The sequence below is a fragment of the Oenanthe melanoleuca genome, chromosome 1A (assembly GCF_029582105.1).
Source record: "Oenanthe melanoleuca isolate GR-GAL-2019-014 chromosome 1A, OMel1.0, whole genome shotgun sequence".
NCBI classification, from domain to species: domain Eukaryota; kingdom Metazoa; phylum Chordata; class Aves; order Passeriformes; family Muscicapidae; genus Oenanthe; species Oenanthe melanoleuca.
This window is the reverse complement of record NC_079334.1, coordinates 8,184,644-8,323,608: the sequence shown is the minus strand read 5'-3', so window position 1 is coordinate 8,323,608 and position 138,965 is coordinate 8,184,644. Positions and strand designations below refer to the sequence as shown.

The following is a 138,965-nucleotide window of genomic DNA, read 5'->3' as shown; positions in this document are numbered from 1 at the left end:
CTGTGATCTGATGCCCACTCCATTTCTTTTTAGAGACTGTGCTACTCATAAATCTACCCTATATCCACTCATAATTAGGCTGCAACTAAAACTCATAAATATATCATGCAACTAACTCACTTTCTTCAATTGGTTTGGTCCCTCAGGGCCCAAAGAAACAAGCAGCAGTAACAAAAATGAGTTTCCATTACTGACATGAGAAGACACAGCTCTGACAAGATATCCATTGATGAAGGGAATGTCATGTATCACCATGGAGCCTGTAGGACTTTTCAACACTGACTGAACTTAAAGAAGAAACAGAAATTAAATTCTACAAGTACTGAGTTATAACTCCTGACTGGCAGCCAGCTGCTGCTTACTTCAGATTAATAAGGAGTATGACACATCCACAGTAATGCTCACATCCAGCCTCAGGTGAAAAGCAAAGGAGAAAAGGTTTCTCCAGCAGCTGAGTAAAGGAAATGTCCATGTTGAGAGTTTTCATTCTTTGTTTTTTTGCAAGTAACTTCAAGATGTTCTTACTAAAGATGGTACATTCTTTGCTCTTGAATTCAGAGGTTACACAAATTTTCAGGCATCCCCTCACACCCTCTCCTACCATGCAAACAGTTGCAGTAAACCATTCTTTGGATAAAACATACACTGAGAAACAACAGGTAGTTCAGATCATCACAGCACATTGTAAATGAGATTTTAAACTGGCAACTATAACCAAACTACCCCCATGAGGGCATAAACAGTGGTGGAAGCAGATTTGTAAAACTTCTGGCAGCAGCACATCTTATGAATGGAAAATATTTTCTTCTTTAGCAGACCACTTAGCAAAATCCTAGTACAGAACTTACTATAGCCAGGGCAATAAAATATAATTTTTGCATTCCATAAAGTTAAAATTAAGTATTAAATCCAGGTCATTATTTAAAAAAAAAAAATATTGAGTTCATTATCACTTCTGATTCAGTGTTTCAGGTAGATACTCCTGGATTGTTCACAGCCTAAAACCATTTTCATTTAAAAATTGCCTTAAATACATCCCCTACTTCCCTGAGCTAGCATTTTCCTGCCTTAATGACAGTCTTACATCTAATGCATAAAAGAAGTTCCAGGAGATATTATTCTTCTCCTTTGTTGCCCCTAAGAAGTGTGACTTTTGGATAAGTCAGAGCCTTTTTAAAAACTGCACCACCCACAGACAGCTGGGTTGAAGGAGGCCTTTAAACTTGGTCAGAGCCTTTTAGAAGTCATCACCTCGAATTGCAGAAGACCTGGCACGTTTTACCTCAGCATCTTCATGCTTTGAGTCCTGCCAGAATTCCTGAGCTCTGATGTGATCTGTGTGCTGCAGCTCTGCATTTGAAACCCCACCAAAGCAGTGCAATGTCCCAGCCCAAGGGTGGGCTGAGGGGCAGAGCACCCATGTTGTTCCATGTCCCTTTGCTCCCTGGGGTGTTATTGGAAAATCCCAGCTCTACACAGATGGGACAACTGAGAGGTGTTTTTTTTTAAAAGATTTTGTTCCATTATTAACCTCACTGAAGGGTGAAACATAAGAGATGTAAAACTCAGCGCCATTCTATCAGAAGCCAACTTATTTCTTAGTTACAATACCTTATAAAAGTTTTTCAGCCTATTAGTTTTTGCCACACAATGGTGCTAATCCTTCTAACACCAATCACCTATTATTTTACCCCATGTGGTCTTGCTACAATGCATCTCTCACAGATCTAATTCTTAAAAATATCTTGTCTTTTTGCAAGGCCATCATTTGAAACCTGTTCAAATCCCTCTCTCAACAATTGTCTTCTCTATTCTATGGTCTTCCTAAGTCTACACACCTTATCTGTGTGAGTTTTTAGTCAGGCTTTGAGAATCCTTTACAAATCCATTTCTCACATTGTGTTATTTATTCTGGGGAGGTGCAGCCTCATCCTTGAGCCCAGCAGCTCCTGACACCAAGGCAGGGCAGGCAGGGACTAGGAGTGCAGGGACAAATCAGCCAGGGCCAAGCAGCTGCACACAGGTTTTGTGTGAGAGATGTTGGATCAGAAGGAGCAGAGGTGAAGCAAATCCAAAGATCCATCATGGAATCCTGTCAGCTCCAGAGGTGAGAGATGCTGTGCAGCAGGCATGCAGCATCCAGAGCAAGCTGGGGCTAAGAGGAGCTTACCCACTGCCAGCACCCAGGTAATTCTGGGTAGAAAAATGCTCAGGACAAAATATCAGACCTGAGAAAAACACACTAACATCTATTCTCTTTTCTCTTATGACATGCAGGATATGCATCAGTTAACTCTTTTTATTTGTTTTAAAACCTGATAGGATCAGGAAGCAGATGCTGCTAACCTCAGCTGGGTTGAGCTGTCCTTGTGCCTGTGTAGTCCCAGTGAAATTAATTATTATTTTCAAAGAGCAAGACACTTCTTTGCAAAGAGAAGTTAGAATCTAAAACTAAGGAACTTTCAAACTTTGTATATGTGGACTCACATGATCTGTTGTGAAATTAAAAGAAAAAGAATTGCTTAACAGTGAGATTAATGAGAAAATGTGCTTGCCACAGACAACATAACCAGAGAGTGAAGGAAGTGACTGCTGACACTTTGCAAATGCATTACAAGGTAAAAAGTGCCTGGTGGAGGAAATACTGCATTGTGACAGTCAAAGCAGTAAATCCTTTTAACAATCCCCCAGGAAAATAATCCCTTTGCCATAAGGAATGCAGCAAACAAAAAATGATGATATGATAATGATACAGCAAGAATTACCAAGTAGGCTGAGCAACCTGCAGACTGAGTTAATACTTTGTCTCTAATCAAAAAGCTAAAGAATAATAGAAGCCCTGCAATTTAAAGCAAGTTGCATATTGTGAATGTTTTCTGATACCAATAGTTGACAAAGGGGCAGCAGAGGTCCACAGATGCAAAAACTTTCTCTGTATTCAATGCCTTTCATCATGGAAAATTAGGTGAGTCAATATATAATTTGGCATTTAATATACCATTTGAACATCATAAATGTAAGGCAATGTTGGCATTGGGGGGTGATAGTGGATAATGAAAGCAAAAATTACTCATAATGGAATGAAGCTAATTTGCACACCATTAATCTTCCTGCCCCATAATTTAAATGCATAATAACACTAGTCTCTCCCCATGTCTCAGCAGCATCTGAATAACAGTGCTGTTCTGTAATCTCACATTATGTATTCAATTCTTTTGGAGGTAGGGCTGATAATACCAACAATTATTGAAATTGCTCAGTATTGCCTGCACAGAGCCCTGCTGGTGGCTGCTTTCAGAACCATGCCTCACTTTAGCCACCTAGATGGATGTTAGATGTCTTCCTTACAGAAGATTATGTTTTTTTCAGATTAAAACCTTCAGACAGGATAATTTACTTGCTTCAGAAAATGTGGGCTTGTGAACAGGAATGTGTTTTTCTCTGCTAATCTTTTTGAAAAGCTGCTGCTTTCCATGTGAGGGTGGCAGCTTGAAGAGGGCAGTAGGTGCTTTTCATGATCCCATATTGTTTTTGCCACCAGCAGAAGAGTTGCAACATGAGAACTGAAAAATCACCAAAACCTCAGCCTCATTTTGTCTCGCAGAGTTGCCAGGGCTGAAGTGCCAACAAACTCACCATCTGCTTGGTGCCACCAAGTGTGTTCCCACCTCGGGAAGGCTTCACGCCTGTTGGAGGAGGACAGACAGGCTGGTACATCCCAAATCTGAAGTTTGGGATCTGGGTTGGGCTAGATAAGAACGAGACAGTCAGTGGGAATAGGATTGTCCCGCTCTGCTCTGTGCTGGGGCACCCTCACCTCGAGTTCTGGGGCAGCTTTGGGCACCACAATGTAAAAAAGACATTGAACTGTTAGAGGGTATCCAAAGGAGGCCATGGGCAGGGTGAAGGGTCTGGAGGGGAGGCCGTGAGGAGCAGCTGAGGGCACTTGGTCTGTTCAGCTGGAGGAGGCCGAGGGCAGAGCTCACTGTGCTCTTCAACACCTCCTGAGGGGAAACTCTGCTCTGTGTGACAGGGACAGGAGCTGGGAATGGCTGGAGCTGGGTCAGGGAGGGTCAGGCTGGATATCAGGAAAGGTTGTTCCCCCAGAGGGTGCTGGGCACTGCACAGGGAATGGTCACAGCCCCAAGGCTGCCAGAGCTCCAGGAGAGTTTGGACAACGCTCTCAGGAACAGGGTGGGATTGTTGGATGTCTGTGTGGGCCAGGAGTACTCAATGATCCTTGTGAGTCCCTTCCAACTCAGCTGATTCTGTGATTCCACAGTTTGATTTTCTTTCCTTCACCTTAAGGTAACACACACGAACATACTGAAAGTCAGAGCATATCAAAGGCAGAGCAGCAGGCAGCCAACAGCCAGGATGTGTAAAATTGAAGGCATAGAGGGGGATCTGAATTCACTTCCCTCACACACACACATGAAGACACTTTTTAAACACCTGATCACAGGCAGGTTTTTCAGAGGGTGCCTCAGAAGGACTCTGCACCCAGGACACCCCTCATGGACAGCCCTCCTCCTCCTGTTTCCTCTGCCCCCATCCCTCTTTACTGCCTGCTGCTCACATTTCTTCTGAAATCAGAGCAATTAACTTTTCACATAGGGTCTCTATGGCATTATTGCCGATGGTACTGTATCTATTTTTAAATAAATGGCCTCTGCCCAGTGAACACATCAAAAATGAATACACACACAGCTTAGCTTGATTCCAGTTGTGCTCAGTGTATCTGCAAGTCCAGATACCCAAGCCTCAGGTGAGGATTTAATTAGTGATCACCACTGAAAAGCTGGTTTTACAGGACCAGGGATCAGATAGGAGCACACATGGGCAAGAAAAGCTATTTGTGCATTTTTGTTATTATTACTATTATTGCCACTTAGTGGCCAGAGCTAGGTTTTCTATACACAGAATTGCTTGGTTTAACAAAAAACAAACAAACAAACAAACAAAAACAAACCAAAAAACCCCACACTGTACAAAATTTTTCAACATTAAAAGGCAATTTCCCATCAACCTGCACTATTTCTTTCAGATAGGAAAAAAACCTGTTTAATTTTATAGCAGTATAACTGATTTGGAGACCTTTTAAATGCCTTTATGACTAACTAAATTTTTAAATAAAAGCATAATTCCCCACTAAGAAGTCAGCAAGTTTCATTTCAAAACTCTTGAACATCAAACTCTTTCAAGTTTTGCCAATGAAAAGGCCAGATTCCATACATTTTACAAAACAAGTGGGAAAATGCTGACATGATGATGACAGGCTTCTGTAGTTTGTAAGAAAAGCCAGCATGTTAACTGAGCAAGCTTTCTAAACAATAGCACTCCCTGGTCTTGAAGATTTAGGATTGTTTTTTTATTTAAATCAACTTTGTTGCATACATTGCTCTCTCCAATTAGTTAGAGCTTCCTGATGAACTCTGCTATTTCTAATAAAGAGTCTTGGCTAGTTTGATTTTGAAGCAATTGATGATTTTTTTATGGGGAAAAGTTAAATGAAAAACTCCCAGGATGTAAAAAAAAATATAAATTGTCAACAAAATTGCAGAAGAATAAGGCATTATATCTTGATGTCTCCATCAAAGGATCCTCTTCCTCCTGCAGCACAGGTTTCTGATACTAAGACTTTCTTCTGTGCCTCAGGCAACCACAGACTCAGTGTGAAGGCAGGCAGGGAAAGAACAACTTTAAAAGCTGAAGTTAAAAAATTCTTGCTTTCCTACCAAGTTGAATATCATTGCCTCTCTTTGAACCTGCATAGCTCAACACACTCCACCTGTTTCAAAATTTCACTGCTTTCACAATTATTATTCATGGGGAAAAAAACTTTCCTTGATTTTAGATAGAAAATATAAATCTGAAGTATTTGTATGCATATATGTATGTGTATGGTAAAACACAATCACAAATAAATAAATAAATAAATAAATTTTAAACATCCATGTTTGGTCACATGCAAATTGCATAAAGGGCATGCCATGGATTCAGGGTCCTGTTCACCCCAATTTCTAGATTAGGAATGGGATCATCTGGATGGCTGTCAGGACTCACAGAATGACTGCCATGCTGACCACAAGTGCCTGAGATTTCTACCAATCATTACAGCACTGAGGAGATCCTGAGAATTTAGTGGCTCCCAGACTGGAGCTCCTTAGATCATAATGATATTTGTCAGCACGCAAAAAAACATTTCATTCCTCCTTCACAGCCATTTCGAAGCAGAAGTGTGTCAGAAAAGAGAGCCAAATCGAGATATTATTTCCATGGCACGTTTATAAATATTCAGTTCCATAAGACAGCAGATTCAGAGGGCACTCCAAAGGATTGTCCTTGTTCAGGCATAAGGCATCATCGTGGAAATATGCCTTTGGCTGTCACAGTGATTTCCCTGGATTACAACTGAGCATAGGCCAACAAGCTGGAAGGGTTCCATAGCATGGGAGTGAAGTGTCTGAGGCATCCAAAGCTGTGCTTTAGCACATGTTCCTGTCTAAATCTACTCAGAAGGGAGTCATTTTGGAGATGAAGTAGTCCTGCAGTGAGAGGAAGCAATCATTTGTTGAACACCAACAATGCTTCTCACTGTTATTCAAGTTACGTGGAAATTAGAAAGCTACAAACCAACAAAAAGTAAACCAAATGTAAACAGTTTCTGATGTTACCCAGAAAATCTCAAAAAACTCAGAAGTAGCAACTCCAGCTGCTAGCATCTTTTGGAAGGCCTTTAGGTTCATCTGTTTACAAACTAAGGAAACAGAGGTATTTGGGATTCTTTTTCACTATTTTACTGAAAATTAGGAAAGGAACTGGAGAGAACTCAGTGCCTACACACTTGAGAGTGAATAAGTTTTGAAAAAGACCTTTTATTATACCTCTTTCTTTACAGAGGCTGAGCACCAGAGAAACCCAGATCAAACAGGCAGAATGGCTTTAGTTATGTCTGTATCCCTTTTACCTTTGCCTCTGCTAATGCTGTAGTCAATTAGTACAGAAGCCTGTTTCAAAGACATACTGGAGAAAATATATATTTGGTTGAGCAATTTGATAAAGTAGCATGATTTGCTCAGATATAGTAGGGGATTGTGATTCCAGACACACTTCAGCCTCACTGTCAGGGTGATTTCTCTTTACAGAAGAGATTTATTCATCTAGCGCACTAAGAAAACTAAAGAAATCCAGAATAGAAATTAGTAAAAGATTGATCCACTGTAAAGTGTTGTTTTACAGCAATTCTGTTCACAAGCCCAGACTCACAACTTGAGAGGTTGACCAACACCATTAGTCTGGCAGAGAGCAACAAAGTCTTGCACAACCCAGATTCTGGAATATTATTGTTTATTGAATCAAGAGCAAATCAGTTTCTGGTTTGCAACACATAAATGCACTAACTATAGAGAGTGTCCCCAACAGAGAGAGACATGACCTATAGTTTACTTAAACATTAAAAAAAATACTATATATGTAATATATGCATTATGTATGTATGTATGTATGTATGTATGTAAAAAATATATCTATTTTATGAAAATATTTCCACATATAAATGCACTGAGAGCATTAATATGTCACAACATATAATGACACTACGTGCTACACTGAATTGTTAAAATATAATTACATATACAAGATTTTATAAACAATCAAACAATCAGTATATAGTATTTATAAATTTTATATCTTTAAAAATATTTATATTAGTATATTGTTCTGTTCTATTTTACTATTAAATGTGGTCAGTGAAAAGCTTTAGAGAATACATAGGTATACTATATATATATATATATATATATATATATATACATGTATACATGGTATAAAAATCTAGATTCTAATTCTAGATTATAATTTCAGGTCAGATCCAACACAGTTAGTACAATGCTGACCTAAATATGTCATTTCCAGGGACAAGGAGAAACACGGTCCATTGACTGATCCTGGGCATTGCCCAGAGATTGTGGAATCTCCCTCACCATTGAGAGTCAATAACCATCTGAACACAATCTCTTGCAATGCACAGCAGGAAAATCCTGCTGGAGCAGCCCTGGACCACATGATCCCAGAGGTGATATTAAAAAACATTCTCTCCTCTGGGATTCTGAAATCGCCATCTTTGTACGGGTGAAACTCTGAGACAGAAATGAACTCTGAGAAAGAGGTGTGGGCAGTCACAGTCCTGGTGGTAACGGGACTCTCTCTCACAAGTGCCCTGGCCACAGCCTCTTCAGCTCCATCAGCTGTGACTCCCTGAGTGTGTTTAACTCCAAAGGAAAGGTGTGGCAGCAGTTGCCACTGCCAATAGAGCAGTGCCTACTCCATGTCCTGCATGCTCAGGTCTGGGACAGCTTCTTCCCAGGATGTAGATTCTTCACACAGAGCCCAGAGAGCAAAAAAACCGAATCAGAGCATTTCCTCTTGTGCGCTCCTCGATCTTTGCAGCCAACGTGGTCACCTCTGGATTCAGTGCTGAGGAGACTGTGGACAAGACCCTGCTGCTGCTGGCACAGTGCTGCTTCCCTCTCTGTATCCCACATTCTTTCCTCTTCTGCCATGGCCTGGAAGGTTGTTCTCTGCTGCCAGGTGCAAGCCCTATGCACTGTGCAGGACAGACTCTTTCACTGCTCAATATTAAGGATCCGTTTGAGCCACCGGTACAGATCCACGTACTGACTCATGGCCTGGGAGTGGGCAATGGGATCCATCTCCAGGTCATGGAAGAGATTGTAATACTCAGCCATTTCAACATCTGGGGGCAAACTGATCCCCTCAGGAAGCCTCCGGTTGCCCACAATGAAGTGATAAAGGCATCTCACTTCCACACATGTGCGAAGGCTCTCGCTGATGTCCAGCACTCGCCTCACAAAATGTCTCCTGCGCCACTCTGATACTGGTATGATGCTCAGGAGGTGCATGACAATAGTCTTGATGGTGTAGGTGGAAAAGCCCAAGCCCAGCTGCAGACGGGTGAAGAACTGCAGGCATTTGAGGTGCAAGCTGTCATAGGGGGCCCGCCTGGCGATGTACTTGAAGAACTTCATCTCTGCCACGGCGTAGCTCTCCGGCCACACTGTGCTTGAGGTATAGGCTTCTCGAGGCTCGCTGCTCACAAACACGTCCGAGTCGCCTTGTCTCACCCCAAAGAGCATCTCGATGCGGAAGCTTTCCCTGCCGTTGGTCACCTGGAATTGGCAGGAGCGTCTGCAGGGCAGCAGCACTAAATGCCAACTGTGGGACTGAAGCAAAGCCGGCCAGACTGCTCTCACCAGCTGGTAGAACCAGCGGGCAGTTTTGTGCACGTCCAGGTAGGAGTCGGTGCACAGCGTGTCAACGAGGCTGGGATCCTGCTTCGTCCTCAGCTCCTCCACGGGCTGGTGCAGGAAGCACAGCATGTCCTTACCCCGCTGCGCCCTGCCGCAGGTGCACTCCTGCTGCACACGCACGCGGAAGTTCCTGACGCGCCTCTGCCCTGCAGTGTCCAGCTCCAGGTGGAAGCTGTGCCCTCGGGGAGGAGTCATGGGTACCAGCACCTGGTACACAACATCCTCCTCACGGGGACTCCAACCTTCAAAGGCACTGCCCACCCCAATGGCTTCTTGCAGGACTGGGTAGAAGGTGTCGGACAAGACGCGCCGAAAGTAAAATGCAAAATTCTCCATGAGGAGACTTATCCACTGGCATCTTATAGGCAGGTCCTGCACTGGCCACTGGATGCGCTCCATTACCATTCTTCCAATTCTATCGTCATCATCCAGCTCCTCGTCTCCATTTGCAACATCACCTTCTTCATGTGCACCAGCGTTGTTGACTTCCTGTACATTGCCATCATGATTGTTGTTTTCCTCCCCATTCACATCATTGTCTTCATCTTCATCATCTTCTTCTCCTTCATTTCCCACATCGCCATCTTCATTTCCAGCACCTTCATCGATTACATCCAAAAATCTGGCTTCGTTTTCATTCTCGCGATCGTTTACATCTTGATGCATGTCTCTCCTCAGGCTCCTTTTCCTCCACATGTACCACAAGGCCAAGAGAAGCAGCAGGAGCCCAGCAACAGCCCAGTGCTGCCAGAGCCACAAGGCAGAGCAGAGCAGGTCTCCCCAGTCCCACACACCCTGCTTCAGGGCCAGCTGCTCCATCTCCCGCTCCAGATGAATCTTCTCCTCTTCCTGGAGCTTGGCCCACGCCTCCATTCGCAGACGGGTCACCTCGTCCAATCCATCACCCACAGGCTGTGGGTACTGGAGTACACTTTGCAAGAGCAAGAACCACAAGACCCAGGTATCCATGGTCTGCAGGAGGATGGACAGAAGGCCATGAGTGGCGCTGGGAGGGAGGCAGCTGCCACTGGGGACCAGCAGGGACGCCAGTCCCAGGGCTCTGGGGCAGGAAGGACAGGGCCCCAGGCAGCTGGCAAGCAGCGAGGCCTGTCCCACTGCCCCAGCAGCAGCAGCAGCAGCAGCAGCACGGTGCCCTGCCCAAGGCTTTCCCCCCATCAGGGGCTGTCCCTGCATGCAGGGGGAGAACCCAGCCCTGGGTGCAGCGTTTCTGTCCCAGCCCTTGTCCCCAGCCCGCCCTCCCCACCACGTGTGCACTCACCGCCTGCCCAAGCAATACAGGGCCAGCGTTACCTGCTGGGGCCTTTTATAGCTGCCCCCACTGTGACATGTCCCCCATGATGTCACACATGTGTCACAGAACCCCAGAGCCAGGCTAGCCCCGCCCTTTGTCCCCAGCCCAGCTCAGGCAGGAAGATTGGCCCGGGTGTACTGGTTTAGGCAGCATTTCAGTGAATCTTCTTCAAAGAACTCCTCTTGGTCTTTCTCTGGTCTTTCTTATCAGCTGCCCCACATTGGCAATCTCATCAATATCCATGATTGGGCACCTTTGAGGATCACTGAGTGTAAGCCTTGACTCCATGCTAAGCTACAGTTAAAGCTCTGAGTCAATGAGGTTGGAAAAGACCCTGAAGATCACACAGTCCAAGCACAAACTTAACACTGCCTACTCCACCAATCAGCCGGGTCCCACAATGCCACATCCACATGACTTTGAAATCTCTCTGAGGCTGCTGACTCAGCCATTTCACTGGGCATTGTGTTATCAGGTTTGATATGCTGTTTCCACGAAGAATATTTCCTAAAGAAACCTTCTATTGCTCCTGTGGTGCAACTTGAGGTAATTTCTTCTGCTCATATTTTTGGTTTCCTGGGAGAATATAATGACCCTGACCTGCCTGCAACCTCCCTCCAAAAAGCTCTAGAGTACTATAAGGTTGCCCCGGAGTTGCTTTTTCTCGGTGCTAAACACCTCCACCTCCCTCAGCCCTCCTTCATCAGACGTGTGCTCCACACCTTTCCCCAGCTCCATTTCCCTTCTGTGCACACACTCAACCACCTCTGTGCCTTTCTTGTTTTCAAGGGACCAAAAGTGAAAGCAGGATTTGAGGTACAGCCTCACTGCTGCCCTGTGGGGAAGGACAATCCCTGCTCAGCTGCTGCTGGCCTCACTGCTTCTGACAGAAGCTGGGATGCCTTTGGCTTCTTGCCAGTTTCCAGCCCCTCTTCCCCCAGCCTGTTCACTGCATGGGGTGGGAGAGACAAAAGCACAGGACCCAGCATTTTGCCTTCTTCTATCTCATACAGGTGGACTTGACCCATCCATGACACCTGGCCAGATCCCTGAGTAGAGCCTTCCTATCCTCAGGCAGATCAACACTCCTGCCCTACTCATATTCATTTAGATTTTGATCCATTTGCTGATTTTCTCTAAAAAGCCCTTCCCATGTGCCAGGATGTCAGTGAGGATTTTTTAACATGAAGGCCACACTGAAGATGGGATCTGTGCACCCAAGAAAGGCCCACTTGTTCTGGGGCCTTCCATGGCACTGGCAGCACAAGTGAGAGCCCTTCCTCGGCCTTGGTCTTCAACAAGGTCCCAGTTAGGGCAAACCCTGAATTCAGAATGAGGTCAAATACAGACTAAGACATATGGCAAGAGGGCTGCTAGGTCAATATGGGCTGGGCTGCTGCTGATCTGCTTGTTTTTTTAATAGATTTAACTGGCATTTTCCGAGAGGGAATCATTCATTCCACACTGCACTATCTCCTTCCGTGCTTTGTATACCCACAGTTGCCATGCAACTTCCATCAAGAAAAATTGTAACAGCAACAAGGTCTATTTCTAGGGCCATCCATGAAGTGCTGGGCACTCCCCTCCTCTGTGTGCATGGTCAGCATGGGGCAAAGAAAGTCACCTGAATATACAATTCCCTCTCAAAATGCCTGCTTTGTTGGAAGATGTCTTTGCCCATTTTAATCAAATACAGTTTGGCAGAAGGAAGGAAGGTCAGCTCTGCCATAGTTTTGATCTCCTGGCAAAGAGATCAGGAAATACAGACAGACATCCCTGTTGTAAGTGCACTGGAATTATTCCTGCAGGACAGGAATTGACACAGAAAAAGTAAAGACAACCTTACCCTGCTTGGGAAACACCCAGCTAACATGGTTGAATAATTTTATAACTACATCGTGGCTTCTCCCCTCCAGAAAGTCTCAACTAATGTACAAGGCTGCCTGTGAGGTATCCATGGAATCACAGCAACAAAGTTTTGGCGAAAGGGGCTGGTTGAGGAAGACAGTTTAGCTAAATGAACTGGGCATGGCCCCAGTAAAGATTAAAAGGTATGTAGAAGAAATTTTGAAGAAAAATGGTGAACTTTAAAGTAGGAATACCGCTGGAGGAAATTAAATGGAACCAAGCAGGGGAATATGTTGATAAAGAATCAAATAAAAACACAGCACTGCTGCACATTGACCCATGGAATGGCTCTGCCACCTGTGCTGCAAACCTCTAGCTCAGAGCAACTCAACAGGCTGTGTCAGGAAACAATTCTTTCATCGTACAGTATAAGATATATAAATAAATGTATGGACAATGTATGCAGTGTAATTTTATTCTGTGGTGAAATCTTCTAGGGCCTGTTCAGCTGTGGCAAGCCCAGGAAGAAGCTCAGTAATTTGAAGGCAAAGGGAAAGCTAAGGAAGTCTGTGTTACTTGAATCGATTGTATCCAATATCCCTTGGCCTCTCCCTTAATTCAAGTAACATTTCAGGACTCCACTCTGTCTGTGTCAGCCATACACCTCTGGTGTTGAGAAGGTTTCTCCACACAGGGAGATGCCCCAATGCCTCAGGGCACTCCCAGGCTGCTCCCTGGTCTCTAAGGCATCAAGGAGCCCGTGGCCTGGCTGCTGCACGGATCTCCCCGGCTCTCTCTCTGCCGGCCGCTCTGCAGAGCTCCCAGCTCCAGCTGGCAGGGCCTCAGCGCCCGCCCTGTGCCCTCCTGCCCCGGGGCCACAGCAGGCCCTGCTTGCTGCCCTCATGGTGGCCCTGCTGGCCCCGGGGCTCTGCAAGGGCTCCTGCGGGGGCACCTTCCTGCGGCCTTTCAGTCCCTGGCGGGCCCAGCACAGACCTGCCCAGGGCTGTGCACAAGGGCCTGCAGGGACAGCACCAGCCCAGGGGCTTCCCACGGACACAGGGCGGCCCCAGGCTGCAGATGGGGCAGAAATTCTTGGCTCTGAGGCCGCTCAGGCCCTGGCCCACGCTGCCCACAGCAGCTGAGGCTGCCCCAGCCCCGGCACTGATCCCAGGGGCCGCGTTGCACGGGGCTGGCAGCAACCCGGCCCAGAGCAAGCTGTCCCTGGCCTGGGCAGCAGGGCTGCAACAACATCATTTGTAAGGACCCTTCCAAGCCCGGCCCTTCTGGGATTCTGTGATCACAGGGGCCAGGGCCAGCTGGGCCTCATTGCTGATTAGAACCACTTCAGCACTGGAGCCTGTGGCTGAGTTCAAGGACACTGTGCACAAGCCCAGACTGCTCACAATGGGTGAGAGGAACCAATATCATAGATCTGGCTGAGATCAACACAGTCCTGCACAACGCACATTATTGAATAGTATTGTTTATTGAAACAAGAGAAAAGCAATTTTTTGAAATACATAAATTCACTCCCTATAGAGCATAATTATGTGTCTCAGGAAGACCGAGAAATAATCTATGGCTTTACTTCCACTTTAAAAAAATGCTATATATCTAACAGAATGTTTATATGTTATATAAGTCATAAGTATATCTATTTTATGAAAATCTTTCCTGATATAATTGCACCAAGAGCACTAATATGTGTCAAAGCAGATAGTTACACAATGTAGGTGTTATAAGAGTTTCAACAGAATTCCATATTATTTTCATATACATATACATATGCTCCATATTTGCTTTAGAGTAATTTTTAGCATTATTTATTAAATAGAAATTGTGTATCACTGAAAATATTAATATTAGGATATATTTTCACTTATGGAACTTTATTCATACATATGGTCAAGTAGAGCGCTCTAGTATATCATATGCATGCATGAGACATTGACATATTTATATATACATGAAAAAAAATCGAGATTCTTGTCTATACAAAATTTCATGTCAGCCCCAACACATTTGGTACAATGCTGACCTACATATTTGCCTTCCAGGGAAGAGGAGAAACATGGTTCCTGGACTGATCCTGGCCATTGCCCAGAGACCGTAGACTCTCCCACATCAGAAATAGTCAAGAACCAGCTGAACAAAATCTGTGAGGTTTTAGACCTCCGGTGCTCTAAGGCACCAACTCCGGAGCCCTTAGGCTCTTACTCCCAGCTTTTGGCTCCTACTTTGTCGGGTTATGTTAAATAAGTAATGCAGCTAATAGTTCAAAACTTTTTTATTACAAAGCACATCTTGTTACAAAGCACATCAGTCTCAAAAGGCAATAGCATAAAAGCAATGCCAGAAGCAGTAGCAAAGCAAAAGCAAATGGCTAAAAGCCCTGGCAAAAGAAGCCAGTTAAAAGCCAGTGGCTGAAGAGCACCAACTCTCCCCAATACATATTATTCTATAGGATTTTTCAAAAAGCTAAGATACAAACTCGGACCACCACTCCTTAACTTATTAGGATTGTAGATGTTTAGGACGCTAGGTAACGTATACAACTAATTATACAACCTATCTTGTTCTATCTGAAAAATGTAAGCAATATTCTTATTATACTTCTATACTGTCTAAACAGTGTCTACAATTATGATCCTCGAGCCCCCACTGAAAATATGAATATGAATTTTCACCATCACTAGAACTTCAACTGCTACTGTGGAATCTAAAACTTTAACTTACTAAAAACACTACAACTTACCCTAAAACTTACTAACTTACTTCTATTTAAACATCTACTTTATGTGTGAGTGGCTTAATATATTTCAATGCATCTAAAGGCTTTAATTCAATCCCTGCACTCTGATTTCTCTCTGAAGCATTCAGAGAAACCTCTGGCTCACTGACTCAAACAAAAATCCTTTGCAATGCTCAGCAGAAAGACAAAGAAGGAGCAGCTGTGGTCAAGATTATCCCACAAGTAGTGCTTCCAAACATTTCCTCCTCTGGGATTCTGAGATCTCCGTCTTCCCACCAGGTGAAGCTCCATGAGGAAAAATAAACTCTAAGAAAGAGGTGTGGGCAGTCACAGTCCTGGTGGTAACGGGACTCTCTCTCACAAGTGCCCTGGCCACAGCCTCTTCAGCTCCATCAGCTGTGACTCCCTGAGTGTGTTTTGCTCCAAAGGAAAGGTGTGGCAGCAGTTGCCACTGCCAATAGAGCAGTGCCTACTCCATGTCCTGCATGCTCAGGTCTGGGACAGCTTCTTCCCAGGATGTAGATTCTCCACACAGAGCCCAGAGAGCAAAAAAAACGAATCAGAGCATTTCAAATCTCTTGTGCGCTCCTCGATCTTTGCAGCCAACGTGGTCACATCTGGATGCAGTGCTGAGGAGACTGTGGACAAGACCCTGCTGCTGCTGGCACAGTGCTGCTTCCCTCTCTGTATCCCACATTCTGGCCTCTTCTGCCATAGCCTGGAAGGTTGTTCTCTGCTGCATGGGGCGGGCCCCAATAAGCATAACTCTGTGCAGGAGAGCCTCTTTCACTCTTCATTGTCAATGATCCGTTTGAGCCACCAGTGCAGATCCATGTACTGACTCATGGCCTGGGAGTGGGCAATGGGATCCATCTCCAGGTCATAGAAGAGATTCCGTGACTCGGCCATTAGAACATCTGGGGGCAAACTGATCCCCTCAGGAAGCCTCCGGTTGCCCACAATGAAGTGGTTGAGGCGTCTCATTTGCACATATGTGCGAAGGCTCTCGCTGATGTCCAGCACTCGCCTCACAAAATGTCTCCTGCGCCACTGTGACACGGGTACCACGCTCAGGAGGTGCATGACAATAGTCTTGATGGTGTAGGTGGAAAAGCCCAAGCCCAGCTGCAGACGGGTGAAGAACTGCAGGCATTTGAGGTGCAAGCTGTCATAGGGGGCCCGCCTGGCGATGTACTTGAAGAACTTCATCTCTGCCACGGCGTAGCTCTCCGGCCACACTGTGCTTGAGGTATAGGCTTCTCGAGGCTCGCTGCTCACAAACACGTCCGAGTCGCCCTGTCTCACCCCAAAGAGCATCTCGATGCGGAAGCTTTCCCTGCCGTTGGTCACCTGGAATTGGCAGGAGCGTCTGCAGGGCAGCAGCACTAAATGCCAACTGTGGGACTGAAGCAAAGCCGGCCAGACTGCTCTCACCAGCTGGTAGAACCAGCGGGCAGTTTTGTGCACGTCCAGGTAGGAGTCGGTGCACAGCGTGTCAACGAGGCTGGGATCCTGCTTCGTCCTCAGCTCCTCCTCGGGCTGGTGCAGGAAGCACAGCATGTCCTTACCCCGCTGCGCCCTGCCGCAGGTGCACTCCTGCTGCACACGCACGCGGAAGTTCCTGACGCGCCTCTGCCCTGCAGTGTCCAGCTCCAGGTGGAAGCTGTGCCCTCGGGGAGGAGTCATGGGTACCAGCACCTGGTACACAACATCCTCCTCACGGGGACTCCAACCTTCAAAGGCACTGCCCACCCCAATGGCTTCTTGCAGGACTGGGTAGAAGGAGTCGGACAAGACGCGCCGAAAGTAACTTGCAAAATTGTCCATGAGGTCAGTCGTCCACTGGCATCCTCTCAGCAGATACTGCACTGGCCACTGGATGCGCTCCATTACCATTCTTCCAATTCTATCGTCATCATCCAGCTCCTCGACCTCATTTGCAACATGGACTTGTGCATGTGCAGCAACTTCCATCGCGTTGCCATCATCATTTCTGTTTTCCTCCCCATTCACATCGTCTCCATCATCTTCTTCCCCTTCATATCCCACATCCACTTCTCCATTTCCAGCAGCTTCTTCGATTTCCTCCACATATCTGTCCTCCTCTTCATTTGCACCATCGATTTCTTCCTCATGCTCCTCTCTCCTCAGGCTCCTTTTCCTCCACATGTACCACAAGGCCAAGAGAAGCAGCAGGAGCCCAGCAACAGCCCAGTGCTGCCAGAGCCACAAGGCAGAGCAGAGCAGGTCTCCCCAGTCCCACACACCCTGCTTCAGGGCCAGCTGCTCCACCTCCCGCTCCAGACGAATCTTCTCCTCTTCCTGGAGCTTGGCCCACGCCTCCATTCGCAGACGGGTCACCTCGTCCAATCCATCACCCACAGGCTGTGGGTACTGGAGTACACTTTGCAAGAGCAAGAACCACAAGACCCAGGTATCCATGGTCTGCAGGAGGATGGACAGAAGGCCATGAGTGGCGCTGGGAGGGAGGCAGCTGCCACTGGGGACAGCAGGGATGCCAGTCCCAGGGCTCTGGGGCAGGAAGGACAGGGCCCCAGGCAGCTGGCAAGCAGCGAGGCCTGTCCCACTGCCCCAGCAGCAGCAGCAGCAGCAGCAGCAGCAGCAGCACGGTGCCCTGCCCAAGGCTCTCCCCCCATCAGGGGCTGTCCCTGCATGCAGGGGGAGAACCCAGCCCTGGGTGCAGCGTTTCTGTCCCAGCCCTTGTCCCCAGCCCGCCCTCCCCACCACGTGTGCACTCACCGCCTGCCCAAGCAATACAGGGCCAGCGTTACCTGCTGGGGCCTTTTATAGCTGCCCCCACTGTGACATGTCCCCCATGATGTCACACATGTGTCACAGAACACCAGAGCCAGGCCAGCCCCGCCCTTTGTCCCCAGCCCAGCTCAGGCAGGAAGATTGGCCCGGGTGTACTGGTTTCGGCACCATTTAAGTGAATCTTCTTCAAAGAATTTCTCTTGGTCTTTCTCTGGTCTTTCTTATCAGCTACCCCACATTGGCAATCTCATCAATATCCATGATTGGGGCACCTTTGAGGATCACTGAGTGTAAGCCTTAACTCCATGCTGAGCTACAGTTAAAGCTCTGAGTCGATGAGGTTGGAAAAGACCCTGAAGATCACAGAGTCCAAGCACAAACTTAACTCTGCCTACTCCACCAATCAGCCGGGTCCCACAATGCCACATCCACATGACTTTGAAATCTCTCTGAGGCTGCTGACTCAACCATTTCACTGGGCATTGTGTTATCAGGTTTGATATGCTGTTTCCACGAAGAATATTTCCTAGAGAACCTTTCTATTGCTCCTGTGGTGCAACTTGAGGTAATATCTTCTGCTCATATTTTTGGTTTCCTGGGAGAATATAATGACCCTCACCTGCCTGCAACCTCCCTCCAAAAAGCTCTAGAGTACTATAAGGTTGCCCCGGAGTTGCTTTTTCTCGGTGCTAAACACCTCCACTTCCCTCAGCCCTTCTTCATCAGACTTGTGCTCCACACCATTCCCCAGCTCCATTTCCCTTCTGCGCACACACTCAACCACCTCTGTGCCTTTCTTGTTTTCAAGGGACCAAAAGTGAAAGCAGGATTTGAGGTACAGCCTCACTGCTGCCCTGTGGGGAAGGACAATCCCTGCTCAGCTGCTGCTGGCCTCACTGCTTCTGACAGAAGCTGGGATGCCTTTGGCTTCTTGCCAGTTTCCAGCCCCTCTTCCCCCAGCCTGTTCACTGCATGGGGTGGGAGAGACAAAAGCACAGGACCCAGCATTTTGCCTTCTTCTATCTCATACAGGTGGACTTGACACATCCATGACACCTGGCCAGATCCCTGAGTAGAGCCTTCCTATCCTCAGGCAGATCAACACTCCTGCCCTACTCATATTCATTTAGATTTTGATCCATTTGCTGATTTTCTCTAAAAAGCCCTTCCCATGTGCCAGGATGTCAGTGAGGATTTTGTTAACATGAAGGCCACACTGAAGATGGGATCTGTGCACCCAAGAAAGACCCACTTGTTCTGGGGCCTTCCATGGCACTGGCAGCACAAGTGAGAGCCCTTCCTTGGCCTTGGTCTTCAACAAGGTCCCAGTTTGGGCAAGCCCTGAATTCAGAATGAGGTCAAATACAGACTAAGACATATGGCAAGAGGGCTGCTAGGTCAATATGGGCTGGGCTGCTGCTGATCTGCTTGGATTTTTAATAGATTTGACAGGCATTTTCCAAGAGGGAATCATTCATTCCACGCTGCACTATCTCCTTCCGTGCTTTGTATACCCACACTTGCCATGCAACTTCCATCAAGAAAAATTGTAACAGCAACAAGGTCTATTTCTAGGGCCATCCATGAAGTGCTGGGCACTCCCCTCCTCTGTGTGCATGGTCAGCATGGGGCAAAGAAAGTCACCTGAATATACAATTCCCTCTCAAAATGCCTGCTTTGTTGGAAGATGTCTTTGCCCATTTTAATCAAATACAGTTTGGCAGAAGGAAGGAAGGTCAGCTCTGCCATAGTTTTGATCTCCTGGCAAAGAGATCAGGAAATACAGACAGACATCCCTGTTGTAAGCGCACTGGAATTATTACTGCAGGACAGGAATTGACACCGAAAAAGTAAAGACAACCTTACCCTGCTTGGGAAACACCCAGCTAACATGTTTGTATAATTTTATAACTACATCGTGGCTTCTCCCCTCCAGAAAGTCTCAACTAATGTACAAGGCTGCCTGTGAGGTATCCATGGAATCACAGCAACAAAGCTTTGGGGAAAGGGGCTGGTTGAGGAAGACAATCTAGGCTTGCTAAATGAACTGGGCATGGCCCCAGTAAAGATTAAAATGTATGTAGAAGAAATTTTGAAGAAAAATGGTGAACTTTAAAGTAGGAATACCGCTGGAGGAAATTAAATGGAACCAAGCAGGGGAATATGTTGATAAAGAATCAAATAAAAACACAGCACTGCTGCACATTGACCCATGGAATGGCTCTGCCACCTGTGCTGCAAACCTCTAGCGCAGAGCAACTCAACAGGCTGTGTCAGGAAACAATTCTTTCATCGTACAGTATAAGATATATAAATAAATGTATGGACAATGTATGCAGTGTAATTTTATTCTGTGGTGAAATCTTCTAGGCAGGGCCTGTTCAGATGTGGCAAGCCCAGGAATAAACTCAGTAATTTGAAGGCAGATGTTCTCATGGGGCAGTTTAGAAACTCTCTGTTACTTGGATAAATTGTATCCGATGTCCCATGGCCTCTCCCTTAATTCAAGTAACATTTCAGGACTCCACTCTGTCTGTGTCAGCCATACACCTCTGGTGTCGAGAAGGTTTCTCCACACAGGGAGATGCCCCAATGCCTCAGGGCACTCCCAGGCTGCTCCCTGGTCTCTAAGGCATCAAGGAGCCCGTGGCCTGGCTGCTGCACGGATCTCCCCGGCTCTCTCTCTGCCGGCCGCTCTGCAGAGCTCCCAGCTCCAGCTGGCAGGGCCTCAGCGCCCGCCCTGTGCCCTCCTGCCCCGGGGCCACAGCAGGCCCTGCTTGCTGCCCTCATGGTGGCCCTGCTGGCCCCGGGGCTCTGCAAGGGCTCCTGCGGGGGCACCTTCCTGCGGCCTTTCAGTCCCTGGCGGGCCCAGCACAGACCTGCCCAGGGCTGTGCACAAGGGCCTGCAGGGACAGCACCAGCCCAGGGGCTTCCCACGGACACAGGGCGGCCCCAGGCTGCAGATGGGGCAGAAATTCTTGGCTCTGAGGCCGCTCAGGCCCTGGCCCACGCTGCCCACAGCAGCTGAGGCTGCCCCAGCCCCGGCACTGATCCCAGGGGCCGCGTTGCACGGGGCTGGCAGCAACCCGGCCCAGAGCAAGCTGTCCCTGGCCTGGGCAGCAGGGCTGCAACAACATCATTTGTAAGGACCCTTCCAAGCCCGGCCCTTCTGGGATTCTGTGATCACAGGGGCCAGGGCCAGCTGGGCCTCATTGCTGATTAGAACCACTTCAGCACTGGAGCCTGTGGCTGAGTTCAAGGACACTGTGCACAAGCCCAGACTGCTCACAATGGGTGAGAGGAACCAATATCATAGATCTGGCTGAGATCAATACAGTCCTGCACAATGCACATTATTGAATATTACTGTTTATTGGAACAATAGAAAAGCAGTTTCTGGCCTGCCATACATAATTTCACTCCATATAGAGCATAATTATGTGTCTCAAGCAGACAGAGACACAATCTATGATTTTACTTGCACATTAAAAAAATGCTATATATCTAACAGAATGTTTATATGTTATATAAGTCATAAATATATCTATTTTATGAAATTTTCTGATATAATTGCACCAAGAGCACTAATATGTGTCAAAGCAGATAGTGACAAATGTGTTGTAAGAGTTTCAACAGAATTCCATATTATTTTTATATACATATAGATATGCTCCATATTTGCTTTATAGTAATTTTTACATTATTTTTAAATAGAAATTTTGTATCATTGAAAATATTATATTAGGATATTTTATTATGAACTTTATTCATACATATGGTCATTGAGAGCTCTAGTATATCATATGCATGCATGGACATACATATATTATATATACATAAAAAAAAAAAATCGAGATTCTTGTCTATACAAAATTTCAGGTCAGCCCCAACATTTGGTACAATGCTGACCTACATATTTGCCTTCCAGGGAAGAGGAGAAACATGGTTCCTGGACTGATCCTGGCATTGCCCAGAGACCGTTAGACTCTCCCACATCAGAAATAGTCAAGAACCATTGAACAAAATCTGTGAGGTTTTAGACCTCCGGTGCTCTAAGGCACCAACTCCGGAGCCTTAGGCTCTTACTCCCAGCTTTTGGCTCCTACTTTGTCGGGTTATGTTAAATAAGTAATGCAGCTAATAGTTCAAAACTTTTTTATTACAAAGCACATCTTGTTACAAAGCACATCAGTCTCAAAAGGCAATAGCATAAAAGCAATGCCAGAAGCAGTAGCAAAGCAAAAGCAAATGGCTAAAAGCCCTGGCAAAAGAAGCCGGTAAAAGCCAGTGGCTGAAAAGCACCAACTCTCCCCAATACATATTATTCTATAGGATTTTTCAAAAGCTAAGATGCAAACTCGGACCACCACTCCTTAACTTATAGGATTTTAGATTTAGGACGCTAAGTTAGTATACAACTAATTATACAACCTATCTTGTTCTATCTGAAAAATGTAAGCAATATCTTATTATACTTCTATACTGTCTAAACAGTGTCTACAATTAGATCCTAGAGCCCCCACTGAAAATATGAATATGAATTTTAACCTTCACTAGAACTTCAACTGCTACTGTGGAATCTAAAACTTTAACTTACAAAAACACTACAACTTACCCTAAAACTTACTAACTTACTTCTATTTAAACATCTACTTTATGTGTGAGTGGCTTAATATATTTCAATGCATCTAAAGGCTTTAATTCAATCCCTGCACTCTGATTTCTCTCTGAAGCATTCAGAGAAACCCCTGGCCCACTGACTCAAACAAAAATCCTTTGCAATGCTCAGCAGAAAGACAATGCAGGAGCAGCCGTGGTCAAGATTATCCCACAAGTAGTGCTTCCAAACATTTCCTCCTCTGGGATTCTGAGATCTCCGTCTTTGCACCAGGTGAAGCTCCATGAGGAAAAATGAACTCTAAGAAAGAGGTGTGGGCAGTCACAGTCCTGGTGGTAACGGGACTCTCTCTCACAAGTGCCCTGGCCACAGCCTCTTCAGCTCCATCAGCTGTGACTCCCTGAGTGTGTTTTGCTCCAAAGGAAAGGTGTGGCAGCAGTTGCCACTGCCAATAGAGCAGTGCCTACTCCATGTCCTGCATGCTCAGGTCTGGGACAGCTTCTTCCCAGGATGTAGATTCTCCACACAGAGCCCAGAGAGCAAAAAAAACGAATCAGAGCATTTCAAATCTCTTGTGCGCTCCTCGATCTTTGCAGCCAACGTGGTCACATCTGGATGCAGTGCTGAGGAGACTGTGGACAAGACCCTGCTGCTGCTGGCACAGTGCTGCTTCCCTCTCTGTATCCCACATTCTGGCCTCTTCTGCCATAGCCTGGAAGGTTGTTCTCTGCTGCATGGGGCGGGCCCCAATAAGCATAACTCTGTGCAGGAGAGCCTCTTTCACTCTTCATTGTCAATGATCCGTTTGAGCCACCAGTGCAGATCCATGTACTGACTCATGGCCTGGGAGTGGGCAATGGGATCCATCTCCAGGTCATAGAAGAGATTCCATGACTCGGCCATTAGAACATCTGGGGGCAAACTGATCCCCTCAGGAAGCCTCCGGTTGCCCACAATGAAGTGGTTGAGGCGTCTCATTTGCACACATGTGCGAAGGCTCTCGCTGATGTCCAGCACTCGCCTCACAAAATGTCTCCTGCGCCACTGTGACACGGGTACCACGCTCAGGAGGTGCATGACAATAGTCTTGATGGTGTAGGTGGAAAAGCCCAAGCCCAGCTGCAGACGGGTGAAGAACTGCAGGCATTTGAGGTGCAAGCTGTCATAGGGGGCCCGCCTGGCGATGTACTTGAAGAACTTCATCTCTGCCACGGCGTAGCTCTCCGGCCACACTGTGCTTGAGGTATAGGCTTCTCGAGGCTCGCTGCTCACAAACACGTCCGAGTCGCCTTGTCTCACCCCAAAGAGCATCTCGATGCGGAAGCTTTCCCTGCCGTTGGTCACCTGGAATTGGCAGGAGCGTCTGCAGGGCAGCAGCACTAAATGCCAACTGTGGGACTGAAGCAAAGCCGGCCAGACTGCTCTCACCAGCTGGTAGAACCAGCGGGCAGTTTTGTGCACGTCCAGGTAGGAGTCGGTGCACAGCGTGTCAACGAGGCTGGGATCCTGCTTCGTCCTCAGCTCCTCCTCGGGCTGGTGCAGGAAGCACAGCATGTCCTTACCCCGCTGCGCCCTGCCGCAGGTGCACTCCTGCTGCACACGCACGCGGAAGTTCCTGACGCGCCTCTGCCCTGCAGTGTCCAGCTCCAGGTGGAAGCTGTGCCCTCGGGGAGGAGTCATGGGTACCAGCACCTGGTACACAACATCCTCCTCACGGGGACTCCAACCTTCAAAGGCACTGCCCACCCCAATGGCTTCTTGCAGGACTGGGTAGAAGGAGTCGGACAAGACGCGCCGAAAGTAACTTGCAAAATTGTCCATGAGGTCAGTCGTCCACTGGCATCCTCCCAGCAGGTACTGCACTGGCCACTGGATGCGCTCCATTAACAGCCTTTCAATTCTATCTGCAAGAACACGCTCGTCGACCTCATTTGCAACGTGGACTTGGGCTTGTGCAGCAACTTCCATCGCATTGCCATAATCATTGTTTTCCTCCCCATTCACATCATTGTCTCCATCTTCTTCTCCTCCTTCATTTCCCACTTCCACTTCTCCATTTCCAGCAGCTTCTTCGATTCCCTCCACATATCTGCCCTCCTCTTCATTTGCACCATCGATTTTCTTCCTCATGCTCCTCTCTCCTCAGGCTCCTTTTCCTCCACATGTACCACAAGGCCAAGAGAAGCAGCAGGAGCCCAGCAACAGCCCAGTGCTGCCAGAGCCACAAGGCAGAGCAGAGCAGGTCTCCCCAGTCCCACACACCCTGCTTCAGGGCCAGCTGCTCCACCTCCCGCTCCAGACGAATCTTCTCCTCTTCCTGGAGCTTGGCCCACGCCTCCATTCGCAGACGGGTCACCTCGTCCAATCCATCACCCACAGGCTGTGGGTACTGGAGTACACTTTGCAAGAGCAAGAACCACAAGACCCAGGTATCCATGGTCTGCAGGAGGATGGACAGAAGGCCATGAGTGGCGCTGGGAGGGAGGCAGCTGCCACTGGGGACAGCAGGGATGCCAGTCCCAGGGCTCTGGGGCAGGAAGGACAGGGCCCCAGGCAGCTGGCAAGCAGCGAGGCCTGTCCCACTGCCCCAGCAGCAGCAGCAGCAGCAGCAGCACGGTGCCCTGCCCAAGGCTCTCCCCCCATCAGGGGCTGTCCCTGCATGCAGGGGGAGAACCCAGCCCTGGGTGCAGCGTTTCTGTCCCAGCCCTTGTCCCCAGCCCGCCCTCCCCACCACGTGTGCACTCACCGCCTGCCCAAGCAATACAGGGCCAGCGTTACCTGCTGGGGCCTTTTATAGCTGCCCCCACTGTGACATGTCCCCCATGATGTCACACATGTGTCACAGAACACCAGAGCCAGGCCAGCCCCGCCCTTTGTCCCCAGCCCAGCTCAGGCAGGAAGATTGGCCCGGGTGTACTGGTTTAGGCACCATTTCAGTGAATCTTCTTCAGAGAATTCTCTTGCTATTTCTCTGGTCTTTCTTATCAGCTGCCCCACATTGGCAATCTCATCAATATCCATGTTTGGGACACCTTTGAGGATCACTGAGTGTAAGCCTTGACTCCATGCTAAGCTACAGTTAAACCTCTGAGTCGATGAGGTTGGAAAAGACCCTGAAGATCACACAGTCCAAGCACAAACTTAACACTGCCTACTCCACCAATCAGCCGGGTCCCACAATGCCACATCCGCATGACTTTGAAATCTCTCTGAGGCTGCTGACTCAACCATTTCACTGGGCATTGTGTTATCAGGTTTGATATGCTGTTTCCACGAAGAATATTTCCTAGAGAACCTTTCTATTGTTGCTGTGGTGCCACTTGAGGTAATTTCTTCTGCTCATAGTTTTGGTTTCCTGGGAGAATATAATGACCCTGACCTGCCTGCAACCTCCCTCCAAAAAGCTCTAGAGTACTATAAGGTTGCCCCGGAGTTGCTTTTTCTCGGTGCTAAACACCTCCACCTCCCTCAGCCCTTGTTCATCAGACTTGTGCACCAGACCATTCCCCAGCTCCATTTCCCTTCTGTGCACACACTCAACCACCTCTGTGCCTTTCTTGTTTTCAAGGGACCAAAAGTGAAAGCAGGATTTGAGGTACAGCCTCACTGCTGCCCTGTGGGGAAGGACAATCCCTGCTCAGCTGCTGCTGGCCTCACTGCTTCTGACAGAAGCTGGGATGCCTTTGGCTTCTTGCCAGTTTCCAGCCCCTCTTCCCCCAGCCTGTTCACTGCATGGGGTGGGAGAGACAAAAGCACAGGACCCAGCATTTTGCCTTCTTCTAACTCATACAGGTGGACTTGACCCATCCATGACACCTGGCCAGATCCCTGAGTAGAGCCTTCCTATCCTCAGGCAGATCAACACTCCTGCCCTACTCATATTCATTTACATTTTGATCCATTTGCTGATTTTCTCTAAAAAACCCTTCCCATGTGCCAGGATGTCAGTGAGGATTTTGTTAACATGAAGGCCACACTGAAGATGGGATCTGTGCACCCAAGAAAGACCCACTTGTTCTGGGGCCTTCCATGGCACTGGCAGCACAAGTGAGAGCCCTTCCTTGGCCTTGGTCTTCAACAAGGTCCCAGTTTGGGCAAGCCCTGAATTCAGAATGAGGTCAAATACAGACTAAGACATATGGCAAGAGGGCTGCTAGGTCAATATGGGCTGGGCTGCTGCTGATCTGCTTGGATTTTTAATAGATTTGACAGGCATTTTCCAAGAGGGAATCATTCATTCCACGCTGCACTATCTCCTTCCGTGCTTTGTGTATACCCACAGTTGCCATGCAACTTCCATCAAGAAAAATTGTAACAGCAACAAGGTCTATCTCTAGGGCCATCCATGAAGTGCTGGGCACTCCCCTCCTCTGTGTGCATGGTCAGCATGGGGCAAAGAAAGTCACCTGAATATACAATTCCCTCTCAAAATGCCTGCTTTGTTGGAAGATGTCTTTGCCCATTTTAATCAAATACAGTTTGGCAGAAGGAAGGAAGGTCAGCTCTGACATAGTTTTGATCTCCTGGCAAAGAGATCAGGAAATACAGACAGACATCCCTGTGTTAAGTGCACTGGAATTATTCCTGCAGGACAGGAATTGGCCCAGAAAAAGTAAAGACAACCTTACCCTGCTTGGGAAACACCCAGCTAACATGGCTGAATAATTTTATAACTACATCGTGGCTTCTCCCCTCCAGAAAGTCTCAACTAATGTACAAGGCTGCCTGTGAGGTATCCATGGAATCACAGCAACAAAGCTTTGGGGAAAGGGGCTGGTTGAGGAAGACAATCTAGGCTTGCTAAATGAACTGGGCATGGCCCCAGTAAAGATTAAAATGTATGTAAAAGAAATTTTGAAGAAAAATGGTGAACTTTAAAGTAGGAATACCGCTGGAGGAAATTAAATGGAACCAAGCAGGGGAATATGTTGATAAAGAATCAAATAAAAACACAGCACTGCTGCACATTGACCCATGGAATGGCTCTGCCACCTGTGCTGCAAACCTCTAGCGCAGAGCAACTCAACAGGCTGTGTCAGGAAACAATTCTTCATCGTATAGTATAAGATATATAAATAAATGTATGGAGAATGTATGCAGTGTAATTTTATTCTGTGGTGAAATCTTCTAGGCAGGGCCTGTTCAGATGTGGCAAGCCCAGGAATAAGCTCAGTAATTTGAGGGCAGATGTTCTCATTGGGGCAGTTTAGAAACTCTCTGTTACTTGGATAAATTGTATCCGATGTCCCATGGCCTCTCCCTTAATTCAAGTAACATTTCAGGACTCCACTCTGTCTGTGTCAGCCATACACCTCTGGTGTCGAGAAGGTTTCTCCACACAGGGAGATGCCCCAATGCCTCAGGGCCACTCCCAGGCTGCTCCCTGGTCTCTAAGGCATCAAGGAGCCCGTGGCCTGGCTGCTGCACGGATCTCCCCGGCTCTCTCTCTGCCGGCCGCTCTGCAGAGCTCCCAGCTCCAGCTGGCAGGGCCTCAGCGCCCGCCCTGTGCCCTCCTGCCCCGGGGCCACAGCAGGCCCTGCTTGCTGCCCTCATGGTGGCCCTGCTGGCCCCGGGGCTCTGCAAGGGCTCCTGCGGGGGCACCTTCCTGCGGCCTTTCAGTCCCTGGCGGGCCCAGCACAGACCTGCCCAGGGCTGTGCACAAGGGCCTGCAGGGACAGCACCAGCCCAGGGGCTTCCCACGGACACAGGGCGGCCCCAGGCTGCAGATGGGGCAGAAATTCTTGGCTCTGAGGCCGCTCAGGCCCTGGCCCACGCTGCCCACAGCAGCTGAGGCTGCCCCAGCCCCGGCACTGATCCCAGGGGCCGCGTTGCACGGGGCTGGCAGCAACCCGGCCCAGAGCAAGCTGTCCCTGGCCTGGGCAGCAGGGCTGCAACAACATCATTTGTAAGGACCCTTCCAAGCCCGGCCCTTCTGGGATTCTGTGATCACAGGGGCCAGGGCCAGCTGGGCCTCATTGCTGATTAGAACCACTTCAGCACTGGAGCCTGTGGCTGAGTTCAAGGACACTGTGCACAAGCCCAGACTGCTCACAATGGGTGAGAGGAACCAATATCATAGATCTGGCTGAGATCAACACAGTCCTGCACAACGCACATTATTGAATAGTATTGTTTATTGAAACAAGAGAAAAGCAATTTTTTGAAATACATAAATTCACTCCCTATAGAGCATAATTATGTGTCTCAGGAAGACCGAGAAATAATCTATGGCTTTACTTCCACTTTAAAAAAATGCTATATATCTAACAGAATGTTTATATGTTATATAAGTCATAAGTATATCTATTTTATGAAAATCTTTCCTGATATAATTGCACCAAGAGCACTAATATGTGTCAAAGCAGATAGTTACACAATGTAGGTGTTATAAGAGTTTCAACAGAATTCCATATTATTTTTATATACATATACATATGCTCCATATTTGCTTTAGAGTAATTTTTAGCATTATTTATTAAATAGAAATTGTGTATCACTGAAAATATTAATATTAGGATATATTTTCACTTATGGAACTTTATTCATACATATGGTCAAGTAGAGCGCTCTAGTATATCATATGCATGCATGAGACATTGACATATTTATATATACATGAAAAAAAAATCGAGATTCTTGTCTATACAAAATTTCAGGTCAGCCCCAACACATTTGGTACAATGCTGACCTACATATTTGCCTTCCAGGGAAGAGGAGAAACATGGTTCCTGGACTGATCCTGGCCATTGCCCAGAGACCGTAGACTCTCCCACATCAGAAATAGTCAAGAACCATCTGAACAAAATCTGTGAGGTTTTAGACCTCCGGTGCTCTAAGGCACCAACTCCGGAGCCCTTAGGCTCTTACTCCCAGCTTTTGGCTCCTACTTTGTCGGGTTATGTTAAATAAGTAATGCAGCTAATAGTTCGAAACTTTTTTATTACAAAGCACATCTTGTTACAAAGCACATCAGTCTCAAAAGGCAATAGCATAAAAGCAATGCCAGAAGCAGTAGCAAAGCAAAAGCAAATGGCTAAAAGCCCTGGCAAAAGAAGCCAGTTAAAAGCCAGTGGCTGAAGAGCACCAACTCTCCCCAATACATATTATTCTATAGGATTTTTCAAAAAGCTAAGATACAAACTCGGACCACCACTCCTTAACTTATTAGGATTGTAGATGTTTAGGATGCTAGGTAACGTATACAACTAATTATACAACCTATCTTGTTCTATCTGAAAAATGTAAGCAATATTCTTATTATACTTCTATACTGTCTAAACAGTGTCTACAATTATGATCCTCGAGCCCCCACTGAAAATATGAATATGAATTTTCACCATCACTAGAACTTCAACTGCTACTGTGGAATCTAAAACTTTAACTTACTAAAAACACTACAACTTACCCTAAAACTTACTAACTTACTTCTATTTAAACATCTACTTTATGTGTGAGTGGCTTAATATATTTCAATGCATCTAAAGGCTTTAATTCAATCCCTGCACTCTGATTTCTCTCTGAAGCATTCAGAGAAACCTCTGGCTCACTGACTCAAACAAAAATCCTTTGCAATGCTCAGCAGAAAGACAAAGAAGGAGCAGCTGTGGTCAAGATTATCCCACAAGTAGTGCTTCCAAACATTTCCTCCTCTGGGATTCTGAGATCTCCGTCTTCCCACCAGGTGAAGCTCCATGAGGAAAAATAAACTCTAAGAAAGAGGTGTGGGCAGTCACAGTCCTGGTGGTAACGGGACTCTCTCTCACAAGTGCCCTGGCCACAGCCTCTTCAGCTCCATCAGCTGTGACTCCCTGAGTGTGTTTTGCTCCAAAGGAAAGGTGTGGCAGCAGTTGCCACTGCCAATAGAGCAGTGCCTACTCCATGTCCTGCATGCTCAGGTCTGGGACAGCTTCTTCCCAGGATGTAGATTCTCCACACAGAGCCCAGAGAGCAAAAAAAACGAATCAGAGCATTTCAAATCTCTTGTGCGCTCCTCGATCTTTGCAGCCAACGTGGTCACATCTGGATGCAGTGCTGAGGAGACTGTGGACAAGACCCTGCTGCTGCTGGCACAGTGCTGCTTCCCTCTCTGTATCCCACATTCTGGCCTCTTCTGCCATAGCCTGGAAGGTTGTTCTCTGCTGCATGGGGCGGGCCCCAATAAGCATAACTCTGTGCAGGAGAGCCTCTTTCACTCTTCATTGTCAATGATCCGTTTGAGCCACCAGTGCAGATCCATGTACTGACTCATGGCCTGGGAGTGGGCAATGGGATCCATCTCCAGGTCATAGAAGAGATTCCATGACTCGGCCATTAGAACATCTGGGGGCAAACTGATCCCCTCAGGAAGCCTCCGGTTGCCCACAATGAAGTGGTTGAGGCGTCTCATTTGCACACATGTGCGAAGGCTCTCGCTGATGTCCAGCACTCGCCTCACAAAATGTCTCCTGCGCCACTGTGACACGGGTACCACGCTCAGGAGGTGCATGACAATAGTCTTGATGGTGTAGGTGGAAAAGCCCAAGCCCAGCTGCAGACGGGTGAAGAACTGCAGGCATTTGAGGTGCAAGCTGTCATAGGGGGCCCGCCTGGCGATGTACTTGAAGAACTTCATCTCTGCCACGGCGTAGCTCTCCGGCCACACTGTGCTTGAGGTATAGGCTTCTCGAGGCTCGCTGCTCACAAACACATCCGAGTCGCCCTGTCTCACCCCAAAGAGCATCTCGATGCGGAAGCTTTCCCTGCCGTTGGTCACCTGGAATTGGCAGGAGCGTCTGCAGGGCAGCAGCACTAAATGCCAACTGTGGGACTGAAGCAAAGCCGGCCAGACTGCTCTCACCAGCTGGTAGAACCAGCGGGCAGTTTTGTGCACGTCCAGGTAGGAGTCGGTGCACAGCGTGTCAACGAGGCTGGGATCCTGCTTCGTCCTCAGCTCCTCCTCGGGCTGGTGCAGGAAGCACAGCATGTCCTTACCCCGCTGCGCCCTGCCGCAGGTGCACTCCTGCTGCACACGCACGCGGAAGTTCCTGACGCGCCTCTGCCCTGCAGTGTCCAGCTCCAGGTGGAAGCTGTGCCCTCGGGGAGGAGTCATGGGTACCAGCACCTGGTACACAACATCCTCCTCACGGGGACTCCAACCTTCAAAGGCACTGCCCACCCCAATGGCTTCTTGCAGGACTGGGTAGAAGGTGTCGGACAAGACGCGCCGAAAGTAACTTGCAAAATTGTCCATGAGGTCAGTCGTCCACTGGCATCCTCCCAGCAGGTCCTGCACTGGCCACTGGATGCGCTCCATTAACAGCCTTTCAATTCTATCTGCAAGAACACGCTCGTCGACCTCATTTGCAACGTGGACTTGGGCTTGTGCAGCAACTTCCATCGCATTGCCATAATCATTGTTTTCCTCCCCATTCACATCATTGTCTCCATCTTCTTCTCCTCCTTCATTTCCCACTTCCACTTCTCCATTTCCAGCAGCTTCTTCGATTCCCTCCACATATCTGCCCTCCTCTTCATTTGCACCATCGATTTCTTCCTCATGCTCCTCTCTCCTCAGGCTCCTTTTCCTCCACATGTACCACAAGGCCAAGAGAAGCAGCAGGAGCCCAGCAACAGCCCAGTGCTGCCAGAGCCACAAGGCAGAGCAGAGCAGGTCTCCCCAGTCCCACACACCCTGCTTCAGGGCCAGCTGCTCCACCTCCCGCTCCAGACGAATCTTCTCCTCTTCCTGGAGCTTGGCCCACGCCTCCATTCGCAGACGGGTCACCTCGTCCAATCCATCACCCACAGGCTGTGGGTACTGGAGTACACTTTGCAAGAGCAAGAACCACAAGACCCAGGTATCCATGGTCTGCAGGAGGATGGACAGAAGGCCATGAGTGGCGCTGGGAGGGAGGCAGCTGCCACTGGGGACAGCAGGGATGCCAGTCCCAGGGCTCTGGGGCAGGAAGGACAGGGCCCCAGGCAGCTGGCAAGCAGCGAGGCCTGTCCCACTGCCCCAGCAGCAGCAGCAGCAGCACGGTGCCCTGCGCAAGGCTCTCCCCCCATCAGGGGCTGTCCCTGCATGCAGGGGGAGAACCCAGCCCTGGGTGCAGCGTTTCTGTCCCAGCCCTTGTCCCCAGCCCGCCCTCCCCACCACGTGTGCACTCACCGCCTGCCCAAGCAATACAGGGCCAGCGTTACCTGCTGGGGCCTTTTATAGCTGCCCCCACTGTGACATGTCCCCCATGATGTCACACATGTGTCACAGAACCCCGGAGCCAGGCCAGCCCCGCCCTTTGTCCCCAGCCCAGCTCAGGCAGGAAGATTGGCCCGGGTGTACTGGTTTAGGCACCATTTCAGTGAATCTTCTTCAGAGAATTTCTCTTGCTATTTCTCTGGTCTTTCTTATCAGCTGCCCCACATTGGCAATCTCATCAATATCCATGTTTGGGACACCTTTGAGGATCACTGAGTGTAAGCCTTGACTCCATGCTAAGCTACAGTTAAACCTCTGAGTTGATGAGGTTGGAAAAGACCCTGAAGATCACACAGTCCAAGCACAAACTTAACACTGCCTACTCCACCAATCAGCCGGGTCCCACAATGCCACATCCACATGACTTTGAAATCTCTCTGAGGCTGCTGACTCAGCCATTTCACTGGGCATTGTGTTATCAGGTTTGATATGCTGTTTCCACGAAGAATATTTCCTAGAGATCCCTTCTATTGCTCCTGTGGTGCAAATTGAGGTAATATCTTCTGCTCATATTTTTGGTTTCCTGGGAGAATATAATGACCCTGACCTGCCTGCAACCTCCCTCCAAAAAGCTCTAGAGTACTATAAGGTTGCTCCGGAGTTGCTTTTTCTCGGTGCTAAACACCTCCACCTCTCTCAGCCCTTGTTCATCAGACTTGTGCTCCACACCATTCCCCAGCTCCATTTCCCTTCTGTGCACACACTCAACAACCTCTGTGCCTTTCTTGTTTTCAAGGGACCAAAAGTGAAAGCAGGATTTGAGGTACAGCCTCACTGCTGCCCTGTGGGGAAGGACAATCCCTGCTCAGCTGCTGCTGGCCTCACTGCTTCTGACAGAAGCTGGGATGCCTTTGGCTTCTTGCCAGTTTCCAGCCCCTCTTCCCCCAGCCTGTTCACTGCATGGGGTGGGAGAGACAAAAGCACAGGACCCAGCATTTTGCCTTCTTCTATCTCATACAGGTGGACTCGACCCATCCATGACACCTGGCCAGATCCCTGAGTAGAGCCTTCCTATCCTCAGGCAGATCAACACTCCTGCCCTACTCATATTCATTTACATTTTGATCCATTTGCTGATTTTCTCTAAAAAACCCTTCCCATGTGCCAGGATGTCAGTGAGGATTTTGTTAACATGAAGGCCACACTGAAGATGGGATCTGTGCACCCAAGAAAGGCCCGCTTGTTCTGGGGCCTTCCATGGCACTGGCAGCACAAGTGAGAGCCCTTCCTCGGCCTTGGTCTTCAACAAGGTCCCAGTTTGGGCAAACTCCGAATTCAGTATGAGGTCAAATACAGACTAAGACATATGGCAAGAGGGCTGCTAGGTCAATATGGGCTGGGCTGCTGCTGATCTGCTTGGTTTTTTAATAGATTTAACTGGCATTTTCCGAGAGGGAATCTTTCATTCCACGCTGCACTATCTCCTTCAGTGCTTTGTATACCCACACTTGCCATGCAACTTCCATCACGAAAAAATTGTAACACAACAAGGTCTATCTCTAGGGCCATCCATGAAGTGCTGGGCACTCCCCTCCTCTGTGTGCATGGTCAGCATGGGGCAAAGAAAGTCACCTGAATATACAATTCCCTCTCAAAATGCCTGCTTTGTTGGAAGATGTCTTTGCCCATTTTAATCAAATACAGTTTGGCAGAAGGAAGGAAGGTCAGCTCTGCCATAGTTTTGATCTCCTGGCAAAGAGATCAGGAAATACAGACAGACATCCCTGTTGTAAGTGCACTGGAATTATTCCTGCAGGACAGGAATTGACACAGAAAAAGTAAAGACAACCTCACCCTGCTTGGGAAACACCCAGCTAACATGGTTGAATAATTTTATAACTACATCGTGGCTTCTCCCCTCCAGAAAGTCTCAACTAATGTACAAGGCTGCCTGTGAGGTATCCATGGAATCACAGCAACAAAGCTTTGGGAAAAGGGGCTGGTTGAGGAAGACAATCTAGGCTTGCTAAATGAACTGGGCATGGCCCCAGTAAAGATTAAAATGTATGTAAAAGAAATTTTGAAGAAAAATGGTGAACTTTAAAGCAGGAATACTGCTGGAGGAAATGAAAAGGAACCAAGCAGGGGAATATGTTGATAAAGAATCAAATAAAAACACAGCACTGCTGCACATTGACCCATGGAATGGCTCTGCCACCTGTGCTGCAAACCTCTAGCTCAGAGCAACTCAACAGGCTGTGTCAGGAAACAATTCTTTCATCGTACAGTATAAGATATATAAATAAATGTATGGAGAATGTATGCAGTGTAATTTTATTCTGTGGTGAAATCTTCTAGGCAGGGCCTGTTCAGATGTGGCAAGTCCAGGAATAAGCTCAGTAATTTGAAGGCAGATGTTCTCATTGGGGCAGTTTAGAAACTCTCTGTTACTTGGATAAATTGTATCCGATAACCCTTGGCCTCTCCCTTAATTCAAGTAACATTTCAGACTCCACTCTGTCTGTTGCAGCCGTACACCTCTGGTGTCGAGAAGGTTTCTCCACACAGGGAGATGCCCCAATGCCTCAGGGCACTCCCAGGCTGCTCCCTGGTCTCTAAGGCATCAAGGAGCCCGTGGCCTGGCTGCTGCACGGATCTCCCCGGCTCTCTCTCTGCCGGCCGCTCTGCAGAGCTCCCAGCTCCAGCTGGCAGGGCCTCAGCGCCCGCCCTGTGCCCTCCTGCCCCGGGGCCACAGCAGGCCCTGCTTGCTGCCCTCATGGTGGCCCTGCTGGCCCCGGGGCTCTGCAAGGGCTCCTGCGGGGGCACCTTCCTGCGGCCTTTCAGTCCCTGGCGGGCCCAGCACAGACCTGCCCAGGGCTGTGCACAAGGGCCTGCAGGGACAGCACCAGCCCAGGGGCTTCCCACGGACACAGGGCGGCCCCAGGCTGCAGATGGGGCAGAAATTCTTGGCTCTGAGGCCGCTCAGGCCCTGGCCCACGCTGCCCACAGCAGCTGAGGCTGCCCCAGCCCCGGCACTGATCCCAGGGGCCGCGTTGCACGGGGCTGGCAGCAACCCGGCCCAGAGCAAGCTGTCCCTGGCCTGGGCAGCAGGGCTGCAACAACATCATTTGTAAGGACCCTTCCAAGCCCGGCCCTTCTGGGATTCTGTGATCACAGGGGCCAGGGCCAGCTGGGCCTCATTGCTGATTAGAACCACTTCAGCACTGGAGCCTGTGGCTGAGTTCAAGGACACTGTGCACAAGCCCAGACTGCTCACAATGGGTGAGAGGAACCAATATCATAGATCTGGCTGAGATCAATACAGTCCTGCACAACGCACATTATTGAATACTATTGTTTATTGGAACAATAGAAAAGCAGTTTCTGGCCTGCCATACATAATTTCACTCCATATAGAGCATAATTATGTGTCTCAAGCAGACAGAGACACAATCTATGGTTTTACTTGCACATTAAAAAAATGCTATATATCTAACAGAATGTTTATATGTTATATAAGTCATAAATATATCTATTTTATGAAAATCTTTTCTGATATAATTGCACCAAGAGCACTAATATGTGTCAAAGCAGATAGTGACAAAATATAACTGTTGTAAGTGTTTCAACAGAATTCCATATTATTTTTATATACATATAGATATGCTCCATATTTGCTTCATAGTAATTTTTAACATTATTTTTTAAATAGAAATTTTGTATCATTGAAAATATTTATTTTAGGATATATTTACTTTTATGCAACTTTACTCATACATATGGTCATTGAGAGCTCTATAGTATATCATATGCATGCATGCGACATAGATATATCTATATATACATAAAAAAAAAAAAATCGAGATTCGTGTCTATACAAAATTTCCGGTCAGCCCCAATGCATTTGGTACAATGCTGACCTACATATTGGCCTTCCAGGGAAGAGGAGAAACATGGTTCATGGACTGATCCTGGGCATTGCCCAGAGACCGTAGACTCTCCCACATCAGAAATAGTCAAGAACCATCTGAACAAAATCTGTGAGGTTTTAGACCTCCGGTGCTCTAAGGCACCAACTCCGGAGCTCTTAGGCTCTTACTCCCAGCTTTTGGCTCCTACTTTGTCGGGTTATGTTAAATAAGTAATACAGCTAATAATTCAAAACTTTTTTATTACAAAGCACATCTTGTTACAAAGCACATCAGTCTCAAAAGGCAATAGCATAAAAGCAATGCCAGAAGCAGTAGCAAAGCAAAAGCAAATGGCTAAAAGCCCTGGCAAAAGCAGCCGGATAAAAGCCAGTGGCTGAAAAGCAGCAACTCTCCCCAATACATATTATTCTATAGGATTTTTTCAACAAGCTAAGATGCAAACTCGGACCACCACTCCTTAACTTATCAGGATTTTAGATGTTTAGGACGCTAAGTTATGTATACAACTAATTATACAACCTATCTTGTTCTATCTGAAAAATGTAAGCAATATTCTTATTATACTTCTATACTGTCTAAACAGTGTCTACAATTACGATCCTAGAGCCCCCACTGAAAATATGAATATGAATTTTAACCTTCACTAGAACTTCAACTGCTACTGTGGAATCTAAAACTTTAACTTACCAAAAACACTACAACTTACCCTAAAACTTACTAACTTACTTCTATTTAAACATCTACTTTATGTGTGAGTGGCTTAATATACTTCAATGCATCTAAAGGCTTTAATTCAATCCCTGCACTCTGATTTCTCTCTGAAGCATTCAGGGAAACCCCTGGCCCACTGACTCAAACAAAAATCCTTTGCAATGCTCAGCAGAAAGACAATGCAGGAGCAGCCGTGGTCAAGATTATCCCACAAGTAGTGCTTCCAAACATTTCCTCCTCTGGGATTCTGAGATCTCCGCTTTGCACCAGGTGAAGCTCCATGAGGAAAAATGAACTCTAAGAAAGAGGTGTGGGCAGTCACAGTCCTGGTGGCAACGGGACTCTCTCTCACAAGTGCCCTGGCCACAGCCTCTTCAGCTCCATCAGCTGTGACTCCCTGAGTGTGTTTTGCTCCAAAGGAAAGGTGTGGCAGCAGTTGCCACTGCCAATAGAGCAGTGCCTACTCCATGTCCTGCATGCTCAGGTCTGGGACAGCTTCTTCCCAGGATGTAGATTCTCCACACAGAGCCCAGAGAGCAAAAAAGCCGAATCAGAGCATTTCCTCTTGTGCGCTCCTTGATCTTTGCAGCCAACGTGGTCACCTCTGGATGCAGTGCTGAGGAGACTGTGGACAAGACCCTGCTGCTGCTGGCACAGTGCTGCTTCCCTCTCTGTATCCCACATTCTGGCCTCTTCTGCCATGGCCTGGAAGGTTGTTCTCTGCTGCCAGGTGCAAGCCCTATGCACTGTGCAGGACAGACTCTTTCACTGCTCAATATTAAGGATCCGTTTGAGCCACCGGTACAGATCCACGTACTGACTCATGGCCTGGGAGTGGGCAATGGGATCCAGCTCCAGGTCATGGAAGAGATTGTAATACTCAGCCATTTCAACATCTGGGGGCAAACTGATCCCCTCAGGAAGCCTCCGGTTGCCCACAATGAAGTGATAAAGGCATCTCACTTCCACACATGTGCGAAGGCTCTCGCTGATGTCCAGCACTCGCCTCACAAAATGTCTCCTGCGCCACTCTGATACTGGTATGATGCTCAGGAGGTGCATGACAATAGTCTTGATGGTGTAGGTGGAAAAGCCCAAGCCCAGCTGCAGACGGGTGAAGAACTGCAGGCATTTGAGGTGCAAGCTGTCATAGGGGGCCCGCCTGGCGATGTACTTGAAGAACTTCATCTCTGCCACGGCGTAGCTCTCCGGCCACACTGTGCTTGAGGTATAGGCTTCTCGAGGCTCGCTGCTCACAAACACGTCCGAGTCGCCTTGTCTCACCCCAAAGAGCATCTCGATGCGGAAGCTTTCCCTGCCGTTGGTCACCTGGAATTGGCAGGAGCGTCTGCAGGGCAGCAGCACTAAATGCCAACTGTGGGACTGAAGCAAAGCCGGCCAGACTGCTCTCACCAGCTGGTAGAACCAGCGGGCAGTTTTGTGCACGTCCAGGTAGGAGTCGGTGCACAGCGTGTCAACGAGGCTGGGATCCTGCTTCGTCCTCAGCTCCTCCTCGGGCTGGTGCAGGAAGCACAGCATGTCCTTACCCCGCTGCGCCCTGCCGCAGGTGCACTCCTGCTGCACACGCACGCGGAAGTTCCTGACGCGCCTCTGCCCTGCAGTGTCCAGCTCCAGGTGGAAGCTGTGCCCTCGGGGAGGAGTCATGGGTACCAGCACCTGGTACACAACATCCTCCTCACGGGGACTCCAACCTTCAAAGGCACTGCCCACCCCAATGGCTTCTTGCAGGACTGGGTAGAAGGTGTCGGACAAGACGTGCCGAAAGTAAAATGCAAAATTCTCCATGAGGAGACTTATCCACTGGCATCTTATAGGCAGGTCCTGCACTGGCCACTGGATGCGCTCCATTACCATTCTTCCAATTCTATCGTCATCATCCAGCTCCTCGTCTCCATTTGCAACATCACCTTCTTCATGTGCACCAGCGTTGTTGACTTCCTGTACATTGCCATCATGATTGTTGTTTTCCTCCCCATTTACTCCATTGTCTTCATCTTCATCATCTTCTTCTCCTTCATTTCCCACATCGCCATCTTCATTTCCAGCACCTTCATCGATTACATCCAAAAATCTGGCTTCGTTTTCATTCTCGCGATCGTTTACATCTTGATGCATGTCTCTCCTCAGGCTCCTTTTCCTCCACATGTACCAAAAGGCCAAGAGAAGCAGCAGGAGCCCAGCAACAGCCCAGTGCTGCCAGAGCCACAAGGCAGAGCGGAGCAGGTCTCCCCAGTCCCACACACCCTGCTTCAGGGCCAGCTGCTCCATCTCCCGCTCCAGACGAATCTTCTCCTCTTCCTGGAGCTTGGCCCACGCCTCCATTCGCAGACGGGTCACCTCGTCCAATCCATCACCCACAGGCTGTGGGTACTGGAGTACACTTTGCAAGAGCAAGAACCACAAGACCCAGGTATCCATGGTCTGCAGGAGGATGGACAGAAGGCCATGAGTGGCGCTGGGAGGGAGGCAGCTGCCACTGGGGACAGCAGGGATGCCAGTCCCAGGGCTCTGGGGCAGGAAGGACAGGGCCCCAGGCAGCTGGCAAGCAGCGAGGCCTGTCCCACTGCCCCAGCAGCAGCAGCAGCAGCAGCAGCAGCAGCAGCAGCAGCAGCAGCACGGTGCCCTGCCCAAGGCTCTCCCCCCATCAGGGGCTGTCCCTGCATGCAGGGGGAGAACCCAGCCCTGGGTGCAGCGTTTCTGTCCCAGCCCTTGTCCCCAGCCCGCCCTCCCCACCACGTGTGCACTCACCGCCTGCCCAAGCAATACAGGGCCAGCGTTACCTGCTGGGGCCTTTTATAGCTGCCCCCACTGTGACATGTCCCCCATGATGTCACACATGTGTCACAGAACCCCGGAGCCAGGCCAGCCCCGCCCTTTGTCCCCAGCCCAGCTCAGGCAGGAAGATTGCCAGGGTGTACTGGTTTAGGCACCATTTCAGTGAATCTTCTTCAAAGAATTTCTCTTGGTCTTTCTCTGGTCTTTCTTATCAGCTACCCCACATTGGCAATCTCATCAATATCCATGTTTGGGGCATCTTTGAGGATCACTGAGTGTAAGCCTTGACTCCATGCTAAGCTACAGTTAAACCTCTGAGTCGATGAGGTTGGAAAAGACCCTGAAGATCACACAGTCCAAGCACAAACTTAACACTGCCTACTCCACCAATCAGCCGGGTCCCACAATGCCACATCCACATGACTTTGAAATCTCTCTGAGGCTGCTGACTCAGCCATTTCACTGGGCATTGTGTTATCAGGTTTGATATGCTGTTTCCACGAAGAATATTTCCTAGAGAACCTTTCAATTGTTGCTGTGGTGCAACTTGAGGTAATATCTTCTGCTCATATTTTTGTTTCCTGGGAGAATATAATGACCCTGACCTGCCTGCAACCTCCCTCCAAAAAGCTCTAGAGTACTATAAGGTTGCCTCGGAGTTGCTTTTTCTCGGTGCTAAACACCTCCACCTCCCTCAGCCCTTGTTCATCAGACTTGTGCTCCACACCATTCCCCAGCTCCATTTCCCTTCTGTGCACACACTCAAGCACATCTGTGCCTTTCTTGTTTTCAAGGGACCAAAAGTGAAAGCAGGATTTGAGGTACAGCCTCACTGCTGCCCTGTGGGGAAGGACAATCCCTGCTCAGCTGCTGCTGGCCTCACTGCTTCTGACAGAAGCTGGGATGCCTTTGGCTTCTTGCCAGTTTCCAGCCCCTCTTCCCCCAGCCTGTTCACTGCATGGGGTGGGAGAGACAAAAGCACAGGACCCAGCATTTTGCCTTCTTCTATCTCATACAGGTGGACTTGACACATCCATGACACCTGGCCAGATCCCTGAGTAGATCCTTCCTATCCTCAGGCAGATCAACACTCCTGCCCTACTCATATTCATTTACATTTTGATCCATTTGCTGATTTTCTCTAAAAAACCCTTCCCATGTGCCAGGATGTCAGTGAGGATTTTGTTAACATGAAGGCCACACTGAAGATGGGATCTGTGCACCCAAGAAAGGCCCACTTGTTCTGGGGCCTTCCATGGCACTGGCAGCACAAGTGAGAGCCCTTCCTCGGCCTTGGTCTTCAACAAGGTCCCAGTTTGGGCAGACCCTGAATTCAGTATGAGGTCAAATACAGACTAAGACATATGGCAAGAGGGCTGCTAGGTCAATATGGGCTGGGCTGCTTCTGATCTGCTTGGATTTTTAATAGATTTAACTGGCATTTTCCGAGAGGGAATCTTTCATTCCACGCTGCACTATCTCCTTCCGTGCTTTGTGTACCCACACTTGTCATGCAACTTTCCTCAAGAAAAATTGTAACAGCAACAAGGTCTATCTCTAGGGCCATCCATGAAGTGCTGGGCGCTCCCCTCCTCTGTGTGCATGGTCAGCATGGGGCAAAGAAAGTCACCTGAATATACAATTCCCTCTCAAAATGCCTGCTTTGTTGGAAGTGTCTTTGCCCATTTTAATCAAATACAGTTTGGCAGAAGGAAGGAAGGTCAGCTCTGACATAGTTTTGATCTCCTGGCAAAGAGATCAGGAAATACAGACAGACATCCCTGTTGTAAGTGCACTGGAATTATTTCTGCAGGACAGGAATTGACACAGAAAAAGTAAAGACAACCTCACCCTGCTTGGGAAACACCCAGCTAACATGGTTGAATAATTTTATAACTACATCGTGGCTTCTCCCCTCCAGAAAGTCTCAACTAATGTACAAGGCTGCCTGTGAGGTATCCATGGAATCACAGCAACAAAGCTTTGGGAAAAGGGGCTGGTTGAGGAAGACAATCTAGGCTTGCTAAATGAACTGGGCATGGCCCCAGTAAAGATTAAAATGTATGTAGAAGAAATTTTGAAGAAAAATGGTGAACTTTAAAGTAGGAATACCGCTGGAGGAAATTAAATGGAACCAAGCAGGGGAATATGTTGATAAAGAATCAAATAAAAACACAGCACTGCTGCACATTGACCCATGGAATGGCTCTGCCACCTGTGCTGCAAACCTCTAGCGCAGAGCAACTCAACAGGCTGTGTCAGGAAACAATTCTTCATCGTATAGTATAAGATATATAAATAAATGTATGGAGAATGTATGCAGTGTAATTTTATTCTGTGGTGAAATCTTCTAGGCAGGGCCTGTTCAGATGTGGCAAGCCCAGGAATAAGCTCAGTAATTTGAGGGCAGATGTTCTCATTGGGGCAGTTTAGAAACTCTCTGTTACTTGGATAAATTGTATCCGATGTCCCATGGCCTCTCCCTTAATTCAAGTAACATTTCAGGACTCCACTCTGTCTGTGTCAGCCATACACCTCTGGTGTCGAGAAGGTTTCTCCACACAGGGAGATGCCCCAATGCCTCAGGGTCACTCCCAGGCTGCTCCCTGGTCTCTAAGGCATCAAGGAGCCCGTGGCCTGGCTGCTGCACGGATCTCCCCGGCTCTCTCTCTGCCGGCCGCTCTGCAGAGCTCCCAGCTCCAGCTGGCAGGGCCTCAGCGCCCGCCCTGTGCCCTCCTGCCCCGGGGCCACAGCAGGCCCTGCTTGCTGCCCTCATGGTGGCCCTGCTGGCCCCGGGGCTCTGCAAGGGCTCCTGCGGGGGCACCTTCCTGCGGCCTTTCAGTCCCTGGCGGGCCCAGCACAGACCTGCCCAGGGCTGTGCACAAGGGCCTGCAGGGACAGCACCAGCCCAGGGGCTTCCCACGGACACAGGGCGGCCCCAGGCTGCAGATGGGGCAGAAATTCTTGGCTCTGAGGCCGCTCAGGCCCTGGCCCACGCTGCCCACAGCAGCTGAGGCTGCCCCAGCCCCGGCACTGATCCCAGGGGCCGCGTTGCACGGGGCTGGCAGCAACCCGGCCCAGAGCAAGCTGTCCCTGGCCTGGGCAGCAGGGCTGCAACAACATCATTTGTAAGGACCCTTCCAAGCCCGGCCCTTCTGGGATTCTGTGATCACAGGGGCCAGGGCCAGCTGGGCCTCATTGCTGATTAGAACCACTTCAGCACTGGAGCCTGTGGCTGAGTTCAAGGACACTGTGCACAAGCCCAGACTGCTCACAATGGGTGAGAGGAACCAATATCATAGATCTGGCTGAGATCAATACAGTTCTGCACAACGCACATTATTGAATAGTATTGTTTATTAAAAGAACAGAAAAGCAGTTTCTGGCCTGCCATACATACGTTCAGTAAGAATTGGGCATAATTATGTGTCTCAAGCAGACAGAGACACAATCTATGATTTTACTTGCACAAATAAAAATAATGTCTTAGGTGCAATATATGGTATCTTTACATTTTATATGTTATAAATATATCTATTTTTATGGCAATCTTTCCTGATATAATTGCACCAAGATCACTAATATATGTCACAGCAGATAATGACAATATATATATACAATATATTATTACTTAAAGAAAACTGCATAGAGAAACCTCAACACTAATTTTTTCATGTTATAATAGTTTCAGATTTCATATCTTTGATATTACTTATATTGGCACATTGCTTACTATTTTCTATTTTGCTTATTAAAAAGTAATTTATAAGGTTTTCAGCATATCATATATGTACATAATATATATATCTGAAATTAAAATCTAGAATTTTATCTATACACATTTTTACGTTAGCCCCAACACAGATGATACAATGCTGACTTAGATATTTCCTTTCAGAGGACGAGGTGAAACACCATCCATTGACTGATCCTGGGCATAGCCCAGAGACTGTGGCCTCTCCCTCACCATTGAGAGTCAAGAACCATCTGAACACAATCTCTTGCAATGCACAGCAGGAAGACGCTGCTGGAGCAGCCCTGGACCACATGATCCAACCGCGTTTCCTTTCAAACATTCTCTCCTCTGAGATTCTGAAATTGACTTCTTTGACCAGAGGAAGCTCTGGGATGGCAAATGGACTCAAAGAAATAGGCGTGGGCAGTCACAGTCATGGTGGTAGTGGGACACTCTCTAACAAGTCCCCTGGAAATGATTACATCAGTTCTGACTCCCTGCGTTCCCTTTTGATCTGCAGGGAAGTTGTAGCACCAATTGCCACTGTCGACTCAGCAGCACCTTCTCCGTGTATTGCACACTGAGGTGTGTGTCAACTGTTTCCCGTGCTGTAGATTCTCCACACAGAGCACACAGAGCAGGAAAAGGAATAAAAGCATTTCCTCTGGCGAGCACCTCGATCTTTGTAGTCAGCAGGGTCAGCTCTGGGTGCAGTGCTGGAGAGAATGCTGGCACGACCCTGCTGCTGCTGCTGCAAGGAGAACAGTGCAGCTTCCCTCTCTGTATCCCACATTCTGCCCTCTTCTGCCATGGCCTGGAAGGTTGTGCCAGGTGTGGGCCCCCACAAGCACAACTCCATGCAAGAGAGACACCTTCAGTCTTCATTGTCAAGGATCCGTTTGAGCCACCAATGCAGATCCACGTACTGACTCATGGCCTGGGAGTGGGCAATGGGATCCATCTCCAGGTCATGGAAGAGATTGTAATACACGGCCATTTGGACATCTGGGGGCAAACTGATCCCCTCAGGAAGCCTCCGGTTGCCCACAATGAAGTGGTTGAGGCGTCTCATTTGCACACATGTGCGAAGGCCCTCGCTGATGTCCAGCACTCGCCTCACAAAATGTCTCCTGCGCCACTGTGACACGGGTACCACGCTCAGGAGGTGCATGACAATAGTCTTGATGGTGTAGGTGGAAAAGCCCAAGCCCAGCTGCAGACGGGTGAAGAACTGCAGGCATTTGAGGTGCAAGCTGTCATAGGGGGCCCGCCTGGCGATGTACTTGAAGAACTTAATCTCTGCCACGGCGTAGCTCTCCGGCCACACTGTGCTTGAGGTATAGGCTTCTCGAGGCTCGCTGCTCACAAACACGTCCGAGTCGCCTTGTCTCACCCCAAAGAGCATCTCGATGCGGAAGCTTTCCCTGCCGTTGGTCACCTGGAATTGGCAGGAGCGTCTGCAGGGCAGCAGCACTAAATGCCAACTGTGGGACTGAAGCAAAGCCGGCCAGACTGCTCTCACCAGCTGGTAGAACCAGCGGGCAGTTTTGTGCACGTCCAGGTAGGAGTCGGTGCACAGCGTGTCAACGAGGCTGGGATCCTGCTTCGTCCTCAGCTCCTCCTCGGGCTGGTGCAGGAAGCACAGCATGTCCTTACCCCGCTGCGCCCTGCCGCAGGTGCACTCCTGCTGCACACGCACGCGGAAGTTCCTGACGCGCCTCTGCCCTGCAGTGTCCAGCTCCAGGTGGAAGCTGTGCCCTCGGGGAGGAGTCATGGGTACCAGCACCTGGTACACAACATCCTCCTCATGGGGACTCCAACCTTCAAAGGCACTGCCCACCCCAATGGCTTCTTGCAGGACTGGGTAGAAGGTGTCGGACAAGACGTGCCGAAAATAAAATGCAAAATTCTCCATGAGGAGACTTATCCACTGGCATCTTATAGGCAGGTCCTGCACTGGCCACTGGATGCGCTCCATTACCATTCTTCCAATTCTATCGTCATCATCCAGCTCCTCGTCTCCATTTGCAACATCACCTTCTTCATGTGCACCAGCGTTGTTGACTTCCTGTACATTGCCATCATGATTGTTGTTTTCCTCCCCATTCACATCATTGTCTTCATCTTCATCATCTTCTTCTCCTTCATTTCCCACATCGCCATCTTCATTTCCAGCACCTTCATCGATTACATCCAAAAATCTGGCTTCGTTTTCATTCTCGCGATCGTTTACATCTTGATGCATGTCTCTCCTCAGGCTCCTTTTCCTCCACATGTACCACAAGGCCAAGAGAAGCAGCAGGAGCCCAGCAACAGCCCAGTGCTGCCAGAGCCACAAGGCGAGCAGAGCAGGTCTCCCCAGTCCCACACACCCTGCTTCAGGGCCAGCTGCTCCACCTCCCGCTCCAGACGAATCTTCTCCTCTTCCTGGAGCTTGGCCCACGCCTCCATTCGCAGACGGGTCACCTCGTCCAATCCATCACCCACAGGCTGTGGGTACTGGAGTACACTTTGCAAGAGCAAGAACCACAAGACCCAGGTATCCATGGTCTGCAGGAGGATGGACAGAAGGCCATGAGTGGCGCTGGGAGGGAGGCAGCTGCCACTGGGGACAGCAGGGATGCCAGTCCCAGGGCTCTGGGGCAGGAAGGACAGGGCCCCAGGCAGCTGGCAAGCAGCGAGGCCTGTCCCACTGCCCCAGCAGCAGCAGCAGCAGCAGCAGCAGCAGCAGCAGCAGCAGCAGCAGCAGCAGCACCACGGTGCCCTGCCCAAGGCTCTCCCCCCATCAGGGGCTGTCCCTGCATGCAGGGGGAGAACCCAGCCCTGGGTGCAGCGTTTCTGTCCCAGCCCTTGTCCCCAGCCCGCCCTCCCCACCACGTGTGCACTCACCGCCTGCCCAAGCAATACAGGGCCAGCGCTACCTGCTGGGGCCTTTTATAGCTGCCCCCACTGTGACATGTCCCCCATGATGTCACACATGTGTCACAGAAAACCAGAGCCAGGCCAGCCCCGCCCTTTGTCCCCAGCCCAGCTCAGGCAGGAAGATTGCCAGGGTGTACTGGTTTAGGCAGCATTTCAGTGAATCTTCTTCAAAGAATTTCTCTTGGTCTTTCTCTGGTCTTTCTTATCAGCTACCCCACATTGGCAATCTCATCAATATCCATGTTTGGGGCATCTTTGAGGATCACTGAGTGTAAGCCTTGACTCCATGCTAAGCTACAGTTAAACCTCTGAGTTGATGAGGTTGGAAAAGCCCCTGAAGATCACACAGTCCAAGCACAAACTTAACACTGCCTACTCCACCAATCAGCCGGGTCCCACAATGCCACATCCACATGACTTTGAAATCTCTCTGAGGCTGCTGACTCAGCCATTTCACTGGGCATTGTGTTATCAGGTTTGATATGCTGTTTCCACGAAGAATATTTCCTAGAGAACCCTTCTATTGCTCCTGTGGTGCAACTTGAGGTAATATCTTCTGCTCATATTTTTGTTTCCTGGGAGAATATAATGACCCTAACCTGCCTGCAACCTCCCTCCAAATAGCTCTAGAGTACTATAAGGTTGCTCCGGAGTTGCTTTTTCTCGGTGCTAAACACCTCCACCTCTCTCAGCCCTTGTTCATCAGACTTGTGCTCCACACCATTCCCCAGCTCCATTTCCCTTCTGTGCACACACTCAAGCACATCTGTGCCTTTCTTGTTTTCAAGGGACCAAAAGTGAAAGCAGGATTTGAGGTACAGCCTCACCGCTGCCCTGTGGGGAAGGACAATCCCTGCTCAGCTGCTGCTGGCCTCACTGCTTCTGACAGAAGCTGGGATGCCTTTGGCTTCTTGCCAGTTTCCAGCCCCTCTTCCCCCAGCCTGTTCACTGCATGGGGTGGGAGAGACAAAAGCACAGGACCCAGCATTTTGCCTTCTTCTATCTCATACAGGTGGACTTGACACATCCATGACACCTGGCCAGATCCCTGAGTAGAGCCTTCCTATCCTCAGGCAGATCAACACTCCTGCCCTACTCATATTCATTTAGATTTTGATCCATTTGCTGATTTTCTCTAAAAAACCCTTCCCATGTGGCAGGATGTCAGTGAGGATTTTGTTAACATGAAGGCCACACTGAAGATGGGATCTGTGCACCCAAGAAAGACCCACTTGTTCTGGGGCCTTCCATGGCACTGGCAGCACAAGTGAGAGCCCTTCCTCGGCCTTGGTCTTCAACAAGGTCCCAGTTTGGGCAGACCCTGAATTCAGAATGAGGTCAAATACAGACTAAGACATATGGCAAGAGGGCTGCTAGGTCAATATGGGCTGGGCTGCTTCTGATCTGCTTGGATTTTTAATAGATTTGACTGGCATTTTCCGAGAGGGAATCTTTCATTCCACGCTGCACTATCTCCTTCCGTGCTTTGTGTACCCACACTTGTCATGCAACTTTCATCAAGAAAAATTGTAACAGCAACAAGGTCTATCTCTAGGGCCATCCATGAAGTGCTGGGCGCTCCCCTCCTCTGTATGCATGGTCAGCATGGGGCAAAGAAAGTCACCTGAATATACAATTCCCTCTCAAAATGCCTGCTTTGTTGGAAGATGTCTTTGCCCATTTTAATCAAATACAGTTTGGCAGAAGGAAGGAAGGTCAGCTCTGACATAGTTTTGATCTCCTGGCAAAGAGATCAGGAAATACAGACAGACATCCCTGTTGTAAGTGCACTGGAATTATTTCTGCAGGACAGGAATCGACACAGAAAAAGTAAAGACAACCTCACCCTGCTTGGGAAACACCCAGCTAACATGGTTGAATAATTTTATAACTACATCGTGGCTTCTCCCCTCCAGAAAGTCTCAACTAATGTACAAGGCTGCCTGTGAGGTATCCATGGAATCACAGCAACAAAGCTTTGGGAAAAGGGGCTGGTTGAGGAAGACAATCTAGGCTTGCTAAATGAACTGGGCATGGCCCCAGTAAAGATTAAAATGTATGTAGAAGAAATTTTGAAGAAAAATGGTGAACTTTAAAGTAGGAATACTGCTGGAGGAAATGAAATGGAACCAAGCAGGGGAATATGTTGATAAAGAATCAAATAAAAACACAGCATTGCTGCACATTGACCCATGGAATGGCTCTGCCACCTGTGCTGCAAACCTCTAGCACAGAGCAACTCAACAGGCTGTGTCAGGAAACAATTCTTTCATCGTACAGTATAATATATATAAATAAATGTATGGAGAATGTATGCAGTGTAATTTTATTCTGTGATGAAATCTTCTAGGCAGGGCCTGTTCAGATGTGGCAAACCCAGGAATAAGCTCAGTAATTTGAAGGCAGATGTTCTCATTGGGGCAGTTTAGAAACTCTCTGTTACTTGGATAAATTGTATCCGATGTCCCATAACCTCTCCCTTAATTCAAGTAACATTTCAGGACTCCACTCTGTCTGTTGCAGCCGTACACCTCTGGTGTCGAGAAGGTTTCTCCACACAGGGAGATGCCCCAATGCCTCAGGGCACTCCCAGGCTGCTCCCTGGTCTCTAAGGCATCAAGGAGCCCGTGGCCTGGCTGCTGCACGGATCTCCCCGGCTCTCTCTCTGCCGGCCGCTCTGCAGAGCTCCCAGCTCCAGCTGGCAGGGCCTCAGCGCCCGCCCTGTGCCCTCCTGCCCCGGGGCCACAGCAGGCCCTGCTTGCTGCCCTCATGGTGGCCCTGCTGGCCCCGGGGCTCTGCAAGGGCTCCTGCGGGGGCACCTTCCTGCGGCCTTTCAGTCCCTGGCGGGCCCAGCACAGACCTGCCCAGGGCTGTGCACAAGGGCCTGCAGGGACAGCACCAGCCCAGGGGCTTCCCACGGACACAGGGCGGCCCCAGGCTGCAGATGGGGCAGAAATTCTTGGCTCTGAGGCCGCTCAGGCCCTGGCCCACGCTGCCCACAGCAGCTGAGGCTGCCCCAGCCCCGGCACTGATCCCAGGGGCCGCGTTGCACGGGGCTGGCAGCAACCCGGCCCAGAGCAAGCTGTCCCTGGCCTGGGCAGCAGGGCTGCAACAACATCATTTGTAAGGACCCTTCCAAGCCCGGCCCTTCTGGGATTCTGTGATCACAGGGGCCAGGGCCAGCTGGGCCTCATTGCTGATTAGAACCACTTCAGCACTGGAGCCTGTGGCTGAGTTCAAGGACACTGTGCACAAGCCCAGACTGCTCACAATGGGTGAGAGGAACCAATATCATAGATCTGGCTGAGATCAATACAGTTCTGCACAACGCACATTATTGAATAGTATTGTTTATTAAAAGAACAGAAAAGCAGTTTCTGGCCTGCCATACATACGTTCAGTAAGAATTGGGCATAATTATGTGTCTCAAGCAGACAGAGACACAATCTATGATTTTACTTGCACAAATAAAAATAATGTCTTAGGTGCAATATATGGTATCTTTACATTTTATATGTTATAAATATATCTATTTTTATGGCAATCTTTCCTGATATAATTGCACCAAGATCACTAATATATGTCACAGCAGATAATGACAATATATATATACAATATATTATTACTTAAAGAAAACTGCATAGAGAAACCTCAACACTAATTTTTTCATGTTATAATAGTTTCAGATTTCATATCTTTGATATTACTTATATTGGCACATTGCTTACTATTTTCTATTTTGCTTATTAAAAAGTAATTTATAAGGTATTCAGCATATCATATATGTACATAATATATATATCTGAAATTAAAATCTAGAATTTTATCTATACACATTTTTACGTTAGCCCCAACACAGATGATACAATGCTGACTTAGATATTTCCTTTCAGAGGACGAGGTGAAACACCATCCATTGACTGATCCTGGGCATAGCCCAGAGACTGTGGCCTCTCCCTCACCATTGAGAGTCAAGAACCATCTGAACACAATCTCTTGCAATGCACAGCAGGAAGACGCTGCTGGAGCAGCCCTGGACCACATGATCCAACCGCGTTTCCTTTCAAACATTCTCTCCTCTGAGATTCTGAAATTGACTTCTTTGACCAGAGGAAGCTCTGGGATGGCAAATGGACTCAAAGAAATAGGCGTGGGCAGTCACAGTCATGGTGGTAGTGGGACACTCTCTAACAAGTCCCCTGGAAATGATTACATCAGTTCTGACTCCCTGCGTTCCCTTTTGATCTGCAGGGAAGTTGTAGCACCAATTGCCACTGTCGACTCAGCAGCACCTTCTCCGTGTATTGCACACTGAGGTGTGTGTCAACTGTTTCCCGTGCTGTAGATTCTCCACACAGAGCACACAGAGCAGGAAAAGGAATAAAAGCATTTCCTCTGGCGAGCACCTCGATCTTTGTAGTCAGCAGGGTCAGCTCTGGGTGCAGTGCTGGAGAGAATGCTGGCACGACCCTGCTGCTGCTGCTGCAAGGAGAACAGTGCAGCTTCCCTCTCTGTATCCCACATTCTGCCCTCTTCTGCCATGGCCTGGAAGGTTGTGCCAGGTGTGGGCCCCCACAAACACAACTCCGTGCAAGAGAGACACCTTCAGTCTTCATTGTCAAGGATCCGTTTGAGCCACCGGTACAGATCCACGTACTGACTCATGGCCTGGGAGTGGGCAATGGGATCCAGCTCCAGGTCATGGAAGAGATTGTAATACACGGCCATTTGGACATCTGGGGGCAAACTGATCCCCTCAGGAAGCCTCCGGTTGCCCACAATGAAGTGGTTGAGGCGTCTCATTTGCACACATGTGCGAAGGCCCTCGCTGATGTCCAGCACTCGCCTCACAAAATGTCTCCTGCGCCACTGTGACACGGGTACCACGCTCAGGAGGTGCATGACAATAGTCTTGATGGTGTAGGTGGAAAAGCCCAAGCCCAGCTGCAGACGGGTGAAGAACTGCAGGCATTTGAGGTGCAAGCTGTCATAGGGGGCCCGCCTGGCGATGTACTTGAAGAACTTCATCTCTGCCACGGCGTAGCTCTCCGGCCACACTGTGCTTGAGGTATAGGCTTCTCGAGGCTCGCTGCTCACAAACACGTCCGAGTCGCCTTGTCTCACCCCAAAGAGCATCTCGATGCGGAAGCTTTCCCTGCCGTTGGTCACCTGGAATTGGCAGGAGCGTCTGCAGGGCAGCAGCACTAAATGCCAACTGTGGGACTGAAGCAAAGCCGGCCAGACTGCTCTCACCAGCTGGTAGAACCAGCGGGCAGTTTTGTGCACGTCCAGGTAGGAGTCGGTGCACAGCGTGTCAACGAGGCTGGGATCCTGCTTCGTCCTCAGCTCCTCCTCGGGCTGGTGCAGGAAGCACAGCATGTCCTTACCCCGCTGCGCCCTGCCGCAGGTGCACTCCTGCTGCACACGCACGCGGAAGTTCCTGACGCGCCTCTGCCCTGCAGTGTCCAGCTCCAGGTGGAAGCTGTGCCCTCGGGGAGGAGTCATGGGTACCAGCACCTGGTACACAACATCCTCCTCACGGGGACTCCAACCTTCAAAGGCACTGCCCACCCCAATGGCTTCTTGCAGGACTGGGTAGAAGGTGTCGGACAAGACGTGCCGAAAGTAAAATGCAAAATTCTCCATGAGGAGACTTATCCACTGGCATCTTATAGGCAGGTCCTGCACTGGCCACTGGATGCGCTCCATTACCATTCTTCCAATTCTATCGTCATCATCCAGCTCCTCGTCTCCATTTGCAACATCACCTTCTTCATGTGCACCAGCGTTGTTGACTTCCTGTACATTGCCATCATGATTGTTGTTTTCCTCCCCATTCACATCATTGTCTTCATCTTCATCATCTTCTTCTCCTTCATTTCCCACATCGCCATCTTCATTTCCAGCACCTTCATCGATTACATCCAAAAATCTGGCTTCGTTTTCATTCTCGCGATCGTTTACATCTTGATGCATGTCTCTCCTCAGGCTCCTTTTACTCCACATGTACCAAAAGGCCAAGAGAAGCAGCAGGAGCCCAGCAACAGCCCAGTGCTGCCAGAGCCACAAGGCAGAGCAGAGCAGGTCTCCCCAGTCCCACACACCCTGCTTCAGGGCCAGCTGCTCCATCTCCCGCTCCAGACGAATCTTCTCCTCTTCCTGGAGCTTGGCCCACGCCTCCATTCGCAGACGGGTCACCTCGTCCAATCCATCACCCACAGGCTGTGGGTACTGGAGTACACTTTGCAAGAGCAAGAACCACAAGACCCAGGTATCCATGGTCTGCAGGAGGATGGACAGAAGGCCATGAGTGGCGCTGGGAGGGAGGCAGCTGCCACTGGGGACAGCAGGGATGCCAGTCCCAGGGCTCTGGGGCAGGAAGGACAGGGCCCCAGGCAGCTGGCAAGCAGCGAGGCCTGTCCCACTGCCCCAGCAGCAGCAGCAGCAGCAGCACGGTGCCCTGCCCAAGGCTCTCCCCCCATCAGGGGCTGTCCCTGCATGCAGGGGGAGAACCCAGCCCTGGGTGCAGCGTTTCTGTCCCAGCCCTTGTCCCCAGCCCGCCCTCCCCACCACGTGTGCACTCACCGCCTGCCCAAGCAATACAGGGCCAGCGTTACCTGCTGGGGCCTTTTATAGCTGCCCCCACTGTGACATGTCCCCCATGATGTCACACATGTGTCACAGAACCCCGGAGCCAGGCCAGCCCCGCCCTTTGTCCCCAGCCCAGCTCAGGCAGGAAGATTGCCAGGGTGTACTGGTTTAGGCAGCATTTCAGTGAATCTTCTTCAAAGAATTTCTCTTGGTCTTTCTCTGGTCTTTCTTATCAGCTACCCCACATTGGCAATCTCATCAATATCCATGTTTGGGGCATCTTTGAGGATCACTGAGTGTAAGCCTTGACTCCATGCTAAGCTACAGTTAAACCTCTGAGTTGATGAGGTTGGAAAAGACCCTGAAGATCACACAGTCCAAGCACAAACTTAACACTGCCTACTCCACCAATCAGCCGGGTCCCACAATGCCACATCCACATGACTTTGAAATCTCTCTGAGGCTGCTGACTCAGCCATTTCACTGGGCATTGTGTTATCAGGTTTGATATGCTGTTTCCACGAAGAATATTTCCTAGAGAACCCTTCTATTGCTCCTGTGGTGCAACTTGAGGTAATATCTTCTGCTCATATTTTTGTTTCCTGGGAGAATATAATGACCCTGACCTGCCTGCAACCTCCCTCCAAATAGCTCTAGAGTACTATAAGGTTGCTCCGGAGTTGCTTTTTCTCGGTGCTAAACACCTCCACCTCTCTCAGCCCTTGTTCATCAGACTTGTGCTCCACACCATTCCCCAGCTCCATTTCCCTTCTGTGCACACACTCAAGCACATCTGTGCCTTTCTTGTTTTCAAGGGACCAAAAGTGAAAGCAGGATTTGAGGTACAGCCTCACCGCTGCCCTGTGGGGAAGGACAATCCCTGCTCAGCTGCTGCTGGCCTCACTGCTTCTGACAGAAGCTGGGATGCCTTTGGCTTCTTGCCAGTTTCCAGCCCCTCTTCCCCCAGCCTGTTCACTGCATGGGGTGGGAGAGACAAAAGCACAGGACCCAGCATTTTGCCTTCTTCTATCTCATACAGGTGGACTTGACACATCCATGACACCTGGCCAGATCCCTGAGTAGAGCCTTCCTATCCTCAGGCAGATCAACACTCCTGCCCTACTCATATTCATTTAGATTTTGATCCATTTGCTGATTTTCTCTAAAAAACCCTTCCCATGTGCCAGGATGTCAGTGAGGATTTTGTTAACATGAAGGCCACACTGAAGATGGGATCTGTGCACCCAAGAAAGGCCCACTTGTTCTGGGGCCTTCCATGGCACTGGCAGCACAAGTGAGAGCCCTTCCTCGGCCTTGGTCTTCAACAAGGTCCCAGTTTGGGCAGACCCTGAATTCAGTATGAGGTCAAATACTAAGACATATGGCAAGAGGGCTGCTAGGTCAATATGGGCTGGGCTGCTTCTGATCTGCTTGGATTTTTAATAGATTTAACTGGCATTTTCCGAGAGGGAATCTTTCATTCCACGCTGCACTATCTCCTTCCGTGCTTTGTGTACCCACACTTGTCATGCAACTTCCATCAAGAAAAATTGTAACAGCAACAAGGTCTATCTCTAGGGCCATCCATGAAGTGCTGGGCGCTCCCCTCCTCTGTATGCATGGTCAGCATGGGGCAAAGAAAGTCACCTGAATATACAATTCCCTCTCAAAATGCCTGCTTTGTTGGAAGATGTCTTTGCCCATTTTAATCAAATACAGTTTGGCAGAAGGAAGGAAGGTCAGCTCTGCCATAGTTTTGATCTCCTGGCAAAGAGATCAGGAAATACAGACAGACATCCCTGTTGTAAGTGCACTGGAATTATTCCTGCAGGACAGGAATTGACACAGAAAAAGTAAAGACAACCTCACCCTGCTTGGGAAACACCCAGCTAACATGGTTGAATAATTTTATAACTACATCGTGGCTTCTCCCCTCCAGAAAGTCTCAACTAATGTACAAGGCTGCCTGTGAGGTATCCATGGAATCACAGCAACAAAGCTTTGGGGAAAGGGGCTGGTTGAGGAAGACAATCTAGGCTTGCTAAATGAACTGGGCATGGCCCCAGTAAAGATTAAAATGTATGTAGAAGAAATTTTGAAGAAAAATGGTGAACTTTAAAGTAGGAATACCGCTGGAGGAAATGAAATGGAACCAAGCAGGGGAATATGTTGATAAAGAATCAAATAAAAACACAGCATTGCTGCACATTGACCCATGGAATGGCTCTGCCACCTGTGCTGCAAACCTCTAGCACAGAGCAACTCAACAGGCTGCGTCAGGAAACAATTCTTTCATCGTACAGTATAATATATATAAATAAATGTATGGAGAATGTATGCAGTGTAATTTTATTCTGTGATGAAATCTTCTAGGCAGGGCCTGTTCAGATGTGGCAAACCCAGGAATAAGCTCAGTAATTTGAAGGCAGATGTTCTCATTGGGGCAGTTTAGAAACTCTCTGTTACTTGGATAAATTGTATCCGATGTCCCATGGCCTCTCCCTTAATTCAAGTAACATTTCAGGGCTCCACTCTGTCTGTTGCAGCCGTACACCTCTGGTGTCGAGAAGGTTTCTCCACACAGGGAGATGCCCCAATGCCTCAGGGCACTCCCAGGCTGCTCCCTGGTCTCTAAGGCATCAAGGAGCCCGTGGCCTGGCTGCTGCACGGATCTCCCCGGCTCTCTCTCTGCCGGCCGCTCTGCAGAGCTCCCAGCTCCAGCTGGCAGGGCCTCAGCGCCCGCCCTGTGCCCTCCTGCCCCGGGGCCACAGCAGGCCCTGCTTGCTGCCCTCATGGTGGCCCTGCTGGCCCCGGGGCTCTGCAAGGGCTCCTGCGGGGGCACCTTCCTGCGGCCTTTCAGTCCCTGGCGGGCCCAGCACAGACCTGCCCAGGGCTGTGCACAAGGGCCTGCAGGGACAGCACCAGCCCAGGGGCTTCCCACGGACACAGGGCGGCCCCAGGCTGCAGATGGGGCAGAAATTCTTGGCTCTGAGGCCGCTCAGGCCCTGGCCCACGCTGCCCACAGCAGCTGAGGCTGCCCCAGCCCCGGCACTGATCCCAGGGGCCGCGTTGCACGGGGCTGGCAGCAACCCGGCCCAGAGCAAGCTGTCCCTGGCCTGGGCAGCAGGGCTGCAACAACATCATTTGTAAGGACCCTTCCAAGCCCGGCCCTTCTGGGATTCTGTGATCACAGGGGCCAGGGCCAGCTGGGCCTCATTGCTGATTAGAACCACTTCAGCACTGGAGCCTGTGGCTGAGTTCAAGGACACTGTGCACAAGCCCAGACTGCTCACAATGGGTGAGAGGAACCAATATCATAGATCTGGCTGAGATCAATACAGTTCTGCACAACGCACATTATTGAATAGTATTGTTTATTAAAAGAACAGAAAAGCAGTTTCTGGCCTGCCATACATACGTTCAGTAAGAATTGGGCATAATTATGTGTCTCAAGCAGACAGAGACACAATCTATGATTTTACTTGCACAAATAAAAATAATGTCTTAGGTGCAATATATGGTATCTTTACATTTTATATGTTATAAATATATCTATTTTTATGGCAATCTTTCCTGATATAATTGCACCAAGATCACTAATATATGTCACAGCAGATAATGACAATATATATATACAATATATTATTACTTAAAGAAAACTGCATAGAGAAACCTCAACACTAATTTTTTCATGTTATAATAGTTTCAGATTTCATATCTTTGATATTACTTATATTGGCACATTGCTTACTATTTTCTATTTTGCTTATTAAAAGTAATTTATAAGGTTTTCAGCATATCATATATGTACATAATATATATATCTGAAATTAAAATCTAGAATTTTATCTATACACATTTTTACGTTAGCCCCAACACAGATGATACAATGCTGACTTAGATATTTCCTTTCAGAGGACGAGGTGAAACACCATCCATTGACTGATCCTGGGCATAGCCCAGAGACTGTGGCCTCTCCCTCACCATTGAGAGTCAAGAACCATCTGAACACAATCTCTTGCAATGCACAGCAGGAAGACGCTGCTGGAGCAGCCCTGGACCACATGATCCAACCGCGTTTCCTTTCAAACATTCTCTCCTCTGAGATTCTGAAATTGACTTCTTTGACCAGAGGAAGCTCTGGGATGGCAAATGGACTCAAAGAAATAGGCGTGGGCAGTCACAGTCATGGTGGTAGTGGGACACTCTCTAACAAGTCCCCTGGAAATGATTACATCAGTTCTGACTCCCTGCGTTCCCTTTTGATCTGCAGGGAAGTTGTAGCACCAATTGCCACTGTCGACTCAGCAGCACCTTCTCCGTGTATTGCACACTGAGGTGTGTGTCAACTGTTTCCCGTGCTGTAGATTCTCCACACAGAGCACACAGAGCAGGAAAAGGAATAAAAGCATTTCCTCTGGCGAGCACCTCGATCTTTGTAGTCAGCAGGGTCAGCTCTGGGTGCAGTGCTGGAGAGAATGCTGGCACGACCCTGCTGCTGCTGCTGCAAGGAGAACAGTGCAGCTTCCCTCTCTGTATCCCACATTCTGCCCTCTTCTGCCATGGCCTGGAAGGTTGTGCCAGGTGTGGGCCCCCACAAGCACAACTCCATGCAAGAGAGACACCTTCAGTCTTCATTGTCAAGGATCCGTTTGAGCCACCAATGCAGATCCACGTACTGACTCATGGCCTGGGAGTGGGCAATGGGATCCATCTCCAGGTCATGGAAGAGATTGTAATACACGGCCATTTGGACATCTGGGGGCAAACTGATCCCCTCAGGAAGCCTCCGGTTGCCCACAATGAAGTGGTTGAGGCGTCTCATTTGCACACATGTGCGAAGGCCCTCGCTGATGTCCAGCACTCGCCTCACAAAATGTCTCCTGCGCCACTGTGACACGGGTACCACGCTCAGGAGGTGCATGACAATAGTCTTGATGGTGTAGGTGGAAAAGCCCAAGCCCAGCTGCAGACGGGTGAAGAACTGCAGGCATTTGAGGTGCAAGCTGTCATAGGGGGCCCGCCTGGCGATGTACTTGAAGAACTTAATCTCTGCCACGGCGTAGCTCTCCGGCCACACTGTGCTTGAGGTATAGGCTTCTCGAGGCTCGCTGCTCACAAACACGTCCGAGTCGCCTTGTCTCACCCCAAAGAGCATCTCGATGCGGAAGCTTTCCCTGCCGTTGGTCACCTGGAATTGGCAGGAGCGTCTGCAGGGCAGCAGCACTAAATGCCAACTGTGGGACTGAAGCAAAGCCGGCCAGACTGCTCTCACCAGCTGGTAGAACCAGCGGGCAGTTTTGTGCACGTCCAGGTAGGAGTCGGTGCACAGCGTGTCAACGAGGCTGGGATCCTGCTTCGTCCTCAGCTCCTCCTCGGGCTGGTGCAGGAAGCACAGCATGTCCTTACCCCGCTGCGCCCTGCCGCAGGTGCACTCCTGCTGCACACGCACGCGGAAGTTCCTGACGCGCCTCTGCCCTGCAGTGTCCAGCTCCAGGTGGAAGCTGTGCCCTCGGGGAGGAGTCATGGGTACCAGCACCTGGTACACAACATCCTCCTCATGGGGACTCCAACCTTCAAAGGCACTGCCCACCCCAATGGCTTCTTGCAGGACTGGGTAGAAGGTGTCGGACAAGACGTGCCGAAAATAAAATGCAAAATTCTCCATGAGGAGACTTATCCACTGGCATCTTATAGGCAGGTCCTGCACTGGCCACTGGATGCGCTCCATTACCATTCTTCCAATTCTATCGTCATCATCCAGCTCCTCGTCTCCATTTGCAACATCACCTTCTTCATGTGCACCAGCGTTGTTGACTTCCTGTACATTGCCATCATGATTGTTGTTTTCCTCCCCATTCACATCATTGTCTTCATCTTCATCATCTTCTTCTCCTTCATTTCCCACATCGCCATCTTCATTTCCAGCACCTTCATCGATTACATCCAAAAAATCTGGCTTCGTTTTCATTCTCGCGATCGTTTACATCTTGATGCATGTCTCTCCTCAGGCTCCTTTTCCTCCACATGTACCACAAGGCCAAGAGAAGCAGCAGGAGCCCAGCAACAGCCCAGTGCTGCCAGAGCCACAAGGCAGAGCAGAGCAGGTCTCCCCAGTCCCACACACCCTGCTTCAGGGCCAGCTGCTCCACCTCCCGCTCCAGACGAATCTTCTCCTCTTCCTGGAGCTTGGCCCACGCCTCCATTCGCAGACGGGTCACCTCGTCCAATCCATCACCCACAGGCTGTGGGTACTGGAGTACACTTTGCAAGAGCAAGAACCACAAGACCCAGGTATCCATGGTCTGCAGGAGGATGGACAGAAGGCCATGAGTGGCGCTGGGAGGGAGGCAGCTGCCACTGGGGACAGCAGGGATGCCAGTCCCAGGGCTCTGGGGCAGGAAGGACAGGGCCCCAGGCAGCTGGCAAGCAGCGAGGCCTGTCCCACTGCCCCAGCAGCAGCAGCAGCAGCAGCAGCAGCAGCAGCAGCAGCAGCAGCAGCAGCAGCACCACGGTGCCCTGCCCAAGGCTCTCCCCCCATCAGGGGCTGTCCCTGCATGCAGGGGGAGAACCCAGCCCTGGGTGCAGCGTTTCTGTCCCAGCCCTTGTCCCCAGCCCGCCCTCCCCACCACGTGTGCACTCACCGCCTGCCCAAGCAATACAGGGCCAGCGCTACCTGCTGGGGCCTTTTATAGCTGCCCCCACTGTGACATGTCCCCCATGATGTCACACATGTGTCACAGAAAACCAGAGCCAGGCCAGCCCCGCCCTTTGTCCCCAGCCCAGCTCAGGCAGGAAGATTGCCAGGGTGTACTGGTTTAGGCAGCATTTCAGTGAATCTTCTTCAAAGAATTTCTCTTGGTCTTTCTCTGGTCTTTCTTATCAGCTACCCCACATTGGCAATCTCATCAATATCCATGTTTGGGGCATCTTTGAGGATCACTGAGTGTAAGCCTTGACTCCATGCTAAGCTACAGTTAAACCTCTGAGTTGATGAGGTTGGAAAAGCCCCTGAAGATCACACAGTCCAAGCACAAACTTAACACTGCCTACTCCACCAATCAGCCGGGTCCCACAATGCCACATCCACATGACTTTGAAATCTCTCTGAGGCTGCTGACTCAGCCATTTCACTGGGCATTGTGTTATCAGGTTTGATATGCTGTTTCCACGAAGAATATTTCCTAGAGAACCCTTCTATTGCTCCTGTGGTGCAACTTGAGGTAATATCTTCTGCTCATATTTTTGTTTCCTGGGAGAATATAATGACCCTAACCTGCCTGCAACCTCCCTCCAAATAGCTCTAGAGTACTATAAGGTTGCTCCGGAGTTGCTTTTTCTCGGTGCTAAACACCTCCACCTCTCTCAGCCCTTGTTCATCAGACTTGTGCTCCACACCATTCCCCAGCTCCATTTCCCTTCTGTGCACACACTCAAGCACATCTGTGCCTTTCTTGTTTTCAAGGGACCAAAAGTGAAAGCAGGATTTGAGGTACAGCCTCACCGCTGCCCTGTGGGGAAGGACAATCCCTGCTCAGCTGCTGCTGGCCTCACTGCTTCTGACAGAAGCTGGGATGCCTTTGGCTTCTTGCCAGTTTCCAGCCCCTCTTCCCCCAGCCTGTTCACTGCATGGGGTGGGAGAGACAAAAGCACAGGACCCAGCATTTTGCCTTCTTCTATCTCATACAGGTGGACTTGACACATCCATGACACCTGGCCAGATCCCTGAGTAGAGCCTTCCTATCCTCAGGCAGATCAACACTCCTGCCCTACTCATATTCATTTAGATTTTGATCCATTTGCTGATTTTCTCTAAAAAACCCTTCCCATGTGGCAGGATGTCAGTGAGGATTTTGTTAACATGAAGGCCACACTGAAGATGGGATCTGTGCACCCAAGAAAGACCCACTTGTTCTGGGGCCTTCCATGGCACTGGCAGCACAAGTGAGAGCCCTTCCTCGGCCTTGGTCTTCAACAAGGTCCCAGTTTGGGCAGACCCTGAATTCAGAATGAGGTCAAATACAGACTAAGACATATGGCAAGAGGGCTGCTAGGTCAATATGGGCTGGGCTGCTTCTGATCTGCTTGGATTTTTAATAGATTTGACTGGCATTTTCCGAGAGGGAATCTTTCATTCCACGCTGCACTATCTCCTTCCGTGCTTTGTGTACCCACACTTGTCATGCAACTTTCATCAAGAAAAATTGTAACAGCAACAAGGTCTATCTCTAGGGCCATCCATGAAGTGCTGGGCGCTCCCCTCCTCTGTATGCATGGTCAGCATGGGGCAAAGAAAGTCACCTGAATATACAATTCCCTCTCAAAATGCCTGCTTTGTTGGAAGATGTCTTTGCCCATTTAATCAAATACAGTTTGGCAGAAGGAAGGAAGGTCAGCTCTGACATAGTTTTGATCTCCTGGCAAAGAGATCAGGAAATACAGACAGACATCCCTGTTGTAAGTGCACTGGAATTATTTCTGCAGGACAGGAATCGACACAGAAAAAGTAAAGACAACCTCACCCTGCTTGGGAAACACCCAGCTAACATGGTTGAATAATTTTATAACTACATCGTGGCTTCTCCCCTCCAGAAAGTCTCAACTAATGTACAAGGCTGCCTGTGAGGTATCCATGGAATCACAGCAACAAAGCTTTGGGAAAAGGGGCTGGTTGAGGAAGACAATCTAGGCTTGCTAAATGAACTGGGCATGGCCCCAGTAAAGATTAAAATGTATGTAGAAGAAATTTTGAAGAAAAATGGTGAACTTTAAAGTAGGAATACTGCTGGAGGAAATGAAATGGAACCAAGCAGGGGAATATGTTGATAAAGAATCAAATAAAAACACAGCATTGCTGCACATTGACCCATGGAATGGCTCTGCCACCTGTGCTGCAAACCTCTAGCACAGAGCAACTCAACAGGCTGTGTCAGGAAACAATTCTTTCATCGTACAGTATAATATATATAAATAAATGTATGGAGAATGTATGCAGTGTAATTTTATTCTGTGATGAAATCTTCTAGGCAGGGCCTGTTCAGATGTGGCAAACCCAGGAATAAGCTCAGTAATTTGAAGGCAGATGTTCTCATTGGGGCAGTTTAGAAACTCTCTGTTACTTGGATAAATTGTATCCGATGTCCCATAACCTCTCCCTTAATTCAAGTAACATTTCAGGACTCCACTCTGTCTGTTGCAGCCGTACACCTCTGGTGTCGAGAAGGTTTCTCCACACAGGGAGATGCCCCAATGCCTCAGGGCACTCCCAGGCTGCTCCCTGGTCTCTAAGGCATCAAGGAGCCCGTGGCCTGGCTGCTGCACGGATCTCCCCGGCTCTCTCTCTGCCGGCCGCTCTGCAGAGCTCCCAGCTCCAGCTGGCAGGGCCTCAGCGCCCGCCCTGTGCCCTCCTGCCCCGGGGCCACAGCAGGCCCTGCTTGCTGCCCTCATGGTGGCCCTGCTGGCCCCGGGGCTCTGCAAGGGCTCCTGCGGGGGCACCTTCCTGCGGCCTTTCAGTCCCTGGCGGGCCCAGCACAGACCTGCCCAGGGCTGTGCACAAGGGCCTGCAGGGACAGCACCAGCCCAGGGGCTTCCCACGGACACAGGGCGGCCCCAGGCTGCAGATGGGGCAGAAATTCTTGGCTCTGAGGCCGCTCAGGCCCTGGCCCACGCTGCCCACAGCAGCTGAGGCTGCCCCAGCCCCGGCACTGATCCCAGGGGCCGCGTTGCACGGGGCTGGCAGCAACCCGGCCCAGAGCAAGCTGTCCCTGGCCTGGGCAGCAGGGCTGCAACAACATCATTTGTAAGGACCCTTCCAAGCCCGGCCCTTCTGGGATTCTGTGATCACAGGGGCCAGGGCCAGCTGGGCCTCATTGCTGATTAGAACCACTTCAGCACTGGAGCCTGTGGCTGAGTTCAAGGACACTGTGCACAAGCCCAGACTGCTCACAATGGGTGAGAGGAACCAATATCATAGATCTGGCTGAGATCAATACAGTTCTGCACAACGCACATTATTGAATAGTATTGTTTATTAAAAGAACAGAAAAGCAGTTTCTGGCCTGCCATACATACGTTCAGTAAGAATTGGGCATAATTATGTGTCTCAAGCAGACAGAGACACAATCTATGATTTTACTTGCACAAATAAAAATAATGTCTTAGGTGCAATATATGGTATCTTTACATTTTATATGTTATAAATATATCTATTTTTATGGCAATCTTTCCTGATATAATTGCACCAAGATCACTAATATATGTCACAGCAGATAATGACAATATATATATACAATATATTATTACTTAAAGAAAACTGCATAGAGAAACCTCAACACTAATTTTTTCATGTTATAATAGTTTCAGATTTCATATCTTTGATATTACTTATATTGGCACATTGCTTACTATTTTCTATTTTGCTTATTAAAAAGTAATTTATAAGGTATTCAGCATATCATATATGTACATAATATATATATCTGAAATTAAAATCTAGAATTTTATCTATACACATTTTTACGTTAGCCCCAACACAGATGATACAATGCTGACTTAGATATTTCCTTTCAGAGGACGAGGTGAAACACCATCCATTGACTGATCCTGGGCATAGCCCAGAGACTGTGGCCTCTCCCTCACCATTGAGAGTCAAGAACCATCTGAACACAATCTCTTGCAATGCACAGCAGGAAGACGCTGCTGGAGCAGCCCTGGACCACATGATCCAACCGCGTTTCCTTTCAAACATTCTCTCCTCTGAGATTCTGAAATTGACTTCTTTGACCAGAGGAAGCTCTGGGATGGCAAATGGACTCAAAGAAATAGGCGTGGGCAGTCACAGTCATGGTGGTAGTGGGACACTCTCTAACAAGTCCCCTGGAAATGATTACATCAGTTCTGACTCCCTGCGTTCCCTTTTGATCTGCAGGGAAGTTGTAGCACCAATTGCCACTGTCGACTCAGCAGCACCTTCTCCGTGTATTGCACACTGAGGTGTGTGTCAACTGTTTCCCGTGCTGTAGATTCTCCACACAGAGCACACAGAGCAGGAAAAGGAATAAAAGCATTTCCTCTGGCGAGCACCTCGATCTTTGTAGTCAGCAGGGTCAGCTCTGGGTGCAGTGCTGGAGAGAATGCTGGCACGACCCTGCTGCTGCTGCTGCAAGGAGAACAGTGCAGCTTCCCTCTCTGTATCCCACATTCTGCCCTCTTCTGCCATGGCCTGGAAGGTTGTGCCAGGTGTGGGCCCCCACAAACACAACTCCGTGCAAGAGAGACACCTTCAGTCTTCATTGTCAAGGATCCGTTTGAGCCACCGGTACAGATCCACGTACTGACTCATGGCCTGGGAGTGGGCAATGGGATCCAGCTCCAGGTCATGGAAGAGATTGTAATACACGGCCATTTGGACATCTGGGGGCAAACTGATCCCCTCAGGAAGCCTCCGGTTGCCCACAATGAAGTGGTTGAGGCGTCTCATTTGCACACATGTGCGAAGGCCCTCGCTGATGTCCAGCACTCGCCTCACAAAATGTCTCCTGCGCCACTGTGACACGGGTACCACGCTCAGGAGGTGCATGACAATAGTCTTGATGGTGTAGGTGGAAAAGCCCAAGCCCAGCTGCAGACGGGTGAAGAACTGCAGGCATTTGAGGTGCAAGCTGTCATAGGGGGCCCGCCTGGCGATGTACTTGAAGAACTTCATCTCTGCCACGGCGTAGCTCTCCGGCCACACTGTGCTTGAGGTATAGGCTTCTCGAGGCTCGCTGCTCACAAACACGTCCGAGTCGCCTTGTCTCACCCCAAAGAGCATCTCGATGCGGAAGCTTTCCCTGCCGTTGGTCACCTGGAATTGGCAGGAGCGTCTGCAGGGCAGCAGCACTAAATGCCAACTGTGGGACTGAAGCAAAGCCGGCCAGACTGCTCTCACCAGCTGGTAGAACCAGCGGGCAGTTTTGTGCACGTCCAGGTAGGAGTCGGTGCACAGCGTGTCAACGAGGCTGGGATCCTGCTTCGTCCTCAGCTCCTCCTCGGGCTGGTGCAGGAAGCACAGCATGTCCTTACCCCGCTGCGCCCTGCCGCAGGTGCACTCCTGCTGCACACGCACGCGGAAGTTCCTGACGCGCCTCTGCCCTGCAGTGTCCAGCTCCAGGTGGAAGCTGTGCCCTCGGGGAGGAGTCATGGGTACCAGCACCTGGTACACAACATCCTCCTCACGGGGACTCCAACCTTCAAAGGCACTGCCCACCCCAATGGCTTCTTGCAGGACTGGGTAGAAGGTGTCGGACAAGACGTGCCGAAAGTAAAATGCAAAATTCTCCATGAGGAGACTTATCCACTGGCATCTTATAGGCAGGTCCTGCACTGGCCACTGGATGCGCTCCATTACCATTCTTCCAATTCTATCGTCATCATCCAGCTCCTCGTCTCCATTTGCAACATCACCTTCTTCATGTGCACCAGCGTTGTTGACTTCCTGTACATTGCCATCATGATTGTTGTTTTCCTCCCCATTCACATCATTGTCTTCATCTTCATCATCTTCTTCTCCTTCATTTCCCACATCGCCATCTTCATTTCCAGCACCTTCATCGATTACATCCAAAAATCTGGCTTCGTTTTCATTCTCGCGATCGTTTACATCTTGATGCATGTCTCTCCTCAGGCTCCTTTTACTCCACATGTACCAAAAGGCCAAGAGAAGCAGCAGGAGCCCAGCAACAGCCCAGTGCTGCCAGAGCCACAAGGCAGAGCAGAGCAGGTCTCCCCAGTCCCACACACCCTGCTTCAGGGCCAGCTGCTCCATCTCCCGCTCCAGACGAATCTTCTCCTCTTCCTGGAGCTTGGCCCACGCCTCCATTCGCAGACGGGTCACCTCGTCCAATCCATCACCCACAGGCTGTGGGTACTGGAGTACACTTTGCAAGAGCAAGAACCACAAGACCCAGGTATCCATGGTCTGCAGGAGGATGGACAGAAGGCCATGAGTGGCGCTGGGAGGGAGGCAGCTGCCACTGGGGACAGCAGGGATGCCAGTCCCAGGGCTCTGGGGCAGGAAGGACAGGGCCCCAGGCAGCTGGCAAGCAGCGAGGCCTGTCCCACTGCCCCAGCAGCAGCAGCAGCAGCAGCAGCACGGTGCCCTGCCCAAGGCTCTCCCCCCATCAGGGGCTGTCCCTGCATGCAGGGGGAGAACCCAGCCCTGGGTGCAGCGTTTCTGTCCCAGCCCTTGTCCCCAGCCCGCCCTCCCCACCACGTGTGCACTCACCGCCTGCCCAAGCAATACAGGGCCAGCGTTACCTGCTGGGGCCTTTTATAGCTGCCCCCACTGTGACATGTCCCCCATGATGTCACACATGTGTCACAGAACCCCGGAGCCAGGCCAGCCCCGCCCTTTGTCCCCAGCCCAGCTCAGGCAGGAAGATTGCCAGGGTGTACTGGTTTAGGCAGCATTTCAGTGAATCTTCTTCAAAGAATTTCTCTTGGTCTTTCTCTGGTCTTTCTTATCAGCTACCCCACATTGGCAATCTCATCAATATCCATGTTTGGGGCATCTTTGAGGATCACTGAGTGTAAGCCTTGACTCCATGCTAAGCTACAGTTAAACCTCTGAGTTGATGAGGTTGGAAAAGACCCTGAAGATCACACAGTCCAAGCACAAACTTAACACTGCCTACTCCACCAATCAGCCGGGTCCCACAATGCCACATCCACATGACTTTGAAATCTCTCTGAGGCTGCTGACTCAGCCATTTCACTGGGCATTGTGTTATCAGGTTTGATATGCTGTTTCCACGAAGAATATTTCCTAGAGAACCCTTCTATTGCTCCTGTGGTGCAACTTGAGGTAATATCTTCTGCTCATATTTTTGTTTCCTGGGAGAATATAATGACCCTGACCTGCCTGCAACCTCCCTCCAAATAGCTCTAGAGTACTATAAGGTTGCTCCGGAGTTGCTTTTTCTCGGTGCTAAACACCTCCACCTCTCTCAGCCCTTGTTCATCAGACTTGTGCTCCACACCATTCCCCAGCTCCATTTCCCTTCTGTGCACACACTCAAGCACATCTGTGCCTTTCTTGTTTTCAAGGGACCAAAAGTGAAAGCAGGATTTGAGGTACAGCCTCACCGCTGCCCTGTGGGGAAGGACAATCCCTGCTCAGCTGCTGCTGGCCTCACTGCTTCTGACAGAAGCTGGGATGCCTTTGGCTTCTTGCCAGTTTCCAGCCCCTCTTCCCCCAGCCTGTTCACTGCATGGGGTGGGAGAGACAAAAGCACAGGACCCAGCATTTTGCCTTCTTCTATCTCATACAGGTGGACTTGACACATCCATGACACCTGGCCAGATCCCTGAGTAGAGCCTTCCTATCCTCAGGCAGATCAACACTCCTGCCCTACTCATATTCATTTAGATTTTGATCCATTTGCTGATTTTCTCTAAAAAACCCTTCCCATGTGCCAGGATGTCAGTGAGGATTTTGTTAACATGAAGGCCACACTGAAGATGGGATCTGTGCACCCAAGAAAGGCCCACTTGTTCTGGGGCCTTCCATGGCACTGGCAGCACAAGTGAGAGCCCTTCCTCGGCCTTGGTCTTCAACAAGGTCCCAGTTTGGGCAGACCCTGAATTCAGTATGAGGTCAAATACAGACTAAGACATATGGCAAGAGGGCTGCTAGGTCAATATGGGCTGGGCTGCTTCTGATCTGCTTGGATTTTTAATAGATTTAACTGGCATTTTCCGAGAGGGAATCTTTCATTCCACGCTGCACTATCTCCTTCCGTGCTTTGTGTACCCACACTTGTCATGCAACTTCCATCAAGAAAAATTGTAACAGCAACAAGGTCTATCTCTAGGGCCATCCATGAAGTGCTGGGCGCTCCCCTCCTCTGTATGCATGGTCAGCATGGGGCAAAGAAAGTCACCTGAATATACAATTCCCTCTCAAAATGCCTGCTTTGTTGGAAGATGTCTTTGCCCATTTTAATCAAATACAGTTTGGCAGAAGGAAGGAAGGTCAGCTCTGCCATAGTTTTGATCTCCTGGCAAAGAGATCAGGAAATACAGACAGACATCCCTGTTGTAAGTGCACTGGAATTATTCCTGCAGGACAGGAATTGACACAGAAAAAGTAAAGACAACCTCACCCTGCTTGGGAAACACCCAGCTAACATGGTTGAATAATTTTATAACTACATCGTGGCTTCTCCCCTCCAGAAAGTCTCAACTAATGTACAAGGCTGCCTGTGAGGTATCCATGGAATCACAGCAACAAAGCTTTGGGGAAAGGGGCTGGTTGAGGAAGACAATCTAGGCTTGCTAAATGAACTGGGCATGGCCCCAGTAAAGATTAAAATGTATGTAGAAGAAATTTTGAAGAAAAATGGTGAACTTTAAAGTAGGAATACCGCTGGAGGAAATGAAATGGAACCAAGCAGGGGAATATGTTGATAAAGAATCAAATAAAAACACAGCATTGCTGCACATTGACCCATGGAATGGCTCTGCCACCTGTGCTGCAAACCTCTAGCACAGAGCAACTCAACAGGCTGCGTCAGGAAACAATTCTTTCATCGTACAGTATAATATATATAAATAAATGTATGGAGAATGTATGCAGTGTAATTTTATTCTGTGATGAAATCTTCTAGGCAGGGCCTGTTCAGATGTGGCAAACCCAGGAATAAGCTCAGTAATTTGAAGGCAGATGTTCTCATTGGGGCAGTTTAGAAACTCTCTGTTACTTGGATAAATTGTATCCGATGTCCCATGGCCTCTCCCTTAATTCAAGTAACATTTCAGGGCTCCACTCTGTCTGTTGCAGCCGTACACCTCTGGTGTCGAGAAGGTTTCTCCACACAGGGAGATGCCCCAATGCCTCAGGGCACTCCCAGGCTGCTCCCTGGTCTCTAAGGCATCAAGGAGCCCGTGGCCTGGCTGCTGCACGGATCTCCCCGGCTCTCTCTCTGCCGGCCGCTCTGCAGAGCTCCCAGCTCCAGCTGGCAGGGCCTCAGCGCCCGCCCTGTGCCCTCCTGCCCCGGGGCCACAGCAGGCCCTGCTTGCTGCCCTCATGGTGGCCCTGCTGGCCCCGGGGCTCTGCAAGGGCTCCTGCGGGGGCACCTTCCTGCGGCCTTTCAGTCCCTGGCGGGCCCAGCACAGACCTGCCCAGGGCTGTGCACAAGGGCCTGCAGGGACAGCACCAGCCCAGGGGCTTCCCACGGACACAGGGCGGCCCCAGGCTGCAGATGGGGCAGAAATTCTTGGCTCTGAGGCCGCTCAGGCCCTGGCCCACGCTGCCCACAGCAGCTGAGGCTGCCCCAGCCCCGGCACTGATCCCAGGGGCCGCGTTGCACGGGGCTGGCAGCAACCCGGCCCAGAGCAAGCTGTCCCTGGCCTGGGCAGCAGGGCTGCAACAACATCATTTGTAAGGACCCTTCCAAGCCCGGCCCTTCTGGGATTCTGTGATCACAGGGGCCAGGGCCAGCTGGGCCTCATTGCTGATTAGAACCACTTCAGCACTGGAGCCTGTGGCTGAGTTCAAGGACACTGTGCACAAGCCCAGACTGCTCACAATGGGTGAGAGGAACCAATATCATAGATCTGGCTGAGATCAATACAGTTCTGCACAACGCACATTATTGAATAGTATTGTTTATTAAAAGAACAGAAAAGCAGTTTCTGGCCTGCCATACATACGTTCAGTAAGAATTGGGCATAATTATGTGTCTCAAGCAGACAGAGACACAATCTATGATTTTACTTGCACAAATAAAAATAATGTCTTAGGTGCAATATATGGTATCTTTACATTTTATATGTTATAAATATATCTATTTTTATGGCAATCTTTCCTGATATAATTGCACCAAGATCACTAATATATGTCACAGCAGATAATGACAATATATATATACAATATATTATTACTTAAAGAAAACTGCATAGAGAAACCTCAACACTAATTTTTTCATGTTATAATAGTTTCATATTTCATATCTTTGATATTACTTATATTGGCACATTGCTTACTATTTTCTATTTTGCTTATTAAAAAGTAATTTATAAGGTATTCAGCATATCATATATGTACATAATATATATATCTGAAATTAAAATCTAGAATTTTATCTATACACATTTTTACGTTAGCCCCAACACAGATGATACAATGCTGACTTAGATATTTCCTTTCAGAGGACAAGTTGAAACACCATCCATTGACTGATCCTGTGCATTGCCCAGAGACTGTGGCCTCTCCCTCACCATTGAGAGTCAAGAACCATCTGAACACAATCTCTTGCAATGCACAGCAGGAAGACGCTGCTGGAGCAGCCCTGGACCACATGATCCAACCGCGTTTCCTTTCAAACATTCTCTCCTCTGAGATTCTGAAATTGACTTCTTTGACCAGAGGAAGCTCTGGGATGGCAAATGGACTCAAAGAAATAGGCGTGGGCAGTCACAGTCATGGTGGTAGTGGGACACTCTCTAACAAGTCCCCTGGAAATGATTACATCAGTTCTGACTCCCTGCGTTCCCTTTGATCTGCAGGGAAGTTGTAGCACCAATTGCCACTGTCGACTCAGCAGCACCTTCTCCGTGTATTGCACACTGAGGTGTGTGTCAACTGTTTCCCGTGCTGTAGATTCTCCACACAGAGCCCAGAGAGCAGGAAAAGGAATAAAAGCATTTCCTCTGGCGAGCACCTCGATCTTTGTAGTCAGCAGGGTCAGCTCTGGGTGCAGTGCTGGAGAGAATGCTGGCACGACCCTGCTGCTGCTGCTGCAAGGAGAACAGTGCAGCTTCCCTCTCTGTATCCCACATTCTGCCCTCTTCTGCCATGGCCTGGAAGGTTGTGCCAGGTGTGGGCCCCCACAAGCACAACTCCATGCAAGAGAGACACCTTCAGTCTTCATTGTCAAGGATCCGTTTGAGCCACCGGTACAGATCCACGTACTGACTCATGGCCTGGGAGTGGGCAATGGGATCCATCTCCAGGTCATGGAAGAGATTGTAATACACGGCCATTTGGACATCTGGGGGCAAACTGATCCCCTCAGGAAGCCTCCGGTTGCCCACAATGAAGTGGTTGAGGCGTCTCATTTGCACACATGTGCGAAGGCCCTCGCTGATGTCCAGCACTCGCCTCACAAAATGTCTCCTGCGCCACTGTGACACGGGTACCACGCTCAGGAGGTGCATGACAATAGTCTTGATGGTGTAGGTGGAAAAGCCCAAGCCCAGCTGCAGACGGGTGAAGAACTGCAGGCATTTGAGGTGCAAGCTGTCATAGGGGGCCCGCCTGGCGATGTACTTGAAGAACTTCATCTCTGCCACGGCGTAGCTCTCCGGCCACACTGTGCTTGAGGTATAGGCTTCTCGAGGCTCGCTGCTCACAAACACGTCCGAGTCGCCTTGTCTCACCCCAAAGAGCATCTCGATGCGGAAGCTTTCCCTGCCGTTGGTCACCTGGAATTGGCAGGAGCGTCTGCAGGGCAGCAGCACTAAATGCCAACTGTGGGACTGAAGCAAAGCCGGCCAGACTGCTCTCACCAGCTGGTAGAACCAGCGGGCAGTTTTGTGCACGTCCAGGTAGGAGTCGGTGCACAGCGTGTCAACGAGGCTGGGATCCTGCTTCGTCCTCAGCTCCTCCTCGGGCTGGTGCAGGAAGCACAGCATGTCCTTACCCCGCTGCGCCCTGCCGCAGGTGCACTCCTGCTGCACACGCACGCGGAAGTTCCTGACGCGCCTCTGCCCTGCAGTGTCCAGCTCCAGGTGGAAGCTGTGCCCTCGGGGAGGAGTCATGGGTACCAGCACCTGGTACACAACATCCTCCTCACGGGGACTCCAACCTTCAAAGGCACTGCCCACCCCAATGGCTCCCTGCAGGACTGGGTAGAAGGTGTCGGACAAGACGTGCCGAAAGTAAAATGCAAAATTCTCCATGAGGAGACTTATCCACTGGCATCTTATAGGCAGGTCCTGCACTGGCCACTGGATGCGCTCCATTACCATTCTTCCAATTCTATCGTCATCATCCAGCTCCTCGTCTCCATTTGCAACATCACCTTCTTCATGTGCACCAGCGTTGTTGACTTCCTGTACATTGCCATCATGATTGTTGTTTTCCTCCCCATTTACTCCATTGTCTTCATCTTCATCATCTTCTTCTCCTTCATTTCCCACATCGCCATCTTCATTTCCAGCACCTTCATCGATTACATCCAAAAATCTGGCTTCGTTTTCATTCTCGCGATCGTTTACATCTTGATGCATGTCTCTCCTCAGCCTCCTTTTCCTCCACATGTACCACAAGGCCAAGAGAAGCAGCAGGAGCCCAGCAACAGCCCAGTGCTGCCAGAGCCACAAGGCAGAGCAGAGCAGATCTCCCCAGTCCCACACACCCTGCTTCAGGGCCAGCTGCTCCACCTCCCGCTCCAGACGAATCTTCTCCTCTTCCTGGAGCTTGGCCCACGCCTCCATTCGCAGACGGGTCACCTCGTCCAATCCATCACCCACAGGCTGTGGGTACTGGAGTACACTTTGCAAGAGCAAGAACCACAAGACCCAGGTATCCATGGTCTGCAGGAGGATGGACAGAAGGCCATGAGTGGCGCTGGGAGGGAGGCAGCTGCCACTGGGGACAGCAGGGACGCCAGTCCCAGGGCTCTGGGGCAGGAAGGACAGGGCCCCAGGCAGCTGGCAAGCAGCGAGGCCTGTCTCACTGCCCCAGCAGCAGCAGCAGCAGCACGGTGCCCTGCCCAAGGCTCTCCCCCCATCAGGGGCTGTCCCTGCATGCAGGGGGAGAACCCAGCCCTGGGTGCAGCGTTTCTGTCCCAGCCCTTGTCCCCAGCCCGCCCTCCCCACCACGTGTGCACTCACCGCCTGCCCAAGCAATACAGGGCCAGCGTTACCTGCTGGGGCCTTTTATAGCTGCCCCCACTGTGACATGTCCCCCATGATGTCACACATGTGTCACAGAACCCCAGAGCCACGCCAGCCCCACCCTTTGTCCCCAGCCCAGCTCAGGCAGGAAGATTGGCCAGGGTGTACTGGTTTAGGCACCATTTCAGTGAATCTTCTTCAAAGAACTTCTCTTGTTATTTCTCTGGTCTTTCTTATCAGCTGCCCTGGATTGGCAATCTCATCAATATTCATGTTGGACAGCACCTTTGAGGATCACTGAGTGTAAACCTTGACTCCAAGCTGAGTTTAAAATTTTGAGTTATTGGTCTGAGTCAATGGGGTTGGAAAAGCCCCTGAAGATCACACAGTCCAAGCACAAACTTAACACTGCCTATTCCACCAATCAGCTGGGTTCCACAATGCCACATCCACATGACTTTGAAATCTCTCTGAGGCTGCTGACTCAGCCATTTCACTGGGCAGCCTGTTCCCAAGCTTGATATCCTTTTTCTTCTAAAAAAATTTCCTTGATATCGTATCCAAAGCTCCTGTGATGGAAGTTAAGCTAATTTCTTCTGCTCAATTTCATTGTTCCCTGAGAGACTATAATGATTGTAACCTGCCTGCAACCATCCTCCAATAAGCTTTAGAGTCCTATAAGGTCGCCCTGGAGTTGCTTTTCCTCTGTGCTAAACATCTCCACCTCCCTCAGTCCTTCTTCATCAGACTTGTGCACCAGACCATTCCCCAGCTCAATTTCCATTCTGTGCACCCACTGAAGCAATTATACATGTATTTCTTGTTGTGTAGGGACCAAAAGTGAAAGCAGGATTTGAGGTACAGCCTCTCCACTGCCCTGTGGAGGAGGAACATCACCATATTTTTCTTGCTGGCTTCACTGCTTCTGACAGAAGCTGTGATGCCATTGCCTTCTTGCCAGGTTCCAGCCCCTCTTCCCCCAGCCTGTTCACTGCATGGGGTGGGAGAGCCAGTGGGCAGGGCATTGCATTTTGCTTTCTTCTATCTCATTCAGGTGGACTTGACCCATCCATTACACCTGGCTAAATCCCTTAGAAGCACCTTCCTATCCTCTGGCAGACCAAAACTCCTGCCCTACTCATTTTTGCTTAGATTTAACTCCATTTGCTGACCTTCTCTAAAAGTGCACTGGGATGTCAGTGAGGATTTTGCTAACGTGAAGGCCACACTGTGAAGATGGGATCAGTGCACCCAAGAAATGCCCTCTTGCTCTGGGGCCTTCCATGGCACTGGCAGCACAATTGAGAGCCCTTTTTTGGGCTTGCCTTCAGCAAGGTCCCAGTTTGGGCAAACCCTGAATTCCCTATTAGGTCAAAAACAAATGAAGACACATGGCAAGAGGTCTCCTAGGTCAATATGTGCTGGGCTGCTTCTGTTCTGCTTGAATTTTTGATAGGTTTTACTGGCACTTTCTGAGACTGAATCATTGTTTCCATGCTGCACACTCTTCTTTCAAGGTTTTTTCCAGTCACAGTTGCCATTCAACTTCCATCAAGAAAAATTGTAACAGCAACAAGGTCTATTTCTGGGGCCATCCATGAAGAGTTGCACACAATCCTTTTCTCTATGCATGGTCAGCAGGGGGGCAATAAAAGTCACCTGAATAAAACTTTCCCTCTAGAAATGATTGCTTCTTTGGAAGATGTCTTTGCCTATGTTAATCAACTACGATTTGGCTGAAGGAAGGAAGGAAGGTCGGCTCTGAAATCATTTTGCCCTCCTTGTGAAAAGGTCAGATAATAGAGTCAAACATGCCTGTGTTAAGTGCAGTGGAAATATTCCTATAGGACAGGAACTGATGCAGAACATGTAAAAGGCAACCCCATCATATTTGGGCAACAACCTGCTAAAACGGTTGAAAAATTTCATGACTTTTAGTTGCTTTTCCTGTCCAGGATGTCTCAATTGGAGTACAAGGCTGCCCGTGAAGTATCCATGAAATCACAGCATCAGGGTTTTGGGAAAGGGGCGGGTAGATGAAGAAAAGTCAGGCACACTAAATGTGCTGGGCATGCCCTACAGAAAAACTAAAAGATGCGAAGAAAAATTTTTTAGGATAAACTGGAGAACTCTAAAATAGGAATACTACTAGAGGAAATGGAATGGAACCAAGCAGGGAATATGTTGATAAAGAACCAAATAAAAACACAGCACTGCTGCACATTGACCCATGGAATGGCTCTGCCACCTGTGCTGCAAACCTCTAGCTCAGAGCAACTCAACAGGCTGTGTCAGGAAACAATTCTTTCATCGTACGGTATAAGATATATAAATAAATGTATGGAGAATGTATGCAGTGTAACTTTATTCTGTGGTGAAATCTTCTAGGCAGGGCCTGTTCAGATGTGGTAAACCCAGGAATAACCTCAGTAATTTGAAGGCAAAGGGAAAGCTTAGGAAGTCTGTGTTAATTGAATCAATTGTATCCGATAGCCCTTGGCCTCTCCCTTAATTCAAGTAACATTTCAGGACTCCACTCTGTCTGTGTCAGCCATACACCTCTGGTGTCGAGAAGGTTTCTCCACACAGGGAGATGCCCCAATGCCTCAGGGCACTCCCAGGCTGCTCCCTGGTCTCTAAGGCATCAAGGAGCCCGTGGCCTGGCTGCTGCACGGATCTCCCCGGCTCTCTCTCTGCCGGCCGCTCTGCAGAGCTCCCAGCTCCAGCTGGCAGGGCCTCAGCGCCCGCCCTGTGCCCTCCTGCCCCGGGGCCACAGCAGGCCCTGCTTGCTGCCCTCATGGTGGCCCTGCTGGCCCCGGGGCTCTGCAAGGGCTCCTGCGGGGGCACCTTCCTGCGGCCTTTCAGTCCCTGGCGGGCCCAGCACAGACCTGCCCAGGGCTGTGCACAAGGGCCTGCAGGGACAGCACCAGCCCAGGGGCTTCCCACGGACACAGGGCGGCCCCAGGCTGCAGATGGGGCAGAAATTCTTGGCTCTGAGGCCGCTCAGGCCCTGGCCCACGCTGCCCACAGCAGCTGAGGCTGCCCCAGCCCCGGCACTGATCCCAGGGGCCGCGTTGCACGGGGCTGGCAGCAACCCGGCCCAGAGCAAGCTGTCCCTGGCCTGGGCAGCAGGGCTGCAACAACATCATTTGTAAGGACCCTTCCAAGCCCGGCCCTTCTGGGATTCTGTGATCACAGGGGCCAGGGCCAGCTGGGCCTCATTGCTGATTAGAACCACTTCAGCACTGGAGCCTGTGGCTGAGTTCAAGGACACTGTGCACAAGCCCAGACTGCTCACAATGGGTGAGAGGAACCAATATCATAGATCTGGCTGAGATCAATACAGTCCTGCACAACGCACATTATTGAATAGTATTGTTTATTGAAACAAGAGAAAAGCAATTTTTTGAAATACATAAATTCACTCCCTATAGAGCATAATTATGTGTCTCAGGAAGACAGAGACATAATCTATGGCTTTACTTCCACATTAAAAAAATGCTATATATCTAACAGAATGTTTATATGTTATATAAGTCATAAATATATCTATTTTATGGCAATCTTTCCTGTTATAATTGCAGCAAGAGCACTAATATGTGTCAAAGCAGATAGTGACACAATGCAGGTATTATAATGGTTTCAACAGAATTCCGTATTATTTTTATATATACATGTACAAATGCTCCATTTTTGCTTTATAATAATTTTGTGGCATAATTTATTAAATAGAAATTTTGTATCATTCAAAATATTTATATTAGGGTATATTTACTTTTATGAAACTTTAGTCATACATATGGTCATTGAGAGCTCTATAGTATATCATATGCATGCATGCGACATAGATATATGTATATATACATTAAAAAAAAAGATCGAGATCCTTGTCTATGCAAAATTTCATGTCAGCCCCAACACATTTGGTACAATGCTGACCTACATATTGGCCTTCCAGGGAAGAGGAGAAACATGGTTCCTGGACTGATCCTGGCCATTGCCCAGAGACCGTAGACTCTCCCACATCAGAAATAGTCAAGAACCATCTGAACAAAATCTGTGAGGTTTTAGACCTCCGGTGCTCTAAGGCACCAACTCCGGAGCTCTTAGGCTCTTACTCCCAGCTTTTGGCTCCTACTTTGTCGGGTTATGTTAAATAAGTAATACAGCTAATAGTTCGAAACTTTTTTATTACAAGGCACATCTTGTTACAAAGCACATCAGTCTCAAAAGGCAATAGCATAAAAGCAATGCCAGAAGCAGTAGCAAAGCAAAAGCAAATGGCTAAAAGCCCTGGCAAAAGAAGCCAGGTAAAAGCCAGTGGCTGAAAAGCAGCAACTCTCCCCAGTACATATTATTCTATAGGATTTTTCAACAAGCTAAGATACAAACTTGGACCACCACTCCTTAACTTATTAGGATTGTAGATGTTTAGGACGCTAGGTAACGTATACAACTAATTATACAACCTATCTTGTTCTATCTGAAAAATGTAAGCAATATTCTTATTATACTTCTATACTGTCTAAACAGTGTCTACAATTACAATCCTAGAGCCCCCACTGAAAATATGAATATGAATTTTAACCTTCACTAGAACTTCAACTGCTACTGTGGAATCTAAAACTTTAACTTACTAAAAACACTACAACTTACCCTAAAACTTACTAACTTACTTCTATCTAAATGTCTACTTTATGTATGATAGTCTTAATATAGTTCAATGCATCTAAAGGCTTTAATTCAATCCCTGCACTCTGATTTCTCTCTGAAGCATTCAGAGAAACCCCTGGCCCACTGACTCAAACAAAAATCCTTTGCAATGCTCAGCAGAAAGACAAAGAAGGAGCAGCTGTGGTCAAGATTATCCCACAAGCAGTGCTTCCAAACATTTCCTCCTCTGGGATTCTGAGATCTCTGTCTTCCCACCAGGTGAAGCTCCATGAGGAAAAATAAACTCTAAGAAAGAGGTGTGGGCAGTCACAGTCCTGGTGGTAACGGGACTCTCTCTCACAAGTGCCCTGGCCACGGCCTCTTCAGCTCCATCAGCTGTGACTCCCTGAGTGTGTTTTGCTCCAAAGGAAAGGTGTGGCAGCAGTTGCCACTGCCAATAGAGCAGTGCCTACTCCATGTCCTGCATGCTCAGGTCTGGGACAGCTTCTTCCCAGGATGTAGATTCTGCACACAGAGCCCAGAGAGCAAAAAAACCGAATCAGAGCATTTCCTCTTGTGCGCTCCTCGATCTTTGCAGCCAACGTGGTCACATCTGGATGCAGTGCTGAGGAGACTGTGGACAAGACCCTGCTGCTGCTGGCACAGTGCTGCTTCCCTCTCTGTATCCCACATTCTGGCCTCTTCTGCCATAGCCTGGAAGGTTCTTCTCTGCTGCATGGGGCGGGCCCCAATAAGCATAACTCTGTGCAGGAGAGCCTCTTTCACTCTTCATTGTCAATGATCCGTTTGAGCCACCAGTGCAGATCCATGTACTGACTCATGGCCTGGGAGTGGGCAATGGGATCCATCTCCAGGTCATAGAAGAGATTCCATGACTCGGCCATTAGAACATCTGGGGGCAAACTGATCCCCTCAGGAAGCCTCCGGTTGCCCACAATGAAGTGGTTGAGGCGTCTCATTTGCACACATGTGCGAAGGCTCTCGCTGATGTCCAGCACTCGCCTCACAAAATGTCTCCTGCGCCACTGTGACACGGGTACCACGCTCAGGAGGTGCATGACAATAGTCTTGATGGTGTAGGTGGAAAAGCCCAAGCCCAGCTGCAGACGGGTGAAGAACTGCAGGCATTTGAGGTGCAAGCTGTCATAGGGGGCCCGCCTGGCGATGTACTTGAAGAACTTCATCTCTGCCACGGCGTAGCTCTCCGGCCACACTGTGCTTGAGGTATAGGCTTCTCGAGGCTCGCTGCTCACAAACACGTCCGAGTCGCCTTGTCTCACCCCAAAGAGCATCTCGATGCGGAAGCTTTCCCTGCCGTTGGTCACCTGGAATTGGCAGGAGCGTCTGCAGGGCAGCAGCACTAAATGCCAACTGTGGGACTGAAGCAAAGCCGGCCAGACTGCTCTCACCAGCTGGTAGAACCAGCGGGCAGTTTTGTGCACGTCCAGGTAGGAGTCGGTGCACAGCGTGTCAACGAGGCTGGGATCCTGCTTCGTCCTCAGCTCCTCCTCGGGCTGGTGCAGGAAGCACAGCATGTCCTTACCCCGCTGCGCCCTGCCGCAGGTGCACTCCTGCTGCACACGCACGCGGAAGTTCCTGACGCGCCTCTGCCCTGCAGTGTCCAGCTCCAGGTGGAAGCTGTGCCCTCGGGGAGGAGTCATGGGTACCAGCACCTGGTACACAACATCCTCCTCACGGGGACTCCAACCTTCAAAGGCACTGCCCACCCCAATGGCTTCTTGCAGGACTGGGTAGAAGGAGTCGGACAAGACGCGCCGAAAGTAACTTGCAAAATTGTCCATGAGGTCAGTCGTCCACTGGCATCCTCCCAGCAGGTCCTGCACTGGCCACTGGATGCGCTCCATTAACAGCCTTTCAATTCTATCTGCAAGAACACGCTCGTCGACCTCATTTGCAACATGGACTTGTGCTTGTGCAGCAACTTCCATCGCATTGCGATCATCATTTCTGTTTTCCTCCCCATTCACATCATTGACTCCATCTTCTTCTCCGTCTTCATTTCCCACTTCCACTTCTCCATTTCCAGCAGCTTCTTCGATTCCCTCCACATATCTGCCCTCCTCTTCATTTGCACCATCGATTTCTTCCTCATCCTCCTCTCTCCTCAGGCTCCTTTTCCTCCACATGTACCAAAAGGCCAAGAGAAGCAGCAGGAGCCCAGCAACAGCCCAGTGCTGCCAGAGCCACAAGGCAGAGCAGAGCAGGTCTCCCCAGTCCCACACACCCTGCTTCAGGGCCAGCTGCTCCATCTCCCGCTCCAGACGAATCTTCTCCTCTTCCTGGAGCTTGGCCCACGCCTCCATTCGCAGACGGGTCACCTCGTCCAATCCATCACCCACAGGCTGTGGGTACTGGAGTACACTTTGCAAGAGCAAGAACCACAAGACCCAGGTATCCATGGTCTGCAGGAGGATGGACAGAAGGCCATGAGTGGCGCTGGGAGGGAGGCAGCTGCCACTGGGGACAGCAGGGACGCCAGTCCCAGGGCTCTGGGGCAGGAAGGACAGGGCCCCAGGCAGCTGGCAAGCAGCGAGGCCTGTCCCACTGCCCCAGCAGCAGCAGCAGCAGCAGCAGCAGCACGGTGCCCTGCCCAAGGCTCTCTCCACATCAGGGGCTGTCCCTGCATGCAGGGGGAGAACCCAGCCCTGGGTGCAGCGTTTCTGTCCCAGCCCTTGTCCCCAGCCCGCCCTCCCCACCACGTGTGCACTCACCGCCTGCCCAAGCAATACAGGGCCAGCGTTACCTGCTGGGGCCTTTTATAGCTGCCCCCACTGTGACATGTCCCCCATGATGTCACACATGTGTCACAGAACCCCAGAGCCAGGCCAGCCCCGCCCTTTGTCCCCAGCCCAGCTCAGGCAGGATGATTGGCCCGGGTGTACTGGTTTAGGCACCATTTCAGTGAATCTTCTTCAAAGAAGTTCTCTTGCTATTTCTCTGGTCTTTCTTATCAGCTGCCCCACATTGACAATGTCATCAATATCAATGTTTGGGAAACCTTTGAGGATCACTGAGTGTAAGTCTTGACTCCATGCTGAGCTACTATTAAAGCTCTGAGTCGATGAGGTTGGAAAAGACCCTGAAGATCACACAGTCCAAGCACAAACTTGACACTGCCTACTCCACCAATCAGCCGGGTCCCACAATGCCACATCCACATGACTTTGAAATCTCTCTGAGGCTGCTGACTCAGCCATTTCACTGGGCATTGTGTTATCAGGTTTGATATGCTGTTTCCACGAAGAATATTTCCTAGTGAATCTTTCAATTGTTGCTGTGGTGCCACTTGAGGTAATTTCTTCTGCTCATAGTTTTAGTTTCCTGGGAGAATATAATGACCCTCACCTGCCTGCAACCTCCCTCCAAAAAGCTCTAGAGTACTATAAGGTTGCCCCAGAGTTGCTTTTTCTCGGTGCTAAACACCTCCACCTCCCTCAGCCCTTCTTCATCAGACTTGTGCTCCACACCATTCCCCAGCTCCATTTCCCTTCTGTGCACACACTCAACCACCTCTGTGCCTTTCTTGTTTTTAAGGAACCAAAAGTGAAAGCAGGATTTGAGGTACAGCCTCACCGCTGCCCTGTGGGGAAGGACAATCCCTGCTCAGCTGCTGCTGGCCTCACTGCTTCTGACAGAAGCTGGGATGCCTTTGGCTTCTTGCCAGTTTCCAGCCCCTCTTCCCCCAGCCTGTTCACTGCATGGGGTGGGAGAGACAAAAGCACAGGACCCAGCATTTTGCCTTCTTCTATCTCATACAGGTGGACTCGACCCATCCATGACACCTGGCCAGATCCCTGAGTAGAGCCTTCCTATCCTCAGGCAGATTAACACTCCTGCCCTACTCATATTCATGTAGATTTTGATCCATTTGCTGATTTTCTCTAAAAAACCCTTCCCATGTGCTAGGATGTCAGTGAGGATTTTGTTAACATGAAGGCCACACTGAAGATGGGATCTGTGCACCCAAGAAAGGCCCACTTGTTCTGGGGCCTTCCATGGCACTGGCAGCACAAGTGAGAGCCCTTCCTTGGCCTTGGTCTTCAACAATGTCCCAGTTTGGGCAGACCATGAATTCAGAATGAGGTCAAATACAGACTAAGACATATGGCAAGAGGGCTGCTAGGTCAATATGGGCTGGGCTGCTGCTGATCTGCTTGGTTTTTTAATAGATTTAACTGGCATTTTCCGAGAGGGAATCTTTCATTCCACGCTGCACTATCTCCTTCCGTGCTTTGTGTACCCACACTTGCCATGCAACTTCCATCACGAAAAATTGTAACACAAAAAGGTCTATCTCTAGGGCCATCCATGAGGTGCTGGGCACTCCCCTCCTCTGTGTGCATGGTCAGCATGGGGCAAAGAAAGTCACCTGAATATACAATTCCCTCTCAAAATGCCTGCTTTGTTGGAAGATGTCTTTGCCCATTTTAATCAAATACAGTTTGGCAGAAGGAAGGAAGGTCAGCTCTGACATAGTTTTGATGTCCTGGCAAAGAGTTCGGGAAATACAGACAGACATCCCTGTTGTAACTGCACTGGAATTATTACTGCAGGACAGGAATTGACACAGAAAAAGTAAAGACAACCTCACTCTGCTTGGGAAACACCCAGCTAACATGGTTGAATAATTTTATAACTACATCGTGGCTTCTCCCCTCCAGAAAGTCTCAACTAATGTACAAGGCTGCCTGTGAGGTATCCATGGAATCACAGCAACAAAGTTTTGGCGAAAGGGGCTGGTTGAGGAAGACAATCTAGGCTTGCTAAATGAACTGGGCATGGCCCCAGTAAAGATTAAAATGTATGTAGAAGAAATTTTGAAGAAAAATGGTGAACTTTAAAGCAGGGATACTACTGGAGGAAATGAAAAGGAACCAAGCAGGGGAATATGTTGATAAAGAATCAAATAAAAACACAGCACTGCTGCACATTAACCCATGGAATGGCTCTGCCACCTGTGCTGCAAACCTCTAGCTCAGAGCAACTCAACAGGCTGTGTCAGGAAACAATTCTTTCATCGTACAGTATAAGATATATAAATAAATGTATGGAGAATGTATGCAGTGTAATTTTATTCTGTGGTGAAATCTTCTAGGCAGGGCCTGTTCAGATGTGGCAAGTCCAGGAATAAGCTCAGTAATTTGAAGGCAGATGTTCTCATTGGGGCAGTTTAGAAACTCTCTGTTACTTGGATAAATTGTATCCGGTGTCCCATGGCCTCTCCCTTAATTCAAGTAACATTTCAGACTCCACTCTGTCTGTATCAGCCGTACACCTCTGGTGTCGAGAAGGTTTCTCCACACAGGGAGATGCCCCAATGCCTCAGGGCACTCCCAGGCTGCTCCCTGGTCTCTAAGGCATCAAGGAGCCCGTGGCCTGGCTGCTGCACGGATCTCCCCGGCTCTCTCTCTGCCGGCCGCTCTGCAGAGCTCCCAGCTCCAGCTGGCAGGGCCTCAGCGCCCGCCCTGTGCCCTCCTGCCCCGGGGCCACAGCAGGCCCTGCTTGCTGCCCTCATGGTGGCCCTGCTGGCCCCGGGGCTCTGCAAGGGCTCCTGCGGGGGCACCTTCCTGCGGCCTTTCAGTCCCTGGCGGGCCCAGCACAGACCTGCCCAGGGCTGTGCACAAGGGCCTGCAGGGACAGCACCAGCCCAGGGGCTTCCCACGGACACAGGGCGGCCCCAGGCTGCAGATGGGGCAGAAATTCTTGGCTCTGAGGCCGCTCAGGCCCTGGCCCACGCTGCCCACAGCAGCTGAGGCTGCCCCAGCCCCGGCACTGATCCCAGGGGCCGCGTTGCACGGGGCTGGCAGCAACCCGGCCCAGAGCAAGCTGTCCCTGGCCTGGGCAGCAGGGCTGCAACAACATCATTTGTAAGGACCCTTCCAAGCCCGGCCCTTCTGGGATTCTGTGATCACAGGGGCCAGGGCCAGCTGGGCCTCATTGCTGATTAGAACCACTTCAGCACTGGAGCCTGTGGCTGCGTTCAAGGACACTGTGCACAAGCCCAGACTGCTCACAATGGGTGAGAGGAACCAATATCATAGATCTGGCTGAGATCAATACAGTCCTGCACAACGCACAGTTTTGAATATTATTGTTTATTGAAACAAGAGAAAAGCAATTTTTTGAAATACATAAATTCACTCCCTATTGAGCATAATTATGTGTCTCAAGCAGACAGAGACACAATCTATGGTTTTACTTGCACATTAAAAAAATGCTATATATCTAACAGAATGTTTATATGTTATATAAGTCATAAATATATCTATTTTATGAAAATCTTTTCTGATATAATTGCAGCAAGAGTACTAATATGTGTCAAAGCAGATAGTGACAAAATGTAACTGTTGTAAGTGTTTCAACAGAATTCCATTTTATTTTTATATACATATAGATATGCTCCATATTTGCTTTATAGTAATTTTTAACATTATTTTTTAAATAGAAATTTTGTATCATTGAAAATATTTATTTTAGGATATATTTACTTTTATGAAACTTTAGTCATACATATGGTCATTGAGAGCTCTATAGTATATCATATGCATGCATGCGACATAGATATATGTATATATACATAAAAAAAAAAAAATCGAGATTCGTGTCTATACAAAATTTCAGGTCAGCCCCAACATATTTGGTACAATGCTGACCTACATATTTGCCTTCCAGGGAAGAGGAGAAACATGGTTCCTGGACTGATCCTGGGCATTGCCCAGAGACCGTAGACTCTCCCACATCAGAAATAGTCAAGAACCATCTGAACAAAATCTGTGAGGTTTTAGACCTCCGGTGCTCTAAGGCACCAACTCCGGAGCTCTTAGGCTCTTACTCCCAGGCTTTGGCTCCTACTTTGTTAGGTTATGTTAAATAAGTAATGCAGCTAATAGTTCAAAACTTTTTTATTACAAAGCACATCTTGTTACAAAGCACATCAGTCTCAAAAGGCAATAGCATAAAAGCAATGCCAGAAGCAGTAGCAAAGCAAAAGCAAATGGCTAAAAGCCCTGGCAAAAGCAGCCAGGATAAAAGCCAGTGGCTGAAAAGCACCAAATCTCCCCAACACATATTATTCTATAGGATTTTTTCAACAAGCTAAGATGCAAACTCGGACCACCACTCCTTAACTTATCAGGATTTTACATTTTTAGGACACTAAGTTATGTATACAACTAATTATACAACCTATCTTGTTCTATCTGAAAAATGTAAGCAATATTCTTATTATACTTCTATACTGTCTAAACAGTGTCTACAATTACAATCCTAGAGCCCCCACTGAAAATATGAATATGATTTTTAACCTTCACTAGAACTTCAACTGCTACTGTGGAATCTAAAACTTTAACTTACCAAAAACACTACAACTTACCCTAAAACTTACTAACTTACTTCTATTTAAATGTCTACTTTATGTATGATAGTCTTAATATAGTTCAATGCATCTAAAGGCTTTAATTCAATCCCTGCACTCTGATTTCTCTCTGAAGCATTCAGAGAAACCCCTGGCCCACTGACTCAAACAAAAATCCTTTGCAATGCTCAGCAGAAAGACAATGCAGGAGCAGCCGTGGTCAAGATTATCCCACAAGTAGTGCTTCCAAACATTTCCTCCTCTGGGATTCTGAGATCTCCGTCTTTGCACCAGGTGAAGCTCCATGAGGAAAAATGAACTCTAAGAAAGAGGTGTGGGCAGTCACAGTCCTGGTGGTAACGGGACTCTCTCTCACAAGTGCCCTGGCCACGGCCTCTTCAGCTCCATCAGCTGTGACTCCCTGAGTGTGTTTTGCTCCAAAGGAAAGGTGTGGCAGCAGTTGCCACTGCCAATAGAGCAGTGCCTACTCCATGTCCTGCATGCTCAGGTCTGGGACAGCTTCTTCCCAGGATGTAGATTCTGCACACAGAGCCCAGAGAGCAAAAAAACCGAATCAGAGCATTTCCTCTTGTGCGCTCCTTGATCTTTGCAGCCAATGTGGTCACCTCTGGATGCAGTGCTGAGGAGACTGTGGACAAGACCCTGCTGCTGCTGGCACAGTGCTGCTTCCCTCTCTGTATCCCACATTCTGCCCTCTTCTGCCATGGCCTGGAAGGTTGTTCTCTGCTGCATGGGGCGGGCCCCAATAAGCATAACTCTGTGCAGGAGAGCCTCTTTCACTCTTCATTGTCAATGATCCGTTTGAGCCACCAGTGCAGATCCATGTACTGACTCATGGCCTGGGAGTGGGCAATGGGATCCATCTCCAGGTCATAGAAGAGATTCCATGACTCGGCCATTAGAACATCTGGGGGCAAACTGATCCCCTCAGGAAGCCTCCGGTTGCCCACAATGAAGTGGTTGAGGCGTCTCATTTGCACACATGTGCGAAGGCTCTCGCTGATGTCCAGCACTCGCCTCACAAAATGTCTCCTGCGCCACTGTGACACGGGTACCACGCTCAGGAGGTGCATGACAATAGTCTTGATGGTGTAGGTGGAAAAGCCCAAGCCCAGCTGCAGACGGGTGAAGAACTGCAGGCATTTGAGGTGCAAGCTGTCATAGGGGGCCCGCCTGGCGATGTACTTGAAGAACTTCATCTCTGCCACGGCGTAGCTCTCCGGCCACACTGTGCTTGAGGTATAGGCTTCTCGAGGCTCGCTGCTCACAAACACGTCCGAGTCGCCTTGTCTCACCCCAAAGAGCATCTCGATGCGGAAGCTTTCCCTGCCGTTGGTCACCTGGAATTGGCAGGAGCGTCTGCAGGGCAGCAGCACTAAATGCCAACTGTGGGACTGAAGCAAAGCCGGCCAGACTGCTCTCACCAGCTGGTAGAACCAGCGGGCAGTTTTGTGCACGTCCAGGTAGGAGTCGGTGCACAGCGTGTCAACGAGGCTGGGATCCTGCTTCATCCTCAGCTCCTCCTCGGGCTGGTGCAGGAAGCACAGCATGTCCTTACCCCGCTGCGCCCTGCCGCAGGTGCACTCCTGCTGCACACGCACGCGGAAGTTCCTGACGCGCCTCTGCCCTGCAGTGTCCAGCTCCAGGTGGAAGCTGTGCCCTCGGGGAGGAGTCATGGGTACCAGCACCTGGTACACAACATCCTCCTCACGGGGACTCCAACCTTCAAAGGCACTGCCCACCCCAATGGCTTCTTGCAGGACTGGGTAGAAGGAGTCGGACAAGACGCGCCGAAAGTAACTTGCAAAATTGTCCATGAGGTCAGTCGTCCACTGGCATCCTCCCAGCAGGTCCTGCACTGGCCACTGGATGCGCTCCATTAACAGCCTTTCAATTCTATCTGCAAGAACACGCTCGTCGACCTCATTTGCAACATGGACTTGTGCTTGTGCAGCAACTTCCATCGCATTGCGATCATCATTTCTGTTTTCCTCCCCATTCACATCATTGACTCCATCTTCTTCTCCGTCTTCATTTCCCACTTCCACTTCTCCATTTCCAGCAGCTTCTTCGATTCCCTCCACATATCTGCCCTCCTCTTCATTTGCACCATCGATTTCTTCCTCATCCTCCTCTCTCCTCAGGCTCCTTTTCCTCCACATGTACCAAAAGGCCAAGAGAAGCAGCAGGAGCCCAGCAACAGCCCAGTGCTGCCAGAGCCACAAGGCAGAGCAGAGCAGGTCTCCCCAGTCCCACACACCCTGCTTCAGGGCCAGCTGCTCCATCTCCCGCTCCAGACGAATCTTCTCCTCTTCCTGGAGCTTGGCCCACGCCTCCATTCGCAGACGGGTCACCTCGTCCAATCCATCACCCACAGGCTGTGGGTACTGGAGTACACTTTGCAAGAGCAAGAACCACAAGACCCAGGTATCCATGGTCTGCAGGAGGATGGACAGAAGGCCATGAGTGGCGCTGGGAGGGAGGCAGCTGCCACTGGGGACAGCAGGGACGCCAGTCCCAGGGCTCTGGGGCAGGAAGGACAGGGCCCCAGGCAGCTGGCAAGCAGCGAGGCCTGTCCCACTGCCCCAGCAGCAGCAGCAGCAGCAGCAGCAGCAGCACGGTGCCCTGCCCAAGGCTCTCTCCCCATCAGGGGCTGTCCCTGCATGCAGGGGGAGAACCCAGCCCTGGGTGCAGCGTTTCTGTCCCAGCCCTTGTCCCCAGCCCGCCCTCCCCACCACGTGTGCACTCACCGCCTGCCCAAGCAATACAGGGCCAGCGTTACCTGCTGGGGCCTTTTATAGCTGCCCCCACTGTGACATGTCCCCCATGATGTCACACATGTGTCACAGAATCCCCAGAGCCAGGCCAGCCCCGCCCTTTGTCCCCAGCCCAGCTCAGGCAGGCATGAGTGGCCTGGGTGTACTGGTTTAGGCAGCCATTTCAGTGAATCTTCTTCAAAGAAGTTCTCTTGCTATTTCTCTGGTCTTTCTTATCAGCTGCCCCACATTGACAATCTCATCAATATCCATGTTTGGGAACTCTTTGAGGATCACTGAGTGTAAGTCTTGACTCCATGCTGAGCTACTAGTTAAAGCTCTGAGTCGATGAGGTTGGAAAAGACCCTGAAGATCACACAGTCCAAGCACAAACTTAACACTGCCTACTCCACCAATCAGCCGGGTCCCACAATGCCACATCCACATGACTTTGAAATCTCTCTGAGGCTGCTGACTCAGCCATTTCACTGGGCATTGTGTTATCAGGTTTGATATGCTGTTTCCACGAAGAATATTTCCTAGAGAACCTTTCAATTGTTGCTGTGGTGCCAGCTTGAGGTAATATTCTTCTGCTCATAGTTTTAGTTTCCTGGGAGAATATAATGACCCTCACCTGCCTGCAACCTCCCTCCAAAAAGCTCTAGAGTACTATAAGGTTGCCCCAGAGTTGCTTTTTCTCGGTGCTAAACACCTCCACCTCCCTCAGCCCTTCTTCATCAGACTTGTGCTCCACACCATTCCCCAGCTCCATTTCCCTTCTGTGCACACACTCAACCACCTCTGTGCCTTTCTTGTTTTTAAGGAACCAAAAGTGAAAGCAGGATTTGAGGTACAGCCTCACCGCTGCCCTGTGGGGAAGGACAATCCCTGCTCAGCTGCTGCTGGCCTCACTGCTTCTGACAGAAGCTGGGATGCCTTTGGCTTCTTGCCAGTTTCCAGCCCCTCTTCCCCCAGCCTGTTCACTGCATGGGGTGGGAGAGACAAAAGCACAGGACCCAGCATTTTGCCTTCTTCTATCTCATACAGGTGGACTCGACCCATCCATGACACCTGGCCAGATCCCTGAGTAGAGCCTTCCTATCCTCAGGCAGATTAACACTCCTGCCCTACTCATATTCATGTAGATTTTGATCCATTTGCTGATTTTCTCTAAAAAACCCTTCCCATGTGCTAGGATGTCAGTGAGGATTTTGTTAACATGAAGGCCACACTGAAGATGGGATCTGTGCACCCAAGAAAGGCCCACTTGTTCTGGGGCCTTCCATGGCACTGGCAGCACAAGTGAGAGCCCTTCCTTGGCCTTGGTCTTCAACAATGTCCCAGTTTGGGCAGACCATGAATTCAGAATGAGGTCAAATACAGACTAAGACATATGGCAAGAGGGCTGCTAGGTCAATATGGGCTGGGCTGCTGCTGATCTGCTTGGTTTTTTAATAGATTTAACTGGCATTTTCCGAGAGGGAATCTTTCATTCCACGCTGCACTATCTCCTTCCGTGCTTTGTGTACCCACACTTGCCATGCAACTTCCATCACGAAAAATTGTAACACAAAAAGGTCTATCTCTAGGGCCATCCATGAGGTGCTGGGCACTCCCCTCCTCTGTGTGCATGGTCAGCATGGGGCAAAGAAAGTCACCTGAATATACAATTCCCTCTCAAAATGCCTGCTTTGTTGGAAGATGTCTTTGCCCATTTTAATCAAATACGATTTGGCTGAAGGAAGGAAGGAAGGTCGGCTCTGAAATCATTTTTGCCCTCCTTGTGAAAAGGTCAGATAATAGAGTCAAACATGCCTGTGTTAAGTGCAGTGGAAATATTCCTATAGGACAGGAACTGATGCAGAACATGTAAAAGGCAACCCTATCATATTTGGGCAACAACCTGCTCAAATGGTTGAATAATTTGATGACATTTAGTTGCTTTTCCTGTCCATGATGTCTCAATTGGAATACAAGACTGCCCGTGAAGTATCCATGAAATCACAGCATCAGGGTTTTGGGAAAGGGGCGGGTAGATGAAGAAAAGTCAGGCACGCTAAATATGCTGGGCATGGTCCAAGAAAAAGCAAAAGGAGCGTGAAAAACTCTTTTAAGATTAACTGGAGAACTCCAAAGTAGGAATACTACTAGAGGAAATGGATCGGAAACAAGCAGGGGAATATGTTGATAAAGAACCAAATAAAAACACAGCACTGCTGCACATTGACCCATGGAATGGCTCTGCCACCTGTGCTGCAAACCTCTAGCTCAGAGCAACTCAACAGGCTGTGTCAGGAAACAATTCTTTCATCGTACAGTATAAGATATATAAATAAATGTATGGAGAATGTATGCAGTGTAATTTTATTCTGTGGTGAAATCTTCTAGGCAGGGCCTGTTCAGATGTGGCAAGTCCAGGAATAAGCTCAGTAATTTGAAGGCAGATGTTCTCATTGGGGCAGTTTAGAAACTCTCTGTTACTTGGATAAATTGTATCCGGTGTCCCATGGCCTCTCCCTTAATTCAAGTAACATTTCAGGACTCCACTCTGTCTGTATCAGCCGTACACCTCTGGTGTCGAGAAGGTTTCTCCACACAGGGAGATGCCCCAATGCCTCAGGGCACTCCCAGGCTGCTCCCTGGTCTCTAAGGCATCAAGGAGCCCGTGGCCTGGCTGCTGCACGGATCTCCCCGGCTCTCTCTCTGCCGGCCGCTCTGCAGAGCTCCCAGCTCCAGCTGGCAGGGCCTCAGCGCCCGCCCTGTGCCCTCCTGCCCCGGGGCCACAGCAGGCCCTGCTTGCTGCCCTCATGGTGGCCCTGCTGGCCCCGGGGCTCTGCAAGGGCTCCTGCGGGGGCACCTTCCTGCGGCCTTTCAGTCCCTGGCGGGCCCAGCACAGACCTGCCCAGGGCTGTGCACAAGGGCCTGCAGGGACAGCACCAGCCCAGGGGCTTCCCACGGACACAGGGCGGCCCCAGGCTGCAGATGGGGCAGAAATTCTTGGCTCTGAGGCCGCTCAGGCCCTGGCCCACGCTGCCCACAGCAGCTGAGGCTGCCCCAGCCCCGGCACTGATCCCAGGGGCCGCGTTGCACGGGGCTGGCAGCAACCCGGCCCAGAGCAAGCTGTCCCTGGCCTGGGCAGCAGGGCTGCAACAACATCATTTGTAAGGACCCTTCCAAGCCCGGCCCTTCTGGGATTCTGTGATCACAGGGGCCAGGGCCAGCTGGGCCTCATTGCTGATTAGAACCACTTCAGCACTGGAGCCTGTGGCTGCGTTCAAGGACACTGTGCACAAGCCCAGACTGCTCACAATGGGTGAGAGGAACCAATATCATAGATCTGGCTGAGATCAATACAGTCCTGCACAACGCACAGTTTTGAATATTATTGTTTATTGAAACAAGAGAAAAGCAATTTTTTGAAATACATAAATTCACTCCCTATTGAGCATAATTATGTGTCTCAAGCAGACAGAGACACAATCTATGGTTTTACTTGCACATTAAAAAAATGCTATATATCTAACAGAATGTTTATATGTTATATAAGTCATAAATATATCTATTTTATGAAAATCTTTTCTGATATAATTGCAGCAAGAGTACTAATATGTGTCAAAGCAGATAGTGACAAAATGTAACTGTTGTAAGTGTTTCAACAGAATTCCATTTTATTTTTATATACATATAGATATGCTCCATATTTGCTTTATAGTAATTTTTAACATTATTTTTTAAATAGAAATTTTGTATCATTGAAAATATTTATTTTAGGATATATTTACTTTTATGAAACTTTAGTCATACATATGGTCATTGAGAGCTCTATAGTATATCATATGCATGCATGCGACATAGATATATGTATATATACATAAAAAAAAAAAAAATCGAGATTCGTGTCTATACAAAATTTCAGGTCAGCCCCAACATATTTGGTACAATGCTGACCTACATATTTGCCTTCCAGGGAAGAGGAGAAACATGGTTCCTGGACTGATCCTGGGCATTGCCCAGAGACCGTAGACTCTCCCACATCAGAAATAGTCAAGAACCATCTGAACAAAATCTGTGAGGTTTTAGACCTCCGGTGCTCTAAGGCACCAACTCCGGAGCTCTTAGGCTCTTACTCCCAGGCTTTGGCTCCTACTTTGTTAGGTTATGTTAAATAAGTAATGCAGCTAATAGTTCAAAACTTTTTTATTACAAAGCACATCTTGTTACAAAGCACATCAGTCTCAAAAGGCAATAGCATAAAAGCAATGCCAGAAGCAGTAGCAAAGCAAAAGCAAATGGCTAAAAGCCCTGGCAAAAGCAGCCGGATAAAAGCCAGTGGCTGAAAAGCACCAAATCTCCCCAACACATATTATTCTATAGGATTTTTTCAACAAGCTAAGATGCAAACTCGGACCACCACTCCTTAACTTATCAGGATTTTACATTTTTAGGACACTAAGTTATGTATACAACTAATTATACAACCTATCTTGTTCTATCTGAAAAATGTAAGCAATATTCTTATTATACTTCTATACTGTCTAAACAGTGTCTACAATTACAATCCTAGAGCCCCCACTGAAAATATGAATATGATTTTTAACCTTCACTAGAACTTCAACTGCTACTGTGGAATCTAAAACTTTAACTTACCAAAAACACTACAACTTACCCTAAAACTTACTAACTTACTTCTATTTAAATGTCTACTTTATGTATGATAGTCTTAATATAGTTCAATGCATCTAAAGGCTTTAATTCAATCCCTGCACTCTGATTTCTCTCTGAAGCATTCAGAGAAACCCCTGGCCCACTGACTCAAACAAAAATCCTTTGCAATGCTCAGCAGAAAGACAATGCAGGAGCAGCCGTGGTCAAGATTATCCCACAAGTAGTGCTTCCAAACATTTCCTCCTCTGGGATTCTGAGATCTCCGTCTTTGCACCAGGTGAAGCTCCATGAGGAAAAATGAACTCTAAGAAAGAGGTGTGGGCAGTCACAGTCCTGGTGGTAACGGGACTCTCTCTCACAAGTGCCCTGGCCACGGCCTCTTCAGCTCCATCAGCTGTGACTCCCTGAGTGTGTTTTGCTCCAAAGGAAAGGTGTGGCAGCAGTTGCCACTGCCAATAGAGCAGTGCCTACTCCATGTCCTGCATGCTCAGGTCTGGGACAGCTTCTTCCCAGGATGTAGATTCTGCACACAGAGCCCAGAGAGCAAAAAAACCGAATCAGAGCATTTCCTCTTGTGCGCTCCTTGATCTTTGCAGCCAATGTGGTCACCTCTGGATGCAGTGCTGAGGAGACTGTGGACAAGACCCTGCTGCTGCTGGCACAGTGCTGCTTCCCTCTCTGTATCCCACATTCTGCCCTCTTCTGCCATGGCCTGGAAGGTTGTTCTCTGCTGCATGGGGCGGGCCCCAATAAGCATAACTCTGTGCAGGAGAGCCTCTTTCACTCTTCATTGTCAATGATCCGTTTGAGCCACCAGTGCAGATCCATGTACTGACTCATGGCCTGGGAGTGGGCAATGGGATCCATCTCCAGGTCATAGAAGAGATTCCATGACTCGGCCATTAGAACATCTGGGGGCAAACTGATCCCCTCAGGAAGCCTCCGGTTGCCCACAATGAAGTGGTTGAGGCGTCTCATTTGCACACATGTGCGAAGGCTCTCGCTGATGTCCAGCACTCGCCTCACAAAATGTCTCCTGCGCCACTGTGACACGGGTACCACGCTCAGGAGGTGCATGACAATAGTCTTGATGGTGTAGGTGGAAAAGCCCAAGCCCAGCTGCAGACGGGTGAAGAACTGCAGGCATTTGAGGTGCAAGCTGTCATAGGGGGCCCGCCTGGCGATGTACTTGAAGAACTTCATCTCTGCCACGGCGTAGCTCTCCGGCCACACTGTGCTTGAGGTATAGGCTTCTCGAGGCTCGCTGCTCACAAACACGTCCGAGTCGCCTTGTCTCACCCCAAAGAGCATCTCGATGCGGAAGCTTTCCCTGCCGTTGGTCACCTGGAATTGGCAGGAGCGTCTGCAGGGCAGCAGCACTAAATGCCAACTGTGGGACTGAAGCAAAGCCGGCCAGACTGCTCTCACCAGCTGGTAGAACCAGCGGGCAGTTTTGTGCACGTCCAGGTAGGAGTCGGTGCACAGCGTGTCAACGAGGCTGGGATCCTGCTTCATCCTCAGCTCCTCCTCGGGCTGGTGCAGGAAGCACAGCATGTCCTTACCCCGCTGCGCCCTGCCGCAGGTGCACTCCTGCTGCACACGCACGCGGAAGTTCCTGACGCGCCTCTGCCCTGCAGTGTCCAGCTCCAGGTGGAAGCTGTGCCCTCGGGGAGGAGTCATGGGTACCAGCACCTGGTACACAACATCCTCCTCACGGGGACTCCAACCTTCAAAGGCACTGCCCACCCCAATGGCTTCTTGCAGGACTGGGTAGAAGGAGTCGGACAAGACGCGCCGAAAGTAACTTGCAAAATTGTCCATGAGGTCAGTCGTCCACTGGCATCCTCCCAGCAGGTCCTGCACTGGCCACTGGATGCGCTCCATTAACAGCCTTTCAATTCTATCTGCAAGAACACGCTCGTCGACCTCATTTGCAACATGGACTTGTGCTTGTGCAGCAACTTCCATCGCATTGCGATCATCATTTCTGTTTTCCTCCCCATTCACATCATTGACTCCATCTTCTTCTCCGTCTTCATTTCCCACTTCCACTTCTCCATTTCCAGCAGCTTCTTCGATTCCCTCCACATATCTGCCCTCCTCTTCATTTGCACCATCGATTTCTTCCTCATCCTCCTCTCTCCTCAGGCTCCTTTTCCTCCACATGTACCAAAAGGCCAAGAGAAGCAGCAGGAGCCCAGCAACAGCCCAGTGCTGCCAGAGCCACAAGGCAGAGCAGAGCAGGTCTCCCCAGTCCCACACACCCTGCTTCAGGGCCAGCTGCTCCATCTCCCGCTCCAGACGAATCTTCTCCTCTTCCTGGAGCTTGGCCCACGCCTCCATTCGCAGACGGGTCACCTCGTCCAATCCATCACCCACAGGCTGTGGGTACTGGAGTACACTTTGCAAGAGCAAGAACCACAAGACCCAGGTATCCATGGTCTGCAGGAGGATGGACAGAAGGCCATGAGTGGCGCTGGGAGGGAGGCAGCTGCCACTGGGGACAGCAGGGACGCCAGTCCCAGGGCTCTGGGGCAGGAAGGACAGGGCCCCAGGCAGCTGGCAAGCAGCGAGGCCTGTCCCACTGCCCCAGCAGCAGCAGCAGCAGCAGCAGCAGCAGCAGCACGGTGCCCTGCCCAAGGCTCTCCCCCCATCAGGGGCTGTCCCTGCATGCAGGGGGAGAACCCAGCCCTGGGTGCAGCGTTTCTGTCCCAGCCCTTGTCCCCAGCCCGCCCTCCCCACCACGTGTGCACTCACCGCCTGCCCAAGCAATACAGGGCCAGCGTTACCTGCTGGGGCCTTTTATAGCTGCCCCCACTGTGACATGTCCCCCATGATGTCACACATGTGTCACAGAATCCCAGAGCCAGGCCAGCCCCGCCCTTTGTCCCCAGCCCAGCTCAGGCAGCCAGAGGGGCCTGGGTGTACTGGTTTAGGCAGCATTTCTGTGAATCTTCTTCAAAGAACTTCTCTTGGTATTTCTCTGGTCTTTCTTATCAGCTGCCCCACATTGGCAATCTCATCAATATCCATGTCTGGGGCATCTTTGAGGATCACTGAGTGTAAGCCTTGACTCCATGCTGAGCTACAGTTAAACCTCTGAGTCGATGAGGTTGGAAAAGACCCTGAAGATCACACAGTCCAAGCACAAACTTAACACTGCCTACTCCACCAATCAGCCGGGTCCCACAATGCCACATCCACATGACTTTGAAATCTCTCTGAGGCTGCTGACTCAGCCATTTCACTGGGCATTGTGTTATCAGGTTTGATATGCTGTTTCCACGAAGAATATTTCCTAGAGAACCCTTCTATTGCTCCTGTGGTGCAGCTTGAGGTAATATCTTCTGCTCATATTTTTGTTTCCTGGGAGAATATAATGACCCTGACCTGCCTGCAACCTCCCTCCAAAAAGCTCTAGAGTACTCTAAGGTTGCTCCGGAGTTGCTTTTTCTCGGTGCTAAACACCTCCACCTCCCTCAGCCCTTCTTCATCAGACTTGTGCTCCACACCATTCCCCAGCTCCATTTCCCTTCTGTGCACACACTCAACCACCTCTGTGCCTTTCTGGTTTTCAAGGGACCAAAAGTGAAAGCAGGATTTGAGGTACAGCCTCACCGCTGCCCTGTGGGGAAGGACAATCCCTGCTCAGCTGCTGCTGGCCTCACTGCTTCTGACAGAAGCTGGGATGCCTTTGGCTTCTTGCCAGTTTCCAGCCCCTCTTCCCCCAGCCTATTCACTGCATGGGGTGGGAGAGACAAAAGCACAGGACCCAGCATTTTGCCTTCTTCTATCTCATACAGGTGGACTTGACCCATCCATGACACCTGGCCAGATCCCTGAGTAGAGCCTTCCTATCCTCAGGCAGATCAACACTCCTGCCCTACTCATATTCATTTAGATTTTGATCCATTTGCTGATTTTCTCTAAAAAAACCCTTCCCATGTGCCAGGATGTCAGTGAGGATTTTGCTAACGTGAAGGCCACACTGAAGATGGGATCTGTGCACCCAAGAAAGGCCCACTTGTTCTGGGGCCTTCCATGGCACTGGCAGCACAAGTGAGAGCCCTTCCTCGGCCTTGGTCTTCAACAAGGTCCCAGTTTGGGCAAACCGTGAATTCAGTATGAGGTCAAAAACAAATGAAGACACATGGCAAGAGGGCTGCTTGGTCAATGTGTGCTGGGCTGATTCTGTTCTGCTTGAATTTTTGATAGGTTTTACTGGCACTTTCTGAGACTGAATCATTATTTCCATGCTGCACACTCTTCTTTCAAGGTTTTTTCTAGTCATAGTTACCATACAACTTCCATCAAGAAAAATTGTAACAGCAACAAGGTCTATTTCTGGGGCCATCCATGAAGAGTTGCGCACAATCCTTTTCTCTATGCATGGTCAGCAGGGGGGCCATAAAAGTCACCTGAATAAAACTTTCCCTCTAGAAATGATTGCTTCTTTGGAAGATGTCTTTGCCTATGTTAATCAATTACGATTTGGCTGAAGAAGGAAGGAAGGTCGGCTCTGAAATCATTTTGCCCTCCTTGTGAAAAGGTCAGATAATAGAGTCAAACATGCCTGTGTTAAGTGCAGTGGAAATATTCCTATAGGACAGGAACTGATGCAGAACATGTAAAAGGCAACCCTATCATATTTGGGCAACAACCTGCTCAAATGGTTGAATAATTTGATGACATTTAGTTGCTTTTCCTGTCCATGATGTCTCAATTGGAATACAAGACTGCCCGTGAAGTATCCATGAAATCACAGCATCAGGGTTTTGGGAAAGGGGCGGGTAGATGAAGAAAAGTCAGGCACGCTAAATATGCTGGGCATGGTCCAAGAAAAAGCAAAAGGAGCGTGAAAAACTCTTTTAAGATTAACTGGAGAACTCCAAAGTAGGAATACTACTAGAGGAAATGGATCGGAAACAAGCAGGGGAATATGTTGATAAAGAACCAAATAAAAACACTGCCACCTGTGCTGCAAACCTCTAGCTCAGAGCAACTCAACAGGCTGTGTCAGGAAACAATTCTTCCTCGTACAGTATAAGATATATAAATAAATGTATGGAGAATGTCTGCAGTGCAATTTTTATTCTGTGGTGAAATCTTCTAGGCAGGGCCTGTTCAGATGTGGCAAGCCCAGGAAGAAGCTCAGTAATTTGAAGGCAGGTGTTCTCATTGGGGCAGTGTAGAAAATCTCTGTTACTTGAATCAATTGTATCCGATGTCCCATGGCCTCTCCCTTAATTCAAGTAACATTTCAGGACTCCACTCTGTCTGTTGCAGCCGTACACCTCTGGTGTCGAGAAGGTTTCTCCACACAGGGAGATGCCCCAATGCCTCAGGGCCACTCCCAGGCTGCTCCCTGGTCTCTAAGGCGTCAAGGAGCCCGTGGCCTGGCTGCTGCACGGATCTCCCCGGCTCTCTCTCTGCCGGCCGCTCTGCAGAGCTCCCAGCTCCAGCTGGCAGGGCCTCAGCGCCCGCCCTGTGCCCTCCTGCCCCGGGGCCACAGCAGGCCCTGCTTGCTGCCCTCATGGTGGCCCTGCTGGCCCCGGGGCTCTGCAAGGGCTCCTGCGGGGGCACCTTCCTGCGGCCTTTCAGTCCCTGGCGGGCCCAGCACAGACCTGCCCAGGGCTGTGCACAAGGGCCTGCAGGGACAGCACCAGCCCAGGGGCTTCCCACGGACACAGGGCGGCCCCAGGCTGCAGATGGGGCAGAAATTCTTGGCTCTGAGGCCGCTCAGGCCCTGGCCCACGCTGCCCACAGCAGCTGAGGCTGCCCCAGCCCCGGCACTGATCCCAGGGGCCGCGTTGCACGGGGCTGGCAGCAACCCGGCCCAGAGCAAGCTGTCCCTGGCCTGGGCAGCAGGGCTGCAACAACATCATTTGTAAGGACCCTTCCAAGCCCGGCCCTTCTGGGATTCTGTGATCACAGGGGCCAGGGCCAGCTGGGCCTCATTGCTGATTAGAACCACTTCAGCACTGCAGCCTGTGGCTGAGTTCAAGGACACTGTGCACAAGCCCAGACTGCTCACAATGGGTGAGAGGAACCAATATCATAGATCTGGCTGAGATCAACACAGTCCTGCACAACGCACAGTATTGAATAGTATTGTTTATTGAAAGAATAGAAAAGCAGTTTCTGGCCTGCCATACATAGGTTCAGTAACAATTTGGCATAATTATGTGTCTCAAGCAGACAGAGACACAATCTATGGTTTTACTTGCACAAATAAAAACAATGTCTTAGGTGCAATATATGTTATCTTTATATTTTATATGTTATAAATATATCTATTTTATGGCAATCTTTCCTAATATAATTGCACCAAGATCACTAATATATGTCACAGCAGATAATGAAAATAAATATATACAATATTTTATTACTTAAAGAAAACTGCATAGAGAAACCTCAATACTAATTTTTTCATGGTATAATAGTTTCATATTTCATATCTTTGATATTACTTATATTGGCACATTGCTTACTATTTTCTATTTTGCTTATTAAAAAGTAATTTCTAAGGTTTTCAGCATATCATATATGTACATAATATATATATGAAATTAAAATCTAGAATTTTATCTATACACATTTTTACGTTAGCCCCAACACAGATGATACAATGCTGGCTTAGATATTTCCTTTCCGAGGTCGAGGTGAAACACCATCCATTGACTGATCCTGGGCATTGCCCAGAGACTGTGGCCTCTCCCTCACCATTGAGAGTCAAGAACCATCTGAACACAATCTCTTGCAATGCACAGCAGGAAGACACTGCTGGAGCAGCCCTGGACCACATGATCCAACCGTGTTTCCTTTCAAACATTCTCTCCTCTGAGATTCTGAAATTGACTTCTTTGACTAGAGGAAGCTCTGGGATGGCAAATGGACTCAAAGAAATAGGCGTGGGCAGTCACAGTCATGGTGGTAGTGGGACACTCTCTAACAAGTCCCCTGGAAATGATTACATCAGTTCTGACTCCCTGCGTTCCCTTTTGATCTGCAGGGAAGTTGTAGCACCAATTGCCACTGTCGACTCAGCAGCACCTTCTCCGTGTATTGCACACTGAGGTGTGTGTCAACTGTTTCCCGTGCTGTAGATTCTCCACACAGAGCCCAGAGAGCAGGAAAAGGAATAAAAGCATTTCCTCTGGCGAGCACCTCGATCTTTGTAGTCAGCATGGTCAGCTCTGGGTGCAGTGCTGGAGAGAATGTTGGCACGACGCTGCTGCTGCTGCTGCTGCTAGCAGAACAGTGCAGCTTCCCTCTCTGTATCCCACATTCTGCCCTCTTCTGCCATGGCCTGGAAGGTTGTGCCAGGTGTGGGCCCCCCACAAACACAACTCCGTGCAAGAGAGACACCTTCAGTCTTCATTGTCAAGGATCCGTTTGAGCCACCGGTACAGATCCACGTACTGACTCATGGCCTGGGAGTGGGCAATGGGATCCAGCTCCAGGTCATGGAAGAGATTGTAATACACGGCCATTTGGACATCTGGGGGCAAACTGATCCCCTCAGGAAGCCTCCGGTTGCCCACAATGAAGTGGTTGAGGCGTCTCATTTGCACACATGTGCGAAGGCCCTCGCTGATGTCCAGTACCCGCCTCACAAAATGTCTCCTGCGCCACTGTGACACGGGTACCACGCTCAGGAGGTGCATGACAATAGTCTTGATGGCGTAGGTGGAAAAGCCCAAGCCCAGCTGCAGACGGGTGAAGAACTGCAGGCATTTGAGGTGCAAGCTGTCATAGGGGGCCCGCCTGGCGATGTACTTGAAGAACTTCATCTCTGCCACGGCGTAGCTCTCCGGCCACACTGTGCTTGAGGTATAGGCTTCTCGAGGCTCGCTGCTCACAAACACGTCCGAGTCGCCTTGTCTCACCCCAAAGAGCATCTCGATGCGGAAGCTTTCCCTGCCGTTGGTCACCTGGAATTGGCAGGAGCGTCTGCAGGGCAGCAGCACTAAATGCCAACTGTGGGACTGAAGCAAAGCCGGCCAGACTGCTCTCACCAGCTGGTAGAACCAGCGGGCAGTTTTGTGCACGTCCAGGTAGGAGTCGGTGCACAGCGTGTCAACGAGGCTGGGATCCTGCTTCGTCCTCAGCTCCTCCACGGGCTGGTGCAGGAAGCACAGCATGTCCTTACCCCGCTGCGCCCTGCCGCAGGTGCACTCCTGCTGCACACGCACGCGGAAGTTCCTGACGCGCCTCTGCCCTGCAGTGTCCAGCTCCAGGTGGAAGCTGTGCCCTCGGGGAGGAGTCATGGGTACCAGCACCTGGTACACAACATCCTCCTCACGGGGACTCCAACCTTCAAAGGCACTGCCCACCCCAATGGCTCCCTGCAGGACTGGGTAGAAGGTGTCGGACAAGACGCGCCGAAAGTAACTTGCAAAATTGTCCATGAGGTCAGTCGTCCACTGGCATCCTCCCAGCAGGTCCTGCACTGGCCACTGGATGCGCTCCATTAACAGTCTTTCAATTCTATCTGCAAGAACACGCTCGTCGACCTCATTTTCAACATGGACTTGTGCATGTGCAGCAACTTCCATCGCGTTGCCATCATCATTTCTGTTTTCCTCCCCATTCACATCATTGACTCCATCTTCTTCTCCTCCTTCATTTCCCACTTCCACTTCTCCATTTCCAGCAGCTTCTTCGATTCCCTCCACATATCTGCCCTCCTCTTCATTTGCACCATTGTTTTCTTCCTCATGCTCCTCTCTCCTCAGGCTCCTTTTCCTCCACATGTACCAAAAGGCCAAGAGAAGCAGCAGGAGCCCAGCAACAGCCCAGTGCTGCCAGAGCCACAAGGCAGAGCGGAGCAGGTCTCCCCAGTCCCACACACCCTGCTTCAGGGCCAGCTGCTCCACCTCCCGCTCCAGACGAATCTTCTCCTCTTCCTGGAGCTTGGCCCACGCCTCCATTCGCAGACGGGTCACCTCGTCCAATCCATCACCCACAGGCTGTGGGTACTGGAGTACACTTTGCAAGAGCAAGAACCACAAGACCCAGGTATCCATGGTCTGCAGGAGGATGGACAGAAGGCCATGAGTGGCGCTGGGAGGGAGGCAGCTGCCACTGGGGACAGCAGGGACGCCAGTCCCAGGACTCTGGGGCAGGAATGACAGGGCCACAGGCAGCTGGCAAGCAGCGAGGCCTGTCCCACTGCCCCAGCAGCAGCAGCAGCAGCAGCAGCAGCAGCAGCAGCAGCACGGTGCCCTGCCCAAGGCTCTCCCCCCATCAGGGGCTGTCCCTGCATGCAGGGGGAGAACCCAGCCCTGGGTGCAGCGTTTCTGTCCCAGCCCTTGTCCCCAGCCCGCCCTCCCCACCACGTGTGCACTCACCGCCTGCCCAAGCAATACAGGGCCAGCGTTACCTGCTGGGGCCTTTTATAGCTGCCCCCACTGTGACATGTCCCCCATGATGTCACACATGTGTCACAGAACCCCAGAGCCAGGCCAGCCCCGCCCTTTGTCCCTAGCCCAGCTCAGCCACCCAGAGGGGCCCGGGTGTACTGGTTTAGGCAGCATTTCAGTGAATCCTCTTCAGAAAACATCTCTTGGTCTTTCTCTGGTCTTTCTTATCAGCTACCCCACATTGGCAGTCTCATCAATATCCATGTTTGGGGCACCTTTGAGGATCACTGAGTGTAAGCCTTGACTCCATGCTAAGCTACAGTTAAACCTCTGAGTCGATGAGGTTGGAAAAGACCCTGAAGATCACACAGTCCAAGCACAAACTTAACACTGCCTACTCCACCAATCAGCCGGGTCCCACAATGCCACATCCACATGACTTTGAAATCTCTCTGAGGCTGCTGACTCAACCATTTCACTGGGCATTGTGTTATCAGGTTTGATATGCTGTTTCCACGAAGAATATTTCCTAGAGAACCTTTCAATTGTTGCTGTGGTGCAACTTGAGGTAATATCTTCTGCTCATATTTTTGGTTTCCTGGGAGAATATAATGACCCTGACCTGCCTGCAACCTCCCTCCAAAAAGCTCCAGAGTACTATAAGGTTGCCCCGGAGTTGCTTTTTCTCGGTGCTAAACACCTCCACCTCCCTCAGCCCTTGTTCATCAGACTTGTGCTCCAGGCCATTCCCCAGCTCCATTTCCCTTCTGTGCACACACTCAACTACTTCTGTGCCTTTCTTGTTTTTAAGGAACCAAAAGTGAAAGCAGGATTTGAGGTACAGCCTCACTGCTGCCCTGTGGGGAAGGACAGTCCCTGCTCAGCTGCTGCTGGCCTCACTGCTTCTGACAGAAGCTGGGATGCCTTTGGCTTCTTGCCAGTTTCCAGCCCCTCTTCCCCCAGCCTATTCACTGCATGGGGTGGGAGAGACAAAAGCACAGGACCCAGCATTTTGCCTTCTTCTATCTCATACAGGTGGACTTGACCCATCCATGACACCTGGCCAGATCTCTGAGTAGAGCCTTCCTATCCTCAGGCAGATCAACACTCCTGCCCTACTCATATTCATTTACATTTTGATGCATTTGCTGATTTTCTCTAAAAAACCCTTCCCATGTGCCAGGATGTCAGTGAGGATTTTGTTAACATGAAGGCCACACTGAAGATGGGATCTGTGCACCCAAGAAAGGCCCACTTGTTCTGGGGCCTTCCATGGCACTGGCAGCACAAGTGAGAGCCCTTCCTTGGCCTTGGTCTTCAACAAGGTCCCAGTTTGGGCAGACCCTGAATTCAGAATGAGGTCAAATACAGACTAAGACATATGGCAAGAGGGCTGCTAGGACAATATGGGCTGGGCTGCTTCTGATCTGCTTGGATTTTTAATAGATTTGACTGGCATTTTCCGAGAGGGAATCATTCATTCCACACTGCACTATCTCCTTCGGTGCTTTGTATACCCACAGTTGCCATGCAACTTCCATCAAGAAAAATTGTAACAGCAACAAGGTCTATCTCTAGGGCCATCCATGAAGTGCTGGGCACTCCCCTCCTCTGTGTGCATGGTCAGCATGGGGCAAAGAAAGTCACCTGAATATACAATTCCCTCTCAAAATGCCTGCTTTGTTGGAAGATGTCTTTGCCCATTTTAATCAAATACAGTTTGGCAGAAGGAAGGAAGGTCAGCTCTGCCATAGTTTTGATCTCCTGGCAAAGAGATCAGGAAATACAGACAGACATCCCTGTGTTAAGTGCACTGGAATTATTCCTGCAGGACAGGAATTGGCCCAGAAAAAGTAAAGACAACCTTACCCTGCTTGGGAAACACCCAGCTAACATGTTTGTATAATTTTATAACTACATCGTGGCTTCTCCCCTCCAGAAAGTCTCAACTAATGTACAAGGCTGCCTGTGAGGTATCCATGGAATCACAGCAACAAAGCTTTGGGGAAAGGGGCTGGTTGAGGAAGACAATCTAGGCTTGCTAAATGAACTGGGCATGGCCCCAGTAAAGATTAAAATGTATGTAGAAGAAATTTTGAAGAAAAATGGTGAACTTTAAAGTGGGAATACCGCTGGAGGAAATTAAATGGAACCAAGCAGGGGAATATGTTGATAAAGAATCAAATAAAATCACAGCATTGCTGCACATTGACCCATGGAATGGCTCTGCCACCTGTGCTGCAAACCTCTAGCTCAGAGCAAATCAACAGGCTGTGTCAGGAAACAATTCTTCATCGTACAGTATAAGATATATAAATAAATGTATGGAGAATGTATGCAGTGTAATTTTATTCTGTGGTGAAATCTAGGCAGGGCCTGTTCAGATGTGGCAAGCCCAGGAAGAAGCTCAGTAATTTGAAGGCAGATGTTCTCATTGGGGCAGTTTAGAAACTCTCTGTTACTTGGATAAATTGTATCCGATGTCCCATAGCCTCTCCCTTAATTCAAGTAACATTTCAGGACTCCACTCTGTCTGTTGCAGCCGTACACCTCTGGTGTCGAGAAGGTTTCTCCACACAGGGAGATGCCCCAATGCCTCAGGGCCACTCCCAGGCTGCTCCCTGGTCTCTAAGGCATCAAGGAGCCCGTGGCCTGGCTGCTGCACGGATCTCCCCGGCTCTCTCTCTGCCGGCCGCTCTGCAGAGCTCCCAGCTCCAGCTGGCAGGGCCTCAGCGCCCGCCCTGTGCCCTCCTGCCCCGGGGCCACAGCAGGCCCTGCTTGCTGCCCTCATGGTGGCCCTGCTGGCCCCGGGGCTCTGCAAGGGCTCCTGCGGGGGCACCTTCCTGCGGCCTTTCAGTCCCTGGCGGGCCCAGCACAGACCTGCCCAGGGCTGTGCACAAGGGCCTGCAGGGACAGCACCAGCCCAGGGGCTTCCCACGGACACAGGGCGGCCCCAGGCTGCAGATGGGGCAGAAATTCTTGGCTCTGAGGCCGCTCAGGCCCTGGCCCACGCTGCCCACAGCAGCTGAGGCTGCCCCAGCCCCGGCACTGATCCCAGGGGCCGCGTTGCACGGGGCTGGCAGCAACCCGGCCCAGAGCAAGCTGTCCCTGGCCTGGGCAGCAGGGCTGAAACAACATCATTTGTAAGGACCCTTCCAAGCCCGGCCCTTCTGGGATTCTGTGATCACAGGGGCCAGGGCCAGCTGGGCCTCATTGCTGATTAGAACCACTTCAGCACTGGAGCCTGTGGCTGAGTTCAAGGACACTGTGCACAAGCCCAGACTGCTCACAATGGGTGAGAGGAACCAATATCATAGATCTGGCTGAGATCAATACAGTCCTGCACAATGCACATTATTGAATATTACTGTTTATTGGAACAATAGAAAAGCAGTTTCTGGCCTGCCATACATAATTTCACTCCATATAGAGCATAATTATGTGTCTCAAGCAGACAGAGACACAATCTATGATTTTACTTGCACAAATAAAAATAATATCTTTATTTGACATCTATACGTGATATGTGTTATAAATATATCTATTTTATGAAAATCTTTCCGGACATAAATGCACTAACAGCACTAATATGCGTCACAGCAGATAATGACAATAAATATATACAATATTTTATTACTTAAAGAAAACTACAAACAGAAACCTCAACACTACTTTTTTCATGGTATAATTATTTCGTATTTCATAACTTTGATATTACTTATATTAGCACATTGCTTACTATTTTCTATTTTGCTATTTTAAAAGTAATTTAGAAGGTTTACAGTCTATCATGTATGTACTCAATATATATATCTGAAATAAATATCTAGATTTTTATCTATACACATTTTTAGGTTAGCTCGAGTGCAGATGTACAATGCTGACTTAGATATTTCCTTTCTGAGGATGAGGTGAAACACCATCCATTGACTGATCCTGGGCATTGCCCAGAGACTGTGGCCTCTCCCACACCATTGGGAGTTAAGAACCATCTGAACACAATCTCTTGCAATGCACAGCAGGAAGACGCTGCTGGAGCAGCCCTGGACCACATGATCCAACCGCGTTTCCTTTCAAACATTTCCTCCTCTGCGATTCTGAAATTGACTTCTTTGACCAGAGGAAGCACTGGGATGGCAAATGGACTCAAAGAAATAGGTGTGGGCAGTCACAGTCATGGTGGTAGTGGGACACTCTCTAACAAGTCCCCTGGAAATGATTACATCAGTTCTGACTCCCTGCGTTCCCTTTTGATCTGCAGGGAAGTTGTAGCAGAAATTGCCACTGTTGACTCAGCAGCATCTTCTCTGTGTATTGCACACTGAGGTGTGTGTCAACTGTTTCCCGTGCTGTAGATTCTCCACACAGAGCCCAGAGAGCAGGAAAAGGAATAAAAGCATTTCCTCTGGCGAGCACCTCGATCTTTGTAGTCAGCATGGTCAGCTCTGGGTGCAGTGCTGGAGAGAATGCTGGCACGACCCTGCTGCTGCTGCTGCTGCTAGCAGAACAGTGCTGCTTCCCTCTCTGTATCCCACATTCTGCCCTCTTCTGCCATGGCCTGGAAGGTTGTGCCGGGTGTGGGCCCCCACAAGCACAACTCCGTGCAAGAGAGACACCTTCAGTCTTCATTGTCAAGGATCCGTTTGAGCCACCGGTACAGATCCACGTACTGACTCATGGCCTGGGAGTGGGCAATGGGATCCAGCTCCAGGTCATGGAAGAGATTGTAATACACGGCCATTTGGACATCTGGGGGCAAACTGATCCCCTCAGGAAGCCTCCGGTTGCCCACAATGAAGTGGTTGAGGCGTCTCATTTGCACACATGTGCGAAGGCTCTCGCTGATGTCCAGCACTCGCCTCACAAAATGTCTCCTGCGCCACTGTGACACGGGTACCACGCTCAGGAGGTGCATGACAATAGTCTTGATGGTGTAGGTGGAAAAGCCCAAGCCCAGCTGCAGACGGGTGAAGAACTGCAGGCATTTGAGGTGCAGGCTGTCATAGGGGGCCCGCCTGGCGATGTACTTGAAGAACTTCATCTCTGCCACGGCGTAGCTCTCCGGCCACACTGTGCTTGAGGTATAGGCTTCTCGAGGCTCGCTGCTCACAAACACGTCCGAGTCGCCTTGTCTCACCCCAAAGAGCATCTCGATGCGGAAGCTTTCCCTGCCGTTGGTCACCTGGAATTGGCAGGAGCGTCTGCAGGGCAGCAGCACTAAATGCCAACTGTGGGACTGAAGCAAAGCCGGCCAGACTGCTCTCACCAGCTGGTAGAACCAGCGGGCAGTTTTGTGCACGTCCAGGTAGGAGTCGGTGCACAGCGTGTCAACGAGGCTGGGATCCTGCTTCGTCCTCAGCTCCTCCTCGGGCTGGTGCAGGAAGCACAGCATGTCCTTACCCCGCTGCGCCCTGCCGCAGGTGCACTCCTGCTGCACACGCACGCGGAAGTTCCTGACGCGCCTCTGCCCTGCAGTGTCCAGCTCCAGGTGGAAGCTGTGCCCTCGGGGAGGAGTCATGGGTACCAGCACCTGGTACACAACATCCTCCTCACGGGGACTCCAACCTTCAAAGGCACTGCCCACCCCAATGGCTTCTTGCAGGACTGGGTAGAAGGTGTCGGACAAGACGTGCCGAAAGTAAAATGCAAAATTCTCCATGAGGAGACTTATCCACTGGCATCTTATAGGCAGGTCCTGCACTGGCCACTGGATGCGCTCCATTACCATTCTTCCAATTCTATCGTCATCATCCAGCTCCTCGTCTCCATTTGCAACATCACCTTCTTCATGTGCACCAGCGTTGTTGACTTCCTGTACATTGCCATCATGATTGTTGTTTTCCTCCCCATTTACTCCATTGTCTTCATCTTCATCATCTTCTTCTCCTTCATTTCCCACATCGCCATCTTCATTTCCAGCACCTTCATCGATTACATCCAAAAATCTGGCTTCGTTTTCATTCTCGCGATCGTTTACATCTTGATGCATGTCTCTCCTCACGCTCCTTTTCCTCCACATGTACCACAAGGCCAAGAGAAGCAGCAGGAGCCCAGCAACAGCCCAGTGCTGCCAGAGCCACAAGGCAGAGCACAGCAGGTCTCCCCAGTCCCACACACCCTGCTTCAGGGCCAGCTGCTCCACCTCCCGCTCCAGACGAATCTTCTCCTCTTCCTGGAGCTTGGCCCACGCCTCCATTCGCAGACGGGTCACCTCGTCCAATCCATCACCCACAGGCTGTGGGTACTGGAGTACACTTTGCAAGAGCAAGAACCACAAGACCCAGGTATCCATGGTCTGCAGGAGGATGGACAGAAGGCCATGAGTGGCGCTGGGAGGGAGGCAGCTGCCACTGGGGACAGCAGGGACGCCAGTCCCAGGGCTCTGGGGCAGGAAGGGACAGGGCCCCAGGCAGCTGGCAAGCAGCGAGGCCTGTCCCACTGCCCCAGCAGCAGCAGCAGCAGCAGCAGCAGCAGCAGCAGCACGGTGCCCTGCCCAAGGCTCTCCCCCCATCAGGGGCTGTCCCTGCATGCAGGGGGAGAACCCAGCCCTGGGTGCAGCGTTTCTGTCCCAGCCCTTGTCCCCAGCCCGCCCTCCCCACCACGTGTGCACTCACCGCCTGCCCAAGCAATACAGGGCCAGCGTTACCTGCTGGGGCCTTTTATAGCTGCCCCCACTGTGACATGTCCCCCATGATGTCACACAAGTGTCACAGAACACCAGAGCCAGGCCAGCCCCACCCTTTTTCCCCAGCCCAGCTCTGGCAGGAAGATTGGCCCGGGTGTACTGGTTTAGGCACCATTTCAGTGAATCTTCTTCAAAGAACTTCTCTTGTTATTTCTCTGGTCTTTCTTATCAGCTGCCCCACATTGGCAATCTCATCAATATTCATGTTGGACAGCACCTTTGAGGATCACTGAGTGTAAACCTTGACTCCAAGCTGAGTTTAAAATTTTGAGTTATTGGTCTGAGTCGATGGGGTTGGAAAAGCCCCTGAAGATCACACAGTCCAAGCACAAACTTAACACTGCCTATTCCACCAATCAGCTGGGTTCCACAATGCCACATGCACATGACTTTGAAATCTCTCTGAGACTGCTGACTCAGCTATTTCACTGGGCAGCCTGTTCCCAAGCTTGATATCCTTTTTCTTCTAAAAAAATTTCCTTGATATCCTATTCAAAGCTGATGTGATGGAAGTTAAGCTAATTTCTTCTGCTCAATTTCTTTGTTCCCTGAGAGACTATAATGATTGTAACCTGCCTGCAACCATCCTCCAATAAGCTTTAGAGTCCTATAAGGTCGCCCTGGAATTGCTTTTCCTCTGTGCTAAACATCTCCACCTCCCTCAGCCCTTCTTCATCAGACTTGTGCACCAGACCATTCCCCAGGTCCATTTCCATTCTGTGCACCCACTGAAGCAATTATACATGTATTTCTTGTTGTGTAGGGACCAAAAGTGAAAGCAGGATTTGAGGTACAGCCTCTCCACTGCCCTGTGGAAGAGGAACATCACCATATTTTTCTTGCTGGCTTCACTGCTTCTGACAGAAGCTGGGATGCCATTGCCTTCTTGCCAGGTTCCAGCCCCTCTTCCCCCAGCCTGTTCACTGCATGGGGTGGGAGAGCCAGTGGGTAGGGCATTGCATTTTGCCTTCTTCTATCTCATTCAGGTGGACTTGACCCATCCATTACACCTGGCTAAATCCCTTAGAAGCACCTTCCTATCCTCTGGCAGACCAAAACTCCTGCCCTACTCATTTTTGCTTAGATTTAACTCCATTTGCTGACCTTCTCTAAAAGTGCACTGGGATGTCAGTGAGGATTTTGCTAACGTGAAGGCCACACTGTGAAGATGGGATCAGTGCACCCAAGAAACGCCCTCTTGTTCTGGGGCCTTCCATGGCACTGGCAGCACAAGTGAGAGCCCTTTTTTGGGCTTTGCCTTCAGCAAGATCCCAGTTTGGGCAAACCCTGAATTCCCTATTAGGTCAAAAACAAATTAAGACACATGGCAAGAGGTCTGCTAGGTCAATATGTGCTGGGCTGCTTCTGTTCTGCTTGAATTTTTGATAGGTTTTACTGGCACTTTCTGAGACTGAATCATTATTTCCATGCTGCACACTCTTCTTTCAAGGTTTTTTCCAGTCACAGTTGCCATTCAACTTCCATCAAGAAAAATTGTAACAGCAACAAGGTCTATTTCTGGGGCCATCCATGAAGAGTTGCACACAATCCTTTTCTCTATGCATGGTCAGCAGGGGGGCAATAAAAGTCACCTGAATAAAACTTTCCCTCTAGAAATGATTGCTTCTTTGGAAGATGTCTTTGCCTATGTTAATCAACTACGATTTGGCTGAAGGAAGGAGGAAAGAAGGTCAGCTCTGAAATCATTTTGCCGTCCTTGTGAAAAGGTCAGATAATAGAGTCAAACATGCCTGTGTTAAGTGCAGTGGAAATATTCCTATAGGACAGGAACTGATGCAGAACATGTAAAAGGCAACCCTATCATATTTGGGCAACAACCTGCTCAAACGGTTGAAAAATTTCATGACTTTTAGTTGCTTTTCCTGTCCAGGATGTCTCAATTGGAGTACAAGGCTGCCCGTGAAGTATCCATGAAATCACAGCATCAGGGTTTTGGGAAAGGGGCGGGTAGATGAAGAAAAGTCAGGCACACTAAATGTGCTGGGCATGCCCTAAGAAAAACTAAAAGATGCGAAGAAAAATTTTTTAGGATAAACTGGAGAACTCTAAAATAGGAATACTACTAGAGGAAATGGAATGGAACCAAGCAGGGGAATATGTTGATAAAGAACCAAATAAAAACACAGCACTGCTGCACATTGACCCATGGAATGGCTCTGCCACCTGTGCTGCAAACCTCTAGCGCAGAGCAACTCAACAGGTTGTGTCAGGAAACAATTCTGTCATTGTAGGGTATAAGATATATAAATACATGTATGGAGAATGTATGCAGTGCAATTTTATTCTGTGGTGAAATCTTCTAGGCAGGGCCTGTTCAGATGTGGCAAGCCTAGGAAGAAGCTCAGTAATTTGAAGGCAAAGGGAAAGCGTAGGAAGTCTGTGTTTCTTGAATTGATTATATCCGATGTCCCATGGCCTCTCCCTTAATTCAAGTAACATTTCAGGGCTCCACTCTGTCTGTGTCAGCCTTACACCTCTGGTGTCGAGAAGGTTTCTCCACACAGGGAGATGCCCCAATGCCTCAGGGCACTCCCAGGCTGCTCCCTGGTCTCTAAGGCATCAAGGAGCCCGTGGCCTGGCTGCTGCACGGATCTCCCCGGCTCTCTCTCTGCCGGCCGCTCTGCAGAGCTCCCAGCTCCAGCTGGCAGGGCCTCAGCGCCCGCCCTGTGCCCTCCTGCCCCGGGGCCACAGCAGGCCCTGCTTGCTGCCCTCATGGTGGCCCTGCTGGCCCCGGGGCTCTGCAAGGGCTCCTGCGGGGGCACCTTCCTGCGGCCTTTCAGTCCCTGGCGGGCCCAGCACAGACCTGCCCAGGGCTGTGCACAAGGGCCTGCAGGGACAGCACCAGCCCAGGGGCTTCCCACGGACACAGGGCGGCCCCAGGCTGCAGATGGGGCAGAAATTCTTGGCTCTGAGGCCGCTCAGGCCCTGGCCCACGCTGCCCACAGCAGCTGAGGCTGCCCCAGCCCCGGCACTGATCCCAGGGGCCGCGTTGCACGGGGCTGGCAGCAACCCGGCCCAGAGCAAGCTGTCCCTGGCCTGGGCAGCAGGGCTGCAACAACATCATTTGTAAGGACCCTTCCAAGCCCGGCCCTTCTGGGATTCTGTGATCACAGGGGCCAGGGCCAGCTGGGCCTCATTGCTGATTAGAACCACTTCAGCACTGGAGCCTGTGGCTGAGTTCAAGGACACTGTGCACAAGCCCAGACTGCTCACAATGGGTGAGAGGAACCAATATCATAGATCTGGCTGAGATCAATACAGTCCTGCACAACGCACAGTATTGAATATTATTGTTTATTGAAACAAAATTATTGTTTATTGCAAAGCAATTTCTTGTCATACATAAATTCAGTAACTATTGAGCTTAAATATGTGTCTCAAGCAGACAGAGACACAATCTATGGTTTTACTTGCACATTAAATAATGCTATATATCTAACAGAATATTTATATGTTATATAAGTCATAAATATATCTATTTTATGAAAATCTTTCCTGATATAATTGCACCAAGAGCACTAATATGTGTCAAAGCAGATAGTGACACAATGTAGGTGTTATAAGAGTTTCAACAGAATTCCATATTATTTTTATATACATATACATATGCTCCATATTTGCTTTAGAGTAATTTTTAGCATTCTTTATTAAATAGATATTTTGTATCACTGAAAATATTAATATTAGGATATATTTCCTTTTATGCAACTTTATTCATACATATGGTCATGAAGAGCTCTATAGTATATCAAATCCATGCATGAAACATAGATATATGTATATATACATGAAAAAAAAAAAAATCGAGATTCTTGTCTATATAAAATTTAAGGTCAGCGACAACACATTTGGTACAATGCTGACCTACATATTTGCCTTCCAGGGAAGAGGAGAAACATGGTTCATGGACTGATCCTGGGCATTGCCCAGAGACCGTAGACTCTCCCACATCAGAAATAGTCAAGAACCATCTGAACAAAATCTGTGAGGTTTTAGACCTCCGGTGCTCTAAGGCACCAACTCCGGAGCTCTTAGGCTCTTACTCCCAGCTTTTGGCTCCTACTTTGTTAGGTTATGTTAAATAAGTAATGCAGCTAATAGTTCAAAACATTTTTATTACAAAGCACATCTTGTTACAAAGCACATCAGTCTCAAAAGGCAATAGCATAAAAGCAATGCCAGAAGCAGTAGCAAAGCAAAAGCAAATGGCTAAAAGCCCTGGCAAAAGCAGCCGGTTAAAAGCAAGTGGCTGAAGAGCAACAATTCTCCCCAATACATATTATTCTATTGGATTTTTTCAACAAGCTAAGATACAAACTCGGACCACCACTCCTTAACTTATCAGGATTTTATATTTTTAGGATGCTAGGTAACGTATACAACTAAATATATAACCTATCTTGTTCTATCTGAAAAATGTAAGCAATATTCTTATTATAGTTCTATACTGTATAAGCAGTGTCTACAATTATGATCCTAGAGCCCCCACTGAAAATATGAATATGATTTTTAACCTTCACTAGAACGACGACTGCTACTGTGGAATCTAAAACTTTAACTTACTAAAAACACTACAACTTACCCTAAAACTTACTAACTTACTTCTATTTAAATGTCTACTTTATGTGTGAGTGGCTTAATATACTTCAATGCATCTAAAGGCTTTAATTCAATCCCTGCACGCTGATTTCTCTCTGAAGCATTCAGAGAAACCCCTGGCTCACTGACTCAAACAAAAATCCTTTGCAATGCTCAGCAGAAAGACAAAGCAGGAGCAGCCGTGGTCAAGATTATCCCACAAGTAGTGCTTCCAAACATTTCCTCCTCTGGGATTCTGAGATCTCCGTCTTTGCACCAGGTGAAGCTCCATGAGGAAAAATGAGCTCTAAGAAAGAGGTGTGGGCAGTCACAGTCCTGGTGGTAACGGGACTCTCTCTCACAAGTGCCCTGGCCACGGCCTCTTCAGCTCCATCAGCTGTGACTCCCTGAGTGTGTTTTGCTCCAAAGGAAAGGTGTGGCAGCAGTTGCCACTGCCAATAGAGCAGTGCCTACTCCATGTCCTGCATGCTCAGGTCTGGGACAGCTTCTTCCCAGGATGTAGATTCTTCACACAAAGCCCAGAGAGCAAAAAAACCGAATCAGAGCATTTCCTCTTGCGCGCTCCTCGATCTTTGCAGCCAACGTGGTCACATCTGGATGTAGTGCTGAGGAGACTGTGGACAAGACCCTGCTGCTGCTGGCACAGTGCTGCTTCCCTCTCTGTATCCCACATTCTGGGCCCTTCTGCCATGGCCTCGAAAGTTGTTCTCTGCTGCATGGGGCGGGCCCCAATAAGCATAACTCTGTGCAGGAGAGCCTTTTTCACTCTTCATTGTCAATGATCCGTTTGAGCCACCAGTGCAGATCCATGTACTGACTCATGGCCTGGGAGTGGGCAATGGGATCCATCTCCAGGTCATAGAAGAGATTCCATGACTCGGCCATTTCAACATCTGGGGGCAAACTGATCCCCTCAGGAAGCCTCCGGTTGCCCACAATGAAGTGGTTGAGGCGTCTCATTTGCACACATGTGCGAAGGCTCTCGCTGATGTCCAGCACTCGCCTCACAAAATGTCTCCTGCGCCACTGTGACACGGGTACCACGCTCAGGAGGTGCATGACAATAGTCTTGATGGTGTAGGTGGAAAAGCCCAAGCCCAGCTGCAGACGGGTGAAGAACTGCAGGCATTTGAGGTGCAAGCTGTCATAGGGGGCCCGCCTGGCGATGTACTTGAAGAACTTCATCTCTGCCACGGCGTAGCTCTCCGGCCACACTGTGCTTGAGGTATAGGCTTCTCGAGGCTCGCTGCTCACAAACACGTCCGAGTCGCCTTGTCTCACCCCAAAGAGCATCTCGATGCGGAAGCTTTCCCTGCCGTTGGTCACCTGGAATTGGCAGGAGCGTCTGCAGGGCAGCAGCACTAAATGCCAACTGTGGGACTGAAGCAAAGCCGGCCAGACTGCTCTCACCAGCTGGTAGAACCAGCGGGCAGTTTTGTGCACGTCCAGGTAGGAGTCGGTGCACAGCGTGTCAACGAGGCTGGGATCCTGCTTCGTCCTCAGCTCCTCCTCGGGCTGGTGCAGGAAGCACAGCATGTCCTTACCCCGCTGTGCCCTGCCGCAGGTGCACTCCTGCTGCACACGCACGCGGAAGTTCCTGACGCGCCTCTGCCCTGCAGTGTCCAGCTCCAGGTGGAAGCTGTGCCCTCGGGGAGGAGTCATGGGTACCAGCACCTGGTACACAACATCCTCCTCATGGGGACTCCAACCTTCAAAGGCACTGCCCACCCCAATGGCTCCCTGCAGGACTGGGTAGAAGGAGTCAGACAAGACGCGCCGAAAGTAACTTGCAAAATTGTCCATGAGGTCAGTCGTCCACTGGCATCCTCCCAGCAGGTCCTGCACTGGCCACTGGATGCGCTCCATTAACAGTCTTTCAATTCTATCTGCAAGAACACGCTCGTCGACCTCATTTGCAACATGGACTTGGGCTTGTGCAGCAACTTCCATCGCATTGCGATCATCATTTCTGTTTTCCTCCCCATTCACATCATTGACTCCATCTTCTTCTCCGTCTTCATTTCCCACTTCCACTTCTCCATTTCCAGCAGCTTCTTCGATTCCCTCCACATATCTGCCCTCCTCTTCATTTGCACCATCGATTTCTTCCTCATGCTCCTCTCTCCTCAGGCTCCTTTTCCTCCACATGTACCACAAGGCCAAGAGAAGCAGCAGGAGCCCAGCAACAGCCCAGTGCTGCCAGAGCCACAAGGCAGAGCAGAGCAGGTCTCCCCAGTCCCACACACCCTGCTTCAGGGCCAGCTGCTCCATCTCCCGCTCCAGACGAATCTTCTCCTCTTCCTGGAGCTTGGCCCACGCCTCCATTCGCAGACGGGTCACCTCGTCCAATCCATCACCCACAGGCTGTGGGTACTGGAGTACACTTTGCAAGAGCAAGAACCACAAGACCCAGGTATCCATGGTCTGCAGGAGGATGGACAGAAGGCCATGAGTGGCGCTGGGAGGGAGGCAGCTGCCACTGGGGACAGCAGGGACGCCAGTCCCAGGGCTCTGGGGCAGGAAGGACAGGGCCCCAGGCAGCTGGCAAGCAGCGAGGCCTGTCCCACTGCCCCAGCAGCAGCAGCAGCAGCAGCAGCAGCACGGTGCCCTGCCCAAGGCTCTCCCCCCATCAGGGGCTGTCCCTGCATGCAGGGGGAGAACCCAGCCCTGGGTGCAGCGTTTCTGTCCCAGCCCTTGTCCCCAGCCCACCCTCCCCACCACGCGTGCACTCACCGCCTGCCCAAGCAATACAGGGCCAGCGTTACCTGCTGGGGCCTTTATAGCTGCCCCCACTGTGACATGTCCCCCATGATGTCACACATGTGTCACAGAACCCCAGAGCCAGGCCAGCCCCGCCCTTTGTCCCCAGCCCAGCTCAGGCAGGAAGATTGCCAGGGTGTACTGGTTTAGGCAGCATTTCAGTGAATCTTCTTCAAAGAACTTCTCTTGCTATTTCTCTGGTCTTTCTTATCAGCTGCCCCACATTGACAATGTCATCAATATCAATGTTTGGGAAACCTTTGAGGATCACTGAGTGTAAGTCTTGACTCCATGCTGAGCTACTATTAAAGCTCTGAGTCGATGAGGTTGGAAAAGACCCTGAAGATCACACAGTCCAAGCACAAACTTGACACTGCCTACTCCACCAATCAGCCGGGTCCCACAATGCCACATCCACATGACTTTGAAATCTCTCTGAGGCTACTGACTCAGCCATTTCACTGGGCATTGTGTTATCAGGTTTGATATGCTGTTTCCACGAAGAATATTTCCTAGAGAACCTTTCAATTGTTGCTGTGGTGCCACTTGAGGTAATTTCTTCTGCTCATAGTTTTAGTTTCCTGGGAGAATATAATGACCCTCACCTGCCTGCAACCTCCCTCCAAAAAGCTCTAGAGTACTATAAGGTTGCCCCAGAGTTGCTTTTTCTCGGTGCTAAACACCTCCGCCTCCCTCAGCCCTTCTTCATCAGACTTGTGCTCCACACCATTCCCCAGCTCCATTTCCCTTCTGTGCACACACTCAACCACCTCTGTGCCTTTCTTGTTTTTAAGGGACCAAAAGTGAAAGCAGGATTTGAGGTACAGCCTCACTGCTGCCCTGTGGGGAAGGACAATCCCTGCTCAGCTGCTGCTGGCCTCACTGCTTCTGACAGAAGCTGGGATGCCTTTGGCTTCTTGCCAGTTTCCAGCCCCTCTTCCCCCAGCCTGTTCACTGCATGGGGTGGGAGAGACAAAAGCACAGGACCCAGCATTTTGCCTTCTTCTATCTCATACAGGTGGACTTGACCCATCCATGACACCTGGCCAGATCCCTGAGTAGAGCCTTCCTATCCTCAGGCAGATTAACACTCCTGCCCTACTCATATTCATGTAGATTTTGATCCATTTGCTGATTTTCTCTAAAAAACCCTTCCCATGTGCTAGGATGTCAGTGAGGATTTTGTTAACATGAAGGCCACACTGAAGATGGGATCTGTGCACCCAAGAAAGGCCCACTTGTTCTGGGGCCTTCCATGGCACTGGCAGCACAAGTGAGAGCCCTTCCTCGGCCTTGGTCTTCAACAAGGTCCCAGTTTGGGCAGACCATGAATTCAGAATGAGGTCAAATACAGACTAAGACATATGGCAAGAGGGCTGCTAGGTCAATATGGGCTGGGCTGCTGCTGATCTGCTTGGTTTTTTAATAGATTTAACTGGCATTTTCCGAGAGGGAATCTTTCATTCCACGCTGCACTATCTCCTTCCGTGCTTTGTGTACCCACACTTGCCATGCAACTTCCATCAAGAAAAATTGTAACACAACAAGGTCTATCTCTAGGGCCATCCATGAAGTGCTGGGCGCTCCCCTCCTCTGTGTGCATGGTCAGCATGGGGCAAAGAAAGTCACCTGAATATACAATTCCCTCTCAAAATGCCTGCTTTGTTGGAAGATGTCTTTGCCCATTTTAATCAAATACAGTTTGGCAGAAGGAAGGAAGGTCAGCTCTGACATAGTTTTGATCTCCTGGCAAAGAGTTCAGGAAATAAAGACAGACATCCCTGTGTTAAGTGCACTGGAATTATTCCTGCAGGACAGGAATTGGCCCAGAAAATGTAAAGACAACCTCACCCTGCTTGGGAAACACCCAGCTAACATGTTTGTATAATTTTATAACTACATCGTGGCTTCTCCCCTCCAGAAAGTCTCAACTAATGTACAAGGCTGCCTGTGAGGTATCCATGGAATCACAGCAACAAAGCTTTGTGGAAAGGGGCTGGTTGAGGAAGACAATCTAGGCTTGCTAAATGAACTGGGCATGGCCCCAGTAAAGATTAAAATGTATGTAGAAGAAATTTTGAAGAAAAATGGTGAACTTTAAAGTAGGAATACTGCTGGAGGAAATTAAATGGAACTAAGCAGGGGAATATGTTGATAAAGAATCAAATAAAAACACAGCATTGCTGCACATTGACCCATGGAATGGCTCTGCCACCTGTGCTGCAAACCTCTAGCTCAGAGCAAATCAACAGGCTGTGTCAGGAAACAATTCTTCATCGTACAGTATAAGATATATAAATAAATGTATGGAGAATGTATGCAGTGTAATTTTATTCTGTGGTGAAATCTTCTAGGCAGGGCCTGTTCAGATGTGGCAAGCCCAAGAATAAGCTCAGTAATTTGAAGGCAGATGTTCTCATTGGGGCAGTTTAGAAACTCTCTGTTACTTGGATAAATTGTATCCGATAACCCTTGGCCTCTCCCTTAATTCAAGTAACATTTCAGGACTCCACTCTGTCTGTGTCAGCCATACACCTCTGGTGTCGAGAAGGTTTCTCCACACAGGGAGATGCCCCAATGCCTCAGGGCACTCCCAGGCTGCTCCCTGGTCTCTAAGGCATCAAGGAGCCCGTGGCCTGGCTGCTGCACGGATCTCCCCGGCTCTCTCTCTGCCGGCCGCTCTGCAGAGCTCCCAGCTCCAGCTGGCAGGGCCTCAGCGCCCGCCCTGTGCCCTCCTGCCCCGGGGCCACAGCAGGCCCTGCTTGCTGCCCTCATGGTGGCCCTGCTGGCCCCGGGGCTCTGCAAGGGCTCCTGCGGGGGCACCTTCCTGCGGCCTTTCAGTCCCTGGCGGGCCCAGCACAGACCTGCCCAGGGCTGTGCACAAGGGCCTGCAGGGACAGCACCAGCCCAGGGGCTTCCCACGGACACAGGGCGGCCCCAGGCTGCAGATGGGGCAGAAATTCTTGGCTCTGAGGCCGCTCAGGCCCTGGCCCACGCTGCCCACAGCAGCTGAGGCTGCCCCAGCCCCGGCACTGATCCCAGGGGCCGCGTTGCACGGGGCTGGCAGCAACCCGGCCCAGAGCAAGCTGTCCCTGGCCTGGGCAGCAGGGCTGCAACAACATCATTTGTAAGGACCCTTCCAAGCCCGGCCCTTCTGGGATTCTGTGATCACAGGGGCCAGGGCCAGCTGGGCCTCATTGCTGATTAGAACCACTTCAGCACTGCAGCCTGTGGCTGAGTTCAAGGACACTGTGCACAAGCCCAGACTGCTCACAATGGGTGAGAGGAACCAATATCATAGATCTGGCTGAGATCAATACAGTCCTGCACAACGCACAGTATTGAATATTATTGTTTATTGAAACAAAATTATTGTTTATTGCAAAGCAATTTCTTGTCATACATAAATTCAGTAACTATTGAGCTTAAATATGTGTCTCAAGCAGACAGAGACACAATCTATGGTTTTACTTGCACATTAAATAATGCTATATATCTAACAGAATATTTATATGTTATATAAGTCATAAATATATCTATTTTATGAAAATCTTTCCTGATATAATTGCACCAAGAGCACTAATATGTGTCAAAGCAGATAGTGACACAATGTAGGTGTTATAAGAGTTTCAACAGAATTCCATATTATTTTTATATACATATACATATGCTCCATATTTGCTTTAGAGTAATTTTTAGCATTCTTTATTAAATAGATATTTTGTATCACTGAAAATATTAATATTAGGATATATTTCCTTTTATGCAACTATATTCATACATATGGTCATGAAGAGCTCTATAGTATATCAAATGCATGCATGAGACATAGATATATGTATATATACATAAAAAAAAAAATCGAGATTCTTGTCTATACAAAATTTCAGGTCAGCCCCAATGCATTTGGTACAATGCTGACCTACATATTTGCCTTCCAGGGAAGAGGAGAAACATGGTTCATGGACTGATCCTGGCCATTGCCCAGAGACCGTAGACTCTCCCACATCAGAAATAGTCAAGAACCATCTGAACAAAATCTGTGAGGTTTTAGACCTCCGGTGCTCTAAGGCACCAACTCCGGAGCTCTTAGGCTCTTACTCCCAGCTTTTGGCTCCTACTTTGTTAGGTTATGTTAAATAAGTAATACAGCTAATAGTTCAAAACTTTTTTATTGCAAAGCACATCTTGTTACAAAGCACATCAGTCTCAAAAGGCAATAGCATAAAAGCAATGCCAGAAGCAGTAGCAAAGCAAAAGCAAATGGCTAAAAGCCCTGGCAAAAGCAGCCGGATAAAAGCCAGTGGCTGAAGAGCACCAACTCTCCCCAATACATATTATTCTATAGGATTTTTTCAACAAGCTAAGATACAAACTCGGACCACCACTCCTTAACTTATTAGGATTGTAGATGTTTAGGACGCTAGGTAACGTATACAACTAATTATACAACCTATCTTGTTCTATCTGAAAAATGTAAGCAATATTCTTATTATACTTCTATACTGTCTAAACAGTGTCTACAATTACGATCCTAGAGCCCCCACTGAAAATATGAATATGATTTTTAACCTTCACTAGAACTTCAACTGCTACTGTGGAATCTAAAACTTTAACTTACTAAAAACACTACAACTTACCCTAAAACTTACTAACTTACTTCTATTTAAATGTCTACTTTATGTGTGAGTGGCTTAATATATTTCAATGTATCTAAAGACTTTAATTCAATCCCTGCACTCTGATTTCTCTCTGAAGCATTCAGAGAAACCCCTGGCTCACTGACTCAAACAAAAATCCTTTGCAATGCTCAGCAGAAAGACAAAGCAGGAGCAGCCGTGGTCAAGATTATCCCACAAGTAGTGCTTCCAAACATTTCCTCCTCTGGGATTCTGAGATCTCCGTCTTTGCACCAGGTGAAGCTCCATGAGGAAAAATGAACTCTAAGAAAGAGGTGTGGGCAGTCACAGTCCTGGTGGTAACGGGACTCTTTCTCACAAGTGCCCTGGCCACGGCCTCTTCAGCTCCATCAGCTGTGACTCCCTGAGTGTGTTTTGCTCCAAAGGAAAGGTGTGGTAGCAATTGCCACTGCCAATAGAGCAGTGCCTACTCCATGTCCTGCATGCTCAGGTCTGGGACAGCTTCTTCCCAGGATGTAGATTCTTCACACAGAGCCGAGAGCAAAAAAACCGAATCAGAGCATTTCCTCTTGTGCGCTCCTCGATCTTTGCAGGCAACGTGGTCACCTCTGGATGCAGTGCTGAGGAGACTGTGGACAAGACCCTGCTGCTGCTGGCACAGTGCTGCTTCCCTCTCTGTATCCCACATTCTGGCCTCTTCTGCCATAGCCTGGAAGGTTGTTCTCTGCTGCATGGGGCGGGCCCCAATAAGCATAACTCTGTGCAGGAGAGCCTTTTTCACTCTTCATTGTCAATGATCCGTTTGAGCCACCAATGCAGATCCACGTACTGACTCATGGCCTGGGAGTGGGCAATGGGATCCATCTCCAGGTCATAGAAGAGATTCCATGATCGGCCATTAGAACATCTGGGGGCAAACTGATCCCCTCAGGAAGCCTCCGGTTGCCCACAATGAAGTGGTTGAGGCGTCTCATTTGCACACATGTGCGAAGGCCCTCGCTGATGTCCAGCACTCGCCTCACAAAATGTCTCCTGCGCCACTGTGACACGGGTACCACGCTCAGGAGGTGCATGACAATAGTCTTGATGGTGTAGGTGGAAAAGCCCAAGCCCAGCTGCAGACGGGTGAAGAACTGCAGGCATTTGAGGTGCAAGCTGTCATAGGGGGCCCGCCTGGCGATGTACTTGAAGAACTTCATCTCTGCCACGGCGTAGCTCTCCGGCCACACTGTGCTTGAGGTATAGGCTTCTCGAGGCTCGCTGCTCACAAACACGTCCGAGTCGCCTTGTCTCACCCCAAAGAGCATCTCGATGCGGAAGCTTTCCCTGCCGTTGGTCACCTGGAATTGGCAGGAGCGTCTGCAGGGCAGCAGCACTAAATGCCAACTGTGGGACTGAAGCAAAGCCGGCCAGACTGCTCTCACCAGCTGGTAGAACCAGCGGGCAGTTTTGTGTACGTCCAGGTAGGAGTCGGTGCACAGCGTGTCAACGAGGCTGGGATCCTGCTTCGTCCTCAGCTCCTCCTCGGGCTGGTGCAGGAAGCACAGCATGTCCTTACCCCGCTGCGCCCTGCCGCAGGTGCACTCCTGCTGCACACGCACGCGGAAGTTCCTGACGCGCCTCTGCCCTGCAGTGTCCAGCTCCAGGTGGAAGCTGTGCCCTCGGGGAGGAGTCATGGGTACCAGCACCTGGTACACAACATCCTCCTCACGGGGACTCCAACCTTCAAAGGCACTGCCCACCCCAATGGCTTCTTGCAGGACTGGGTAGAAGGAGTCGGACAAGACGCGCCGAAAGTAACTTGCAAAATTGTCCATGAGGTCAGTCGTCCACTGGCATCCTCTCAGCAGATCCTGCACTGGCCACTGGATGCGCTCCATTACCATTCTTCCAATTCTATCAGCTAGAACACGATCATCGACCTCATTTGCAACATGGACTTGGGCTTGTGCAGCAACTTCCATCGCATTGCCACCATCATTGTCGTTTTCCTCCCCATTCACATCATTGTCTCCCTCTTCTCCTCCTTCATTTCCCACATCCACTTCTCCATTTCCAGCAGCTTCTTCGATTCCCTCCACATATCTGCCCTCCTCTCATTTGCACCATCGATTTCTTCCTCATGCTCCTCTCTCCTCAGGCTCCTTTTCCTCCACATGTACCAAAAGGTCAAGAGAAGCAGCAGGAGCCCAGCAACAGCCCAGTGCTGCCAGAGCCACAAGGCAGAGCGGAGCAGGTCTCCCCAGTCCCACACACCCTGCTTCAGGGCCAGCTGCTCCACCTCCCGCTCCAGACGAATCTTCTCCTCTTCCTGGAGCTTGGCCCACGCCTCCATTCGCAGACGGGTCACCTCGTCCAATCCATCACCCACAGGCTGTGGGTACTGGAGTACACTTTGCAAGAGCAAGAACCACAAGACCCAGGTATCCATGGTCTGCAGGAGGATGGACAGAAGGCCATGAGTGGCGCTGGGAGGGAGGCAGCTGCCACTGGGGACAGCAGGGACGCCAGTCCCAGGGCTCTGGGGCAGGAAGGACAGGGCCCCAGGCAGCTGGCAAGCAGCGAGGCCTGTCCCACTGCCCCAGCCGCAGCAGCAGCAGCAGCAGCAGCAGCAGCAGCAGCACGGTGCCCTGCCCAAGGCTCTCCCCCCATCAGGGGCTGTCCCTGCATGCAGGGGGAGAACCCAGCCCTGGGTGCAGCGTTTCTGTCCCAGCCCTTGTCCCCAGCCCGCCCTCCCCACCACGTGTGCACTCACCGCCTGCCCAAGCAATACAGGGCCAGCGTTACCTGCTGGGGCCTTTTATAGCTGCCCCCACTGTGACATGACCCCATGATGTCACACATGTGTCACAGAACCCCAGAGCCAGGCCAGCCCCGCCCTTTGTCCCTAGCCCAGCTCAGCCACCCAGAGGGGCCCGGGTGTACTGGTTTAGGCAGCATTTCAGTGAATCCTCTTCAGAAAACATCTCTTGGTCTTTCTCTGGTCTTTCTTATCAGCTACCCCACATTGGCAATCTCATCAATATCCATGTTTGGGGCACCTTTGAGGATCACTGAGTGTAAGCCTTGACTCCATGCTAAGCTACAGTTAAACCTCTGAGTCGATGAGGTTGGAAAAGACCCTGAAGATCACAGAGTTCAAGCACAAACTTAACACTGCCTACTCCACCAATCAGCCGGGTCCCACAATGCCACATCCACATGACTTTGAAATCTCTCTGAGGCTGCTGACTCAACCATTTCACTGGGCATTGTGTTATCAGGTTTGATATGCTGTTTCCACGAAGAATATTTCCTAGAGAACCTTTCAATTGTTGCTGTGGTGCAACTTGAGGTAATATCTTCTGCTCATATTTTTGGTTTCCTGGGAGAATATAATGACCCTGACCTGCCTGCAACCTCCCTCCAAAAAGCTCCAGAGTACTATAAGGTTGCCCCGGAGTTGCTTTTTCTCGGTGCTAAACACCTCCACCTCCCTCAGCCCTTGTTCATCAGACTTGTGCTCCAGGCCATTCCCCAGCTCCATTTCCCTTCTGTGCACACACTCAAACATCTCTGTGCCTTTCTTGTTTTTAAGGGACCAAAAGTGAAAGCAGGATTTGAGGTACAGCCTCACCGCTGCCCTGTGGGGAAGGACAATCCCTGCTCAGCTGCTGCTGGCCTCACTGCTTCTGACAGAAGCTGGGATGCCTTTGGCTTCTTGCCAGTTTCCAGCCCCTCTTCCCCCAGCCTATTCACTGCATGGGGTGGGAGAGACAAAAGCACAGGACCCAGCATTTTGCCTTCTTCTATCTCATACAGGTGGACTTGACCCATCCATGACACCTGGCCAGATCCCTGAGTAGAGCCTTTTCTCTAAAAAAACCCTTCCCATGTGCCAGGATGTCAGTGAGGATTTTGTTAACATGAAGGCCACACTGAAGATGGGATCTGTGCACCCAAGAAAGGCCCACTTGTTCTGGGGCCTTCCATGGCACTGGCAGCACAAGTGAGAGCCCTTCCTCGGCCTTGGTCTTCAACAAGGTCCCAGTTTGGGCAAACCCTGAATTCAGTATGAGGTCAAATACAGACTAAGACATATGGCAAGAGGGCTGCTAGGTCAATATGGGCTGGGCTGCTTCTGATCTGCTTGGATTTTTAATAGATTTGACTGGAATTTTCTGAGAGGGAATCATTCATTCCACGCTGCACTATCTCCTTCCGTGCTTTGTGTACCCACACTTGCCATGCAACTTCCATCAAGAAAAATTGTAACACAACAAGGTCTATCTCTAGAGCCATCAATGAAGTGCTGGGCACTCCCCTCCTCTGTGTGCATGGTCAGCATGGGGCAAAGAAAGTCACCTGAATATACAATTCCCTCTCAAAATGCCTGCTTTGTTGGAAGATGTCTTTGCCCATTTTAATCAAATACAGTTTGGCAGAAGGAAGGAAGGTCAGCTCTGCCATAGTTTTGATCTCCTGGCAAAGAGATCAGGAAATACAGACAGACATCCCTGTTGTAACTGCACTGGAATTATTACTGCAGGACAGGAATTGACACAGAAAAAGTAAAGACAACCTTACCCTGCTTGGGAAACACCCAGCTAACATGTTTGTATAATTTTATAACTACATCGTGGCTTCTCCCCTCCAGAAAGTCTCAACTAATGTACAAGGCTGCCTGTGAGGTATCCATGGAACACAGCAACAAAGCTTTGGGGAAAGGGGCTGGTTGAGGAAGACAATCTAGGCTTGCTAAATGAACTGGGCATGGCCCCAGTAAAGATTAAAAGGTATGTAAAAGAAATTTTGAAGAAAAATGGTGAACTTTAAAGTAGGAATACCGCTGGAGGAAATTAAATGGAACCAAGCAGGGGAATATGTTCATAAAGAATCAAATAAAAACACAGCACTGCTGCACATTGACCCATGGAATGGCTCTGCCACCTGTGCTGCAAACCTCTAGCTCAGAGCAACTCAACAGGCTGTGTCAGGAAACAATTCTTTCATCGTACAGTATAAGATATATAAATAAATGTATGGAGAATGTATGCAGTGTAATTTTATTCTGTGGTGAAATCTTCTAGGCAGGGCCTGTTCAGATGTGGCAAGCCCAGGAATAAGCTCAGTAATTTGAAGGCAGATGTTCTCATTGGGGCAGTTTAGAAACTCTCTATTACTTGGATAAATTGTATCCGATGTCCCATGGCCTCTCCCTTAATTCAAGTAACATTTCAGGACTCCACTCTGTCTGTTGCAGCCGTACACCTCTGGTGTCGAGAAGGTTTCTCCACACAGGGAGATGCCCCAATGCCTCAGGGCCACTCCCAGGCTGCTCCCTGGTCTCTAAGGCATCAAGGAGCCCGTGGCCTGGCTGCTGCACGGATCTCCCCGGCTCTCTCTCTGCCGGCCGCTCTGCAGAGCTCCCAGCTCCAGCTGGCAGGGCCTCAGCGCCCGCCCTGTGCCCTCCTGCCCCGGGGCCACAGCAGGCCCTGCTTGCTGCCCTCATGGTGGCCCTGCTGGCCCCGGGGCTCTGCAAGGGCTCCTGCGGGGGCACCTTCCTGCGGCCTTTCAGTCCCTGGCGGGCCCAGCACAGACCTGCCCAGGGCTGTGCACAAGGGCCTGCAGGGACAGCACCAGCCCAGGGGCTTCCCACGGACACAGGGCGGCCCCAGGCTGCAGATGGGGCAGAAATTCTTGGCTCTGAGGCCGCTCAGGCCCTGGCCCACGCTGCCCACAGCAGCTGAGGCTGCCCCAGCCCCGGCACTGATCCCAGGGGCCGCGTTGCACGGGGCTGGCAGCAACCCGGCCCAGAGCAAGCTGTCCCTGGCCTGGGCAGCAGGGCTGCAACAACATCATTTGTAAGGACCCTTCCAAGCCCGGCCCTTCTGGGATTCTGTGATCACAGGGGCCAGGGCCAGCTGGGCCTCATTGCTGATTAGAACCACTTCAGCACTGGAGCCTGTGGCTGAGTTCAAGGACACTGTGCACAAGCCCAGACTGCTCACAATGGGTGAGAGGAACCAATATCATAGATCTGGCTGAGATCAACACAGTCCTGCACAACGCACATTATTGAATAGTATTGTTTATTGAAACAAGAGAAATGCAATTTCTTGAAATACATAAATTCACTCCCTATAGAGCATAATTATGTGTCTCAGGAAGACAGAGACATAATCTATGGCTTTACTTCCACATTAAAAAAATGCTATATATCTAACAGAATGTTTATATGTTATATAAGTCATAAATATATCTATTTTATGGCAATCTTTCCTGTTATAATTGCAGCAAGAGCACTAATATGTGTCAAAGCAGATAGTGACACAATGCAGGTATTATAATGGTTTCAACAGAATTCCGTATTATTTTTATATACATGTACAAATGCTCCATTTTTGCTTTATAATAATTTTTTGGCATAATTTATTAAATAGAAATTTTGTATCATTCAAAATATTTATATTAGGGTATATTTACTTTTATGAAACTTTAGTCATACATATGGTCATTGAGAGCTCTATAGTATATCATATGCATGCATGCGACATAGACATATGTATATATACATTAAAAAAATAGATCGAGATCCTTGTCTATACAAAATTTCATGTCAGCCCCAACACATTTGGTACAATGCTGACCTACATATTTGCCTTCCAGGGAAGAGGAGAAACATGGTTCATGGACTGATCCTGGGCATTGCCCAGAGACCGTAGACTCTCCCACATCAGAAATAGTCAAGAACCATCTGAACAAAATCTGTGAGGTTTTAGACCTCCGGTGCTCTAAGGCACCAACTCCGGAGCTCTTAGGCTCTTACTCCCAGCTTTTGGCTCCTACTTTGTCGGGTTATGTTAAATAAGTAATACAGCTAATAGTTCGAAACTTTTTTATTACAAAGCACATCTTGTTACAAAGCACATCAGTCTCAAAAGGCAATAGCATAAAAGCAATGCCAGAAGCAGTAGCAAAGCAAAAGCAAATGGCTAAAAGCCCTGGCAAAAGAAGCCAGGTAAAAGCCAGTGGCTGAAAAGCAGCAACTCTCCCCAGTACATATTATTCTATAGGATTTTTCAACAAGCTAAGATACAAACTCGGACCACCACTCCTTAACTTATTAGGATTGTAGATGTTTAGGACGCTAGGTAACGTATACAACTAATTATACAACCTATCTTGTTCTATCTGAAAAATGTAAGCAATATTCTTATTATACTTCTATTATGTCTAAACAGTGTCTACAATTACAATCCTAGAGCCCCCACTGAAAATATGAATATGAATTTTAACCTTCACTAGAACTTCAACTGCTACTGTGGAATCTAAAACTTTAACTTACTAAAAACACTAGAACTTACCCTAAAACTTACTAACTTACTTCTATTTAAATGTCTACTTTATGTATGATTGGCTTAATATAGTTCAATGCATCTAAAGGCTTTAATTCAATCCCTGCACTCTGATTTCTCTCTGAAGCATTCAGAGAAACCCCTGGCCCACTGACTCAAACAAAAATCCTTTGCAATGCTCAGCAGAAAGACAAAGAAGGAGCAGCTGTGGTCAAGATTATCCCACAAGTACTGCTTCCAAACATTTCCTCCTCTGGGATTCTGAGATCTCTGTCTTCCCACCAGGTGAAGCTCCATGAGGAAAAATAAACTCTAAGAAAGAGGTGTGGGCAGTCACAGTCCTGGTGGTAACGGGACTCTCTCTCACAAGTGCCCTGGCCACGGCCTCTTCAGCTCCATCAGCTGTGACTCCCTGAGTGTGTTTTGCTCCAAAGGAAAGGTGTGGTAGCAATTGCCACTGCCAATAGAGCAGTGCCTACTCCATGTCCTGCATGCTCAGGTCTGGGACAGCTTCTTCCCAGGATGTAGATTCTTCACACAAAGCCGAGACCAAAAAACCGAATCAGAGTATTTCCTCTTGTGCGATCCTTGATCTTTGCAGCCAACATGGTCACCTCTGGATGTAGTGCTGAGGAGACTGTGGACAAGACCCTGCTGCTGTTGGCACAGTGCTGCTTCCCTCTCTGTATCCCACATTCTGGCCTCTTCTGCCATAGCCTGGAAGGTTGTTCTCTGCTGCATGGGGCGGGCCCCAATAAGCATAACTCTGTGCAGGAGAGCCTTTTTCACTCTTCATTGTCAATGATCCGTTTGAGCCACCAATGCAGATCCACGTACTGACTCATGGCCTGGGAGTGGGCAATGGGATCCATCTCCAGGTCATAGAAGAGATTCCATGACTCGGCCATTAGAACATCTGGGGGCAAACTGATCCCCTCAGGAAGCCTCCGGTTGCCCACAATGAAGTGGTTGAGGCGTCTCATTTGCACACATGTGCGAAGGCCCTCGCTGATGTCCAGCACTCGCCTCACAAAATGTCTCCTGCGCCACTGTGACACGGGTACCACGCTCAGGAGGTGCATGACAATAGTCTTGATGGTGTAGGTGGAAAAGCCCAAGCCCAGCTGCAGACGGGTGAAGAACTGCAGGCATTTGAGGTGCAAGCTGTCATAGGGGGCCCGCCTGGCGATGTACTTGAAGAACTTCATCTCTGCCACGGCGTAGCTCTCCGGCCACACTGTGCTTGAGGTATAGGCTTCTCGAGGCTCGCTGCTCACAAACACGTCCGAGTCGCCTTGTCTCACCCCAAAGAGCATCTCGATGCGGAAGCTTTCCCTGCCGTTGGTCACCTGGAATTGGCAGGAGCGTCTGCAGGGCAGCAGCACTAAATGCCAACTGTGGGACTGAAGCAAAGCCGGCCAGACTGCTCTCACCAGCTGGTAGAACCAGCGGGCAGTTTTGTGCACGTCCAGGTAGGAGTCGGTGCACAGCGTGTCAACGAGGCTGGGATCCTGCTTCGTCCTCAGCTCCTCCTCGGGCTGGTGCAGGAAGCACAGCATGTCCTTACCCCGCTGCGCCCTGCCGCAGGTGCACTCCTGCTGCACACGCACGCGGAAGTTCCTGACGCGCCTCTGCCCTGCAGTGTCCAGCTCCAGGTGGAAGCTGTGCCCTTGGGGAGGAGTCATGGGTACCAGCACCTGGTACACAACATCCTCCTCACGGGGACTCCAACCTTCAAAGGCACTGCCCACCCCAATGGCTTCTTGCAGGACTGGGTAGAAGGAGTCGGACAAGACGCGCCGAAAGTAACTTGCAAAATTGTCCATGAGGTCAGTCGTCCACTGGCATCTTCTCAGCAGATCCTGCACTGGCCACTGGATGCGCTCCATTACCATTCTTCCAATTCTATCAGCTAGAACACGATCATCGACCTCATTTGCAACATGGACTTGGGCTTGTGCAGCAACTTCCATCGCATTGCCACCATCATTGTCGTTTTCCTCCCCATTCACATCATTGTCTCCCTCTTCTCCTCCTTCATTTCCCACATCCACTTCTCCATTTCCAGCAGCTTCTTCGATTCCCTCCACATATCTGCCCTCCTCTTCATTTGCACCATCGATTTCTTCCTCATGCTCCTCTCTCCTCAGGCTCCTTTTCCTCCACATGTACCAAAAGGTCAAGAGAAGCAGCAGGAGCCCAGCAACAGCCCAGTGCTGCCAGAGCCACAAGGCAGAGCGGAGCAGGTCTCCCCAGTCCCACACACCCTGCTTCAGGGCCAGCTGCTCCACCTCCCGCTCCAGACGAATCTTCTCCTCTTCCTGGAGCTTGGCCCACGCCTCCATTCGCAGACGGGTCACCTCGTCCAATCCATCACCCACAGGCTGTGGGTACTGGAGTACACTTTGCAAGAGCAAGAACCACAAGACCCAGGTATCCATGGTCTGCAGGAGGATGGACAGAAGGCCATGAGTGGCGCTGGGAGGGAGGCAGCTGCCACTGGGGACAGCAGGGATGCCAGTCCCAGGACTCTGGGGCAGGAAGGACAGGGCCCCAGGCAGCTGGCAAGCAGCGAGACCTGTCCCACTGCCCCAGCAGCAGCAGCAGCAGCAGCAGCAGCAGCACGGTGCCCTGCCCAAGGCTCTCCCCCCATCAGGGGCTGTCCCTGCATGCAGGGGGAGAACCCAGCCCTGGGTGCAGCGTTTCTGTCCCAGCCCTTGTCCCCAGCCCGCCCTCCCCACCACGTGTGCACTCACCGCCTGCCCAAGCAATACAGGGCCAGCGTTACCTGCTGGGGCCTTTTATAGCTGCCCCCACTGTGACATGTCCCCCATGATGTCACACATGTGTCACAGAACACCAGAGCCAGGCCAGCCCCGCCCTTTGTCCCCAGCCCAGCTCAGGCAGGATTATTGGCCCGGGTGTACTGGTTTAGGCAGCATTTCAGTGAATCCTCTTCAGAAAACATCTCTTGGTCTTTCTCTGGTCTTTCTTATCAGCTACCCCACATTGGCAATCTCGTCAATATCCATGTTTGGGGCACCTTTGAGGATCACTGAGTGTAAGCCTTGACTCCATGCTAAGCTACAGTTAAACCTCTGAGTCGATGAGGTTGGAAAAGACCCTGAAGATCACACAGTCCAAGCACAAACTTAACACTGCCTACTCCACCAATCAGCCGGGTCCCACAATGCCACATCCACATGACTTTGAAATCTCTCTGAGGCTGCTGACTCAACCATTTCACTGGGCATTGTGTTATCAGGTTTGATATGCTGTTTCCACGAAGAATATTTCCTAGAGAACCTTTCTATTGTTGCTGTGGTGCCACTTGAGGTAATTTCTTCTGCTCATAGTTTTGGTTTCCTGGGAGAATATAATGACCCTGACCTGCCTGCAACCTCCCTCCAAAAAGCTCTAGAGTACTATAAGGTTGCCCCGGAGTTGCTTTTTCTCGGTGCTAAACACCTCCACCTCCCTCAGCCCTTCTTCATCAGACTTGTGCTCCACGCCATTCCCCAGCTCCATTTCCCTTCTGCGCACACACTCAACCACCTCCGTGCCTTTCTTGTTTTCAAGGAACCAAAAGTGAAAGCAGGATTTGAGGTACAGCCTCACTGCTGCCCTGTGGGGAAGGACAATCCCTGCTCAGCTGCTGCTGGCCTCACTGCTTCTGACAGAAGCTGGGATGCCTTTGGCTTCTTGCCAGTTTCCAGCCCCTCTTCCCCCAGCCTATTCACTGCATGGGGTGGGAGAGACAAAAGCACAGGACCCAGCATTTTGCCTTCTTCTATCTCATACAGGTGGACTTGACCCATCCATGACACCTGGCCAGATCCCTGAGTAGAGCCTTCCTATCCTCAGGCAGATCAACACTCCGGCCCTACTCATATTCATTTAGATTTTGATCCATTTGCTGATTTTCTCTAAAAAACCCTTCCCATGTGCCAGGATGTCAGTGAGGATTTTGTTAACATGAAGGCCACACTGAAGATGGCATCTGTGCACCCAAGAAAGGCCCACTTGTTCTGGGGCCTTCCATGGCACTGGCAGCACAAGTGAGAGCCCTTCCTCGGCCTTGGTCTTCAACAAGGTCCCAGTTTGGGCAGACCCTGAATTCAGTATGAGGTCAAATACAGACTAAGACATATGGCAAGAGGGCTGCTAGGTCAATATGGGCTGGGCTGCTGCTGATCTGCTTGGATTTTTATTAGATTTAACTGGCATTTTCCGAGAGGGAATCTTTCATTCCACGCTGCACTATCGCCTTCTGTGCTTTGTATACCCACAGTTGCCATGCAACAAATTGTAACACAACAGGTCTATCTCTAGGGCCATCCATGAGGTGCTGGGCACTCCCCTCCTCTGTGTGCATGGTCAGCATGGGGCAAAGAAAGTCACCTGAATATACAATTCCCTCTCACAATGCCTGCTTTGTTGGAAGATGTCTTTGCCCATTTTAATCAAATACAGTTTGGCAGAAGGAAGGAAGGTCAGCTCTGCCATAGTTTTGATCTCCTGGCAAAGAGATCAGGAAATACAGACAGACATCCCTGTGTTAAGTGCACTGGAATTATTCCTGCAGGACAGGAATTGACACAGAAAAAGTAAGGACAACCTCACCCTGCTTGGGAAACACCCAGCTAACATGGTTGAATAATTTTATAACTACATCGTGGCTTCTCCCCTCCAGAAAGTCTCAACTAATGTACAAGGCTGCCTGTGAGGTATCCATGGAATCACAGCAACAAAGCTTTGGGGAAAGGGGCTGGTTGAGGAAGACAATCTAGGCTTGCTAAATGAACTGGGCATGGCCCCAGTAAAGATTAAAAGGTATGTAAAAGAAATTTTGAAGAAAAATGATGAACTTTAAAGTAGGAATACCGCTGGAGGAAATTAAATGGAACCAAGTAGTGGAATATGTTGATAAAGAATCAAATATAAACACAGCATTGCTGCACATTGACCCATGGAATGGCTCTGCCACCTGTGCTGCAAACCTCTAGCTCAGAGCAACTCAACAGGCTGCGTCAGGAAACAATTCTTCATCGTACAGTATAAGATATATAAATAAATGTATGGAGAATGTATGCAGTGTAATTTTATTCTGTGGTGAAATCTTCTAGGCAGGGCCTGTTCAGATGTGGCAAGCCCAAGAAGAAGCTCAGTAATTTGAAGGCAGATGTTCTCATTGGGGCAGTTTAGAAACTCTCTGTTACTTGGATAAATTGTATCCGATGTCCCATGGCCTCTCCCTTAATTCAAGTTACATTTCAGGGCTCCACTCTGTCTGTGTCAGCCATACACCTCTGGTGTCGAGAAGGTTTCTCCACACAGGGAGATGCCCCAATGCCTCAGGGCACTCCCAGGCTGCTCCCTGGTCTCTAAGGCATCAAGGAGCCCGTGGCCTGGCTGCTGCACGGATCTCCCCGGCTCTCTCTCTGCCGGCCGCTCTGCAGAGCTCCCAGCTCCAGCTGGCAGGGCCTCAGCGCCCGCCCTGTGCCCTCCTGCCCCGGGGCCACAGCAGGCCCTGCTTGCTGCCCTCATGGTGGCCCTGCTGGCCCCGGGGCTCTGCAAGGGCTCCTGCGGGGGCACCTTCCTGCGGCCTTTCAGTCCCTGGCGGGCCCAGCACAGACCTGCCCAGGGCTGTGCACAAGGGCCTGCAGGGACAGCACCAGCCCAGGGGCTTCCCACGGACACAGGGCGGCCCCAGGCTGCAGATGGGGCAGAAATTCTTGGCTCTGAGGCCGCTCAGGCCCTGGCCCACGCTGCCCACAGCAGCTGAGGCTGCCCCAGCCCCGGCACTGATCCCAGGGGCCGCGTTGCACGGGGCTGGCAGCAACCCGGCCCAGAGCAAGCTGTCCCTGGCCTGGGCAGCAGGGCTGCAACAACATCATTTGTAAGGACCCTTCCAAGCCCGGCCCTTCTGGGATTCTGTGATCACAGGGGCCAGGGCCAGCTGGGCCTCATTGCTGATTAGAACCACTCCAGCACTGGAGCCTGTGGCTGAGTTCAAGGACACTGTGCACAAGCCCAGACTGCTCACAATGGGTGAGAGGAACCAATATCATAGATCTGGCTGAGATCAATACAGTCCTGCACAACGCACATTATTGAATAGTATTGTTTATTGAAACAAAATAAAATCAGTTTCTGGCCTGCCGTACATAAGTTCAGTAACTATTGGGCATAATTATGTGTCTCCAGCCGACAGAGACACAATCTATGATTTTACTTGCACAAATAAAAATAATGTCTTAGGTGCAATATATGTTATCTTTCCATTTTATATGTTATATATATATCTATTTTATGAAAGTCTTTCCGGATATAAATGCACCAAGATCACTAATATATGTCACAGCAGATAATGGCAATAAATATATACAATATTCTATTGCTTAAAGAAAACTACATACAGAAACCGCAACACTAATTTTTTCATGGTATAATAATTTCGTATTTTGTATCTTTGATATTACTTATTTAGCACATTGCTTACTATTTTCTATTTTGCTCTTTAAAAAGTGATTTATAAGGTTTACAATATATCATATCTGTACTCAATATAGATATCTGAAATTAAAATCTAGAATTTTATCTATACACATTTTTACGTTAGCCCCAACACAGATGGTACAATGGTGACTTAGATATTTCCTTTCTGAGGACATGAAGAAACACCATCCATTGACTGATCCTGGGCATTGCCCAGAGACTGTGGCCTCTCCCTCACCATTGAGAGTCAAGAACCATCTGAACACAATCTCTTGCAATGCACAGCAGGAAGACGCTGCTGGAGCAGCCCTGGACCACATGATCCAACCGCGTTTCCTTTCAAACATTCTCTCCTCTGAGATTCTGAAATTGACTTCTTTGACTAGAGGAAGGACTGGGATGGCAAATGGACTCAAAGAAATAGGCGTGGGCAGTCACAGTCCTGGTGGTAACGGGACTCTCTCTCACAAGTGCCCTGGCCACGGCCTCTTCAGCTCCATCAGCTGTGACTCCCTGAGTGTGTTTTGCTCCAAAGGAAAGGTGTGGTAGCAATTGCCACTGCCAATAGAGCAGTGCCTACTCCATGTCCTGCATGCTCAGGTCTGGGACAGCTTCTTCCCAGGATGTAGATTCTTCACACAAAGCCGAGACCAAAAAACCGAATCAGAGTATTTCCTCTTGTGCGATCCTTGATCTTTGCAGCCAACATGGTCACCTCTGGATGTAGTGCTGAGGAGACTGTGGACAAGACCCTGCTGCTGCTGGCACAGTGCTGCTTCCCTCTCTGTATCCCACATTCTGCCCTCTTCTGCCATAGCCTGGAAGGTTGCTCTCTGCTGCATGGGGCGGGCCCCAGTAAGCATAACTCTGTGCAGGAGAGCCTCTTTCACTCTTCATTGTCAATGATCCGTTTGAGCCACCAATGCAGATCCACGTACTGACTCATGGCCTGGGAGTGGGCAATGGGATCCATCTCCAGGTCATAGAAGAGATTCCATGACTCGGCCATTAGAACATCTGGGGGCAAACTGATCCCCTCAGGAAGCCTCCGGTTGCCCACAATGAAGTGGTTGAGGCGTCTCATTTGCACACATGTGCGAAGGCTCTCGCTGATGTCCAGCACTCGCCTCACAAAATGTCTCCTGCGCCACTGTGACACGGGTACCACGCTCAGGAGGTGCATGACAATAGTCTTGATGGTGTAGGTGGAAAAGCCCAAGCCCAGCTGCAGACGGGTGAAGAACTGCAGGCATTTGAGGTGCAAGCTGTCATAGGGGGCCCGCCTGGCGATGTACTTGAAGAACTTCATCTCTGCCACGGCGTAGCTCTCCGGCCACACTGTGCTTGAGGTATAGGCTTCTCGAGGCTCGCTGCTCACAAACACGTCCGAGTCGCCTTGTCTCACCCCAAAGAGCATCTCGATGCGGAAGCTTTCCCTGCCGTTGGTCACCTGGATTGGCAGGAGCGTCTGCAGGGCAGCAGCACTAAATGCCAACTGTGGGACTGAAGCAAAGCCGGCCAGACTGCTCTCACCAGCTGGTAGAACCAGCGGGCAGTTTTGTGCACGTCCAGGTAGGAGTCGGTGCACAGCGTGTCAACGAGGCTGGGATCCTGCTTCGTCCTCAGCTCCTCCTCGGGCTGGTGCAGGAAGCACAGCATGTCCTTACCCCGCTGCGCCCTGCCGCAGGTGCACTCCTGCTGCACACGCACGCGGAAGTTCCTGACGCGCCTCTGCCCTGCAGTGTCCAGCTCCAGGTGGAAGCTGTGCCCTCGGGGAGGAGTCATGGGTACCAGCACCTGGTACACAACATCCTCCTCACGGGGACTCCAACCTTCAAAGGCACTGCCCACCCCAATGGCTCCCTGCAGGACTGGGTAGAAGGAGTCAGACAAGACGCGCCGAAAGTAACTTGCAAAATTGTCCATGAGGTCAGTCGTCCACTGGCATCCTCTCAGCAGATCCTGCACTGGCCACTGGATGCGCTCCATTACCATTCTTCCAATTCTATCAGCAAGAACACGCTCATCGACCTCATTTGCAACATGGACTTGTGCATGTGCAGCAACTTCCATCGCATTGCCACCATCATTGTCGTTTTCCTCCCCATTCACATCATTGTCTTCATCTTCTTCTCCTCCTTCATTTCCTACGTCCACTTCTCCATTTCCAGCAGCTTCTTCGATTCCCTCCACATATCTGCCCTCCTCTTCATTTGCACCATTGTTTTCTTCCTCATGCTCCTCTCTCCTCAGGCTCCTTTTCCTCCACATGTACCACAAGGCCAAGAGAAGCAGCAGGAGCCCAGCAACAGCCCAGTGCTGCCAGAGCCACAAGGCAGAGCGGAGCAGGTCTCCCCAGTCCCACACACCCTGCTTCAGGGCCAGCTGCTCCACCTCCCGCTCCAGACGAATCTTCTCCTCTTCCTGGAGCTTGGCCCACGCCTCCATTCGCAGACGGGTCACCTCGTCCAATCCATCACCCACAGGCTGTGGGTACTGGAGTACACTTTGCAAGAGCAAGAACCACAAGACCCAGGTATCCATGGTCTGCAGGAGGATGGACAGAAGGCCATGAGTGGCGCTGGGAGGGAGGCAGCTGCCACTGGGGACAGCAGGGATGCCAGTCCCAGGGCTCTGGGGCAGGAAGGACAGGGCCCCAGGCAGCTGGCAAGCGGCGAGGCCTGTCCCACTGCCCCAGCAGCAGCAGCAGCAGCAGCAGCAGCACGGTGCCCTGCCCAAGGCTCTCCCCCCATCAGGGGCTGTCCCTGCATGCAGGGGGAGAACCCAGCCCTGGGTGCAGCGTTTCTGTCCCAGCCCTTGTCCCCAGCCCGCCCTCCCCACCACGTGTGCACTCACCGCCTGCCCAAGCAATACAGGGCCAGCGTTACCTGCTGGGGCCTTTTATAGCTGCCCCAACTGTGACATGTCCCCCATGATGTCACACATGTGTCACAGAACCCCAGAGCCAGGCCAGCCCCGCCCTTTGTCCCCAGCCCAGCTCAGGCAGGATTATTGGCCCGGGTGTACTGGTTTAGGCAGCATTTCAGTGAATCTTCTTCAAAGAACTTCTCTTGGTCTTTTTCTGGTCTTTCTTATCAGCTGCCCCACATTGGCAATCTCATCAATATCCATGTTTGGGGCATCTTTGAGGATCACTGAGTGTAAGCCTTGACTCCATGCTAAGCTACAGTTAAAGCTCTGAGTCGATGAGGTTGGAAAAGACCCTGAAGATCACAGAGTTCAAGCACAAACTTAACACTGCCTACTCCACCAATCTCCTGGGTCCCACAATGCCACATCCACATGACTTTGAAATCTCTCTGAGGCTACTGACAGCTATTTCACTGGGCAGCCTGCTCTTAGTCATGATATGCTTTTTCCACAAAGAATTTTTCTTAGAGAACTTTTCTAATGCTCCTGTTGTGCAAATTGAGGTAATTTCTTCTGTTTATATTTTTGGTTTCCTGGGAGAATATAATGACCCTGACCTGCCTGCAACCTCCCTCCATAAAGCTCTAGAGTACTATAAGGTTGCCCCGGAGTTGCTTTTTCTCGGTGCTAAACACCTCCACCTCCCTCAGGCCTTCTTCATCAGACTTCTCCAGCTCCATCTCCTTTCTGTGCACCCACTCAAGCACCTCTGTGTCTTTCTTGTTGCCAGGGGACCAAAAGGGAAAGCATGATTTGAGGTACAGCCTCACCTCTGCCCTCTGGCGAAGGACAATCACTGTATTTTTCCTGCTGGCCTCACTGCTTCTGACAGAAGCTGGGATGCCATTGCCTTCTTGCCAATTTCCTATCCCTCTTCCCCCAGCCTGTTGCACTGTGTGGGATGGGACAGACCAGTGGGCAGGGCATTGCATTTTGCCTTCTTCTATCTCATACAGGTGGACTTGACCCATCCATTACACCTGGCCAGATCCCTGAGTAGAGCCTTCCTATCCTCAGGCAGATCAACACTCCTGCTCTACTCATTTTAATTTCCACAATGCATTGGGCACTGTCCTCTTCTCTGTGCATGTTCAAGATGAGGCAAACAAAGTCACCTGAATGTTCATTTCCCTCTCAAATAACTGCTTTCTTAGCAGATGTCTTTGCCTAAAGCTTGGCAGAAGACAGGAATGTCAGCCAAGACATCATTTTGATCTCATGTCAAAGAGGTCAGGAAATACAGTCAGACATCCCCGTG

The 138,965-nt window shown here is 49.7% G+C and overlaps 18 protein-coding genes and 1 pseudogene across 18 annotated transcripts; all 19 read right to left on the bottom strand.

The window, feature by feature from the left end:
- Positions 1 to 8,627: 8,627 nt before the first annotated feature.
- Positions 8,628 to 10,277, bottom strand: LOC130264323 (inositol 1,4,5-trisphosphate receptor-interacting protein-like 1). The gene has a single exon (XM_056512402.1). It carries the CDS (start codon positions 10,203 to 10,205, stop codon positions 8,628 to 8,630), a length of 1,578 nt encoding a protein of 525 aa, XP_056368377.1. The 5' UTR covers positions 10,206 to 10,277.
- A 5,753-nt stretch (positions 10,278 to 16,030) lies between these two features.
- Positions 16,031 to 18,015, bottom strand: LOC130264316 (inositol 1,4,5-trisphosphate receptor-interacting protein-like 1). Its single transcript, XM_056512389.1, has 2 exons — positions 18,005 to 18,015; positions 16,031 to 17,689 (listed from the first exon to the last, which is right to left on the bottom strand). Exon 2 carries the CDS (start codon positions 17,684 to 17,686, stop codon positions 16,031 to 16,033), a length of 1,656 nt encoding a protein of 551 aa, XP_056368364.1. The 5' UTR covers positions 17,687 to 17,689; positions 18,005 to 18,015.
- Positions 18,016 to 23,417: 5,402 nt separating this feature from the next.
- LOC130264306 (inositol 1,4,5-trisphosphate receptor-interacting protein-like 1) lies at positions 23,418 to 25,074 on the bottom strand. Its single transcript, XM_056512378.1, is given in 2 exon segments — positions 23,418 to 24,752; positions 24,754 to 25,074. Coding segments are annotated over 2 exon segments (1,656 nt in total).
- A 4,027-nt stretch (positions 25,075 to 29,101) lies between these two features.
- On the bottom strand, positions 29,102 to 32,796 carry LOC130248275 (inositol 1,4,5-trisphosphate receptor-interacting protein-like 1). The gene is made up of 2 exons (XM_056481912.1): positions 32,785 to 32,796; positions 29,102 to 32,484 (listed from the first exon to the last, which is right to left on the bottom strand). The coding sequence occupies exon 2, from the start codon at positions 32,479 to 32,481 to the stop codon at positions 30,826 to 30,828; it is 1,656 nt and encodes a 551-aa protein (XP_056337887.1). The 5' UTR covers positions 32,482 to 32,484; positions 32,785 to 32,796; the 3' UTR covers positions 29,102 to 30,825.
- A 4,167-nt stretch (positions 32,797 to 36,963) lies between these two features.
- On the bottom strand, positions 36,964 to 40,235 carry LOC130248296 (inositol 1,4,5-trisphosphate receptor-interacting protein-like 1). Its single transcript, XM_056481952.1, has 2 exons — positions 40,224 to 40,235; positions 36,964 to 39,896 (listed from the first exon to the last, which is right to left on the bottom strand). The coding sequence occupies exon 2, from the start codon at positions 39,891 to 39,893 to the stop codon at positions 38,220 to 38,222; it is 1,674 nt and encodes a 557-aa protein (XP_056337927.1). The 5' UTR covers positions 39,894 to 39,896; positions 40,224 to 40,235; the 3' UTR covers positions 36,964 to 38,219.
- Positions 40,236 to 44,860: 4,625 nt separating this feature from the next.
- LOC130264295 (inositol 1,4,5-trisphosphate receptor-interacting protein-like 1) lies at positions 44,861 to 46,533 on the bottom strand. The gene is given in 2 exon segments (XM_056512366.1): positions 44,861 to 46,332; positions 46,335 to 46,533. Coding segments are annotated over 2 exon segments (1,671 nt in total).
- Positions 46,534 to 50,783: 4,250 nt separating this feature from the next.
- LOC130248328 (inositol 1,4,5-trisphosphate receptor-interacting protein-like 1) lies at positions 50,784 to 53,504 on the bottom strand. The gene is made up of 2 exons (XM_056482022.1): positions 53,494 to 53,504; positions 50,784 to 53,190 (listed from the first exon to the last, which is right to left on the bottom strand). The coding sequence occupies exon 2, from the start codon at positions 53,185 to 53,187 to the stop codon at positions 51,514 to 51,516; it is 1,674 nt and encodes a 557-aa protein (XP_056337997.1). The 5' UTR covers positions 53,188 to 53,190; positions 53,494 to 53,504; the 3' UTR covers positions 50,784 to 51,513.
- A 4,622-nt stretch (positions 53,505 to 58,126) lies between these two features.
- LOC130264241 (inositol 1,4,5-trisphosphate receptor-interacting protein-like 1) lies at positions 58,127 to 59,801 on the bottom strand. Its single transcript, XM_056512282.1, is given in 2 exon segments — positions 58,127 to 59,438; positions 59,440 to 59,801. Coding segments are annotated over 2 exon segments (1,674 nt in total).
- Positions 59,802 to 64,050: 4,249 nt separating this feature from the next.
- Positions 64,051 to 66,774, bottom strand: LOC130248327 (inositol 1,4,5-trisphosphate receptor-interacting protein-like 1). The gene is made up of 2 exons (XM_056482021.1): positions 66,764 to 66,774; positions 64,051 to 66,457 (listed from the first exon to the last, which is right to left on the bottom strand). Exon 2 carries the CDS (start codon positions 66,452 to 66,454, stop codon positions 64,781 to 64,783), a length of 1,674 nt encoding a protein of 557 aa, XP_056337996.1. The 5' UTR covers positions 66,455 to 66,457; positions 66,764 to 66,774; the 3' UTR covers positions 64,051 to 64,780.
- Positions 66,775 to 70,135: 3,361 nt separating this feature from the next.
- On the bottom strand, positions 70,136 to 73,388 carry LOC130248395 (inositol 1,4,5-trisphosphate receptor-interacting protein-like 1). Its single transcript, XM_056482131.1, has 2 exons — positions 73,378 to 73,388; positions 70,136 to 73,077 (listed from the first exon to the last, which is right to left on the bottom strand). Exon 2 carries the CDS (start codon positions 73,072 to 73,074, stop codon positions 71,401 to 71,403), a length of 1,674 nt encoding a protein of 557 aa, XP_056338106.1. The 5' UTR covers positions 73,075 to 73,077; positions 73,378 to 73,388; the 3' UTR covers positions 70,136 to 71,400.
- A 4,166-nt stretch (positions 73,389 to 77,554) lies between these two features.
- On the bottom strand, positions 77,555 to 80,798 carry LOC130248290 (inositol 1,4,5-trisphosphate receptor-interacting protein-like 1). Its single transcript, XM_056481944.1, has 2 exons — positions 80,787 to 80,798; positions 77,555 to 80,477 (listed from the first exon to the last, which is right to left on the bottom strand). Exon 2 carries the CDS (start codon positions 80,472 to 80,474, stop codon positions 78,816 to 78,818), a length of 1,659 nt encoding a protein of 552 aa, XP_056337919.1. The 5' UTR covers positions 80,475 to 80,477; positions 80,787 to 80,798; the 3' UTR covers positions 77,555 to 78,815.
- Positions 80,799 to 86,226: 5,428 nt separating this feature from the next.
- LOC130264234 (inositol 1,4,5-trisphosphate receptor-interacting protein-like 1) lies at positions 86,227 to 87,885 on the bottom strand. Its single transcript, XM_056512275.1, has one exon. It carries the CDS (start codon positions 87,883 to 87,885, stop codon positions 86,227 to 86,229), a length of 1,659 nt encoding a protein of 552 aa, XP_056368250.1.
- Positions 87,886 to 92,387: 4,502 nt separating this feature from the next.
- LOC130248297 (inositol 1,4,5-trisphosphate receptor-interacting protein-like 1) lies at positions 92,388 to 95,640 on the bottom strand. The gene is made up of 2 exons (XM_056481953.1): positions 95,629 to 95,640; positions 92,388 to 95,313 (listed from the first exon to the last, which is right to left on the bottom strand). The coding sequence occupies exon 2, from the start codon at positions 95,308 to 95,310 to the stop codon at positions 93,652 to 93,654; it is 1,659 nt and encodes a 552-aa protein (XP_056337928.1). The 5' UTR covers positions 95,311 to 95,313; positions 95,629 to 95,640; the 3' UTR covers positions 92,388 to 93,651.
- A 4,601-nt stretch (positions 95,641 to 100,241) lies between these two features.
- On the bottom strand, positions 100,242 to 101,900 carry LOC130264224 (inositol 1,4,5-trisphosphate receptor-interacting protein-like 1). The gene has a single exon (XM_056512266.1). The coding sequence runs from the start codon at positions 101,898 to 101,900 to the stop codon at positions 100,242 to 100,244; it is 1,659 nt and encodes a 552-aa protein (XP_056368241.1).
- Positions 101,901 to 106,854: 4,954 nt separating this feature from the next.
- On the bottom strand, positions 106,855 to 108,504 carry LOC130264191 (inositol 1,4,5-trisphosphate receptor-interacting protein-like 1). The gene has a single exon (XM_056512221.1). The coding sequence runs from the start codon at positions 108,430 to 108,432 to the stop codon at positions 106,855 to 106,857; it is 1,578 nt and encodes a 525-aa protein (XP_056368196.1). The 5' UTR covers positions 108,433 to 108,504.
- A 4,538-nt stretch (positions 108,505 to 113,042) lies between these two features.
- LOC130248314 (inositol 1,4,5-trisphosphate receptor-interacting protein-like 1) lies at positions 113,043 to 116,285 on the bottom strand. The gene is made up of 2 exons (XM_056481989.1): positions 116,275 to 116,285; positions 113,043 to 115,965 (listed from the first exon to the last, which is right to left on the bottom strand). The coding sequence occupies exon 2, from the start codon at positions 115,960 to 115,962 to the stop codon at positions 114,304 to 114,306; it is 1,659 nt and encodes a 552-aa protein (XP_056337964.1). The 5' UTR covers positions 115,963 to 115,965; positions 116,275 to 116,285; the 3' UTR covers positions 113,043 to 114,303.
- A 5,433-nt stretch (positions 116,286 to 121,718) lies between these two features.
- Positions 121,719 to 123,611, bottom strand: LOC130264181 (inositol 1,4,5-trisphosphate receptor-interacting protein-like 1; annotated as a pseudogene).
- Positions 123,612 to 127,803: 4,192 nt separating this feature from the next.
- LOC130248266 (inositol 1,4,5-trisphosphate receptor-interacting protein-like 1) lies at positions 127,804 to 131,045 on the bottom strand. The gene is made up of 2 exons (XM_056481897.1): positions 131,035 to 131,045; positions 127,804 to 130,722 (listed from the first exon to the last, which is right to left on the bottom strand). The coding sequence occupies exon 2, from the start codon at positions 130,717 to 130,719 to the stop codon at positions 129,064 to 129,066; it is 1,656 nt and encodes a 551-aa protein (XP_056337872.1). The 5' UTR covers positions 130,720 to 130,722; positions 131,035 to 131,045; the 3' UTR covers positions 127,804 to 129,063.
- A 4,617-nt stretch (positions 131,046 to 135,662) lies between these two features.
- On the bottom strand, positions 135,663 to 137,239 carry LOC130264174 (inositol 1,4,5-trisphosphate receptor-interacting protein-like 1). Its single transcript, XM_056512198.1, is given in 2 exon segments — positions 135,663 to 136,231; positions 136,234 to 137,239. Coding segments are annotated over 2 exon segments (1,560 nt in total). The 5' UTR covers positions 137,225 to 137,239.
- Positions 137,240 to 138,965: the final 1,726 nt, after the last annotated feature.

Excerpts from the sequence above, each read along its gene's own strand:
- LOC130264323 (XM_056512402.1), bottom strand. The coding sequence starts at position 10,205 with ATGGAGGCGTGGGCCAAGCTCCAGGAAGAGGAGAAGATTCATCTGGAG.
- LOC130264316 (XM_056512389.1), bottom strand. The coding sequence starts at position 17,686 with ATGGATACCTGGGTCTTGTGGTTCTTGCTCTTGCAAAGTGTACTCCAG.
- LOC130248275 (XM_056481912.1), bottom strand. The coding sequence starts at position 32,481 with ATGGATACCTGGGTCTTGTGGTTCTTGCTCTTGCAAAGTGTACTCCAG.
- LOC130248296 (XM_056481952.1), bottom strand. The coding sequence starts at position 39,893 with ATGGATACCTGGGTCTTGTGGTTCTTGCTCTTGCAAAGTGTACTCCAG.
- LOC130248328 (XM_056482022.1), bottom strand. The coding sequence starts at position 53,187 with ATGGATACCTGGGTCTTGTGGTTCTTGCTCTTGCAAAGTGTACTCCAG.
- LOC130248327 (XM_056482021.1), bottom strand. The coding sequence starts at position 66,454 with ATGGATACCTGGGTCTTGTGGTTCTTGCTCTTGCAAAGTGTACTCCAG.
- LOC130248395 (XM_056482131.1), bottom strand. The coding sequence starts at position 73,074 with ATGGATACCTGGGTCTTGTGGTTCTTGCTCTTGCAAAGTGTACTCCAG.
- LOC130248290 (XM_056481944.1), bottom strand. The coding sequence starts at position 80,474 with ATGGATACCTGGGTCTTGTGGTTCTTGCTCTTGCAAAGTGTACTCCAG.
- LOC130264234 (XM_056512275.1), bottom strand. The coding sequence starts at position 87,885 with ATGGATACCTGGGTCTTGTGGTTCTTGCTCTTGCAAAGTGTACTCCAG.
- LOC130248297 (XM_056481953.1), bottom strand. The coding sequence starts at position 95,310 with ATGGATACCTGGGTCTTGTGGTTCTTGCTCTTGCAAAGTGTACTCCAG.
- LOC130264224 (XM_056512266.1), bottom strand. The coding sequence starts at position 101,900 with ATGGATACCTGGGTCTTGTGGTTCTTGCTCTTGCAAAGTGTACTCCAG.
- LOC130264191 (XM_056512221.1), bottom strand. The coding sequence starts at position 108,432 with ATGGAGGCGTGGGCCAAGCTCCAGGAAGAGGAGAAGATTCGTCTGGAG.
- LOC130248314 (XM_056481989.1), bottom strand. The coding sequence starts at position 115,962 with ATGGATACCTGGGTCTTGTGGTTCTTGCTCTTGCAAAGTGTACTCCAG.
- LOC130248266 (XM_056481897.1), bottom strand. The coding sequence starts at position 130,719 with ATGGATACCTGGGTCTTGTGGTTCTTGCTCTTGCAAAGTGTACTCCAG.